This window comes from Dendrobates tinctorius, unplaced genomic scaffold, assembly GCF_039654945.1.
Source record: "Dendrobates tinctorius isolate UK_male_01 unplaced genomic scaffold, ASM3965494v1 ptg000203l, whole genome shotgun sequence".
Lineage (NCBI taxonomy): Eukaryota > Metazoa > Chordata > Amphibia > Anura > Dendrobatidae > Dendrobates > Dendrobates tinctorius.
In genome coordinates, this window is record NW_027361870.1 from 6,108,788 (window position 1) to 6,252,966 (window position 144,179).

A 144,179-nucleotide genomic window follows, 5' to 3' on the forward strand; every position below is an offset into this window, starting at 1 on the left:
ATTTATGAGCATGCTGCGTTTTTTACCGCGATGCGATTCCGCCGCGGTAAAAACCGCAGCATTAGCACAGCATTGCGGAATCCCATAGGAATGCATGGGATGCTTATTTTTCGCGTTTTCGCGGCAAAATCGCGCGGTTAAAACCGCCGCGGAAACGCAAAAAAAACGCCACGTGTGAACTCAGCCTAACTGTGCAGAATCCCAGCCTGAAACACTGCCACATAGACCTGTATGACACACAATGAACATGGGGGCAAATTAAGGATCTGTAATGCTCTCCAGGTCTTTAGAGCCAAAATCAGGCTGGAAGCCTTGACACCAAGGGTACTGATGATACATGTGCACACTGTGGGCAGGTCAGGAGATGACTGCAGAATTCTTTCATCATGAACCTGCAGAAAAAGGTATTTTACTTTACAAATCACATCACCCGACCCCAGAAAAGCCCCCAGAGCACATATCATCACCTGCGCCCAGAGCAGCCACCAGAGTGCAGATCATCATCACCTGCCCCCAGAGCAGACAGAAAGAGCAGATCATCACCTGCCCCCAGACCAGCTCCATGTGCACTGTGCAGTGCGCTTCCTGCTCGGTCACATATGAGCACTGCAGTCTGGGTCTCGTACAATGAGACGCCTGTACGGACTTGTAGTCCTCCAATAGCTGATAAGTCACGTGGTTACCTTATTACGCACATCCAGCTTGGTAACCGAGTCCTTAGTTACCAACTTTTGTTAACAGAAATTTGTCTTCAATTCAGGGTGCAGAGCTAAATATTGGCGGCCATTTTTCCGAAGACCAGACTGCATGTATTCCAATATCAGCAACCACGGCAAAATGGCGGACATAGTGAGGACACTAAATGTGTTAGTGATAAAAACTTCAGTGCAGCTGGAGCAGCGAGTCAGAGGACAGCTGATAGAAGTAGTCTGGGTGTAGAAATGTGGGATTTATACGATGACATAAGGTGACACGGTAGATGGTGAGTCTGCTGCCCACTGCTCAGTCCGAACCTGTTCACACTGGGTTTTCTGTGTGAAGTTTCTAGTAATTACTGCACATTTTACAATATAACTGCACGCACAGACTAGGAAGAGCTAGGTGCGTTGTCTGCGCCCCTCTGTAATGGCTCATTGAGGGGTTGGCCTCCAATGAACATATTTTTTTTACTTAAATGCATGTATTTGGATCAAAAAATGATGCACCCCATTCATCTAAGCTTTACACCAGTATTTTGTCATAAAAAGCTTTAAAAAGTTGCACTTTTTTTGCCACAACTGGTAGGTGGCCTACAGAGGTGCGACATTTGGAGTTCTCTCGCCATTGTCTCCCAGCTCATAACAAGTGACTGGAGCTAGGACGGCGGCGTGCATGGCATTCGCTACGCCACAGATCTTACTCCAGCAGGGACTGGAGTAGGATTTGTGGCGAGGAGCACACGGAGGTGTATGCCACTGGTCCAACCTCTTCATGAATCAGAAGCGTCTGACTCCGACCCAACTCATCATCAAGACCGGCGTGGACAACAACCCCCATAGTATAGGGGATAGCCTGCTGATCTCTAGGGGTTCAGTCGCTAGGACCTACAGCGATCCTGAGAAGGGGGATAATGAGGCTCTGCAGAGCCCGGTCTTGTATGGAGCCAAGGTGCGCAGGCTCAGCGTATTCTACATTTATCCTCTGTGGGACTGGCTGAAAAAAAAACGAGTACAGCAATAGACTTTCACTGGAAGCCTCATTGACAATGATCAGACGTCAGGCATGCGCACCTCCACTGCAATCAAGACCTGTCTGACAAGCTGCTGTCCCGTTCTCAGGATTGCTGGGGGTCCAAGTAGTCAGACCCTCAGCAGCCAGAAAGATGTTTTCAATTTTGGGGAAACCACTGTAAGGGAGGGACTATAATTAAAGGGGTTTCCCTCTTTGTGACTGCAGACTTCTCAGGCCACATTCAGTATTTGGTCAGTATTTTACCTCAGTATTTGTAAAACCAAGAGTGGAACAATCAGAGGAGAAGTAACAGAAACCCGTCACCACTTCTGGATTTATCACCCACTCCTGGTTTTGGCTTACAAATACTGAGGTAAAAAAGTCACCAAATACTGAACGTGGGAACGTGGCCTCAATCCTCACATCGAGCGCTGTCAATATTCTCTGGTGTTGGCGGAGAGATTGAGCAGTCACGTGACCACAGGTATGCAATTTGCATACATGCAGTCACGTGCGACTAGACTTGTATTGAGGGAGGCTGCGCACATCTAGTCAGAGTGTGGCCGGAAGTATGAAAATCACATAATTGTGGTCAAGTGACCGCCCACTCTTACTGCCGACACTGGAGAATCCCCCCAGCATGCAGTATGATGTGAGGATACAGAAGTCTTCAGTTACGCAGAACGACTGAAGACTTTCATTTTAAACCTAGACAGTCCCTTTAAGGTTTTGTCTACATGTCAATTTTTACTTCCATTGGGAGTGTGATGCAGTGACCCCTGTGACAGCTAGGGGGCGCTGTATGGCCTTCCCAGGACATGCATGCAGGCGTTTCCTTTATTGTGATGGGGAAATGATGAATGGCAGGGTTGTGAATGGCCGATATGTATCATAAGGGCGGGTGCCTTGTGGTGGAAGCTTGAATGTGTGTTGATCAGCAGATAATACTGCTGAGGGTTTGTTGCTGTGTATTGGGAAAGCTTCTAGGTGACTTGGTGAGATGGGTGGGACCAGTCACCTACAAACCCACCCAGGGGCATGTGTCTGAATGCCCAGGATAAAGCCTGTGTGTGTGGCTGTGTGAAATAGGACCTTTAGTGAGGTCATAACCATGTGATCCATACCTCACCGGTGGGTGTGGTTATGGACCATATAATGTGCCTGAGGTCTGGTCACATGGGGAGAGAGTCTGTACCTGAGTGGTTCAGGGTGCAAGGTCCTGGAGGGTCAGTGTTTGGAAATTCTGCTAGAAGGATCGGATCCCTGGAGCACGTGCTGCGACCTTGGACCTAGTGAGGCGTGAGTGTTGGACGGTCTCAGGAGGAGACGGACGTCCTGAATAGCACCCGCTGAGGCCTTGGACCTGGTGGCCGGTATGTTGGGAGACCTGGGGAGTAGGGTCAGATCCCTGAATAGCACCCGGTGAGGCCTGTGTGTTTGCAGAGTTAGTGACGGCACTGCATTGGGGGAGCTACTGTCCGTCTGTGGATCTGGACTGTCAGGTGGCCTGGTGAGCAAGATGTTATCTGGGACGGTGATCCCAGTTCGGCAGCTTCCCTGGGAAAGAGAGGACTGACAAAGAGTCGGCATCTGGAGCCGTAACTCCTGCGAGGTAACCCCGGACATGGGGATATAACTGTTGGTGCCTGTGATATTTTATGGACATTAATGAAGTGTACAGCGTGCGGTCACCCACGGTAACTGGACAAAGAGGTCCAGCGTGTTTAGTGACAGCATATTCAAGCCGTGTACTGTGTAATGTTATGGACTATGTGTAAGCCTGTGAAGTATGACATGGCTTACGGGGGGTTTATGATGGCACAATAAACTGCATTGGACTGTTTTAAGTGAAAGTGTTCTTGTGTGCCTCAATATCGCAGCCAAGTGAGAGTCCCCCAACACTAACAATAAGCGCTACCTTACAGGAGGCATATGTTGGGAGTATTTCTCCATGTATGCACCCAATAGAAGTTTTTTTAACGTATACCACCGTATAGGCATACACTATAGAACTATTGACTCCCATTGTAAACAGTGGATATCACACAATATACATGTTCTGCTTTTCTCTCTCTGTAGGAAAATGCATCACATTACATTTCTCCACTCTGATAAAAAAAAGGGTATGTGACCCATGCCAAGTCACGAGGACTACAGTTTGTCATTTGCACGTGGACGGCCTATATACACTTTCAGCTTTTGCCTGAGGAGATATGAACAGGGCCTAAAGCAAATTGGGTTCTTGGTTAAATGAGTATTCCCATCTCCAAGATCCTATCCCAATAAGTAGTAGGTGTAATAATTAATAATAATATTAGCTAATACCTCCAATTAGAAATGTAGTATAGTTCTTCTGATTATTTATGTCGCTTTCCCCATGTGCAGGGCATTGCAGTACCTTAGGTATCCATAATTTCAAACACTAATATAGTGACAGATAGCTATTAGGTATTGAACCATGGATAATAAAGCTACTGCAATGCCCTGCACATGGAGAAACCAACATAGCTAATCAGAAGAACTATACTATATTCTAATTGGAGGTATTTGCTAATTATATTATATATTACACCTACTACTTATTGAGATAGGATCTTGGAGATGGGAATACTCCTTTAACTGTAAATCTGTTAAAATTGTCATTTGCAGGATTGGAGCAGCGCATAAGAAGACGGAGACATGAATAACTGTGACCTGGAGAAACTCTCAGTATCTGGAGTAAAACTAGAACCTCCTTTCACACCCGACATAACGAGATACCAGGCGGTAGTGCCCAGTCAGGTAGCACGGATCAGTGTGGACGCCTGGACTAGCGACAGTGGAGCCACCTGGACATTGCTGGTGAGTCCGCTGGAAGGGGTTTATTCCTGTACCTCTGATATTTCTTGGCGGACTGTATCCTTAATCCAGGGGCTGTTTGGCTTTGTACAGACAGTGAATCCGATGAATGAGGAAATGTTACGGTATATATTTCACACAATAACAGGTGGAAAGATGTCTGAAATAGCGTTATAAGGCTGATAAGACATGTAGCTTCATAATATGGTTGTTATCTAAACCGGTAATCAAAGGACATGGACACCTTCAGGGTTTTTTTTTCCTTTGCGCTACAAATAATTTTTCCATTTGGTTCACATTCAAAATTTTGCACCGTCTTTGTTCAATAGCCTCTGTGCTGCACTGCTTATGGCTGGCTGCAGAGTGAGTTAACTAAGAACATTGTCAGCAGGGCCATGGCTGCCACCAGGAATTTCGGGGCCCCATACTGGCAACATTTTTGGGCCCCCTTGAGACTCCGCCTAGGTTCCACTCCAGTACCACCTCCTACCCTCAAACCTTCCACAGTCCCACCACCCACTCATAGAAAAACTCTACTTCTGCACCACATCCTCACCAATCACACAGTAACAGTCCCTATCTAACACCAGATCACATACATAGCCAGCAGCTTTTGTTTTGGCCAAAATATTTTTTTTAAGCCGCCACTACGACAAGGTAGACTCTTTTGGCCGGGCCCTACTCTACTCTAACCTATTAAACATTTCTTAAAATATCCAATGCTCTTTTTAGGTATATTTTTATTTATGTTTCTCTAAGTCACATTCATTTTTTACAATGGGACAAATAATGTCACACCACTGCCAGACTACATACGAATAATAGAGTATATGATGGGCCCCATATATTGCTCCATACATGATAATGAGTCCCATATAATCCTCCATACAGTATATGATGGGCCACATATATTGCTCCATACAGAATGGGCCCCATGTAATGGTCCTTACAGAATAGTCCCCATATAATTGGCCCCTTATATGATGGGCCCCATACATGATGCTCCAGTGTATAGTGGGCCCCATATATAATGCTCCAAACATAAAGAAATTAAATACTCACCTCTTGTCGCTGGTCGCTGCTCTGCGCTTGACTCCTCAGCGTTGCTGTCTTTCAGCTCTGTGCACTGTGACTGTTCAGGCAGAGGGCACACAGATGTGAGGTCATCGTGCCCTCTGACCTGCACGTCAGTCAGAAGACGCGGAAGACGCCACAGTGGTCCAGCGGGGAGAGGTAAGTATTACAAGTGCCAGGACCCTGAGCAAACGGGGGGCTCACTCACAGGCGCCGGCACTGGCACAGACTCCTGGCCCCCACAGTGCGCCGGTGTCCCTGATGGCAAGTGGTCCCCCTGCCTGCTCATGGCCCCAGTACTTGCCCTGGTGCTGACACCGGCCCTGAGTGTACTGGTAATACAGGGATCACTCGTGACTTTATACACAGGAGCTCTGTATATAGTGTCAGTGTACAGGTAATATAGGGATTACCAGTGACATTATACACAGTAGCTCTGTATATAGTATACAATGTATAGTGTCAGTGTACAGGTAATACATTGATAATCAGTGATATTATACACAGGAGCTCTGTATATAGTATACAATGTTTAGTGTCAGTGTACAGGTAACACACTGACTCACTGGTGACGTCTCTAGTTCAAGATCTTCATTCAGCGCACACCGCTATCACTTTTTCCAACCAGGACATTCCCAAATTTTTCCCCAACTTCTACACTATGCCAGATGAAGAAAAAAAGCGACAGTCGCCCTGCACAGTAATAGGAGCGCCCACCCACCAACTGAAAACAGCAGTAACAATATCCCATAATTAACCCCTACAGTAATAATGTCCTACATCCTGTTCCCATGTACTCCATCCTGGCCCCATGTCTCTCCATTCTGGCCCCGTTCCTGTCCACCCCTGCCTCCGTGTCTCCACCCTGCCTCAGTGTCTATCCACAGTGCCCCCATGGTGCCACTTTACAAAAAAAAAAAAAGTTTCACCTTACCTGGCCAAGGTCCAGCGGTGTCCTCTCCTTGAATCATCCGAGGTGCAAACGTCCTGGCGTATGGCATTGAAGACATATGCCAGCGATAAGCATGCTGACGTCAGCTGCCGGCCTGTTATTGCCTTCCCGCTTGGCAACATAGATTTTAACTGAACGTGTGTCCCGATCCAGGTCCCCTCTGTTCACCGGGCCCCATACACCTGTAAGTGCAGTAATGCCCTGATGGCAGCCCTGAGCAGGGCTGTTGAGTCAGTAAGCCAAACCAACTCTGACTCCTCAATTTCCCTAATTTCTGACTTCAACTCCACAGCACAAGTCACTACTGAGCATAAAATGCTGCACAGATTCATCTCCACTAAAAGTGGAGATCCTTAGATCAGGAACAGAACAGACATTTATAGGACATTACTTTCCAAAATTCTTATGAAAACATTTACAGCACATCCTCTGTTGTACTACTGTACCCAGTGTATTATATATTTTAACCCCTTTCCGACATCGGTCGTAATAGTCTTTCTACCTCCCTTTGATGTGGGCTCCGGCGGTGAGCCTACATCTTTCCCGGGACATGTCAGCTGTTTTGAACAGCTTACATGTGCCAGCGATAGCTGTGGGTGGAATCGCGATCCACCCGCGGCTAATAAGCAGTTAAATGCCGCTGTCAAACTCTGACAGCGGCATTTCACAAGCGCTTCCGACAATCACACTGGAAATACGCACAATGCAAATACATTTATATAATTTACACAATGTGATTTTCAGAATTTTATTTTTGATATTCTATCTCTCAGTGCTAAAATTAACCTACCCTTAAAATTATATACTGTTCATGTCTTTGTCAGGTGGCAAACTTACAAAATCAGCGCAATATTTCCCCCACTGTATCAGTATGCTTATTCTGATGGAAAGTTTGTATCTTTTAGATGCTACTTTATCTTCCCTCAACTGATTTAAGACCTTAAACCACATCAGAGAGCTAAACTTTCATGTGGTCGTAAATCAGCTAAGAGAAGCTCAGTAAAATAAAAAACAGACTAAAGTGTTACATATTTCCCATCAGAACAAGATCACTGATGGATTCTTAGTTCTTCTCATTGTGAAGCCTGTGATGTGCAGGGAAAGAAACCATTTTAAAGGCAAACACTGCAAACTTTTAATGAAACCCAATTGCAAAAATTGTATACTCCAAACAGTATACAAATTGAGTTTTTTCTCCTTCTGTCTTTGACTAAATAAACTAGGTTTTATGCAATGCTCATTATAGGGTCAGTACCCAAAAAAGAACTGCTCTAATAGTAAACTCTCTTTCAAACAAATATATTACCCAAAAATAAGAAGTAGAAGCATCTAAGTAAAATACAGTATACTACAGCTATACTGAAAATCCATATTAATTATTAAAAAAAAAAACTAAAAATGATAATATATATGGAGAAAGTAATAGCAAGTGCCACATCAAACCAGGAAGGACACTGTAACAGGATAAATGGATGGTAACAAAAAAAGGAAATGATAGCAACTAAATGTCAAGTTTGCACAACCTGAATAAAAAAACTGTACACCCCTCAGCGGGTATATACAAAGTATGAGGTGCAAATCAAACCATATATTACATAGCCTTTATGCGATTTAAAGTGCCAGCGCAATAAGGATCCTGTAAGAGATTATAAGGAGATGGCTGGTGGTCAAGTAACAGTTAAATTATCACCTACACAACAACCAGGTTGTATTCAGGAGCATTTGCTGAATATACATTGAGAGTTAAGGAGTTGTTTGGTCCTCTTTCTTTTATAGTGTCTATTTTGAATACACTTGTGTATAGATCTTATTGTTACATTGGTTTCCACCCATTCACTTTATACATAGACATTTAAAGAGGTGTTGAGTTCATATTTATTGCACTTGTGCTCAGACCTTAGTGCTTCATAGATTTTTACCTATTACTCTCTCTGTTTCTGGGTCGCCCTCCCAGGGCAGTGGGGGTACTCGGTACCTGGCCCGATGAGCTTCAATGGGAGATGTCACGGCAGCTGGGATCCGGCCCGTGGCCCTGGGCGCCCATTGTAAAAGGGAAATGTTCAGTGTGCTTATGATGAATGATTCATGATGCCACCTGTGGTGTTCGGCAATAGAGATGTAAGCCGACGCTGCAGACAGATCCTCTGGGACAGATGGTGTGGTGCAGCAGTGATGTTATAGCTCTCCACAGGCAGGGCTGTAGTCCCAGGGCAGTGTAGGTGAAGTGACACGTAGATGGTATAGTGTCAGGCGCAAGGGATGTAGCAGAGCTGGGCAGGTTGGCGCAGGAATAAGTGGAGGACACCAGGGCATGTAGTTCCAAAGCTTTACTCAGTCTGTTGTGCAAACAGGTGCCCGCTTCCGTGCTGTGTCCTCCGGGTTAGGGACTCAGTCAACCTCCAGGCCAGGTGGAATACTCCCTTCCAACACTCCGCCAACATATGTGCCTTTTCTGAATGTCTCCTCTTATAGCGCCTTTGAGTGAAGTACTCCTAGTACTGAGTTACACTGGAGTTCCTCCTGTCAGATGTTCCTATGAACTCTACTTGTACGGCAGACAGCTGTAGCCTGCTTCGGGGACTCCTTGCTATTAAGTCCCGGCTCACTGATATGTTGCTGTTGTGCCCCCAAGTCTTGTGTGGGAATAAAGTGGTCACTACTTCTATTCCTCCGGTGCCTGCTGCAGGATCATTAGTATACGTACAACCTCAGTGACCGGGCCCCGGCCTTGTGCTTAGAACTTGAAAAGGGTTCTCCTCTAACCCTTGTCCTTGTTCTCTTATTCTCCTCACGTTCCGTGCTACTCCTTCTTCCCAATGGAGAATCAAGCTTCCTTCCTCTGTCTCTTCCCTGTGCCAGCAGACCCAGATCACAATGGCCTGCTGCAGCACTTCCTTTTTCCATCCCTCTCCTGGGGATCTTCTCTGTCTCACACTCTGTCCTTCTACATCTTCACTCACTCACTGAATGAAAGACTGACTGACTGACTCAACTCTTCCCGCTCTTTTGGTGCAAACTAAACTCCACCCACCTCCCAGCACGTTTCGTGTTCCAAGCAGGGAGCCACCAAGGGGTGCTTTGCTATACTCCAAGCAGGGAGCCGCCGAAGGTGCTTTGCTACACTACTTTGTGGTGTGGGGTGCAGGAGTTGGAGTGTGGTCAGGTGTTTCCACCTTACCTGGATGGTGGGGCACCACACCTCAGGAGGAGGTGCAGTACCTCTGTGGTGACTGAGCCTCAAGGGCGCCACATCTCCGCTTTAGTTTAACTTGTTACTTGACCACCATCCATCTCCTTATAATCTCTTACAGGATCCTTATTGCGCTGGCACTTTAAATCGCATAAAGGCTATGTAATATAAGGTTTTATTTGCACCTCATACTTTGTATATACCCACGGAGGGGTGTACAGTTTTTATTCAGGGTGTGCAAACTTGACATTTAGTTGATATCATCTGTCTTTTTTTTTTTTTTTTTTTTTTTTGTTACCATCCATTTATCCTGTTACAGTGTACTCCCTGGTTTGATGTGGCACTTGTTATTACTTTTTTCCTATATATTATCCTTTTTATGTTTTTTTTTTTAATGTTTTTTTAATTATTAATATGGATTTTCAATGAAATTTTGGCATATTTTACTCAGACGCTTCTACTTCTTCTTTTTGGGTATTATCGTTATAGGGTCAGATGTGACTTATAGGGGAACTACCACCAATAGGTGATGTGCTTTTTAGAGGAAATGGATGGATTGGGTGGGTGGGAAAGTACCGTGTATATGCCTTGTATAATTGTCATTTCCTATTTGGTCATTTCAATCTGGACCCAACCTTATTGGGTCAAATTATTTGGCAATAAGGTAAATAAGTTGGCACGCCCAAAGCCAGTGCAGACCATGTGTATTCAGTAGCCACCATGATGCTAGACTTTATTGTATGTGGTATGGCTCCACATCTACAGCTCATAAACATGGTGCGTCTGTTTGTAATTCACTTTTTCGTTATCTGCTTTGTCTGTTCGCTTTCAGGGCGGCAGTGGTTCGAGACTCGTGACTTTGAAAGACGGTCTTAATCCTGTGGTGGTAGATGTGACGGCCGAAGATGGAACCACCAAGAAATATGTTTTAGAAATCACTAAATTATCTGCAAGCCATGTTTCACTTGAAGGAATCAGTCTGTCCGAGGGTCTGGATCTGGCCCCGTCTTTTGCTCCAGATGTCTTTGAGTATTCATGTACTTATGCTTACTATCTTAGACCTGTCGCTGTGAATTATCACTGTCTAATGCATTAGAACCTGGCAATGCTGCACATCACCAGTGTATTGCAAAATGAAGTCTTTTATTAGTTATTTAGGCTTTTCCATTTCAAAATTTTAATCCCACTTGATTTCTTGCAGTAACTACATACAGTGCCTTGAAAAAGTATTCATACCTCTGTGACCTTTTCCACATTTTTTTTTTTTTTTTTCATGTTACACCCACAACTGTAAATGTATTTTTTGTGCTATACCAACACTAAGTAGCTAGCATTTGTGAAGTTTAAAGGAATTGAGACATGGTTTTCTCAATATTTTAAAAATATAGATCTGAAACTTGTAACGTGCACTTGTTTTCAGCCGCCCCGAATCAATATTTAGTAGGACCACTTTTCGCTGCAATTACTGCTCTAAATCTTTTGGGGAATGTCACTACCAGCTATGCACATCTAGAGGCTGACATTTTTGCCCATTTTTCTCTGCAAACTATCTCTAGCTGAGTGAGATTGGATGGAGGAGTCTGTGAACAGCAATTTTCAAGTCTTACCACAGATTCTCAATGAGATTTAGGTCTGGACAGTGACTGGGTCATTCACACACATGAATATGCTTTGCTCTAAACCATTCCATTGTCGCTCTGGCAATATCTTATTGTCGTTGCCCCATTGAAAGGTGAACCTACGCCCCATTCTAACGTGTCTTGTAGCCTTTAACAGGTTTTCCTCCATGATTGCCCTGTATTTAGCTCCATCGATCTTCCTATCAACTCTGAGCAGCTCGCCTGTCCCTGCTGAAGAAAAACAGCCCCACCATGCTGCCACCATCATGTTTGACAGTGAGGTTAGTGTTTTCATGGTGATATGCAGTGTTAATTTTCTACCACACATTGCATTTTGCATTTAGCCCAAAAAGTTCTACTTTGGTCTCATCTGACCAGAGCACATTCTTCTACATGCTTATGTCCCCTACATGTTTTTTTTTTTTGCAAACTGCAAATGGGACTTCTTACAGCTTGCTTCCAAAAATGGCTTTCTTCTTGCCACTCTTCCATAAAGGCCATATTGGTGGAGTATACGACTAAGGCCGGGGTCACACTTGCGAGGAACTTGCACGAGTCTCGCATCTCAATACCTGGCACTGCCACCGGCACTCGGGACCAGAGTGTCACGATCCATTGTTGGATTTGTGGCAGATCTTGTTTCTTTAACTTAAAACTTTTTTCCTTTCAGACCATTGGGGGTTAATGTCAGTTTTTCCCCGCTGGCCTGCTGGTGTATTGCATTGCTGTTGGGTCAGCTAAGGTGGGTGGTGACCACTCCCTCCATCCTTCAAGAGGTGTCTTTATTCTGCTGTGCGGTTCTTTGCAGCAGAGAAAGCTAAGTGTTGCATTTTTTGTTATGTTGTCCCTTTTGGTGTCAGTCTTTCCATCCCTTCTTGTTGTATTAGAGCAGTGGTGACATTAGTGCTCTCAACTGCCGGCTCCCTACTTAGGGATAAGAGTAGGGCAAGTGAGGGATTAGGTATGCTGCTCGGCGACAGAGTGAAAGAACCCGTATAGGGACGATAAGGAGACCAGGTCACATCCTCAGGTGAGTGCAGGATGTGTCCATTCCCCCTTTCCCTATCAACAGGGCCCACCGTTATTGTTTCCCTGGTGTTCCCTTGTTTGGTGACTGACCAACCGTTGGGTCGTATCACACTGGGTCAGTCAGTCCGTGACACGGAGTGTGCGGCTGCATGTATTTCTATGCATCTGAGCGCTTCAGTCCCAGTGCCAGCGGCAGTGTCGGGTATTAACATGCGAGACTCGTGCGAGTTTCTTGCAAGTGTGACCCCGTCCTAATAGTTGTTCTGTGGTTAGATTCTTCTACCTGAGCTGTGGATCTCTGCAGGTCCTCCAGAGTGACCATGGGCTTCTCGGCTGCTTCTCTAAGGCCGGAGTCACACTGGCGAGGAATACGGGAGAGTGAGAGGCGCAAAAAGCACGCATTAGACACGGACAAATGATTTTCTATGGGGTCACTTGCACCAGGCGTATATTTCTCCTCAGTATCCTACGCTCCGTGCCACTCGCAGCATGCTGCGATTGTCAGCGTACTACGGCCGTAATACGCCAATGCAAGTCTATGGGTGCGCAAAAAATACGGATTACACACGGACCACACGTGTGACTTGCGAGAAATACGCACCAGGTGTCTTTAGAAACCCTGTCATAGGGCTCCATTATATGTCCATTTTGCAAGCCTGCGAGAAAATCTCGCCATACGGATTGCATACGGATGCTGACATGCGCAAAATACGCGACCACACCTTGATTACGGATTTCATACGGAGCACTATTTAGGGGTCTGTCATCCGTATTACGCATGTAAAATACGGAGCGTATTTTGCGCAGCCTAATTTGTGCTCTCCTTCCTTGGGATGTCTGTTTAAATGGACAGACATGTAGGTCTTCAGTTGTGCCATACTCCTTCCATTTTTGGATAATGTATTGATCAGTGCTTGAGCTATTTTTTTTATAACCTAACCCTGCTTTACTCTTCCCCACAACTTTCTCCCTGATCTGTCCGGTGTGTTCCTAATGTTTTCATCAAACCTCTGAGGCCTACATACTGTAGAATAGCTGTAGTTACACTGAGAATAAATTACGCACAGGTGGACTCAGTTTACTAATTATGTGACTTCTGGAGGCAAGTGATCACTCAGGATTTTATTTAGGGGTATCAGACTACAGGGGGCTGAATACAAATGCACATCACAATTTTCAGATTTATATTTCCTTTACACTTCACAAATACTTGATACTTTGTGCTGATATATCACATGAAATCCCAATAAAATGTATTTGAGTTTGTGGGTGTAACGTGAAAAATGTAGAAACATGCAAGGGGAATGAATACTTTTTCAATGCACTGTATTACTGGTATACTCAACGGAAATGTAACTTGTCATCACTAATTTCCCTGTGTAACTAATGCCATGATGTGATATTGTGGACTATTACTTTTTTATTTTTCTTTTACCCCTTGCCGACATCGTAGTTGAGCCTTCATTATGCACAGCAGGTGTCGGCTGTGTTATACAGTCGGCACCTGATTTTAAGCTTAAGTGCACACGTCGTCTCTGGAGCTGGCTGTGCTTTCCATCCAGCGTCGTTTTTTACTTCATTCTGGATGTCATGTGTGGCAGCCTTTTTTTACCTTCATATACAACAAGTGAAAGCCGCCTGAAGAATGGACCGGTCACTTTTAGCAGCTTTGCGTCTTTCAAAGCCCGAAGCAGTTAAAAGATGTTACAAAAGACAGAACATGTGCACAGTAAGTCATTTAGACATTGCTCTGCATACGATCATTCTTTTAGGCATTTTTTTTTTAAAGAATATTTTATTAATATTTTTCAGATTGCAAAAACACATAATGTATATAAAAACGGTCTCTGCTGCAGGATTGGGGCGATGCGGACCCTGAGATGGGAGGAGAGGTTGTCACGGTCGTGCGTGGCTTCGGCCCTGGGCTTCAACAAGATGTCGGCAGTAAGGCAAGGAGCGGAGTCCCTGCTCTGCCCACTGATTTCCTGGGGGTGGGCTTCAGGAAAATGGCCGCCGGCGGCTCGGCTTGTCACTGATTTCTTACAGCAACTATCAGAGCTTGCTTGATCGCTGTTTAACCACTTAAATGCCAAAGCCACTCTCTGCTGTTAAATTATATAAGGAAGTCTCTGATGATAGAATCCCTTTAATTCCTATAGTCAGTATTTGTGTGCAGGTAAGGGGCAGGACTATTTTTCCGATACGAGAAACCTGAAATTTAGGAATCTGATTGATGTACAGTTTTTTTGTATTACAGTTTAAGATTCACTATAATTTCTATTTTATTCATTTATAGCTTTGTTTGCGTTAAGCTAAAAAAAAGTGAGCGGTCTTAAGCGTTTTGGATATGATTTTTGTGAAATTACCCCAAAGTAGGAAATTTGATAAATAACAAATGAACTGGTAATTCCCCAGCACTTTAAGGCTCATTCACACGTCAGTATTTTGCATCAGTGTTTGTATGCCAAAGCCATGAATGGAACTTACCGAGAAAAAAATATAATTGAAAGAGTGACTCCTGTTCTTTATTTTTGGAGACATTCCTGGTTTTGGCATACAAATACTGATCAAAAATACTGATGTGTAGTGTTGAGCATTCCGATACTGCAAATATCGGGTATCGGCCGATATTCGCTGTATCGGAATTCCGATACCGAGTACCGATATTTTTTCAATATCGGATACCGAAATCGGAAGTTCCCATAATGCAATGAGCCACTGTTGTGGCTGTGATTGGCTGCTGAAATGATGTCATCATGATGCGCGGTCTGTGCCGACTGCGGGGGGCCTGTACGGGCCTGCCGGGGGCCTGTGCCGGCTGCCGGGGGTCTGTACGGGCCTGCCGGGGGCCTATGTCGGCTGCCGGGGGTCTGTGCGGGCCTGCCGGGGGTCGTGTGTGTGTGTGTGTGTGTGTGTGTGTGTGTGTGTGTGTGTGTGTGTGTGTGTGTGTGTGTGTGTGTGTGTGCAGGCATCGTGCGATGGGACTACAAGTTCCATCGAGCTATGCCTGCTACACTGACAGTGATTGACACATTAGCCAATGATGGGACAGTAGTAGTCCCATCATCCGGCTAATGTGTTGAATGTAAAAAAAAAAAACAAAACAAAATACATATATACAACATTCATACTACATACATACTACATATATACTACATACATACAACATGCTACAGACATACTACATACAATACATTCATACAATACATACTACATATATACTACATTCATACAACATACATACATAGTACATACTACATACATACAACATGCTACAGACATTCAACATACATTCAACATACAATACATATATACTATATTCATACAACATACATACATAGTACATACATACTACATACATATAACATGCTACAGACATACATACTACATACAATACATTCATGCAATACATACATACTACATATATTCTACATTCATACAACATACATAGTACTACATACAACATGCTACAGACATACAACATACATACTACATACAATACATTCCTACATTCATACAATACATACATATAGACATACAGTACATATAACATAGAGTACATACTCACCATCACTTGTCACTTTGATCCCCGAAGCCAGTGTCATCTATGAAAAAAATTAGAAAAAAACAAACAAGCAATATACTCCCTGATCCGCAGAAATCCACAAGTGTCCCACAACGATCTGCTGCACTGCATCATTGAGAGGTTACTATCGTTCACTGGTCTCACTTTATGGCAAAAGCTGCATGGGAACTTTCTCACACAGCAATGCCAAAAGTGAGACTAGGGACTATTTTTTTTTTACAGTGGCGGAGGAATACAGTGCGGAAGGATACCTACCTCCCATCATTGGATTCCTGGAGCCCCTATAGAGCGGTCGCATCAGCTGATGCTGCTGTTCTCCATGGGAGATCGGCGTGGGACACTCGTGGATTTCTGCGGATCAGGCAGTATATCGGTTGTTTGTTATTTTCATATTTTTTTACAGATGACACTGGCTTCGGGGATCAGAGTGACAAGTGATGGTGAGTATGTACTCTTATGTACTGTATGTATTATATGTAGTATGTATGTTGTATGTCTGTAGTATGTATGTTGTATGTATGTAGTATATATGAAGTATGTATGTGGTATGAATGTAGTATGTATGTTGTATGAATGTAGTATATATGAAGTATGTATGTGTTCCATGAATGTTGTATGTAGTATGTATGTACGTTGTATGAATGTAGCATGTATGTTGTATGAATGTAGTATGTATGTTGTATGAATGTAGTATGTATATTATTTTTATTTTTTTTTTTTTTTACATTCAACACATTAGCCGGATGATGGGACTACTATTCTCCCGTCATTGGCTAATGTGTCAATCACTCTCATTGTAGCAGGCATAGCCCGATGGGACTTGTAGTCCCATCGGACGATGCCTGCACACAGACACAAAGACCCCCGGCAGGCCCGTACAGACCCCCGGCAAGCCTGCACAGACCCCGCCCGCACACACAGACACGCACAATGTCCGCCCACGCACCGCCCACTCTCTCCCCCCCACCTCCCGAACAGGATGTGCAAGTACAGAAAGGGTTTTTTTTAATTCCGATATTTCTGTCCCATTGACTTGAATGGGACTTCCTGTATCGAAATCAGCGATACCCGATACTTTATGGGTATCGGCCGATCCGATCCGATATTTCTCAATATCGGATGGTATCACTCAACACTACTGATGTGTGAAAGAGGCCTTACTCCAATGGTTCTCTCGGTCTTGTCCTGCAGCAATGACTTGATGACTATGTATGTACATGACCACTGCTGCCAATCACAGGCTTCATGTATAAGACTGGCAGCAGGGGAATTAGTGCATGTGAAGGCCGCCATAAACATTAGATATCTGTCGCTGAGTGACTATTGGGCCCACAGATTTCTGCCTTGAGTTCCCCATATACGGGAACAATCTGCCTCACCCATGTCATGTCACATGGATGATGGCCATCATGTGGCTTCAGGTGGATGAGGAGTGAGCTGAGAATCAGGTGAGAGTTTCCAGGATCTTCACCTAATGAAAGTAAAGAGTCCAAAACTTCCAAACTTCCGTTCATGGCCACCACAATCTTTATGGAATTTGATCTGGAACTAGTGATGCCTATGACTGGACTGACCGCGGGTTTGCATACCCAAATTTACAGCCATGAGGCTGTATGTAAATGTGAGGGGTGTTCTCACTTTTGTGATATACTGTGTTTATATATGTATACTCTGGTGTAGAGACCCGCTGTCAGTCCAGGGCATCACAGGTGATATATGGACCGTGAAATATGGTCATCTGAGCCAGCCTAATAGATTTCTGCCCAGTTGCCTTTTTAATGCCCAAAATGTATTTCCTGTTAATTGCAATCAGTCGCGTTAGTAATGACGCCGCTGGGAGCTGCTCCATAGCACAGTACAACCGATGTCTCCAATCCAGTATATGAGTCTTCTGTGCTTTAGTTTTCCTTTATTTGCAGATCTCATGATGAATATTGGAACTTTATTAAATATATTTCAGCAGTTGGAAATTGTTTATGATCCACATTTTGCTCCATCCTGCAGCGCATCACATATTAATGATGTCCCCCACTTATAGCGCTTATTCTCTTGCCTACATCAGCTGATAATGTATACTGCTGACATACGCTGTTATTAATAAGCCTCCTGCGGTTTTCATTTTACAAGGACATTCTCTCTCTATAGGTAGTTTCACTTGTTTAAGGCGACACAATATATTTTTTTCATCATTTACATCTCCTACCTTAGCCATAAACATAGCACCTAACTACATTTACCCAGTTTTTATATATATATATATATATATATAAAATAGTGTGTGTGTGTATATATATATATATATATATTGTGTGTGTGTGTATATATAATATATACTGCTCAAAAAAATAAAGGGAACACTATTCCATTTGCAACAGGCTGTTTGTGGTCCCTTTATTTCCTTGAGCAGTGTGTGTGTGTATATGTGTGTGTGTATATATATATATATATATATATATATATACAGTGGGGCAAAAAAGTATTTAGTCAGTCAGCAATAGTGCAAGTTCCACCACTTAAAAAGATGAGAGGCGTCTGTAATTTACATCATAGGTAGACCTCAACTATGGGAGACAAACTGAGAAAAAAAAATCCAGAACATCACATTGTCTGATTTTTTTTCATTTTATTTGCATATTATGGTGGAAAATAAGTATTTGGTCAGAAACAAGCAATCAAGATTTCTGACTCTCACAGACCTGTAACTTCTTCTTTAAGAGTCTCCTCTTTCCTCCACTCATTACCTGTAGTAATGGCACCTGTTTAAACTTGTTATCAGTATAAAAAGACACCTGTGCACACCCTCAAACAGTCTGACTCCAAACTCCACTATGGTGAAGACCAAAGAGCTGTCAAAGGACACCAGAAACAAAATTGTAGCCCTGCACCAGGCTGGGAAGACTGAATCTGCAATAGCCAACCAGCTTGGAGTGAAGAAATCAACTGTGGGAGCAATAATCAGAAAATGGAAGACATACAAGACCACTGATAATCTCCCTCCATCTGGTGCTCCACGCAAAATCCCACCCCGTGGGGTCAGAATGATCACAAGAACGGTGAGCAAAAATCCCAGAACCACGCGGGGGGACCTAGTGAATGAACTGCAGAGAGCTGGGACCAATGTAACAAGGCCTACCATAAGTAACACACTACGCCACCATGGACTCAGATCCTGCAGTGCCAGACGTGTCCCACTGCTTAAGCCTGTACATGTCCGGGCCCGTCTGAAGTTTGCTAGAGAGCATTTGGATGATCCAGAGGAGTTTTGGGAGAATGTCCTATGGTCTGATGAAACCAAACTGGAACTGTTTGGTAGAAACACAACTTGTCGTGTTTGGAGGAAAAAGAATACTGAATTGCATCCATCAAACACCATACCTACTGTAAAGCATGGTGGTGGAAACATCATGCTTTGGGGCTGTTTCTCTGCAAAGGGGCCAGGACGACTGATCCGGGTACATGAAAGAATGAATGGGGCCATGTATCGTGAGATTTTGAGTGCAAACCTCCTTCCATCAGCAAGGGCATTGAAGATGAAACGTGGCTGGGTCTTTCAACATGACAATGATCCAAAGCACACCGCCAGGGCAACGAAGGAGTGGCTTCGTAAGAAGCATTTCAAGGTCCTGGAGTGGCCTAGCCAGTCTCCAGATCTCAACCCTATAGAAAACCTTTGGAGGGAGTTGAAAGTCCGTGTTGCCAAGCGAAAAGCCAAAAACATCACTGCTCTAGAGGAGATCTGCATGGAGGAATGGGCCAACATACCAACAACAGTGTGTGGCAACCTTGTGAAGACTTACAGAAAACGTTTGACCTCTGTCATTGCCAACAAAGGATATATCACAAAGTATTGAGATGAAATTTTGTTTCTGACCAAATACTTATTTTCCACCATAATATGCAAATAAAATGAAAAAAAAACAGACAATGTGATTTTCTGGATTTTTTTTTCTCAGTTTGTCTCCCATAGTTGAGGTCTACCTATGATGTAAATTACAGACGCCTCTCATCTTTTTAAGTGGTGGAACTTGCACTATTGCTGACTGACTAAATACTTTTTTGCCCCACTGTGTGTATATATATATATATATATATATATATATATATATATATATATATATATATATATATATATGCTTTTTTGTATTTAGTGGTGTTTTAGCCACAACCTTTTAGAAACCATTTTATTTTTAATGAAAAACTGCAGGTAATCTTAATTAAAATTCTCAAGACTTTTGTTTTGTCTATTGCATCTATACACACCTATATGTCTGATAGTGACCCACAAATTGATCGTGCGGTCATGCTCCCATCCATTTGTTCGCTTTTTGCTAACTAACATAGTCACTGGCAAGTCAAGAAAAAAATAGTACAAGCAAATATACCGTAAGATACTTGGTAATATTAGATTCACTTTAACTGATTAGTGACGAAAGAAGCGTATTCCGCTTTCTGAAGGTTTATGCTATGTAATCTGACAGCAGCATGATATCGGGTCTGAGACACTGATTCCAGCGATGTGTCACTTACTGGGCTGATTGGTGCAGTTTTGATAGAATCCCTGTTTTCTTTGCTGTAGATGCAGCAGTGCTTAGAATGTTAACCCCTGTATAACCTGTCCACAACCCTGATTGGTAGCATCCTGTGTACACTGTACATTGTTAGCAAGCTGCACACCAGTGGAAGGTGCAAGATTACATAGATTGGCTGGACTCCCTTGCAAGCGACACCTAATCCTGCAGTGATAATCGTCTGCTGATAACACACTGATTGTATTAATACTGAGCAAGAAACAGATTCCTGCAATTGATGCTGCTTTCAGGTTATATAGAAAAATCTTCTGACCGATTCCTTTTAAAGCAAGTCAGATTACCACTTCAATGAGGGATCAGATTACAGCTGGTTCAAGCAAACAGATACATGCAGACCTGCTAATTCAATCTACTGCTAGTGTTTATCTAGGAGCTGGATTTACAGTTACAATGCTTAGTACGTTTGTATAATGTGTCTGCTGCTTTTAAACATGTGCTGTATAGAGACAGTAGAGCAAGGATCCCTCATATCTGTATGTAGGAGACATCGTAGCAGTAATCTCCACCCAGTAGCTCAGAGACAACTGAAGATTAGAGAGAGAGAGAGTAGAAATGAAAGCTAGTGAAAATGCAATAAACAAATACAATGGCGAGTAAAAGTGTTATTCCTAATGTACACAGGACGGCTTATAGTAACCTAAACTGATAGGTACGATTTGGCAAATTTCTGTTAGTAAAAGTTAAATGCCCACTGGAAGTGATCCTGATTTCAGGATGTGACTTCTGATTCATAATTTTCTATTTAGAGCAGATATATGGTGCTTGCTAAACTGCTTGTGCCAGTGACAGATAAGACTGCGCTATTGCTCTCCAAACACTGAATGATGAATCTTGGCAGCCACTTCCCAAAAATTTGGCTTTGTTCCTATTTAACAATGCCTTTAGTTTTCCTGTTTTGTTTCCCATCCAGGTGCCGTGCCATATTTCCACAGCAATATTAGCCTTAAACCCTTAATCCAAGACCCTCAGATGAAGGTGACAGTGAATGGAAATGACGGTTCTAGACTCGTCCCCATCGCGGTTGGAGACACCGTTATAAAAATCCTTGTGCTTTCGGCTGATGGCACCAATTCACAGGTTATGTACTAAATATCATGTTCTAGGATTATCCTTCTTCAGATATACAGTCACGGCTGAAAGTGTTGGCACCCTTGAAATTGTTTCAGAAAAGGAAGTGTTTTTCTCAGAAAATTATTCCAGTCGCACATATTTGGTTATACACATGTTTATGTCCTTTGTGTGTATTGGAACAAAAAAAAAAAAAAAGAGTAGAAAAGTCAAATTGGCCAGAATTTCACACAAAACCCCAAAAATGGGCCAGAAAAAAAATGATGGCACCTTTCCATAATTGTGGGTAAACAACTTTGTTTTAAGCAAGTGAGGCTCATTCAAACTAACCTGTGGCAAGTAACAAGTGTGGGCAATATGAAAATCACACCTAAAACCAGATAAAGAAGGGAGAAGTTGACTCAATCTTTGCATTGTGTGTCTGTGTGTGCCACACTAAGCATGGAGAACAGAAAGAGGAGAAGAGAACGGTCTGAGGACTTGAGAATCAAACTTGTTGAAAAATATCATCGATCTCAAGGTTACAAGTCCATGACCTTCCTTGTAAGCGCAACGTAAAAGCTTTTATAAGGGCTCAGCAGACACAGACTTCCACTACCCATTAAATAGTAAATACCAGACAGCACTTGGATGACACTCAGGCCAGAAAAAAAAGACATGCGAACAACCCCCTATACTATAATGGATACATGTTCTCTCAATAAAAAACATTGATGGAACTAGAAAATACAAAGCTGATGTCTAAATGAGGCCAAAGTTGACCTCTAGAAGGACTTAACTATGCTTAAGGCCCCCTTCTGTGTTTGTAGTATGTATGGCAACCTTTTTTTTCCATGGATGCCACTCATACCCATTATAATCTATGCAGCTGTGCACATGTCCTTGTTTTTACACAGCGACAGGTCCATTTAGACCGTCAGCACTGTACATGTTGAACATTGCAAAGTAAAGGAGAAGCTTTGTACCATATTTTTCGGACTATAAGACGCACTTTTTTCCTTCAAAAATGTGGAGGAAAATGGGGGTGCGGATGTACCTGTCTGGCTGAGGTGGGAGAGCGGCAGCGGCGGGGCAGCGGGTCACAGGAGCTGGTGGCTGTGGCTTACTCCCATGCCCGCTGCTAAATAGAAATCAATATTTACTGCATTCCACATCCCTACGCATGGCATGCAGTGCATATTCATTCCTTTTAATAGCGGCACACATGAACTCCCGGCAGTTGCAGGAAGCCGGCGGCTGCTACTAACACTATGCTCACTATTTAAGAGCAATGAGTATTCACTGCTTTCCACGCACACAATGCTGGCTTGGGGGCAGTGAGTATTCCGGCAGCTGTCCTCAGTTTGTAAGCAGCGCATGACGTCCCTGCCATGTGCTGCTTACAAGAATAAAGCAGCTGCTGGCATTGGAACAAGAAGCAGAAAGGTAAGTATGATAGTTTGTGTCTTTTTTTTATGTTTTTCTGATGGGGCCATGCATACCAGGATATGGATAAGGGGGCCATGCCTACCATGCTACGGATGAAGGGGCCATGCCTACCAGGCTACGGATGAAGGGGCCATGCCTACCAGGCTACGAATGAAGGGGCCATGCTTACCAGGCTACGGATGAAGGGGCCATGCCTACCAGGCTACGGATGAGGGGGCCATGCCTACCAGGCTACGGATGAGGGGGCCATGCCTACCAGGCTACGGATGAGGGGGTTATGCCTACCAGGATGGGGATGAGGGGGCTATGCATACCAGGATGGGGATGAGGGGGCTATGCATATCAGGATGGGGATGAGTGGGCCATGCATATCAGGATGGGGATGAGTGGGCCATGCATATCAGGATGGGGATGAGGGGGCCATGCATACCAGGATGGGGATGAGGGAGCCATGCATACCATTATGGGGATGAGGGAGCTATGCATACCAGGATGGGGATGAGGGGGTCATGCACACCTGGAATGGGATGAAGGGGCTATTCACACCTGGAATGGGATGAGGGGGCTATGCACACCAGGATTGGGATGAGGGGGCTATGCACACCAGGATTGGGATGAGGGGGCTATGCACACCAGGATTGGGATGAGGGGCCTATGCACACCAGGATTGGGATGAGGGGGCTATGCACACAAGGATGGGGATGAGGGGGCTATGCATACCAGGATAGGGATGAGGGGGCCATGCACACCAGGAATGGGATGAGGGGGCCATGCACACCAGGAATGGGATGAGGGGGCCATGCACACCAGGATTGGGATGAGGGGCCTATGCACACCAGGATTGGGATGAGGGGGCTATGCACACAGGGATGAGGGGGCCATGCACACCAGGATTGGGATGAGGGGGCTATGCACACAGGGATGAGGGGGCTATGCACACCAGGAATGGGATGAGGGGGCCATGCACACCAGGATTGGGATGAGGGGGCCATGCACACCAGGATTGGGATGAGGGGCCTATGCACACCAGGATTGGGATGAGGGGGCTATGCACACAGGGATGAGGGGGCCATGCACACCAGGATTGGGATGAGGGGGCTATGCACACCAGGATTGGGATGAGGGGGCTATGCACACCAGGAATGGGATGAGGGGGCTATGCACACCAGGAATGGGATGAGGGGGCCATGCACACCAGGATTGGGATGAGGGGGCCATGCACACCAGGATTGGGATGAGGGAGCTATGCACACAAGGATGGGGATGAGGGGGCCATGCACACCAGGATTGGGATGAGGGGGCTATGCACACAAGGATGGGGATGAGGGGGCCATGCACACCAGGATTGGGATGAGGGGGCCATGCATACCAGGATTGGGATGAGGGGGCCATGCACACCAGGATTGGGATGAGGGGGCTATGCACACCAGGAATGGGATGAGGGGGCTATGCACACCAGGATTGGGATGAGGGGGCTATGCACACAAGGATGGGGATGAGGGGGCTATGCACACAAGGATGGGGATGAGGGGACCAAATATACCAGGATAGGGGATAATAAGTACAAAATTGACCACATTTTTTGCTTCAGTTTTTTTTTTTCTTATTTCCTCCTCTAAAACTTAGGTGTGTCTTATGTTCCAGTGTGTCTTTAAAGTCTGAAAAATACGGTAATTTATTTTTCTTTTGCCATACTGGAAATGATACCGTTGCTGTTTTTTCCTGTATTGTTTTCTTTACAGACGAGTGAAGGGTGCCTAAGTGTCTATTAGGCCCCCTTCACTGTGCGGTAACCTGTTGTACCCCATGCCGCTGTGCATTTGTCTGATATTTAGCAGCAGCACAGATGATAAGGGCCAATACACGTCTATGGGTCCGTGTAAAACATGTACAGCACACGGATGGCATCCGTGTGTCATCCATATGCCGTCTGTGTGCTGTCCATATTTAACGTTGCAAAATATAGGAGAAGCTTTCAAACTAATTTTTCGTAAGCCATACTGGAAAAAGTAGATGGCTTATTGATGTCCCAATGAATATTCATTTCTCTTTAGCAGCGGCACAGGCTTGAGCCACAGCGGCCGGCTCCTGCCTCTGTCACCTGCTGCTCCGCCGCTCCCCTCCCACTGCCGTCTTCTGGGACAGTTGACCCGTATATACGCCGAAGGGGCATTTTCAGCACAAAAAAATGTGCTGATAAACTTATACACAAGTATATACGGCACTTACTTTTTTTTTTCAAACCCATATTTTTTTATTTTTTGTATACAGACAGCAGCTTCTGCTTCTCATAATTTTGGTTGTAAAAGCAGGAATAAATCCTAGCAGAGTCAAGAAGACAACCTCTCATTAATTAAAAAAAGCATGTCTCCCATCTGCAGTTTATAAAAGAAAAATAAAGTGCTTTACTCATCCTCCCCGGGTCCGGGGCTAAGTCTCCAGCACAGCTGGCAGTGTCTGTTATTGTTTGCAGCTCTGACATTATCCTCCAGTGCTACAGCCAATAACTGAGGTTCGCAGCTCTGCTCAAATTAATGGCACCAGCCACTCAGAGCTGCTGAGCTCACTGACTTCAGGGCTGTCAACTCTCCCGAAACTGGAAAACCCCTTTAAAGGGATATTCCAAGCTCTGACATTTATGGCATAACAGCAGGTTATGCTACAAATGTCTTATAGTTGCGGTTCTCATCTTGTGTGCTGGCCAGTTTTCAGATCTCTCATGGTAGTAAATGGAGAATAAATGAGATGGGAATAAATGTTGTAAGGTGGCTGTCGGACACCTATGGGGTTGGGAAATAAACTTTAAGTAATGCTTTAGTACATATATGAAAATGCTCCAGCACACTAAGTGTTGAGAGGGGTTAATTGGCCATGACAGACTGATGGAGAGACTGCTACTTATCATATCTCCACCCCTGTGTGTGGTTCACTTTGTAAATTGAAAGCTGTTTTGTGTATGGAGGTGTGCAGATCTCCTGGATTGAGTGCCTTTGCTAATAGGACCTTGAAGCTGGACTCGACGCCTGGTGGGCTAGCCAGTATTATTGTATGGACTTGTTACTTTATGTTTTACCTGGTGCCGGACAAAGACTGTATTTAAGTTTTCTGGTGACGTGGTTTATGAGGACTGCAATAAGCCAGCCAGACTTTAAATCGTAACAGTTCCTGTGTCTACCTCTTTAAGAAGCCGAGTGAGCCGACCTACCATAATGTCCAAGATGGGAATAATGCTTTAATATTTCTTCAGCCACTTTTTTTTTTTTTTCATTTACTAGTGTTCCCATGTTCACATTTTATACATCCATACATATACAGTGCAAGCCACAGTGCAAGCCACTGATAATAATTGCTTTCTTCTGATGCTCAGGTCTACAGAATTATTGCTACACGTGTACAGCTTCCATTCTGTGTGCAATTTGCAGATGCTCAGGAACAGATAAGATACGAGTGTCCTATATCCTTAGTGGCCTTATACAGACCGCTTTCTATTAAAGGAAGGTGAGTGCAATGTAAAAAGTGATGGCGTATGACTTGTACTTATGGGGATAGCTTTTCTAATCCATTTCAAATACAGCATTAATTTAGACCAGTGCAGCAATTATATGCTATGCGATACATTTGGGGCACACTTTTAGACCAACTTTTGGTTCACCAAAGTTTTCAGACCATACTGTCTTGCCAAGCGACTCAGGCAAAGTGTTTAAAGATACTGTACATAATAGTTGTGCATGGCGTGTAGGACAGGTTTTTGGTGCAAATAAAGATAGATTTCCAGTACATTTTCTATTAGCTTAGATATATAAATAGCCAATTAAGAAAGGAGGACTAGAACTCTAGAGCTGCCTATTGGAAGTGGCACTGGAGTTCTAGTCCTCGTCTTCTCTGAAGAGGCAATTTGCATATTTAATTTCTAAGCGGAGCATGCATGGCGTATAAGTCTCCTCACTCTGAGATGCCAGGCCTGGCTTGTCACTCTCCACAAGGAGAAATGTTACCTCTTAGATCCCACTATTAGTTTAGAAATATCTATCTAATAATGAGTTCTTACAGCGCACAAATAATGCCACCAAAAAGTTCTGTAATAGCATGGTGTTTGCTAAACACAAATTATACCCCAAAAATATGTGAGAAAGATCCAGATCCAAAGTCTAATTTTTGCTGTGCCCGAGGGCATATGGGGGTAACTTTGGCTTATGTGGGATGTACATGCTGAAGATGGGTTAGTGAAGACCGCTCCAAATTGGAGTCTCTGTGGCAATTGTAAATATTTACCTTCTCAATTAGATATGAATAAACAAAAATAAAGTCCAAATTGATAAAGACTTAAAAAAGTTTTTATTTAATTACACAATAAAAGTAAAACCAAACAAACTGGACATAATACAATACCATAAAATGTCATAGTATAAGGAGATAGTTACATAATAAACACATGGGCCATGAATAAATATAGTGATCATAAAAAATCCATCAGCAATCTAAAGTGCATATAGTAAGCAGACACAGGGTCTGAAAGCTCAAATAAAGTGCATAGGAAATGTAATAAGATCATAGATCAGTGGCGTATCCAGGGGGGGGCAGCCGGGGCAGTTGCCTCGGGCGCAGGCAGCAGGGGGGCGCAGTCGGGCCGCCCGGCCGCCTAATGCAGCGGTCGGCAGTGTCTCTCCCCCGGCGGCTGCGTTCTGCCGCCCCCCGCCTGAGAGTCGGCGGTTCTCTGTGTCAGCTGTCAAGCTGACAGCCGACGCAGACAAGGAGCGCGTGCCGGCTCCCAGGCAGCAATTGTACTGGCGTCTATACAGACGCCAGTACAATTGAAGCTCTGACCGCCGGGCCAGAGCGACGTCAGCAGCGTGATCAGGTCATGTGATCACGCTGCTGACGTCACTCCCCGGCGCCCAGAGCAAACGCTGGTGGTAAGTGTGCTCCACTGTGGAGCTGAAGAACCACCGAAGATGGGAGATGGGGGTTAATGAGTGGATATGGGGCTTAATGTGGGGATGGGGGTTAATGAGTGGAGATGGGGGTTAATGAGTGGGGGGTTAATGGGTGGAGATGGGGGTGTTCATGAGTGGAGATGGAGGTTAATGAGTGGATATGGGGCTTAATGTGGGGATGGGGGTTAATGAGTGGATATGGGGCTTAATGTGGGGAAGGGGGTTAATGTGGGGATGGGGGTTAATGAGTGGAGGTGGGGGGTTAATGGGTGGAGATGGGGGTTAATGTGGTTATGGGGGTTAATGAGTGGGGGGATAATGAGTGGAGATGGGGGTTAATGTGTGGGGGTTAATGAGTGGAGATGGGGGTTAATGAGTGGAGATGGGATTAATGTGGGGATGGGGGTTAATGTGTGGAGATGGGATTAATGTGGGGATGGGGGTTAATGAGTGGAGATGGGATTAATGTGGTGATGGGGGTTAATGTGGGGGGTTAATGAGTGGAGATGGGGTTAATGACTGTGGGGGTTAATGAGTGGAGATGGGGGTTGGATGGGGGTTAATGAGTGGGGGGATTAATGAGTGGGGATGGGGGTTAATGTGTGGGGGGATTTGGAGTGGGGTACATAATGTGTGGGGAGATTTGGAGTGGGGGTACATAATGTGTGGGGGGATTTGGGAGTAGGGATGAGGGGTTATTGAGTGGGGATGGGGGGTACTTAATGTGTGTGGGGGATTAGTGATGGGGGATTTGGAGTGGGGATGGTATTTAATGTGTGTGGGGAGATTTGAGGACACAAAATGAAGAGTATGAGGAAACAGTATGGGGGTTGGGTGCAGACAGTATGGGGAGCAAACGGGTGAATGTATGTGGACACAGTATGGGGAGTCAGGGGTATGTGTGAGCAGACAGTATAGAGAGTGAGGGGGTAAATATATGAGGAGACAGTATGAGGAGGGAGGGGAATAGTGTGAGGTGACAGTATATTGCAGATATTTTTATTTGGGAGCATTATAATGACACTTCTATCTTTAAGGGCATCGTGTGGAGATTTGCTGCAGAAGACCGGAGAAGATGGAAGTCTACAGAGATGGCTGTGGATGAGAAAACTCATCATGGGGTCTGGACAAGATGAAGAAAAGGAGAACGACTGCAGAGACGACGTCATCTATAAGGTACCTGGATGTAAATGTTATTTGTGACACTGACTAATTCTCATGTTTTTATTGGTTAGGAGCATTAAAGGGATTGTCCAGGTTTGTGCTGAGTCTGCAGACATTCTATGTGACTGCAGACTTCTGAATTCTCACAGTGCTCACTGAACGCTGTCAGGATTCTCTCGTGCCGGTAATTTACATACATGCGGTCACATGCTGACTAGACATGTATGCGCCGAACCAAATTCTTGCCCCGGGTGCCAGAAAGCCTAGATACGCCTCTGTCATAGATACCCGTGATCAGTGGCCCAATGTGTCTCCAGCTCACGGGTATCTAGAAGGTTTCTATTAGCATATATGAATATTCATAAAAGACATCTGTGTATATAGTGAGTGATTCTCACTGATTGTTGGCTTAATTGTAAATATTTGCCTTAAATCTACTAAAATCCATCTCTGATTTAAGCCCCCGTTACACACTGCGATATCGCTAGCAATATCGCTGTAAAGTCACCGATTTTGTGATGCAGCAGCGATATTGCTAGCGATATCGCTACATGTGATACCTCCGACCGGCTCCCCTGCTGACTATCGCTGGTCGCGCGAGAAGGTCCTGTAGCGCCGACGAGCGACGCGTGGACGCGGGCGGGAGGACGTCAGGATCGCCGCGTCTGACAGGTAAGTAGCGACCCCCGACCCCAGCGATGTCGCTGGTGAGATCTGCCTGTGTGGCAGCTCACTAGCGACCACTTAGCGATGCACCAGCGATCCATATCATTGTCGGGATCGCTGGTGCATCGCTAAGTGTAACGGTACCCTAAGAAAATGGAGCATACAGTGCCTTGCGAAAGTATTCGGGCCCCCTGGAACTTTTCAACCTTTTCCCACATATCATGCTTTAAACATAAAGATACCAAATGTAAACTTTTGGTGAAGAATCAACAAGTGGAACACAATTGTGAAGTTGAACGAAATGTATTGGTTATTTTACATTTTTGTGGAAATTCAAAAACTGAAAAGTGGGGCGTGCAATATTATTCGGCCCCTTTACTTTCAGTGCAGCAAACTCACTCCAGAAGTTCATTGTGGATCTCTGAATGATCCATTGTTGTCCTAAATGACTGATGATGATAAATGTAATCCATCTGTGTGTAATCAAGTCTCCGTATAAATGCACCTGCTCTGTGATATAATAATAAATTTTATTTTTATAGCACCGACATATTCCGCAGCACTTTACATTTCAGAGAGGATTTGTACAGACAATAGACATTACAGCATAACAATAATCACATACAGTAGATTATAACAAATACCAAGAGGAATGAGGGCCCTGCTCGCAAGCTTATAGTCTATGAGGAAAGAGGTAGACACGAAAGGTGGGTGGATAGTCTCAGGGTTCTGTTTGAAGCACAGAGATTATCATGAAGACCAAGGAACACAACAGGCAGGCCCGTGATACTGTTGTGGAGAAGTTTAAAGCCGGATTTGGATACAAAATGATTTCCAAAACGTTAAACATCCCAAGGAGCACTGTGCAAGCGATCATATTGAAATGGAAGGAGGATCATACCACTGCAAATCTACCAAGATCCGGCCGTCTCTCTAAACTTTCATCTCAAACAAGGAGAAGACTGATCAGAGATGCAGCCAAGAGGCCCATGATCACTCTGGATGAACTGCAGAGACCTACAGCTGAGGTGGGACAGTCTGTCCATAGGACAACAATCAGTCGCACACTGCACAAATCTGGCCTTTATGGAAGAGTGGCAAGAAGAAAGCCATTTCTCAAAGATATCCATAAAACGTGTTGTTTAAAGTTTGCAACAAGCCACCTGGGAGACACACCAAACATGTGGAAGAAGGTGCTCTGGTCAGATGAAACCAAAATCGAACTTTTTGGCAACAATGCCAAACACTATGTTAGGCGTAAAGGTAATACAGCTCATCACCCTGAACACACCATCCCCACTGTCAAACGTGGTGGCAGCATCATGGTTTGGGCCTGCTTTTCTTCAGCAGTGACAGGGAAGATGGTTAAAATTGATGGGAAGATGGATGGAGCCAAATACAGGACCATTCTTGAAGAAAACCTGTTGGAGTCTGCAAAAGACCTGAGACTGGGACGGAGATTTGTCTTCCAACAAGACAATGATCCCAAACATAAAGAAAAATCTACAATGGAATGGTTCACAAATAAACGTATCCAGGTGTTAGAATGGCCAAGTCAAAGTCCAGACCTGAGTCCAATCGAGAATCTGTGGAAAGAGCTGAAAACTGCTGTTCACAAACGATCTCCATCAAACCTCACTGAGCTCGAGCTGTTTGCCAAGGAACAATGGGCAAGAATTTCAGTCTCTCGATGTACAAAACTGATAGAGACATACCCCAAGTGACTTGCAGCTGTAATCTCAGCAAAAGGTGGCGCAACAAAGTAAGTTAAAGGGGCCGAATAATATTGCACGCCCCACTTTTCAGTTTTTGACTTTCCACAAAAATTTAACCCTCCGTCAGGAACAATATTCGCACTAACTCGTAATGGAACAATGTGCCTGTCAAGCGCAGGCTAGAAAAATCCCTAGAATATCTAATTTTCTCAATTTCAGTGATCTAAAAGTGATCAGAGACCTTCATAGGGATGTAATAAAAGAGATTACACATTATCAGGTGCAAAACAAACCCATTTACTCAACATAAAAGTAATAACTTTGATATACACAAATTTCAAAACTCCCACCAAATAGCCCCCAATGATATCAAGTAACGGTTATTAAAAAGAGAAAATTTTGGCACAAAAACATTTTCTAGGCACCTAGAATAATATTACACACAGAATTAATCTGAATGAGATCCTGAAGGTTCCCCAGAAAAAAACACATTTGCAAAGCAAAGAGCAAGAATTGCAATACATTTTTGCATGTGTCAGGCAGATTGCATGATGACATTCATAATTAGAAAGCCTTCTGTTCCCGCTTTCCATGGTGCATCTCTTTCTTTTGGGAGGTGGTACAGGTGTTGGATTTTCAGTATCAATATCTGTGCGGAATCTTTTGAGCCTAACTTGAAGGCCAGAGGGGATACCGATGGTTTTCATACTTCTCCTGCGTAGCTCTGCAAGCATTAGTTCATGGGCCAATTTTTTCACGTACAATCGTCTACGGAGTGGTTCAAAATGGTTTTCAAGGTAAATGATTTGTGAATTTATACCACCCAAATTTAGCATAGCGAAAAATACGACCATTGGCCAGAGCTTGGTGTTTCTGCTGACGCTGAAAGTTGAGCACATCTGATCAGCTGTATCAACACCCCCTTTGGTTTCATTATAAAATGTAATAATCTCTGGTTTTTGTTGTGCTTCAGATTTAGGATCGATGGCATCATCATTATGAAGCGTTGAGAGAAGTACATTTTTTTTTTTTTTCGCGTGGTACATGGGAAACCAAAACCTTTCCATCATGGAATGCAAACATACTGCTGCACTGTTTTCTCCCTGTCACAGTAACAAGCTGTGGCGGCAATTCTTTTTTATTTTTTCTTACAGTTCCGACATATGAAAGCTTCTGCGTTTTTAGATAATCAATAAGATCACAGTTTAAAAACCAATTATCAGCAGTTATATTGCGACCTGATCCAAATAAGGGCTCAGATATTCTTTTCACAACATCAGTGGGTTTGTTGCTGACACAGTAAGGACCATCTGGCTGTTTTCCAGCATAAATTTCAATGTTGTATGTGTAGGTCTTACTGGCATCAACAAGGGCATACATTTTTATTCCGTATTTGCTAGGTTTGGATGGTATGTATTGACGAAATGCGCATCTGCCATGAAAACCAGGGAGCATTTCGTCAATTGTGACATTTGCCCCAGGGCGATAGTTTATCTTTCAGTTTTCCACAAACTTTTGGAATACATCGCGAATTGGAGCAAGCCAGTCATATGTTTTACGTTCGGTTCTGGTAGTTCTGTCATCAAACCGAAGGCAACGAATTAGAATCTTGAATCTTTTTAGAGACATAACAAGGCTAAATTTTTCAATTCCATCACTTTCTATACCCCAGAGTTCCTCTAAACTTTGCCGATTTGCCCTATAAGCTCCTGCAAGGTATAATAATCCAAAAAATGCACGCAGTTCGATTTCATCCGTGGGCTTCAGGATTCTGTCACAGATGAACTTGTGCTTTATATTGTCTATATATTGATTAGTGTATATGACAATAGAGTCCAGAATGTCATCTGTGAAAAAAGTATTCCAGCATTCAGCTGCATTTTTTGCATTACGTGCTGTTCCCATAACTGCAGGAAGGTGAGTGATAATGTTATGAGGTTCCATACCGTTTTTTATGGGTGGATTCTTGTTCCATTTGGTTTTTTTATCTTTTCCCATACAATAAGATTCTATATCTTCCTCCTCATTACTGTCACCATCTTGCTCTGTTTCAGAATCAATTTCACATACTTCCACCTCATCATGAGAATCAATCTCACTTTCTTCAAAATCCTCATTCATTGTGGGGTCTGCATCATCATCATCTAACAGCATGTTTCCCACTTCCTCAACATGTTGGGGATTTGAAAGATCATACATTTTCTTCTCCATTTCAGAAGATAATCTGAAGCAAGAGAGAGAATATGCATTAGGGAACAATGTGCCTGAGAAGCACACTTTCATTTGTAAGAAAATCTGCCTTATATATATGAAATATTCACAAACCTTTCTCTATCCATTCATAAAACAAGCTAAATAAACAATAGTAATGACTAAAAACATTACATACCAACCTTATAAAGTGTGATGTGTTCGGGACCAATGAGCGTGAGAAGCCAGCACAGCTATATCTTCCTTCCTGAAGCTCTGCAGACCAACTGTGGTATCAGGTTTCACACAGCAGCTAGAGCCAGGAGACTATCTAGAGGGAGGGGGTTTCCTGAAAATCTGGTGAGAAGGGAGAAATGAAAGTAGAAGAGCTGCGCCTGTCAGATACATTGTTCCTGAAGGAGGGTTAAAATGACCAATAAATTTCATTCAACTTCACAATTGTGTCCCACTTGTTGTTAATTCTTCACCAAAAATTTACACTTGGTATCTTTATGTTTGAAGCATGATATGTGGGAAAAGGTTGAAAAGTTCCAGGGAGCCGAATACTTTCGCAAGGCACTGTATATAAATGTGGTACTACTTCCACATGCAGGCCATAAATATATGTTTGATCAAGGATGTATTTTCTGTTAACATAAATGTCAATGATTATGGGTGTTTATATATGTGTTTATGCAAATTGTCTCTTCAGAGAGGAAATGTGTTTGGTATATGTGTTTACACACTCTAGATTTACATTGTAAACATTTTGTGTAGTTTTATCCATGTGTTTGTATGTTTTATAGTATTCCCAAGCCTGCAATATCAGCACAATAACCTGGATCTTCTAACAAGACGATCCAAAACAGATCCATTGGATGATACCATTCTTAGTGAGGACTGGAGGCTACCTGAGTATGAATTTGACATGAATATGTCGGCAGCCAATGTCTTCTGCTGTTTCGCATATCGTGGTAAAGTTGCACCACTAGGGAATCTGACCTTACAACATACATTCTTCCCCAGGAATAAAAACATATATATAAATGTGTGTGTGCTGTGCAGGGCCTCAAGGATTATAAAATACCCAATCATCCTGGAGCCGCCAGCTTTCAGTCATGCAGATGTGCCCAGAGGAACTACAGTCACCGCTCGCAACACAAAGAGCGATGTCTGTAAGCACACTTCCAGCACTGACTGACATTCGGCTCTGATGCACTGCAGAGCCGGCCATCAGTCAATGCTGGGAGTGTGCTTACAGACGTCGCTCTTTGTGCTGTGAGCGGTGACTGTAATTCCTCTGGGCATATCTGCATGACTGAAAGCTGGCGGCTCCAGGGAGAAATAAAGTTTATTTTCTCCAGGGTGCTGCACAGTGTTGAGGTCAGCACCTTCATAGTGTTATTAACCTGCAGATTAACCCTATATCTGTAGGCTTATATCGCCATCAGACCTGACAGGATCCCTTTAACTTTTTTTTTAACTTTTATGTTAAAACATTTCAAATTTCAATATCTCGATGCTGCGGGTGTCTGGATTGTACTGGAGGGAATGAGCATGTTAAGGCATGTAAAATGTATAGGTAATAGACTGATCCTCTTATGCTACATTACAGCCCAGTGCATATAGAGAAAGCATAAATAAGGGTCAACAATTGGATCAATACAGCGTGGCATCAACTGTATACATACCTGTCCAGTTTTGGAGAAGGAATGCAGTGCTGACTTTTTTCTAATATTTATATGCATGGATGGTATATATTGTATATTATTCAAATGTATGTGTATTCTGTGACGACGCTGCCAGTGGGACATTGGTGGCCTATTTTAGTAAATATGTTAAAGAGAATTTGTCATTAGGATCAACCCCCCTAAACCATCTGTATGGACATGTAGGTCATGGAAAGTTGAATAAAATGATACCTTAATGTCTGCGATCCGATGTCTTATTCCAGACTAATACACATCTTTCTTAACCCCTTTCCTACATTAGACGTACTATTCCGTCCATGTGACATGTTAACCCCTGGCACACTGCGATCAAACACAATCGCAGTGTACCGGGGGTTTAGGGTAGCATCAGCAGGGAGGGGGCTCCCTCCATGCTTCCCTGAGACCCCCACAGCAGTGCGATGTGCAGCGCTGCTGCGGGGGTCTCCTTCCCTGCAGGTCCCCGAATCCAAAATGGCGGCGGGGACCTTCGGGGGCCTGCAGGGAGCTGGCTTCCTCATGCCTGCAAAGCGCTGGCATGAGGAAGCCTGCAGCACTGCCTGTGATCACTGATCTGTCACAGCGATCTGTGATGTGACAGATCAGCGATCTGTCACATGACAGTTATGTCCCCCTGGGACATTGTAATAAAGTTTAAAAAAAAAAAAAAAGTGTAAAAATAATTTATAAAAAAAAATTGCTAAATTAAATAAAAAAAAAAAAAAAAAAAATTCCCTAATAAATAAAATAAACAATAAAAGTACACATATTTGGTATCGCCGTGACCGTAACGACCCGCTCTATAAAACTGTCCCACTAGTTAACCCCTAAAAAAATAAAAATAAAAAACGAAGCAAAAAATAAAGCTTTATCATCATACCGCCGAACAAAAAGTGCAATAACGCGCGATCACAAAGACGGATATAAATAACCATGGTATCGATGAAAACGTCATCTTGTCCCGCAAAAAACGAGCCGCCGCACAGCATCATCAGCGAAAAAATAAAAAAGTTATAGCTCGCAGAATAAAGCGATGCAAAAATAATTATTTTTTATATAAAATTGTTTTCATTGCATAAAAGCGCCAAAACATAAAAAATGACATAAATGAGGTATCGCTGTAACCGTACCGACCCAAAGAATAAAACAGCCTTATCAATTTTACCACAGGCGGAACGGTGTAAATGCACCCCCAAAAGAAATTCATGAAACGCTGTTTTTTGTTCATTCTGCGTCCCAAAAATCGGAATAAAAAGCGATCAAAAAATGTCACATACCCGAAAATGGTACCAATAAAAACGTCAACTCGTCCCGCAAAAAATAAGACCTCACATGACTCGGTGGGTCAAAATATGTAAAAATTGTAGTTCTCAAAATGTAATGATGCATAAACTATTTTTACAATAAAAAGCGTCTTTTAGCATGCGACAGCTGCCAAAAATAAAAACCCCCCATAAATAGTAAATCAAACCCCCCGTTATCACCCCCTTAGTTAGGGAAAAATAATAAAATTAAAAGAAAATGTATTTATTTCCATTTTCCCATTAGGGCTAGGGGTGTGTTGGGGTTAGGGTTGGAGTTAGAATTGGGGTTTTCCACTGTTTTGGCACATCAGGGGCTCTCCAAATGCGACATGGCGTCCGATCTCAATTCCAGCCAAAAAAGTCAAATGGCGCTGCTTCCCTTCCGAGCTCTGCCGTGCGCCCAAATAGTGTTTTACATATGGGGCATCAGCGTACTCAGGACAAATTGCACAATAACTTTTGGGGTCCTGTTACTCTTGGGAAATAACAATTGGGGGTGAAAAAATATGGAAAAAATATGATTTTTTAACTGTACGGCTGTAGGTTAAACTCATGTGAAGCCCTTGGGGGTTCAAAGTTCTCACCACATATCTAGATAAGTTCCTTGGGGGGTCTAGTTTCCAAAATGGGGTCACTTGTGTCCACTGTTTAGGCACATCAGGGACTCTCCAAACGTGACATGGCGTCCGATCTGAATTCCAGCCAATTTTGCAGTGAAAAAGTCAAACGGCGCTCCTTCCCTTCCGAGCTCTGCTGTGCGCCCAAACAGTGATTCCTCCCACATATCAGGTATCGGCATACTCAGAACAAATTGCACAATAACTTTTCCAGTCCAATTTCTCCTGTTACCCTTGGTAAAATAAAAAAAATTGAACCTGATGTAATTTTTTTTGTGAAAAAAAAAAAAAAAAAGGTTAAATGTTCATATTTTTTTTTTAAACATTCAAAAAATTCCTGTGAAGCACCTGAAGGGTTAATAAACTTCTTGAATGTGGTTTTGAGCACCTTGAGGGGTGCAGTTTTTAGAATGGTGTCACTTTTGGGTATTTTCTATCATATAGACCCCTCAAAGTGACTTCAAATGTGATGTGGTCCGTAAAAATAAAATGGTGTTGTAAAAATGAGAAATCGCTGGTCAACTTTTAACCCTTATAACTTCCTAACAAAAAAAAATTTGGTTCCCAAATTGTGCTGATGTAAAGTAAACATGTGGGAAATGTTACTTATTAAGTTTTTTGTGTGCCGTATCTCTGTGATTTAAGAGCATAAAAATTCAGAGTTTGAAAATTGCAAAATTTTCAAAATTTTTGCCAAATTTCCGTTTTTTTTTTCACAAATAAACGCAAGTTATATGAATGAAATTTTACCACTAACATGAAGTACAATATGTCACGAGAAAACAATGTCAGAATCGTCTAAATCCGTTGAAGTGTTCCTGAGTTATGACCTCATAAAGGGACAGTGGTCAGAATTGTGAAAATTGGCCCGAGAGTAAACGTGCAAACCACCCTTGGTAGTAAAGGGGTTAATATGTAAATGAGCTCTTAAGATCCGTGGGCCAGATACAGATCTCCCCAAATATTTGCCTCCAGATCTTATTGTAAATGAAAGGGGACATTACCAGTGTGAGAAATGTAATGACTGATGGTTTACTCTCTTTTCATTTACATTAAGTTCTGAACCAGATTCTTGGCGAGAACTATGTCCAGCTCATAGATCTTAACAGGTCATTTACATATTAAGAAAAACATGCATTACTTTGGAATAAGATATCAGATTGCAGATATCAAGGTATCATTTTATTCAGCTTCCTATGACCTATATGCCCATATAGACGGCTTAGGAGGAATGATCCTACTGATTCCCTTTAAAACAACCCATTTAACGCCTGCTGCTATATATTTACCTGTGTACAGTCTGGTAGGTAATAAATTCTCATAGTAACATATGTAGTATATCCAATTGATCAGACTGAGATTTATCCTTTATTTTTATCTTGCAGGATGTGGAGACGTGGTACCATTGTCTGAATTTGGTAATCATGCAAGGAGCTGTCCATGTAAACCCCAGACTGAACTGGATCCTAAGGTTAAATACTGACTATAATCTAATCCATATTTCTTTCTTTTTCATTGTGATAATAACTATTATCATTAACATGAATATGATTTCACATTGCGTACTTGAAGTAAATCTATAATAAATGTTCAAAGACGCAAAAAAACATGTCACTGCACTATGGGCGAGAATTCATATATGTACATGACCTAAAAGGTCTTGCAAAAATGTTTAAAAAAAAAAAACCACATGGCTGAGGAGGGGCCCAGGGTCTGGGGTTGCAATATAGCAGCACGTTAAGAGGGTGTTCTTCTCTTGTAAAATTTTGGCATTAAAGAACAGATTGCAAACATTTTGTATGGCCCTATATACAGTATTTCTAGTAACACTGAATAATGCTCGGAGTACAGAAAAATAATGGTGTATGAGGTCGAGCTCAGTGTAGATGATCATTCAAGTTTTGTTATTGGGGAAGTCGGCATTCCCATAAGGTGAAAATGGGCCCCCTTACCTGTTGGGCTCCTGTGTGGCTGCACAGGTTGTACCAGTGGTATGTCAGCCACTTCATGTGTTACTGTAAGGGTGTGTGCACACGCTGCGGTTCCGCAGTGGTGTACAGTACCATTAAAATCAATGAAAAATGAAAACCACAGTGCAGACAGTGCGGATTTTTCTGCAGTTTCAAAACCGCAGCATGTCAATTCTTTGTGCGGATTCCGCTGCGGTTTGGCACCTGCTCCATGGCATGTGTCAAACCGCAGGGGTAAACCGCAGAAAAACTGCAGATAAACCGCAGATCTTTTGACCTGCGGATTTACCTGCGGTTTTTGACAAATCCACGCGGAAAAATCCGCAGGACAATCCGCAGCGTGTGCACACACCCTAATATTTCTATGTGCTCATCCCTATTGAGCTCCATTAAACCTCTCACAGTACAATTATACCTCTTAGCAGGGGCTGCGTTTGACATATTTGGATTAGTTACTACTAAGGTGTGGCAGTATCTACTGTTCTTGTTACCGATGGCAGAACATGTCATACTTTATTATTCACCTTTTTAATGTTTTCTTAGACTGTAACAGATGCAGATTGGTATAAAGAAGAATTTTCCAGCAGTAAATCATCGGCGACTCTTCTTAATCATACAGTACAGGTAACGACTGATGTTTTATCTTATAATACAGTGGATTAAATTACTTGTAGGAAAGTTCAGTTCACATTGGAAATAATAATGTTGTGATGAGCGGCAATGGAGGACTCAGCACACCATTATTTTCAGTGTAATTCTTCTTTTTACCTGTGGTGGAGCTGTAAGGAAATTGAACACTTGCACCAAACTGTAAACTATAAAATTAAACCGCCCACCGTTCTTGAGAAAAAAGTGGATGTTTGATTGCAAAGCTGCTTTTTTTTTTTTTTTTTTTTACAAAATACATAGCATTTTTCTCCATTTAAGATGCCCCTTTAAGTTATAAATGTTGCTAATAATACAGATTATCTGACTAGTATGTAATCAATGCATCATTACCATCAGGGGCTGGCTGGCACTTTTCAGTCTGGGGGGCAATTACAAGGCAGTGGCCCTAGAGTTGCGGTGGCCCTCCCTTTACCTGCTTATCTCTGGCCATTGCATTAAAGCAACAGATAACAGGCTTTACAAATAGGCTGGTACGTAGATATGGGAACAGTAAGGAGCTTGCTGCATAGATATGGGTGCAGAACCGAGCTTACTACATAGATATGGGAGCAGAACCGAGCTTAAGGTACTGTCACACTAAGCGATATCGCTAGCAATATCGCTATAACTTGTGACGTTATAGCGATATTGTTAGCGATATCGCTGTGTCTGATACTTACCTACGACCGGCTCCCCCGCTGGTTATCGCTGATGGCGCGAGAACGTCCAGGACTGTTTCTCGTCGTCAGCTTCCTGCGGCGAGACGAGCGACGCGTGGAGCCGGGCAGGAGGACGCAGGATCACCTAGTGTGACAGGTAAGTAGCGACCCCCGTCCCCAGCGATGTCGCTGGTGAGATCTGCCTGTGTGGTAGCTCACTAGCGACCACTTAGCGATGTTCCAGCGATCCTGACCGCGTCATATCGTTGGTCGGGATCGCTGGTACATCGCTAAGTGATACGCATCCTAAAGGGACTTAAGGTCAAAAAGGCACTTGGCCCTGATGGTGTTTCTCCAATGTGTCTGAAAGTATGTGCTACCCAGCTTGCCCCTATACTGACAAATATATACAATGTGTCACTGAAAGAGTGCGTTGTACCTCAGTGTTGGAAAAATTCCACAATTATCCCTGTCCCCAAGAAAGTGGGATCCTCTGAGTTGAACGACTATAGACCAGTAGCACTCACATCTGTAGCTATGAAAGTCTTCGAAAGAATTATGATGTCCCACCTGATAAAATTCACGCAGAAGCTATGGGACCCGCTTCAGTTTGCCTATAAGGAGAATCGTTCGGCAAATGACACTGTCAATCTGGCACTGAAGTACATTTTGGATCATACAGATGAACTGCACTCATATGTCCGGATTCTTTTCATGGACTTTAGCTCAGCGTTCAATACCATTGATCCGAATTTACTTCATAAGAAAATGGTAGCTCTTGGAGTCCCTCTTAACTTATGCTTGTGGATTTATAACTTCCTGACAGCCAGGATACAGAGTGTAAAAGTTGGACCATTCACTTCGGACACCTTGGTCACAAACATCGGGGCACCTCAGGGGTGTGTTTTGTCCCCGTTACTGTTTTCTCTCTATACGAATGATTGCATCTCTTCAGCAGACTCAGTAAAAATCTTGAAATTTGCCGATGATATGACACTGATTGGTCTCATCAGGGGAAATGCTGAAGACTTGTATCGGAGTGAGGTGGAAAGAATCACTCACTCACCCGCCTTCATCATGTGTAGCCCCCACTCACCCCTCCTTCATCATGTGTAGCCCCCACTCACCCCTCCTTCATCATGTGTAGCCCCCACTCACCCCTCCTTCATCATGTGTAGCCCCCACTCACCCCCCTTCATCATGTGTAGCCCCCACTCACCCCCTTCATCATGTGTAGCCCCCACTCACCCCCTTCATCATGTGTAGCCCCACTCACCCCCTTCATCATGTGTAGCCCCACTCACCCCCTTCATCATGTGTAGCCCCACTCACCCCCCTTCATCCTGTACAGCCCCCACTCACCCCCCTTCATCCTGTACAGCCCCCACTCACCCCCCTTCATCATGTACAGCCCCCACTCACCCCCCTTCATCATGTACAGCCCCCACTCACCCCCCTTCCTCATGTGAAGCCCCCACTCACCTCCCTTCATCCTGTACAGCCCCACTCACCCCTCCTTCATCATGTGTAGCCCCCACTCACCCCCTTCATCATGTGTAGCCCCACTCACCCCCTTCACCATGTGTAGCCCCACTCACCCCTTCATCCTGTACAGCCCCCAGTCACCCCCCTTCATCATGTACAGCCCCCAGTCACCCCCTTAATCATGTACAGCCCCCAGTCACCCCCTCCCCCATTGAATTCATTTTATAAATAAAAAAATTAAAAAAAAAAAAAAAAAGTTCCCCATACTTACCTCACAGCCAGCTCGCTCCCCAGCAGCGCCTCTGCATTCAGCGTCGTCCGGGACATGTCGGCGCGTGCACGATGACGTCATCGCGCACGCCCGACACCTGACCCGGAAGTACAGCCGGAGAGAGCGGGAGCTGAGCAGCTGTCAAGGTGACGCCGTGCACCTGCACAGCTCCCGGCCCCGGCCTGATAGACTGTGACGCGGGCGGCTGTCTGCTGCCGGCGGCGTCACAGCGTCACAGTACAGTGCAGAGGGCTCGGCCGCCCACAATTTGCTGTGCGGCCGGCCCTGTACAGGTGCTGAGGGAGCGGCCCGGGGGGCATTTGCCTCTCTGCCACCCGGCCCAGCCTGCCCCTGATTACCATGAACCGACAAAAATAAAATTGATTAGTGGGTAAAAGAATTACAGATTTCACTTCTAGAAATAGAAATTCGTTTAGTATTTAGCATATATTTTATTCTAAATTTGAAGGATTTTTTTTTTAGCAAATTAGACCTATAAGACCTATCTGATTGCTTCTACTCCTGTGCGGAAAAGAAGCACTTCCTTCTTTTTAAATTTTCTTTATTTCTTTTGACAGAACAGGGGTTATTCGGCCATGTTGGAAACTCTGGGAGTATGAGCTCTCAGCTGATTCTAATCCATGTCAGAGCTAGCTTTTACTGCATGGTTGGGTGGAGAGGTGTTTATTTGGGAAGGAATTTTGAAAGAGTTATCTGTGACTGTTTCGTGGTTTGTATGTGTGATAATTCCCTTCCCTCCTCTTACTTTGGTTATTCCCATGGCCTCCACTCCCCGGTGCATTCCTCTCTTATATGGGAGTGAATATTTGTATTTCAGTTTACTCTTGTTTTTTTGTTGCCTTGTTCATCGGGTTGGTGTACTGCGGTGCACAGTAGCGCCCCTCTTCCCTGGGTAGGGGAAGTGAACAGACAGAGGGCTGATTCAGGAGATAAGGCAAGGGTGGTGGCCCGGCATCTTCATCTTCAGAAGTATTCCTGGGAATAGGGCGAGCTAAGGCGCCCCCTTGTGGTAGGGACAGGGAAGGAGCCCCTGGTTCACCCGACAGCTGAGTCATGACACACCGCAGAATTTCAGAGTCAAACATACATAGCAGAGATAATACAGCCAGTGCCTCATATAGGCTGCCTATATATTGGGCAGCATGCATCCGCTGACAGGTTCCTTTTATGATAAGTGCTTGCTATGGGTAGAAATCTGCTAGTGTGAACTGTCCTTCAAGCAAAATATCATTATTAATAAATTCCTAAGTATATTTGATTAACAAATCATACGTATTTTGTCTAGGGTGTAATCACTATACTAAATTGAAATATCCACTGCCTTGTTATAATAACATAAACCTGACCAAGAATGTTAATATGACAGAAACCTGTGACTATGTGCAGTAGGAAGCTCCGTTGTTGTGACCTGGATCATTGTAAAGATGCCACCACTCAGCATCCAGAAAGGTATAATGGACAGCACAGAAAAATGAGCAGTCTCTTCTTTCCTCAACACCCCTGGTACCTCCAGTATTACATCAGATAGAAAGTGTGGACAGCAGTGTGAGCAGCCTCTTCTTACCCCAACACTCCTGGTACCTCCAGTATTAGATCAGATAGACAGGGTGGACAGCAGTGTGAGCAGCTTCTTCTTACCTCAGCACTCCAGGTACCTCCTGTGTTAGATCACATAAACAGGGTGGACAGCATTGTGCGCGGCTTCTTTTTACCTCAGCATACAAGCTATCTCAAGTAATAGATCTGTGTCACGGGGCGGTAAAGGGGAAACAGATTATGTGGAACCAGGGCCCCTGAACTGCCCCTCAGGCTAAGGGAGTGCCCTGTCTTTCCTTAACTTGGGGGTACACTTAAAGGTAGTGAGGCCCAAGTCCCGACCTGTCCCTGTCTCCTGTTTAGCCCTAAGCTCAAAAGCCCCAACCCCCTCCCCAGGAGGTGAGACAGGGAAAAAGTTTACTGCACAAAACCCAAAGGAAAGATACAACAGACAGGGTAAAACAAAACTTAGCTTGCTCTGCTGCAATGCTCCTGGACAGCAGAGATAGACACTTGAAAACAGCAAACAACTGAATCGCCACAGAACTCTGTAAGCTCCTTAACTCCTGCTTGGTTGGTGTCCCAAGAGCAAGTGTATAACCAATAGTGATCTACAGCACCTGATGACCTTTTATAGGAAGGAGGGGGAGTAGTCACCATCTGCATGGATAATTAATCACCATGCAGTAACCCCAGCAGCCACTGGGGGGAAAACCCATCAGCAGACCAACTACAGTTGTAGTAACACCAGCGGCCACCGGGGGCAAAAACTCATATTAACCCCCGATGGCCGAAAAGGAAAAAAGGTTTAAATGTGAGGAAATCCAGATCTGACACAGATCCAAGAAATGGATTGTGACAATCTGATACACGGGATAGACAACAGTATGAGCAGCCTCTTCTTACCTCATCACCATTGGTATCTCCAGTATTAGAAAAAGACAGTGTGAGCAACCTGTTCTTTCCTCAGCAGTCCTGGTATTTCGAATATTGATTCAGAAAGACAGGGTGGACAGCAGTGTGAGCAGTCTCTTCTTACCTCACCAGTATTGGATCAGAATGTACATTGCAACCATATTTTTCTACATGGGGATTCTTGCTGTACATGCTTATATGCTCTTGACCTTTTAGCATTCTAGTCCAGATTTGTGACCAAGTTTCAAGACGGCAACCATTTTGATATACAACAATGGTTACCCCCTAGACAAAACAAGTGTGATTTGCTAATTAAGTTTATTTAGGAATTTATATATAATGGCATTTTCTTTTTTTCTTCTCCCAGAGACCCTCTGTAACATTGTATACTACAGTCCCAAGGAAAGCGAGTTGCTGGGCAGGGTAAACAATAAGGGCACAACAGCAGTGGCAAGTACAAAATAAGTGATATATAATTATATCATAGCAAAAGATTTTTCATATTGCCACATTATATTGTATTATTCCTACATCTCTATCATATTTTCTCCTACAATTTGTGAATAGTAGGAGTATGCTAAAATAATGTTTGTACAATGGAGCCCTTGCACTGTTTTATTGTACTTTCCAGCTTCTTTGTATTAAATGGTTCTTTGACTCAAACATAATGCCTGTAATAAACTTTATCACCGTACTAAAAGTAAAATCCTATTACACTGCGGGGGTTTCAATAAAATTTCAATTATTTAGTGCATTTAAAGGGTTAAGATTTAAAGGCTATTAAGAAAATTCTCATCTTTTACTCCTGGATAAAGGCTGCCTTTGATCTGAGTAGCAGAAAGTGTACGTATTAGGTTAGCAGAGTTATTGCATTTCATGACTTGCTACAGTGAACTTCATTAAATTTAACAAGTACTATAAAAAACAATGTGATAATGCATCGCTGCGTACGGCTGCATGACCCCTTGCAACCTTACACATGCTTCACATATTTAGGCCACTTAGCGAGTCCTGTTACCTGTAATTTGCAATGCATGAGAACCTCCTCTCTACTGTGCGAACTGTGAAGAATGGCAGGACCACAAAATGAAAATTTAATAACATCTGATAAATAACTTTTTCACCTTCTTGAAATATTTTCTCCATTGTCTAATTTTTGAATGGAATAAAAATACATAAGTTAAATGCAAAGCATCAAATTTTTTAGAAACAGTCTCATGTCTATTTTTTTTTAAGAGTGTCACAATTCTACACCTCAGTGTGTGTGGGATGCAGTTACAGACAGCTCAGCCGTCCAATCTGGTAGAGGGGTGTGCTGAAGCTTTCAGTACTTTGATTGACAGCTCAGTGTCCAGTATGGTGCAGGGGCGCGATGAGATGTCTGTGTTTTGATTGATAGCTCGGCCGTCCAATCAGAGACTGGGAAGTGCTTGCTGTCTCCAGGTGTATCCTGACAATGAACACAACTGGGCTGTTAGTCCCAGACCTCTGCCAGACATACATTCAGCTTTTGGGTGGTTGTCTCTCTGTGCCTTGTGTTCTCTTTGTTGATCTTTCGTTACCTGACCTTGAACTTCGTTCTGAGCATCCGTCTGTTTAACACCTTTGATCCGCGAAACTCCTGGTATTTTGACCTTGGAATGTTACATAACTATGCCTTTATCTCTTCCTTCTGTTTGACATGCCTTCCTGGCTTTTGACCTCAGATTCCTTGTATCCTGACTTGTGTCACAGTGGGATTTACAGCATTTAAAAAAATACCTGGTTTCAAACAATGCCACATATGTCTATGGTTTGTGTCTGGTATTGCAGTTCTGCTCCATTGAAGTGAATGAGACTAACTAGAAATTCCAGCCAAAGGGCGGCAGCTGTGTGAGCACCCTCTACTTACCTTAGCACCCCTGGTATTACCAGTATTAAATCACATAGATATAGTGAACAGCAGTATTAGCAGCTACTTCCTACCTCAGGACCCATAGTATTTTCAGTATTAGATCCTATAGAATAGACAGCAGTGTGAGCAGCCTCTTCTTACCTAAGCAATCCTATTATCTCCAGTATCAGATAAGAATATCCATTGGAAGCACATCTTCTTACTCAGAAAGAGAAGGGGCAGAGCTTCCTATTGCACATGCTCACAGGTAACTGTTACCATTCCAGAACAGGTTTCTGTGAGAACAACTGGGGTATGCTCATAAATATATTTAGGAATTTATAATGACCTTTTCTATTTTTTTTTTTTGTTTCTTTCTATCACCAAAGAATCCCTTTAAGCTGTGGCTTTCTGATTAGTGATGACATTATCTTTGCAGAAGAGAAGTTGGGAGAAGAGGCTTCGACTTGTCCATGATAGTGACGTAGACAAGCTACGCAGTCAGGCAGAAGAACAGATATGTCTGTATGAGAAGAGCTTGCCTAAACCAGGTGAGCTGTCTGTGTAATTAAAATCAATGTAGGTGTGTGAAAAGTCATAAAATCCTTTTGTCCCCTAGCCCTATGGGGAAAAAAAGACTTAGTGGAAGGGACAGAACCAGTGGTGGCCCAACAGGTTCACTATAAATGATCGTGATGGCAGAAACCCATTCCAGCTCATTGCTGGTATAAATTTCAGATGATGATGCACTGATAGTCCAAAGGTATTCCAAATTCACTTAGAAGCCTTCAAGATTGGTGACAATAATGCCAGTTTTGATGTATTGGCCCCATTGTGTTGTGGGCAGTGCTATGGAAAAAGGCATTTCTGTGGGACATAACTTGGCTTTAATGGCTTGTGTTACGATGGGAGTATGAATATGGCTACCAGGGTAATGTCAAGGTGGGCCATCTTCCCTCATTGATGAGGGACTTTGAAGAATGATCATTTTTGGTTTTGTAAAGAAGACTGAAAGGAATTGGTGAAAAACAACTGAGGTTAGAAAGATGAGAGTAGTGTAAAATCACAAGCTTTTCCCACTTTGCTGAATCTACTTGCTTTTGAATGTGGTCATGTTTTTGCTGTAGAAACCATTAGATATTTGTTACAATTTTCAGAGGGCAGAACAATCTAAAACCAAAACAATCATTAAGCTCATAACATTGAGACACAATTAGGGGCTTTCCTAAATTAGCAAGATGTCCTCTATCCAAAGGATAGGTCATAACTTGCCGATCACTGTGGGTCTGACCACCAAGATCCCCAGCCACCTTGAGAACAGCTCTGCAGAGCACCATCTTGAATGGATTGTACATGCAAATGCTTTCATTCATTGTCTATGAGACTGCCGGAGAAAGCAGAGTAGAGTTCTCGGCTGTTTCCTTCGGTCCCATTAGTAATTAATGGAGTGAAGCTCGAGGATACGTACCTTGCTCCATTCAAGAAGATGCTCTGGAGAGCCCCATTCTTGGGTGTCCAGATTTTGAGGATTGCTGAGGATCGCAGACAGTCCGTGAGAGATCAGCAAGTTATCACCTATACTATGGGCAGAGAGTAATTTGTGAAAACTTCACTAAGTTGTAGCAGCAATGAGCAGAGATCAGTGGTCCGCTGCTATGAACCCCCTAAACTACGAAGAGAGCCACTGTGCCCCATTCAGACTCTTCCTCACTGCAGTTATACATTGAGGAGGAATGGGGTGAGGAGAGTCCCCATACCTCTCCTCAGTGTGGCCCCCAACTACCAGACATTCAGTACCCATTCTGGGGATACATTTTTTATGGGATAACCCTTTTACGATGAAAAGGGTTGTCTTTGACCCCTGAAGCAAAACGTATCGAGTAATGGAGCAGAACAGGGACAGCACATCTATCACTCCATAACCAAGTACATTTCCCTTTCATGGGTCTTGGAAAGCTGAATGACCACTCGTGGTGTCTGTAGCTGGCACCAGGTAAGAAAAACTGATGGGTAATGATAATTTCTGACAATAGACATCATTTGGTTGCCTCCTTCTTCTGCTGTTTGCTTTCATTGTAAAACACTACATTTATGATTTATATGTACGTTTGCATTAGGTGATATACTCACTTACGAGGAAGGGGCGTCTCCTCTGGATTACCTCAATCAGGCTGCAGTTTACTATGCATCAGCAATGAAATTGAAGCCAAAAGACCCCAGATATCATTACTATCTCGCCACCATTATGGAGGAATTGCATTATGCAGCAGAAATCTATGACTTGAAGAAAAAAGTAAGTAAAGCCTATTTATCTAAAATCAAAGATACAACACTAGCAATATCACAATAATAAATCTAAAAACAAATAGTACATTATTAAATCTGAATGCCTCATAAAATGTCATTTTTTTGAATATTTGCTGTTTTTAATACTGAAGATAAATCCACTTCCACAGCAGGAGTTTTTTTTTTAATTATGCACATTTTTTATATTATTTTTTTTTTTTTTTTTTTTTAATCATGATTTATTAAAGGTTATACTTTATAGTCACATCTTTGTGGATGCAGAAATCTCCATTCCTATGGATTTACCTACATATTTTCCGGAGAATCGGCTCAGTGCTTGTTTTTTCCTTGCATCACAACCGAGATGACTCGATGGATTTGCAGGATTTTTTTTCCGTTGACTTCACTTTTAGGATGGTGAGCTATTTCGCCATTGCCTTCATGTTGCTTTCTGTTTTTACTACTGTATATCAGTTTTACCAGTTTAACACCCCTCCTACCCCCCGGCTGTAGTTTAAAAAAAAAAAAAAACTTTTCTCACCCATCCCGTGGTCGTTGCTGAGTCTCTGCAGTTGCTCCCGGGGTAAGTTCTTGTCTGCAGTGCTGACGTCATGTCAACAACGCTGCAGCTAATCAGTGAGTTCAGCAGCTCTGCCTAAGGTGAAGGGCGATCCGCTCGGAGCCCGCTGAGCTCACTGATTGGCTGCAGCACTGTTGAGGTGATATCAGCACTGCAGACCACAACATCAGGAGCAGTGGCGGAGACTCAGTGCTGGACCTCCAGAGGAGGAGTGTAGCCAATTTTTTACATTTTAAAACAAACTACAGCAGGGAGGATGAGTTTTCCGAAACCTCAAAATAGGTATACACTTGTTTCATGAATTTTAACAGTGGCCAACGTGCCAGTAGGGTTCCGTTATGGTGTCACTCACTTTGGAAAATAGTGCTACCTCCAACACTGAAGTGAACATAGCCTCTTAAGGTGTTACTAAGTGTTATTGTTGGATGTCCGCACATAACAAACTTCCTTTATAAAATTTCTGCAGCAAAATTCCATAGGGAAATCTGAACCAAATCATGCAGATTTTGTTGCTGATTTGCCACTGATTTCCCTGCAGAATAAACCAACATGGGAAAAAAATACTGTTAGCCACTGATTGATTGCAGAGGATACAAGATCCCATGACAGAATGTCTGGTTATAGAGCCAGAAGAGGGGGGTATAGTGTTATTTTTTTATGTTGAACTTTTAAAACTGTTTTTTGTTTGTTTTTTCTTTTACAACTGGCAAATTGTGTTATGGAATCACAGGTAATCCTTAGAAAAGTCTTGATAATCAGGGTTTGTTGTAGATTTTGACTTTCCCCCTTTTCAATAAGGAAAATCGGCAACAAACCTGAACCGCAACCGTGCACTTGAACCGCATCAGAAATTGACAAATCTGCACTGCAAGTCAATTTCTGCCCTGAGAATTCCTGCGGCATGGAAATTAGATTTGCTTAAACTTCATCCACTTAGCAGTGACAGCATTGTCCTGTAGATTTTCTGCCCAAAACTCAAAACAGAAAATCTGTATAAATTCTGCCGAGTGTGACAAGTCCTTAACGTTACTGGCTCCTAGTTATTTGATAGTTTGAGCATGTTATAATGTAAAAGTTATTATTTGGGGGGGGGGAGTGATTTTCTGCTTGCTAAGAACAGCACTTTACTAATGGCAAGAGAAGGAGTTGAATAAGAGCCTTACGTCACCAAGCACAATGACAGGCATAGGATTGAGTGGTGTAAAACACGCAGCTAGTGAATCGCACTTCTCCATCTGGCATCTGATAGATCAGTCTTTGTTTGGGATATACCAGGAAAACGTTACCTGCCGCACTGTATTCTGGCAACTGTAAAGCTTGGTGGAGGGATAATACTATGGGACTGGTTTTCAGGGTTTAGCATAGGTCACTTATTTCCAGTGAAAATAGATTTTATGCTTCAGCATACTAAAGAGGTCATCCACTACTTTAACATTGGGAGACTGGGAAGATGAAGACTAGTGAAGAGAAGGATGACTGCTCGGACATAACCATGATCCCTCCGGCTTTAAGTAGTTTTTTCCTGAACGCCTCAGTAGGGTTGTTCAAGGTAAGCTTTTCACAGCTTAACTGATTTACACGGGTGCAGAAATAGATCATAATCGAAACGAACTTTCTTAGGCTCCTCCTTATTTTTTAAATAGACTTCTATTGGCAAAATGAACCCAGCGTAACCAGATTCTTATACTTTGTAGGGAGGATAATTACGCACTCGTTTCGGTTTTGGAAAGCTTTCGTGTAAGTGAAAGACCACTTTCTCCACAAAGTGCTGAATGTTACTGTGCTCCGATCCTCTGACAAATAACATCCAGTCCTGGGTGAATCCCTCAAGTGTTGGTTTCTTCCTTACCTGGGCTCGGTGACCCAGTTCTAGCTTTACTTGCATGGCACACATGCTAGCGGCGCCTCCTGCAGCTGCGGCGGGGAACACAGACCAGCCTGTAGATCCACTGCTGATCGCTCCAGATCCTGATCTACCTCCTGCAGGTGCTTGATTCAGATCCACTGTGATCACCCACCTCGGCGAGCACGCCTTGCACCAGGAGAATCCCAGGAATGAAATCTCGCCGCCAACACTGGGAACAGCTGATCGGCATGGGTGCCGGATGTTTCACCCCCACTGATCAGTCATTGATTATTTATCCTACAAATAAGCCATCCACCTTAAAGTAATGGACAACCTCTTTTAAGACATTTTAAACTATTGTATCTTTCAAACTTTAAGGGAACAGTTTAGAAAAGGTTTTTGTCTGCTCCAGCATGTATGCGCCCCAGTGCACAGTGCAATGTCAATAAAGGTAAGGGTTGGGTGGAGTTTGGTGGGGAAAAACTGGACTGGTTGCACAGAACCTTGACCTCAAACGCGTTAACATGTTTTCTCCTTCGCCTCATTGGGGGACACAGGACCGTGAGTGTATGCTACTGCCACTAGGAGGCTGACACTAAGTGAACACAAAAAAGGTTAGCTCTTCCTCCACAGTATACACCCTCACGCTGGCTCTAAGCGAACCAGTTCATGCTTAGTGTCCATAGGAGGCACACTAGTCTGGTTCTGAGACTTTTTTTTAATTTTTTTTATCTTCTTTTCCCACCATGAAGACGAGATAGGGTCCGATCTCCCCAAACCAATAGGCAAGCACGTGGAGTGTCGCCTCCACGTATCCTCTCCTGCGACGTGGAACACTATGCTGGACACAGCCTTGACCACCCTAAGGTAGAGAAACCCTAGGCTGCACAGAGGCATAGAAATAGTCCGAGCGGCCCCCACTGCATCACCAATGCTGAAAACTGCAGTGATGGAAGGAGGCGGACGGTCCCTCTCCTCATCCCCCATAGGGGAAGACGGATCAAGGGTACCTGCACTGTCCTTTAAACTGCCCCCCTCCCCTCTAACCTGGCAGATTTTTCATGGAGGGAAGGAGGATGGGCTGAGAGGGCTCCTGCAGCGCTGCGTTCTTCGGCGGCGAGGGCTCGGCGCGGCTGGCATCCTCATCGGCAGCTTCCGGCTACAGCACTAGCGCCACTTCCGGCACGCGAGCCCTGTGTTCCCGACACGGCGCGCACCCCAGTATCTTCCGGCCGGCGCCGGAACTTTAGGACCCGGCTTTGGCCTGTACTAGGCAGCAGACAGGATGTCCCGCCCCCAGGTGTGTCTATTTCGGTGGGCCTACCTACCCATCGGCGCTTCACAAGAGAGGCGCCACTTTGAATCCTCCAAACAAGCAGCAGGTCTTACTGCAGCCCTCCAGGACGCTCTGGGACACAGGGCCGGGGTAAGTGCTGCAGCCCTATATGCTGCTCCATTTTTCAGAGGCTGCGCTAACCTTTTTACAGCTACACACTGTATATACACCGCTCCAGCAACTGACAGTCCATATCAGCTAAGAGGTACAGCATGTCCAGAAGAGCCAAGACTCATACGGTGTTATTCACCTTATGTACCTCCTGTCGGTCTGCTTTTCCGCAAGCGCAGAGTAAACAATTATGCAGAGCCTGCGATTCCAAACATGCCCAGGAGCCCTCCGCTGTGACTGAGCCCAGTGTACCTAGCCCCCTGAATGGGCTATGTCTCTGTCGCAGTCCATGTCATCACTAACTAGAGCATTCGAGTCTCTTCAGACCCCAATAGGGGTAGGGACAGTGGCTCGCCTGTCTTGGAAAGATCCTTCACCTCACAGGAGCCGTCGGCCTGCAGGTGCTGCTCTCACTCTAGACAGATGCTGGGGAAACAAACCCATATGGCGTCTCCCGGGCCATCTGGTGCCTAGGCATCCGTAAGCTCCTTCTCTCGTTCACCACCACTAGTGTATGATAGCGAGCAGAACTCTGATTACGATTCGGATGGGCCCCTCAATTTGGATGCGTCTGGTTATCAGGAGACAGTCTCATTGAAGCCATCAATCAAACCCTGGAGATTGATGATGAATCCACCCTGGCCACAGGCCATAAGGTGTCATTTAAATGGGTCAAATGGCCTCATAGAGTGTTCAGCACTCACCCAGAGTTTGAGGACATAGTGCAGCGGCATAGGGAACGGCTAGACAAACTTTTCGGAGGTCAGAATGTGCTTGAAGCAAGATACCTGTTTGCTTCTGATCTCCGCAAAAAATGGGCAGAATCCCCTCCAGTAGATCCACTCGTGTCGCGCTTGGCTTCCAAAACCCTGCTATCCTTACCTAACGGATCCTCTATCAAAGATCCCACTGACCGTTTAATAGAGAGTCTTGCTCGTTCAATTTTTGAAACTTCGGGTTCATTTCTCTCCCCTTCCTTCACTGCAACATGGGTGGCTAAAGCCATGGTATCCTGGGCAGAGTCATTAAATAGAGCCCTGCAGGGTACTGACCTTCCACCTGAGGTGGTAGATCTCGCAAGTCAGATCGCTTTGGCTGGAGACTACGTGATTAATGCATCCTTGAACGCGGCTAACTGCGCAGAACTTGCGTCCTCGAATGCTATTTCCATTAGAAGAGCTCTGTGGTTAAGGACATGGCTAGCAGACTCAACATCAAAGAAATCCCTAACTTCTCTGCCTTACGAGAGCGGCCGGTTGTTCGGTGAGAAGCTAGATCAACTCATCTGAGACACCATGGGGGGAAAAGTAACTTTCTTCCCCCAAAAAAGGTTAAGCGACTGTTTCGTCACCAACTGCAGGCACGCTTTCGGTCCTTTTGTAACCCCGGGTGGACCACATCGACCAATGCTGTTGGTTCAGGTCACTCCACTCAAGACAGAGAGCCTCAAATCTCATGTAGATCCAATCCGTTGGGGAAAAACCGTCCCCACCAGTCCAAATCTAAGGCATCAATTCCCATAGATTTCCAACCAAATGACTCAAGTCATTCTCCGGTTGACACCAGCAGAGTAGGCGGTCGCCTGCTCTGGTTTTGCCATGTCTGGCTCACCGTAGTGCACGACGCTTGGGTCAGAGATCTGGTGTCCTCTGGGTACAAAATAGAATTTGTCAAGCACCCTCAAAAAACGTTTTTTTCTCTTCCGTCCTCCCAGAGCGGAAGAACATGCTCGGTCCTTCTTCAAAGCCATCGAATCGACTGAGCTCTCATTCCCATAATGGAGAACGAAAAATTCCAGGTGTTCTATTCGAATCTGTTCGTGGTCCCGAAGAAGGAGGGATCTGTAAGGCCCATTTTGGACCTAAAGCTCCTAAACAGATTTGTCAAAATCGAGCATTTCCGGATGGAGTCCCTTTGCTCCGTCATTTCATCAATGGAAAAGGGAGAATTTTTGGTCTCTATCGACTTCCAAGACGCCTACCTTCATATCTTCATTTTTCCCTCGCATCAAAGATTCCTACGCTTCATTGTCCATGGCCTACATTACCAGTTCACAGCCCTGCCTTTCGGGCTAGCTACTGCCCCCAGGGTGTTCACAAAGGTCATGGAGGCCGTCTTGTCCATCCTGCACTCTCGGGGCATAGTCGTCTTGCCACATTTGGACGACCTCCTGGTCAAAGGACCGTCTTTTCGAGCTTGCGAGGAATGCGTCAACATCACGCTGGATACGCTTTCCCGCCTGGGGTGGCTCGTAAACTTGAAAAAGTCTTCCCCTGTCCCAGCCCAAAAAATGTCCTTCTTAGGAATGATCTTCCACACCTCCCAAGGGTTGGTGATTCTCCCTCAGGACAAGATCCTAGCCCTCTGTCAGGGAGTCCAGGCACTCCGTCAGCCAGTTCTGCGTGCCATCAGTTTCTGCTTGAGGGTCCTGGGGAAAATGGTGGCAGCAATGGAAGGAGTTCTGTTTGCCCATCTTCACCTTCGTCCCCTGCAGCACGCCCTTTTGTCAACTTGGGACAGGAGCCAATTTTCTCTCGACCACCCATGCCGGCTGTCCGCTCAGGTCAGGCAGGCACTCAGGTGGTGGACGTTGAGTTCTTCCCTCCTTCAGGGGCAGTCCTTTCCCCCGGACCATTGGCTGGTGGTCACTACCAACACCAGTCTTCTCGGCTGGGGTGCTGTTTTCCACCACACGGCCCAAAGACACTGGTCGCTTTGGGAATCACGCCTCCCAATCAACCTCCTAGAAATTCAGGCGATTCGTCTGGCTTTACGGCATTTTCACCACCTCCTGGCGGGTCGCCCCGTCCGGATTCAATTGCACAATGCCACGGCAGTGGCTTACATCAATCACCAAGGGGACACCTGCATCAGGGCGGCCATGCGCGAAGTGGAACACATTCTCCGCTGGGCCGAGAAGAATCAATCAGTGATCTCGGCAGTTCATATTCCAGGCGTAAGGAACTGGCCGGCAGACTTTCTCAGCCGGCAGGGTCTTGCGTCTGGGGAGTGGTCTCTCCATCCCGAGGTTTTCTGACAAATTTGTCAATGTTGAGGAACCCTGGATGTGGATCTGATGGCCTCCAGGTTAAATGCCAAGGTGCCCGAGTTTGTCGCTCAGTCCCGGGATCCAGAAGCCATCGCCGTGGACTCCTTGGTTCTGTCATGGAGGAAGTTTCATCACCCATACGTGTTTCCCCCATTACCACTGTTTCCGAAAGTCATCAGCAAGATCAAGTCAGAAGGGCTCCCAGTAATCCTGGTCGCCCCAGACTGGCCTCGTCGGGCATGGTACGCAGAGCTAGTGCAACTAGTTAACGAAGTCCCCTGGCGGCTACCGGATAGTCCGGACCTACTTTCCCAAGGTCCGATTTACCACCAGAACTCAGGGGCCCAGTGTTTAACGGCTTGGCCATTGAGTCCTGGATCTTGACCCAAGCCGGGATTTCCCGGGATGTGGTTACTACAATGATTAGCGCCAAAAGCCCGCCTCGGCACGTATCTATCGCCGCACCTGGAAAGCTTTTTTTGCATGTTGCAGAGGCCGTGGCCGTTCTCCGCTCATTTTTTTTCCATTCCTAACATTTTACAATTTCTCCAAGCCGGCCTGGACTCCGATCTAGCGCTGAGCTCTCTCAAAGGACAGATCTCAGCCTTGTCCGCCCTATTTCAGCGCATGATTGCAGGTGAAGACTTTCATTCAAGGGGTCTCCCACATGGTACCTCCATATAGAGCTCCCCTGGACGCCTGGGACCTTAACCTGGTCCTAAGGTCTCTGCAGGAATCTCCTTTCGAACCACTGCAGGAAGTCTCGTTAACGTACCTCTCATGGAAAGTCGTTTTTCTCATCGCTATAACGTCAATCAGGTGGGTTTCGGAGTTGGCTGCCCTATCCTGCCGAGCCCCATTTCTGATCATTCACTGGGATAAGGTGTTTCTCAGGCCGGCCCCTCCTTTTCTGCCAAAGATTGTTTCCTCTTTTCACATTAATGAGGACATTGTCTCGCCCTCCTTTTGCCCAGCACCGGTACACCATGTGGAAAAGGCCCTTCATACGTTGGATTTAGTGATAGCTCTCAGGAGATGCGTGTCACGGACGGCATCTTTTCGCCAGATGGACACAATGTTCGTGCTCCCCGAGGGTTGCAGGAAGGGACTCGCTGCTTCAAAGTCGACAATAGCCAGGTGGATTCGTTTAGCTATTCAAGAATCTTACCGCGCTAAGGGCAGACCTATTCCAGCAGGGATCAGGATACACTCCACACGGGCGGTGGGCACCTATTGGGCCCTTCAGCACCAGGCATCAACAGAACAGGTTTGCAAGGCTGCAACCTTGTCTAGTCTACATACATTTTCAAAGCACTACAATATCCACACTCAGACTTCAGCAGATGCAAGTCTGGGCAGAAGGATTCTCCAGGCAGCGGTAGCACACCTATAAACAGTTGGTACTTATAGCTTAATCTGTTGAGTCAATTTCCCACCCAGGGACTGCTTTGGGACATCCCACGGTCCTGTGTCCCCCAATAAGGCGAAGGAGAAATAGGGATTTTTGTGGTACTCACCATAAAATCCTTTTCTCCGAGATGCACATTGGGGAACACAGCACCCACCCTGTTAGCCTGATTGCTCTTTTTGTTTTCCTTTTTGATATGATATGTGGGCTTCTTGACATGTTGAACCTGTTAAAATTGATTTTATTGTTCTCCTGATTTTGCACTGAACTGCTTAGAGCCAGCGTGAGTGTGTATACTGCGGAGGAGGAGCTAACCTTTTTTGTGTTTACTTAGTGTCAGCCTCCTAGCGGCAGTAGCATACACCCACGGTCCTGTGTCCCCCAATGAGCGTCTCGGAGAAAAGGATTTTATGGTGAGTACGACAAAAATCCCTATTTTTTGAAGGGACTAAAACGTACAATGCAAACCCAGCCCTCTCATGCAAAATCAGTGTCTGACCTCACAAATGCTCTTCTAGATGTGGATCGCCCGCCAGGGCATTGGGGTTACTCGGTACCGGGCCGGTGTCTGAGGGATGTCACGGTGGCGGTGACCCGGTCCGAGGCCCTGGGCGTCCATGCAAAAGGGGTGAAACGTGGCTGAATAAAGTTTATAGGTGGATGATACGTGACGCCACCTGTGGTGCTCGGCAATGAAGGGATTAAGCCGACGCTGCAGGCAGATCCTCTGGGACACCTGGTATAAGGCAGCAAGATGTAATAGCTCCCCACAGGTAGAGCTGTAGTCCCAGGGCAGTAGTAATAGGTGTTGAGGAAGAGGGTGCAGTGTTAGGCACAGAGATGTAGCAGTGCTGAAGGGGTTGCAGGAAGAAGGCAATGACACAACAGGGTGCAGTTTCATTTACCTTTTTACTTTGCTTTGTAAGTGCAGTCCAGGATCCAGATTACAGATGGAACAGTAGTTGATTAGCCTGGAAGCAACTTAGGAATCTCTCTATGCAGATGGATTGTGTAGTCTCCTTTCTAGCGCTTATCTGAGGTACTTGCAGTACTGAGTTACACTGAAGTTCCTCTTGCTTGCTCTCTTTAGAACTTCCCTCGTATGGCAGACAGCCGTAGCCTCCTTTTCCTGGCTCACACGAGTTGCTGCTGTGCCTCCGAGTGAGTCTTAGCTGGGAACAGAGCATTTACAGCCTCTCGTTCCTCCGGTTTCTGCTGCAGGACCATCAGCATCCATACAACCTCGGATACCGGACTCCGGACCATGCGCTACAGCGAGAAGTGAGCCTGAACTCTGCTCAATCCTCCAGCTCCTCTTTTCCCTCTTCACAGAACTGAACTAACTTCCCTCTCTTGGCCACAGAAAGCAGCTCCTCCCCCAGCTTGGTTCAGAGCTCCCTCTGCTGGCCCAGAGTGGGAACTGTGCTGTGTGCGGATTTGCTGATTTACCTGATAGAGAGACCCTTTATTGCTTCCAAGCATGACATCACACTCCCTAGGAGGAAGGTAATGCCACTGTGGCGACCATACTCCTGGGGGCGCCACAGATGAATGGGTAAAAATTCCCAGACACCTCCAAAATCTTGGTGAAGCCTTGTCCCAAGTGTAGAAGCAGGGAAGACCATCCCTATATTAATGCCTATGGATTTAGAATGGAATATTATAAAAGCCAGTGTAATGTGGAGGTATCGCAATACTTTTCTCCATAAATTGTAAGTTAGAACTACTCAACATGGAAGTTGGGAAAACACCTGAGATTCAGCATTTTTTAGCAAAGCATTTACTCCCCATATATTGGACCATGAAGTCATTTTCGGATGAAACTTCCGTAGCCAATGACAGGCGTCTGTTCCTGATTTTGCCATGAGGCCGGTGAATTCTCGCTCAGTTCCTGAGTTGAATATGTTATGTCGAATTATTGTCCATTTTTTTTCTGCTGTCACAACACGAAGCCGAAAAGTTGAATTTTTTAATCTGCTCAGGTTAAACACTTTTTAATCTCTGACAAGGAGCCGTTTCCGCGACCAGAGCTGTTTTTCCTTCCCGTCAGAGCGTCTCTTTTGACAACATAGAAAAGTGACACTTCTCCTGACCTTCTATTCATCTTGAAATTGTTACTTATGTTAAATAAATGAAATATTACAAACAGGGAGTAGACAGAATTTCAAAGACAAAGGCACGAAAGTAATCCAGATGATCGACATCAAACAGGGTTAATTGCTGCTGTGCGCTCGAAAATCAGATCCAGACCTGGAGAATTCTCCGCTGTACGTTCTGATTAAAGAGAGGGTTTTTTTTCTTTTTCTTTTCTTAAAAAGCAGAAACATTGCACAGATCTGGACTGAGATAAGGATTGCGAGCATAAATCAAGAGGTTATAGCCACATGTCAGTTACATAAAATAACAGGATGTGGTCGGAGACGGGACTAGATCTGGTTTCTGTAGAGTCCGCAATTTTGCTTGGTATCAAAAGAAATCGAAATGTTTATTTACAGAGGAATGGAAAGGCTGGAGTTCATGGTGTCTGGGTTGTCGTACGCAACCGTATGTCTGGGGTAATTTGGAGGTGTTAGGGCATCACGGTATTCTCAGGATAATATATCGTGGCATATCGATAGGGCATTGCGTTACTTTATGAGCAGTGATGGCCCTCTTCTACAGCTCAGCAGATCCTGACCTCGCTATCTGCAGGGAAGGTTCCCATTTCACTTGTATAATGATGCCATGTAGGATCTCGTGCCAGCATGTGTAGCTTTATAAAGCTGTGGTTGTACAGAGAATGGTAAAAGGGGTTGTCCAGGCATGCGGCTCAAGTCTGCAGTCACGCTGTGTCTGTCCTGTCAAGATTCTCCGTTGACGGGAGCGGGCGGGTGCATGACCGCAAGTATGCAATTTGCTTACATGTAGTCACGTGCCAACTAGACATGTGCAGCAAGTGAATTAAACGAAGCTGGACACGTCTAGTCTAAATATGTCAGAAAGTATGCAATTCCATATTTGCAATACCAGAGAATCCTGACCTCGTGCACTGTGCGCGCTGCGAGGATTCTCAAGTCTGCAATTGCAAAGTAGCATGTTTTTACAGACACTTTGCATATCTACTCCTTTAAAGATGTTAAGAAAACCCCTTTAAATTGTAGAGACAAAAATGTAGATCTAATGCACAGGAGAAGCTGTATACTGTGCACTCGCATACATGTCACAGGCAGTGCACGAAGTCCAACTCCTGACGAGAAGCGGCAGAGACAATTGACTGGAAGTAGCCTGACGTAATCAGTATGCAAACAGATACAGAAAGGCTGTGTTCACACATTGTGTTTTTGATGAGCTTTTTTCCCTCAGGCAAAAACTGCTCTCTTGGGAGTAATAAAATTGTTTCAAAAAAGCAGGTTTTGCTAAGTTTTTGTTGAGTTTTTTTTTTCTGCGTTTTTTTTTTTTTCCTGTGTTATTGTTGGGGTATAATGACCCGGACACATTCTGCTTAATATTTTGGAATTTTTACCATGAATATGATTACATGCCAATTTGATATTATATACCCACAGCAGGAGTTTATTTGCTGACGTTCTGGTTCCTTGTACAGTATATTCTTTATGTTCCAGAATGAAGAAGGAAAAGCAGATATAAGCAGTGCCAAAGCTACAGGGAAAGATGAAGAAGTAATAGCCATCTGCCGGCTGCATGGCTTTTTAGGAAGACCAAGCACAGAACAGCAGCTGAAGGCCTTAGACATGGAATATCATCAACTAAAAGACCAGGGTGATTCGAGCAGAGCGGATTATATCCAGAATCTGTATGCCTGGAAGGCTAAACAGGTCGGTAAGGTGAGTGATAGTCTCATTACATATACCATTTTTATCTTTGCTGTAAAGTTAATGCACTGGACAGCTGTGAAGCCGTGGGATATAAGGTAAGTGAACAGTCATTCCTTGAGGTTGATGTTTTGGGAGCAGAATAAACTGGCAAACATAAGGATCTGTGCAATTTTTGCCAAAAGACAAAGTGTTATAGTAGACAGCTAGGTCAGAGTATCTCCAAAAAAGGCAGGTCTTGTTGGGTGTTCTTAGTATGTAATGGTTATTAGTTACCAAAGTAGCCCAATGAGGGACAACCGGTGAACCAGCGATGGGGTAAGGGCTATCTAAGGCTCGTTGATGTGTGGGGGGCACAAAGGCTTGCTTGTGTGGTCCGATCTCACAGAAAAGCTGCTGAAAAAGTTCTAGCTCACCATGATAGAAAGATGTCAAAACACATATGTATCCATTCATAAAGGTGATTTTGCCAGAATTCTAGGGTAAAACACCTTGAAATATCCTAAAATTTTTGCACTTTCTTGTATTTTTTCCATTTTATACCACTTCCAGCCAGCTCCGCCAATGTATATAAAAGTGGGTGGGACTGGGCAAGACCAAGCACCAGACTAATTCATGATAATTTACACCGCTAAAGTGGCATAAATTACATCAGGAATGTACTCCATTTCCTGACTGACGGCCCACATTTCTTATAGCAAAACCCCAGTGTTTATTTTTATTTCAGTGCTGCAATGGTGCTTACTAATCTAAGATCCTTGGCGACGCTCCTGTCTTGTGGCACCATGTTATGACCGCAACTTCTGACCGACTTACTGGAAGTCAGAGGTAACAGTCACAAGTGTTCAATATACAGTATATAACAAAAGTGAGTACACCCCTCACATTTTGGTACATATTTTATTAGATCTTTTCATGGGATAACACCATATTGAGCAACCTAGTCAGTTGGTGACTCATGGCATTGTGGCTAATCAGAGCAAGAGGCATGCTTAGTGACGTCAGTCTTTAGCCGGACGGGGAAAGAGACGAAGGTGAAGTATCACGTGTGGGTTATCCTGGAGATTGGTAAAATGAAGACGTGTTCTGGTACACACTGCGATCGTCGTGCGTGGCAGCTTAAGATTATAAGCGTCTGTCAAGTATCCATAGACGTATGCAAATAAAGTCCGTGGAGCCTCATTTAAGAGTCTCAAACACGGGACTAGCCAGATCTTCCTCCAGGGAAGGACCCAGCCAAGGAGTGGCTCCTTTCAGAAACCACCATTACCACCATATTAAGTGGCCCTTTAAGTCAATATCCAGCTCTTTACGAGTTTACAGATATGACAAGGGAAATACCAAGGCCAGGTATCCATCCATAGACAGCTGTTTCGGGGTGTTGCCCCTCATCATAGAGGTGGTATACAGGAAAGGGAGGAGGTAGAAGCTGTGATTTCATAGAGGGCATGGTGCTTAGGGAGACGTGGTGATGTACTTTGGAGGGATACCATGGAGGATAGCTTTATATTTGGCTCTATAAAGAGAAACATACTGTTAGGGCTGGCGGAACGCACCAAATTATAAAATAGTAGGTGCGTTCGCAGCCCGGGGTCCACCGTGCAGAAGTGGTATACTGCTGCTAGATAATGGCGGACGCTCAATATGGCGGTATAATGGCGGAACACACGCGGGTTAAACGTCACCCGGTGTGCACAGAGCGAACTCTGTTGCTTCACAGAGCCACCGAACCGCTAACACAAATACCGAGCCTGTTCAAGCTCACAGAGCTTGGGGAGATGAACGCTCAGTATATGGTCACAGGACTCGGACCCAAGGACACGGGCCGGCGTCCTTCTAAACCAACTGAGCGTGCGGTGACGCAACCGTGAACGCCGCTAACTGAGGCTGACTGCAGTGGGGCGACAGTGACTGCCGCGGTACGATAGTGCCCTGTAGTAGGCGACACCATCGGACGCTAGTGCTGTAGACTGATGTGCACTGTGGCCTACAGCTTAGCCACTGACTGGCGCTGACTCTAATACTGATACCCTAACCACATGCGTAATATCCAAGGGAGGGGAATCTTAAGTCATTCACCAGGTACACGCATCCGTCATCATCCACACATATAGCAACTAGAGTCTATACTAGCGCATGGCCGAGCGGCCATGCGAGTCTTTTATAGCCGAGATCTTCCGGAACCTTCCAGATCCCCCTGATGGACCAATCAGAACTGGAGAAGGACCTGAGCATGTGACTCCCGATCCCCAATGGTGAATCGTCCCATTAGCATGTTCAGTGGAGCGACGGAAGGACTTAGATTCTAGAGTCTTTTGCTGCTGGCCAGGCTGCATTGTCATACCTGAACCAGAGGTGGCAGCAGCAACTGATCCCACACTGCTGGTCTGGGCAGAGCGCCGGGACCGACGAGTCTGCTGAGCAGGCTCCACTGCGGCCGAAGGAGAATGGGAGACCGCCGAGTGCAAGGCTCTAGATTCCTGCTCTGCAGTGGCAGAACACCAACGCCTAACACATAGAAAATGTTAGTGATCAGTATGTAGTACAGTATCACAAAGTTAACGCAAGATGCAGTTTAAAGCTATCTTATTAATAGCATACTATATACAAAATAATATACGATAATAGGAAATACATGGAAAAATCTCTATTAAACCAAGAGTTTAATATATGCAAGGACATGGCAACAACGGTTTCCTAGTATGCGTAGTGATATAGACATTTTTTTTTAATTTATATACATAGGTCAACAAAATGTCGCTGTCATAATCACTGGAATTTCCAAACATGTATCTGCAACTTGTGCAGAGAAACCGTTCTGGTCCCAAGATGTGTATAAGAAAGATACTGAATATTGACACTGTTGGGGAACTAAACAAAAGATAGGAGATCCTAATCCCTGTTTAGGCCCCCAGGGGAAAGAGACTGCAGTTCGTGAATCCAAAATGCCTCACAGAGTTTTAACCTGCATCAACAATCTCCCCCTCTGCGTGGTGGTGGTTCATGTGGTATGATCGGAAATTTTAGCTGTGCTATGGTGTGTCTTGTAGTAATGAAATGATGAGGTATCGGTAATAACAGATTTTTGTATGGTGGATTTGTGTTTTGTGGTATGATCTTGCTATTCTGAAAAGACAACCACTGGATATGATTCTGAGAACGTGCACTCAACTTCTTTGGTCGGCCATGGCGAGGCCAGTTCTGAGGGGAACCTGTCTTGATAAACCGCTGTATGGTCTTGGCCAACGTGTTGCAGATCAGTGTCAGGGTGTTGACAATCTTCTTATAGCCTAAGCCATGTTTATGTAGAGGATCAATTCTATTTTTCAGATCCTCAGGGAGTTCATTGCCATAAGGAGCCATGTTGAGCTTCCAGTGACCAGTATGAGAGAATGTGAGAGGAATAACACCAAATTTACCACACCTGCTCCCTATTCACACCTGAGATCTATAACACTACTGAGTGGCATGACACCAGGGAGGGAAATGGCTAATTGGGCACAATTTGGCTAATTTCTTTTGTGGGTGTACTCACTTTTGTTGCCAGCGGTTAAGACATTCATGGCTGCGTGTTGAGTTATTTAGAGGGCACACCAAATTTATACTGTTAGCTGTACACTGAATACTCTACATTGCATCAAAGTGACAGATCTTCAGTGTTGTCCCATGAAAAGATATAATAAAAGATTAGTGTACACACGTTTGTGATTGTGGTGTAGTGACCACTGTGTCCGCTAGGGAATGATGTGTGGATGTCCCAGGAGAGAGAATGAGTGGCAGAATACTGAATGACCGTTATGTATCTCAAGGTGGGTGGCCTTGGGATGGAGACTTTATGTGTCTGTTGATCAGCAGTGATACTGCTGAGGTGCTGTTTTAATGTGTTTGGGACGTCTCCAGGTAACTGGTGAGACGGGCGGAACCAGTTACCTACAAACCCACGCAGGGGGTGTGTTTAAGAATGCTATTGTAAAGTGTGCATGAGTGGTTGAAGGACCTGTGATGAGGTCATAGCCATGTGACCTGGTGGGCGTGGCTACGGACCATATAAGTTGGCCAGGGTAGGTCACATGAGTGAATGCTTGGACCTGGTTGGTCCGTTTTGGAAGGTCCCGTCTGAGAGAGATGGGGCTGTCTTCCTGACAGCAAGTAAACGCTGTGTTAATGGCTGCACATGCCTGATAGTTCCCTGGAGGGAATGGATGTCTGCAGCGTGGTGAAGCAGACATGAGGTAAACCCAGAGAGGGGATATAACTGTGAGGCTAAGAGAGACTGTGTGCTGGACATGGCACAACCTGTGTGACCACAGGCCTAACAGAGTGAAGCTCTGCCATTGACGCTATGCTGTTTTCTATTGATTTGATGGTTTATGATGCATGAATAAACCGCATGGACTGGTATTATTGTATGGAAACCCCGTGCCGGATGTGATTATTTGGCTGCCAAGCGAGTATCCCCTACCCGAATGACAGCGCTACCTTACATGATATACCATACAGGCTCAGACTGGCCCATATGGGAACAGGGGAATCCCACGGTGGGTCACTGTGCAAATTTGGGCCACAGGTTCATGGTATGGGCAGTACTTGGCATAATTCACTTGATTCACTCTGTACAGAAAAAAAGCAGTATATCAACATTCATTAACAAAACTACCCAGTTTACTATTATATAGAGACTTAGGTACATTTGTGAAATAGGGTAGTGTAATATTGGTATGCAGGTGAAAAGTGGGCCCCCCCAAAGTCAATGTTACTGTTGGGCCTTTGGCACCCCAGTCCGACACTGATGCCGTAAGTCTGAGAGCCAGAATGAGGGTCTCGTGGACTTACACTGAAAAGTGACTTTCGGCTCGCCCAGCAAACACTGGAGCGATCCGGCAGGCCACAACTTGCTGAAGTCTAACCAGAGCCGCGCAGAAAGAAGGTGAAGATGGCGGTGAGAAGTATAAGACTAAGAAGAAGACGAGGTGCAGGGACCTTACATTAGAAGCACCACTCCATGTTGCCATGAAAAAAACCCGCTGGAGTGGTGCTCTAATGAATTTTGTGCATCTGACTGAAGCACACTGTTCATCTAGAATGTTGAATAAAATGCCAGTCTTGATTAGTCATGCACATATTGCTTCTCTATGGGCCCATGAGACTTATTAAACTGTTATGAGAAGTTCAAGGCTTTTTCCTCCCTTGAACCCCTTACAGAGTTGGCTTCTGCTGCAGTAGATTCCCCAGGTCAGGCTCAGCGAGCAATTTTTAATGTATGACAGTCGAAGATAATATATGCGTATTACAGTTGTGGCCAAAAGTATTGACACCTCTGCAATTCTGTCAGATAATACTCCGTTTCTTCCTGAAAATGATTGCAAACATAAATTCTTTGGTATTATTATCTTCATTTAATTTGTCTTAAAAAGAGAATGAAGCAAAACATTGATCATTTCACCCAAAACTCCAAAAATGGGCCAGACAAAAGTATTGGCACCCTCAGCCTAATACTTGATTGCACAACCTTTAGCCAAAATATCTGCGACCAACCGCTTCCGGTAACCATCAATGAGTTTCTTACAATGCTCTTCTGGAATTTTAGACCATTCTTCTTTGGCAAACTGCTCTAGGTCCCTGATATTTGAAGGGTGCATTCTCCAAACTGCCATTTTTAGATCTCTCCATAGGTGTTCTATGGGATTCAGGTCTGGACTCATTGCTGGCCACCTTAGAAGTCTCCAGTGCTTTCTCTCAAACCATTTTCTAGTGCTTTTTGAAGTGTGTTTTGGGTCATTGTCCTGCTGGAAGACCCATGACCTCTGAGGGAGACCCAGCTTTCTCACACTGGGCCCTACATTATGCTGCAAAATTTGTTGGTAGTCTTCTGACTTCATAATGCCATGCCCACGGTCAAGCAGTCCAGTGCCAGAGGCAGCAAAGCAACCCCAAAACATCAGGGAACCTCCGCCATGTTTGACTGTAGGGACCGTGTTCTTTTCTTTGAATGCCTCTTTTTTTCTCCTGTAAACTCTGTTGATGCCTTTGCCCAAAAAGCTCTACTTTTGTCTCATCTGACCAGAGAAAATTCTTCCAAAACATTTTAGGCTTTTTCAGGTAAGTTTTGGCAAACTCCAGCCTGGCTTTTTTATGTCTCGGGGTAAGAAGTGGGGTCTTCCTGGGTCTCCTACCATACAGTCCCTTTTCATTCAGACGCCGACGGATAGTACGGGTTGACACTGTTGTACCCTCGGACTGCAGGGCAGCTTGAACTTGTTTGGATGTTAGTCGAGGTTCTATATCCAACATCCGCACAATCTTGTGTTGAAATCTCTTGTCAATTTTTCTTTTCTGTCCACATCTAGGGAGGTTAGCCACAGTGCCATTGGCTTTAAACTTCTTGATGACACTGCACACGGTAGACACAGGAACATTCAGGTCTTTGGAGATGGACTTGTAGTGTTGAGATTGCTCATGAGTCCTCACAATTTGGTTTCTCAAGTCCTCAGACAGTTCTTTGGTCTTCTTTCTTTTCTCCATGCTCAATGTGGTACACACAAGGACACAGGACAGAGGTTGAGTCAACTTTAATCCATGTCAACTGGCTGCAAGTGTGATTTAGTAATTGCCAACACCTGTTAGGTGCCACAGGTAAGTTACAGGTGCTGTTAATTACACAAATTAGAGAAGCATCACATGATTTTTCGAACAGTGCCAATACTTTTGTCCACCCTCTTTTTTTTATGTTTGGTGTGGAATTATATCCAATTTGGCTTTAGGACAATTCTTTTTGTGTTTTTTCATTTAAGACAAATTAAATGAAGATAATAATACCAAAGAATTTGTGTTTGCAATCATTTTCAGGAAGAAACTGAGTATTATCTGACAGAATTGCAGGGGTGTCAATACTTTTGGCCACAACTGTATATATAAACAAAAGGGAACCGAGGTCTGACCAATTAGTGCAAAACGGGGTAACCGCAACAAAGATGATATATGGTTGAAGCATAACGTTAGAAATCTGGAATGCGTGTTAGACGGCTGTAAACAAAGCAAGAGGTTGGAACAATTGACAAATTAAACAGAGCCTAAAGTCAGGAAAAGTGGATAAAACTATAGAAACCATGTCTACAATCAGGACAAAGTGCTTAGAAACTCAGAGAGTCATAAGAAGATCAGTCATGTCCAAATATGTCCTGGCCCAATCCACCTGGAGCACAGATGAAGGGTAGACAGGGCTAGTTGGTGGGGAAATGAGTATTTTCCCATGGTACATGACGGCACCACGAGAGAGGGGATCCGCCCTACGAGGACAGGAAACCTTCAAGATAAAAGGGGGCGGCTCCTCTCTCCGCATCAGTTGGTTTCCTGTCCTCGACGGGGAACCCTCAAGATGAAAGCCTCTTTGAAGATTCCGAAGAGGATGCCTGGGCCTGGGTCAGGTGATTAGTGGCAGGCACTGGTCTGCTACACCCGTCACCAGGTACCGGTAGTCGCCTCGGGGGCCATATATTCCTATGTCCCCCCTGAGCGAGTGCATGGCCACAGCCCGTGAGGCAGTTGCCCGGGTGAAGTAATGATGCCTCGGAGACCATAGTTCGTGTACCCTCCAAGATGACCAAAACTTGCCCCATAGAAGTCCACGGAGGCCACTTTCCGTGCTCCCTCCCTGTCGACATATAGTGGCCATGCAGCCCAGGAGACACATCGGTGCCCGGGCAGAAGAGCTCCTCGGAGGCCACGGACAGTGACCCTCCCTGTCGAAGGCCAGACACCGGACCCCGCAGCGTACCTGCAGTCAGAAGGTGCTCTGCAGCATGGGAGTCCAGGCCCACCATGGATGACATCAGCGGAGTGCGGCAGGTGTGGCTGATCCGTGGTCCAGGTCCATCGGGGGTAAGGGGTGTCTGGGGGCCCCGAAATAGGGGGCCCAAGCGCTCACCCGGCCCGCACAGCAGGTCGTCTGGCCGCACCGGGGGCAGCGCGCACTCGGAGCGCGCATGATGGCCGCCGAACCGGAAGCGGTTGCGTGCGACCCGGAAGTGGAGGGGGCGCACAGCACCGCGGGGCCTGGGAGAGACAGGAAGAGTGCGAGGTCCCGGGGGGGGCACGGGCGCGCACAGGGGCGCGCGCACGCGTCCGCACACAGGTGCGAGACCAGCTGATCCAGAAAAAAAAAAAAAAAGTGGTACTATTTAAATCGCCAGGAAAGGCGAGCGGGCGTCACAGCACCAATTCTGAGTGGGGTGACTGCTTGCAGCCATATGCAGCATAATGGAGAGCCCTTCGCCAGAGCATATACAACCGTGCCAGGAAGCGAAGGAGAGGCGGTCGTGCTCAGACGAAAAAGCAAAAGCACACCGCAGCAGTAGTGTGAGCCACTCGGGCAGCGCACGGGCGGATCGTCACCGCAAAAAAGAGGGGTCCGTAGTCTCGTTGGGAGACAGTGAGAGGACCAGCCAACCTCCAGATCCGGTACCCGTTCTATGAAGCGTCCGAGTGGTGAGTGAACCTCGAGAAAGTCCAGTAATCTAATGTCTGTTCTCTTTCTCTATTTTGCCTCTCTTTTTCCTCTCCTCCTCCTCTTATATATATGGACGGGGTGGAGTATAGGAGGTCCCTAAGAAATATAGAGGAAAGTCAAAAAATAAAGAATGTGCTTTATGTAAAAGTCCCGTAGAAACAGCCTGGAACAAAAAATTATGCCAGGAGTGCATTAACAAGACCATAGCGGAGGAGACACCCTCATTTTCGGATAGTTTGAGGGCCATAATTCAGACAGAAGTTTCCAAGTCAGTAAGAGCATTACAAACGGTAGATACGGAAAGAAAAGCTAGGAGATTAAGCCCCTCAGGGGTCTCTCAACAGGACTCTACAGGGTCAGAGGACGACTCAAATAAGTCGCAGTATTCAGGAAGTAGCTCGGACGGGGAAGATACATTTCCAGTAGAAGCTACGGATGAACTCATTAAAGCAGTTAGATCTACCATGGGGCTAGTAGAAGAGCGGACAAAAAAGACAGCCCAAGATCTCATGTTTAGTGGACTGCAAAAGAGAAAACGTAGAACCTTCCCTGTTAATGAGCAACTGAAAGCACTCATAAATCGCGAATGGGAAAAACCAGAAAGGAAGTCCCAGAATACAAATTCCCTGAAGAGGAGATACCCATTTGAGGAAGAGGCATCCTCATCCTGGGATAGGGCCCCCAAAATTGATATGGCGATATTAAAGGTCGCCAGAAAATCCTCCCTACCCTTTGAAGACTTGGGGTTTCTAAAAGAGCCACTGGACCGAAAGGCGGATAGTTGCCTTAAGGCAGCCTGGGAAACCTCGGCTGGCGCACTAAGACCCGCCATCGCAGCCACTTGTGTGGCTAGGTCCTTAAAGATATGGACAGACAACTTGGAGGATCAATTGGAACAAGGGGTTCCCAGAGAGACGATTCTGGAATCATTGCCGGCTATTAGGGCAGCGGCGAACTTTCTCGCAGAGGCATCAGCAGATTCGGCCAGACTAGCCTCAAAATCAGCAGCCTTAACCAATGTAGGACGGCGGGCGGTATGGCTCAAATGCTGGCCGGGGGACACCCAGGCAAAAATGAAACTTTGCTCTCTACCATGTGAAGGAAATTTCTTGTTCGGCCCGGCATTGGATGAAGTGCTGGAGAAAGCGAGTGATACCAAAAAGAATTTTCCGAAACAACCATTTCAGGCCTTTCGGCGCTCCTTTCAGAGGGGCCGAAAGGTCAGGAGACAACAATTTAAAGATCGTGACAGGAGCAATTCCGACAGACAATACAGAGGAGGGAGAGGCTTCTATTTCAGTAAGCCCCCGAGAGAAGCCAAAAAACCCACCCAGTGACGGTCCTTCTCAGGTGGGGGGAAGGCTCTCTCACTTCCTCCCAGCCTGGGAAAGGATCTCATCCAACACCTGGATCCGACAGATAGTAGGGTCAGGTCTGGAGTTAAAATTCCACCATTGGCCACCACAAAAATTCATTCAAACTCCGGTACAATCATCTCAGGAAAGACAAAAGAGTTTGGAAGAGGAGGTATTATCGCTTGTACAAAAACTCGTACTGGAAGAAGTTCCAGAAAAAGAAAAGAAGAAAGGCTTTTACTCCCCCCTGTTTCTGATAAAGAAACCAGACGATTCCTGGAGGACGATTGTAAACCTGAAAGGCCTCAACAAATATCTAGTAGTCCCATCATTCAAGATGGAGACAATAAGATCTACAGTAAAACTCCTCTTCCCTCGGTGTTACATGGCGGTCCTGGATCTCAAGGACGCTTACTATCATGTCCCGATTCGGCAGCAAGACCGCAAATATCTCAGGGTGGCAGTCCAGATAAACTCTCAGTGGCATCATTTTCAATACAAGGCTCTGCCCTTTGGGGTAGCAACAGCCCCCCGGGTCTTTACGAAGTTAATTGCGGAGGTCACGGCACATCTCAGAGAAAAAGATGCTCTAGTAATACCATATCTGGACGACTTCTTGATAGTGGGGAAAGATTTCGCTCACTGTCAGGAACAAGTCAAGACAGTGATAGAGACTCTTCAGACTCTGGGTTGGCAACTGAACTTCAAAAAATCCAGGTTGGAGCCAACGATGGTCCAGAATTTTTTGGGCCTAACAATAGACTCGGTAATACAGGAGTGTCGCCTCCCAAAGGAAAAAGAAGAGAAAATCAAAAACCTAATCAGAACAACATTAGGAAAGCCAACAATGACTCTGAGGAAAGCCATGTCAGTGCTGGGGTCCCTAACCTCCTGCATACCAGCGATAAAATGGGCACAATTTCACGCAAGGGAACTTCAGTGGTGTGTGTTACAAAGCGATCTGACGCTTCAGGGGCAGTTAGAACAGAAGCTCACCATCCCGGATCCTGTACTCCAGTCGCTAAAATGGTGGTTACAGATAGAGGCCGCTCCGAGGGGAGTACCCTGGACATATGCAGCCTCCAGAGTAGTCACGACAGATGCCAGTCCCTGGGGCTGGGGAGCCCATCTAGACACCCTATGGCTCCAAGATACTTGGGCTCAGGGGGAAAAAGATCTATCCTCAAACGAGTGGGAACTGCTAGCCATCGAAAGAGCGCTGGAAGGATTACTGACACACCTGAGAGGACATCATGTGAAAGTCCTATCAGACAATCGTACAGCGGTTGCATACGTGAACCATCAAGGGGGCACTCGTTCTCGGTCATTGATGGAAATAGCAAAAAGAATCCTGACTCTGGCGGAACATCAGTTCCTTTCATTATCGGCCCTGCATATCCGAGGCGCGGACAACCTGAGGGCGGACTTTCTGAGCAGGAACCACTTAAAGCAAGGAGAATGGTGCCTAAAAGAGTCCATTTTTCAGCAAATTGTGCAGAGGTGGGGAAAACCCATAATAGATCTCTTCGCCTCAAAAACCAACAGAAAAGTTCAAAAATTCTGCTCCCTAAGACCAGCAGACATGCCACTGGCGGTAGATGCCTTCAGAATAAAATGGACATCAGGTCTCCTGTACGCATTCCCTCCGATATGCCTCATTCCATTAGTCCTGAAAAAGATCAGGGAGGACCAAGCCAGAGTAATTATGATAGCTCCCTTTTGGCCAAAAAGGCCGTGGTTCTATTGGCTGAGAGTAATGTCAGTGACAGACCGATGGGTGCTCCCAGAGGATCACGACCTCCTAACACAGGGTCCCTTCAATCATCCTCCGAATTCCAGGCTGCATTTGACAGCCTGGAATTTGAAAGGTCACTATTAGAAAAGAAAGGGTTTTCAGCGAGATTGATTTCCACCTTAATCAGCAGCAGAAAACCAGTGACTACAAAAATATATGGGAGGATATGGAGGAAGTTCTTATCCACCTCAGGCCCAATACAGGAAGGGGAAGTACCGGTAAGGGCAGTGCTAGAGTTTCTGCAAAGGGGCTTAGACTTGGGCTTAGCGGTCAGCACCCTGAAAGTACACGTTTCAGCCCTGGCAGCATTATTCAACTATGACCTGGCAAGCGATAGATGGGTCGCCAGATTTATCCGGGCCTGTACTAGAGCTGACTCTGTCCCATCGCCTAAACCTCCTCTCTGGGATCTAAATTTAGTCCTATCATCCCTAACGGAAAGTCCATTTGAACCAATAGACGCAATATCAGACAAAGTGTTAACCTTAAAAACAGCCTTATTAGTGGCACTCACATCGGCACGTAGGGTTGGGGACTTACACGCACTATCAGCAGACCCGCCATACACTCAGGTTATGGACGATAGAGTCGTGTTAAGATTAGATCCAGCATACCTCCCTAAGGTAGTGTCGAAATTCCACAGAGCTCAGGAAATAATCTTGCCATCCTTCTGTCCTAACCCTGATAACAAAAAGGAAGAGAGGTTACATTGTCTAGACGTTAGGAGATGTATCCTACAGTATTTAGAGGTGACAAAACCATGGAGGAAACAGAGGGCCTTGTTTATCTCATACCAGGGGGCAAGGAAAGGCCTTAAAGCCTCTAAGCAAACTATAGCTAGATGGGTGAGAGAGGCCATCATACTAGCATATAGTAGTGCAGGCAGGGCTGTTCCAGAGGGCCTAAAAGCCCACTCCACGAGAGCCATGGCAACATCCTGGGCGGAGAGAGCGGACGCCTCCATCGACCAAATATGTAAGGCGGCCACTTGGTCCTCTCCATCTACCTTTTTCAGACATTACAGATTAGACCTATCTGCTACCTCTGATCTCACATTTGGGAGAAGAGTGTTGCAGGCAGTGATCCCCCCCAAAAGAGAATACAAATCTCTGTAACTCTCTCGTGGTGCCGTCATGTACCATGGGAAAACACGGGTATTACATACCTGGTAATGTGTTTTTCCAGGGGACATGACGGCACCCTTATATTCCCGCCCTATTTGATCACGTCATTAGCTGGGTGTTTTTTGTTAGTATTATACACTCCCTTGGTGTGGGAAATTTAGCAGTGTAAAATAGGTATTATTTATGTGTGCACTAACTGGCGGAGTTCCTCTTGTGCTCTGTAAAACAACTGATGCGGAGAGAGGAGCCGCCCCCTTTTATCTTGAAGGTTTCCTGTCCTCGTAGGGCGGATCCCCTCTCTCGTGGTGCCGTCATGTCCCCTGGAAAAACACATTACCAGGTATGTAATACCCGTGTTTTGCAGGGGTCAAAAGAAGAGGTACCATGTTGCTTTTAGTGCATAATGTCATCCAGAAAAGGTAATACTGTATATTATTAGGATAGGAGGAGCAATGTGACCCTGGGGTTGTGAGAGGTGAGCGACTTCCATCTGGTGTACTGCCCATCATGATCCACCCCTGAGGAGCATGTCAGGTCCCTGTTAAAACAAAGCTGAACCCAAAATGTCTGTCCCCATCTACTTTCCTCCAACAACATATCAGCCAATGGGCATCAATGTGGCCTTCTGAAGGTGGCTAGGTATTCTTCCTGTCCTTCTTGGCTCAGCCATGTGTTCATATATTCTCAATGGGAAGAGGGAAACCGCCTACTTTCAGACATCTCTGGTGACGGTCTTTATCCTGTAAAAACAAGGGATGGGGCATTTTTAAATCTATCATGCCCAGTCCTTCCTGGCATTTATTTTTAGCTAAAAGTAGGGGCCCCACCATACAGTATATATTAGATGGTCAGGCGATCCCACCGAAGTTGTTGGGTCCTTTCAGTGTTCATCTAGTGTAAATGTCCACCTTTAGAGTGAAACCAAAAATATGCTGCTATCCCTAATAGAAATTCGAATCCCACCAAGGACAACCTCTGCAAGGAGTTTGTATGTTCTCCCCGTGTTTGCGTGGGTTTCCTCGGGGTTCTCCGGTTTCCTCCCACATTCCAAAGACATACTGACAGGGAATTTAGATTGTAAGCCCCCATCGGGGACAGTGATGATAATGTGTGCAAGCTGTAAAGCACTGCGGAATATGTTAGCGCTATATAAAAATAAAGATTATTATTATTATAAGTTTTAAAAACTATTCCCATTAGAAAAGAAAGAAATTACTGATCTGGCCATAGTGGGGTAATGAATGAGTTAAAGTGACATGAGACGTCAAGGAACACTTTTCATGATGCATTATGTTGAGTCAGCTTTAGTCTAATTATCCAAGTTGTGCAGTAGATTACCAAGGGTCCAGTTTGTGCCGAGTTATCTCTTTGCTCCTGCAGGTTGAGCGCCTCCGGAGATGATTAAATGTGCGATCTATTGATTTCTTCGGCCCATTCCATCACTGCATTTTACATTTCTGCTTTATGGTTATGTGTCTCCAGAGACATTGGATGCTGTTTTTATTTAAGCAGTGTTTTTTGTTTGGAGCAACTGCATATAAAGAACTACAAAATGCATTATTTGCCATTGGATGACAAAGAAATGTCAATATATGCCTCACATAACTTACAAATGACCAACTTCTGCACATTCAGATGAAATAAAAAGTGTGTCTCAAGTATTTGCATGCTATGTTATATTAAGATGTCTTTGTAAAAAGAATTGCTTGAATGAGATTGAACTGCAGTACCGAGCAAAGCCCATGTAAAAGAGTGGCGCTGTTTCTGAAAAAAAAAAAGATTTGTAATTGTATGCTGATACTTCTTCTTAGACAATCAATGATCCAATCTTTTATTTTAAACAGTCCTATAATTAATTGAAACTCTCAACAAGACAGGGTGGAACTCTAAACTAATATTCCAATATGGTGGTAATGATGGGTAATGATGCAACTGAGGAGCAAACAATTACCCCACCAAAATGTCTGGGAGTGGGAGCTTTATAAAGTGGGTAGTTTCCATTTGGCTGCTCTCTGCAGGAATTTAAACCTACTGTGACCTGCAGAGATTAAGTTCCCTGGCCTATCCAATAGCAGAAGGGTCTATATTAGGCAGCTTCTTCCACCAGTCTTTGCCCAAATGTTGTTTCCTAGCCTGTTAGCACTATGTTTATGCATTTCTCCATATTCTGTCTTCTGTTATTGACCCGGCATGTTTACCCATTCTTTTTGACTTCTCCATCCATGTCTCCGGCTTTGTACTGTAAGCCCACGCTGCCCACCTCGACCTCTGATTGTCGGACTACACTCGTATCTCGCCCTCCCATAGCTCGTACCCGTACCTCTGACCCTCCGGACATCTGCTGCAGTCCCGGGGACTGCCCAGGAGTTGTACCTGGTGTCTACCGGCAGCCCAGCCTATCTCGGCCTATAGCGCAGTTGGTCCACACCCACCAGCATTACTTACATTGTGCCAGCAATTTGTGCCAAAATTTGGGAGTATTTTTTTTAGAATGTGATATTTTATTTTAGACCATGCTCATTTCTCGCTAAGCCACGTCCCTTTTATTTAGAAGCCAAACCCCATTGAGAGATGATCCACAAAAAGTGTCACAACACAATAAATGTGGTGCAACATAATAAATGTGGTGCAAGGCATGGAAAAAATATTTTTTTTGTGCATTTACTACAGTATATTTCACCCATTTTTTCTAAGGAACAAATTTATTAAATATTTCTAAGACTATGGGTCCAATTCATCAAGGAATTTTTGGCCAGAATTCTGGCACAAAACTGCTCGAAATTTTTCAAAAATTTTCAGCAACTTGAAGTTGACTTACTGCATTTTTAGGCCAATCCTGGCCAGCTCTGCCAACTTTGGGAAAAGTATGTGAAGCTCAGACAAGATGGAAGCACGGCCAAACACACCCAACAAAAGCATCAAAATTTGCACCACAAGATGACATAAATTATGACTATAATGTACACCAGACCCTTGAATGTAGTGAACTTTTTAGTTGGCGCAAAGCCTTATTTTTTGCAAACCACAATGCAGAATCTCATGTAAGATTGCACATGAAACTTGTTCCTGTGTTTTTTTTTCCTGGGGTCTCAAGGTACAGAAAACTGAGATAAATGCCCTGAAATTAGAAGAAAAAAAAATCGTGGCTGGATCAAATTTAGTGATTTTAATCCATTTGCGTTATGTATTCTGTAGGAACTGTAGATTTAGCACCAAAAGTCACATTGGACTTGGTGACTAAAAGCAGTGATTTTGTCATGGCTTTAGAGACTATTGTCTCCCCTCACTGACCTTGGAGGAAAGCGCTTTATAACACTTTCTCAGCCTGTGCTATGTATTTCTAGATGTCAGCACAAGCTTCTGAAAAAAGGGGACTGGGACCGTGAATGTGTTGTACTCTCCATTGCCGAAAATTGGAGATATCGAATAAGCACCCCGCGCCCCTTTCACAGTGGATATGTTATAAAACTGTACCTTAAAATTAAGTACCAATTATTATAGAAAAATATCTATTCCTAAAGGAAAATCCATGATGAAATGTAGAATCTGGGAATTATGCCTAAAAGTTTTACAGCCAAAATGATTATGGCTCTAACCAGAACCAAATGTCCAGTCCTGGTGCCAGCTCATAATCTGTTATTTACCGTTTATTTCAGTCTATTGGATCGTCTAAGAACTTGTGATACTGGAGTCTTAGGAGCTCTGACATAAGTGTGCGCAAGCTGTTTTTGATATCTTGGACAGCGTAAAGCTGAATCTTCCAAGATCACATTCTGCAGATCGGGTGCGTGACATCAGGAGAAGACAAATGTGATCTTCAGATTCAGAAAGGTTTTGAGTTGTTTTTTTTGTTTTTTAGGCTCGGTAGCTTGGAACGTGTGTTACAAATTACTTGCTGAAAGTCATTTATCACTTTTATAGCTACTGCAACTAAAAGCAATTTTACTGATTAACTCGGTCTGATACGTACAAGCCAAGCTGAAAAGTTACATATCTCAACACAGTTAAGAGGTTTAATTTTCTATATTTGTTTTTTTATATAATTGTTTTTCCTTTTTCATATTTCATATACCGGTATAAGTTTCTGAGACTCTTTTTCCGCAACTGACGATTTGACATAAATCAGTTGATTTAATGAACTGTAAAGATGAGTAGTGTACACGTCCACCGCCTCATAATAATCAAAGGTAACTCTGTGGATGTGGGTCTTATGCATTCCTTGGAGACATGGCACACTACCAAGGGGCACACAGAAACCGAAATCAAGGCTTGCTAAAAATTCTCTGTGCAGAGATTGTATGCAATATATTTCTACTTTCATTAATTTACTCATGTTGGGGAGCATCAGAGCTAAGACTACACAGAAATTTGACTTGATTCTGGAGTACCCTAGACGATTAGTATAGATATGACTTACAGTATAACATTAGGTCATGTTCATACATTGCAATCTCGATGCTTTTTTTTTTCTCTAAAATGACAAAATCGCTTTGATTTGACAGCAATTTTTGAAAATCTGTGCAATTGTATGGTGTTAATGGATCGCCCGCCAGGGCAGTGGCGTACTCGGTAGCTGGCCGGTATTTCACTGGGGAGTGTCACAGTAGCGGTGACCCGGTCCGTGTCCCTGGGCGTCCATGTAAGGGAGTGAAGTGATGGAATAAAGTTTATGAATAGATGATTCGTGACGCCACCTGTGGTGTTCGGCAAATGTTAAGGCGACGCTGCATGCAGATCCTCTGGGACAGATGGTGTAGTGCAGCAATGATGTTATAGCCCTCCACAGGCAGGGCTGTAGTCCCAGGGCAGTGTAGGTGGGTGTTGGGAAGGAAGGTGCAGTGTCTGGCACAGAGATGTAGCAGTGTCGGGGAGGTTGCAGCAAGAAGGCAAGGACACAATAGGTTGCAGTTTCTTTACCTTTACTTGGCAAATGCAGTCCAGGGTCCTGAGTACAGATGGCACAGGAGCTGGTCAGCCTGGAAGCAAATCAGGAATCACTCTGGCAGATGGGTTGTGCAGTCTCCTTACTAGCGCTGTCTATGAAGTACTCCCAGTACTGAGTTACACTGGAGTTCCTCCTTTCTGATGTTATTCACACTCCACTCACATGGCAGACAGCCGTAACCTTCTACCTCTCTTGGCTCACCCGTCGCTGTTGTGCCTCCTAGGATTATGTGGGAATAGGGCATTTACAGCTTCCTATTCCTCTGGTTTCTGTTGCAGGACCGTTAGTCTCCATACACCCTTGGAGACCAGACTCCAGATCGTGCGCTATCACTGGGACTGAGCTCTCCACTTTCCTCAATCTTCCCAGCTCTTCTCCACGTCTGCACACGACGCCCACACTAACTGACCAATTTCCCCTCCTGGCCCCCAGAGAGAAGCTCTTCCCCTTAGTATTGGTTCAGAGCTCCATCTGCTGGCCCGGAGTGGGAACTGTGTTGCATGTTATGGTTAACTGCCAGAGAGACCCTTCTTGGCTTCCAGGCATGACATCACTCTCCCTAGGAGGAAGGCAATGCCACTGTGGCGACCATACTCCTGGGGGCGCCACACTAACAATGCTATATAGGGCCATTACTTGTTCAGTGCTCCTCTCTGGCTGTTGTTTATCTCCCATTTAGCAAAAGGGATGTTCAATGAAATTCAACATGGCCTCAACATCACTTGTTGGGATTGTTGGTAACATACGATAGTTAGCAAATTTGACCGACATTGCTCTAGTGTGTGTAAATATTGTTAGGATAATCTTTTGTCCATTAGTGCCCCACATTCAATCGCCTGCCAGGTGTAAGCACTTGAGCCGTGGCTCACTGGCTAAGACGATGGGTGGCACATGGGCAATAAACCTAACTGTCCAGCTAAGATATCCCATGAAGCGAGCTACAGACCAGTGATGAGTGAATTTGTTCGGAAATCCATCGCTAAACATAAATTCGTCACGAATATAGCACATTCGGATTCGTGATCGCAAACACGAGCAAAATTTTATAAAATTGGAAAAAATCGGTAGCATTTGGTAAATAGTGTTGGAAAATGTTTACGTTGCCACAAAAGTATTTTCAGCACTTTAGCAACGATAATGGTGGTGTATCATGCGCGTTTGGCACGTGTTTGATGAGGGGAGAGGGTTTGCAGAGCCCAGAGGCACGGCGTTCTTGTAAACAGGAATTTTATTTTTTTATTTTTTTTTTACTAACTTTAAGTGTGCACGTTGCGGCTAGCCAATCACAATGTCCCTGACACAACGTGGTTCTGACACAACGGCTGGTGTCATTGGCTGCTGAAATCTCTTGTCTCTCTCCATATAAAGAGTGGACATCTTGTTTTAGCACCATTTTGACACTCTAGCAGCGCAGAGAGGCTGCTCCTGACGCTGGCGCTGTTAGCAGCAAGATTTTAGCTAGTTAGCTAGGCGGCTGTATAACAGTCAGATAGTGTAGGTAGATAGTGTCCAGTGTGGCTGTTAAATTTACCTTCCAGCATTTTTTATTTTTTTGCCATTACTGAGGTCCACAGACAAAGCCAGCAGGGCACATGTCCTACAAGTGTGTTGTGCACTGCGTCTATTGTGCTCCATGCACGAGTATAGCATTCTAAATAATTTTTTTTCACTAGCTCTATGTGAAAAAACCTGCTGTATCCCACTTTGTCATTTAGTGCTGTGGTGATATGAAACTGTCTGCAGAACTAATGCACGTTAAAAAAATAATTTTTCCATTGCAAAACGTTATATAGCCCGCCGTATCCCAATTTGTCATTTTGTTGGGTTGAAATTAAGCTGTCTGCAGTTCTCATGCACATAACAAAAAAAAAAAATTTCTGTTGCTAAACGTCATACAGTCGGGGACATCTGACTTTCAAATTGCTTGTAGCATCTAGTGTGTTATAGAGGCCTGATCCAGAGGCCACAAAAAAATCTTCTGTTGTGATTCAGTAGGGGACATCACACTTTCAATTTGTTTGTAGCATATCTGCTTTATCATTCATGCCTCATCCATGCTCAAACAATTCTTATTTCTGTGACTAACGCGATACAGCACGCCGTATTTCACTTTGTAATTTACTGCTGCTGAAATTCAGCTGTTTGCAGAGCTGTTGCCGAGTTTAAAATCTAATTTTTTGTTGCTAATTCTGTGCTCCTTCCACACTATCTGACCAACATGACTGGGAAAAAGCGAGGCCGTGGTGGAAGGGGAATTAGGCTTGGTGTTCAAGATTTACATGGGGTAGGTGGTAATGTTTGTGAAAACGCTAGTGAACCAACAGCGTCACGTCCTATGCAAAGACAACTGACAACTTCTGTTACTGAACAGGTTACTCCACTACCTTTCAAGTGGCCTCTCCTCTTCCTCCACCTCAACATCACACCCAGTACAATCCACAGAGATGGCATCCAAATTACCTTTGCTTCCCCCTGCGTCCCAACTCTGTAACCGTACAACTGACTGTACGGAACCACAGATGGGCGAGTCTGAAGAGCTGTTCACACAGTCTATGCCAAGGTCATCAGAAGTGTACTCAAAAGGTTCACAGAGTCAAGAGGAGGAAATTTGCACCAATGCACAAAATTTTTCTGACTTGGATCCGGGGCGGGACGAAGTAGGATCCGAGCAGCATCCTGACCCTCATCATCAGATGTTAACCACTGGGGGGAGGTTATCCTGATGAAACTCAGTTATCTGAGGCTTACGCGGACTGTACTGTGCTGTCAGGACAGGAAGAGGAGGAGGGTGACTCCAAGGACGAGGAATGTGATAACACAGAGGATGATGATGATGATGTGTTAGATCCCAGTTGGCATGTACATAGAGGCACACAGCTGAGTAGGTCATCTGAGGAGGAAGATGAGGAGATTACATTGATGCACGGACACCACAGTGCGGGAGGTACACGGAGCAGGACCTGGCAGATCACGTGACAGCCAGGGAGGCGCCGGGGGCGGAGTCAAGCTCCGTGAACGGACGAGAGCCGACAGCTGGATGAGCACTGGATGCATAGTCAGGCAAGCCGAGGTTAGAAGCTGGGAAGACTAGCAGTAGCCAGGGACGAGACAGAAGGATGGTGGGGGACAAGCTGTAGTCGGTAGCCAGACGGGAGCGCGGGTCCAAAGGGCAAGACAGAGAGTGGTCAAGGACAGAGTCAGGGATCAGAACCTAGGAGTACAGAGCAGTACTGAATCAAGAGACAGAAGAAATAGAGTCCTAGCCGGGTCATACACTGGAAAACACAAACACACAGAGGCACAACAATATCAGAACAATAACCTGGGTTAGGAACTCAAGCCGGGTAAGCAGAAGTGTCACTGACACAGAACCAGACCAGAAGCAGACCTAAATAGCCCTCCGTGAACCAAAGAGAGGCTAAACAAAGTTAACCCCTACCTGACCAGGACGGGAGAAAAAACCCTGTCCTGTGTCATGACACCTCTACATTTAACACTTACTCCACTGCTTCTGCCTCCTCCTCTATCTCCTCTAGGGCCTCCACCGTGCCCACAACGGCTGCCTTAATGAGACACGCATTACAACAGTGCAGACTGCCACTAATTTTTGCAAATGTGTAGACTCCTAGTTGGGTCTCCTTCATGCCTGTTTACTGTAGCAGTAGGCCTCCGAGACCATCAGCCCTCCACTTCCTTGGAGTCAACTACCCGTGTTACGATCCATAGATCTTTCTGACAATAGTAGTCTACGGAATTTATATGATATTTGTGTGGCTGAGTATGAAAGCAGGTTGAGCTGTTGCATGTGGTATCAAGGCTCCCAGCACAGGAAGCCTACACCGATCTGTCACCCAGCTCGTCTTACGGTGACGTTTAATTGAAAGCTGTAAATGCTGTCCCAGACCCCGATACCTCTTGCCTGGCTGATTGCTGCAGTGCCATGCTAAAATTTGTACTATGTGTGAATTGAGGCCACTTTCCTGATGTCTATCCCTCATTTGATGTGTTTTGGCAGCATTTGGGGCCATTATAAGGTGTTGTGCATGCGTTTGTTTTTGCCTCCCATTGCCTTGAATGGCATTTGGTTATGTTCAGCGAATATTCGACGAATAAATCGTCGATTATTGCAAATTCTGCGATCGCAAACCGAACATTGAAATATTCGCTCATCTCTTCTAGAGACCTGACTCACCCTTACGCAGAGTTGCAGAACTTGTCAGCGTTTTCACTATGATTGTTGGTCCATTTAGCCATCATGATAAAATAAATATCAGTTCTTCTAAAACAAATCTGTGGCGCAATATGTTTGCAGGCCCATGTGTAAATAGTCGTCTACTAGAGAAGTGAATCTACGAGAAAAGACGATGAAATGAGCATCTGCATGGTATCAGACGAGGTGTTAGTTGACTTTGTGTGACTGGTTTATCCTTTCCACATTTGATCCCATCACTCCTCTTTATTGCAGGCCAGCGTCTTCTCTCGGGGTGAGGAGAGTGCGGTGACACGGGCGTTCCTGAAGTATAAAGATGCTCTTTCACTGGATCCTAATAACTGGCAATACAATTTTCATGTGGGCCGACATTTGTTGCTACGGAAACCAAACAAAGAGGCCCTGATGTTCTTACAAAACTCCCTGGCACTGCAACCAGCATCTGCCATTGCCAGGTGACGTGATACTTTCCTTCAGATCGTCTTCTGTGTGACATGATTGTGTCATCTGTTTGTGAGGCACACTGATACTCTTCACATTTACAGTAATATGAGTGCATGACCATGATCCATGCCGCCGAGCCGTGTGAGGACAGGCACGTCTTACCGTGATCACACTGCTGCATAAACGAGACCTTCTACAGGGGCGATATACCCTCAATATAATTCCTCCAAGGGACAAGTATTGGATATCCTTGTGCATACAATGTTTCTCCTCCGTCATTGGCGCTTGAGAAATACCCAGAATTATGGAGCTGAAGCGTTGCCCACCTGTACGCACAAGACGTGGGCCTAAATAAATAACACGTTCTGCCGCCTCCGCTATAATTCGATCCAGTGTTCGGGAGTGATCCTCCCCACTGAAACGACTGTAAAATCCAAATTACAACTAGCGGGTGTGATTACTAACTTCTTTTTTAAGTATTTCAAATTTAAAGGGGTTGTATGTAAGGCCGGGGGTCACACTTGCGAGAAACTTGCACGAGTCTCGCGTCTCAATACCCGGCACTGCCGCCGGCACTCGGACCGGAGCGCTCAGCTGCATAGAGATACATGCAGCCGCACACTCCGGTCCCGAGTCCCGGCGGCAGTGCCGAGTATTGAGATGCGAGACTCGTGCAAGTTTCTCGCAAGTGTGACCCCTGCCTAAGTGACAGAATATCTGGAAGACTCTTGAAATATAGAGAGATGGCGAATCTCCCGAAACCCACTGAAAGTTTCCATAATCTCATGGAAACGAGTTATTTTTGCATTCAGGGAGGAAAGAAATAGGGTATAGGCGGAAAAGGACCTGGTATATTAATAATCTAAAATAAAGCAAAAAATGACTGTTCAAACCAAGCATAGCCACTCGGGGCACCCTTGGTGTGGTCAGTGGACCTTACCACCTACTAACTTTCCATTTATCTCTCCTGTGGTTCCTGTAAAGCCAGAGCTGTCAATCAAGGACGAGGAGGGCAGAGATAGATGGAGAATACATAGGTGGGAATGTGCGCTGATCCGCTCGGCCACACCATGGGTGCACCAAAGTTATTTTGTCCTGACAGACTCCCTTTAAAGAGAACTTGACATGAGATTCATGCTGCCCAAACCACGAGCAGCATGAATCAGTCATCAACTGTTTTATTGTAGCCGTGTAAGTTTTACTCTGAAACATTACAGTCTTTCAGTGACAACTTTGAAAAGCCGTCCGGGCATTCTTTATCCTGGATGGCTACTCCAAGGCCTGTCCCAGGCGGCCGGACCCAGCCCCGCTCCCATAAAATGGCAAGTCTCTACCTATGTATGTGTCCATTAGGAGAACCCCATCAGTCATGGGGAGTGGAGCTCGCCAGGGACCTACCTCGGACAAGTCATTAGATGTTTGGTCCTCGGCCGGCTTTTCAAAGTATGGTTTTTTTTTTTTGGACTTGCTGCAGCATTTCAGAGTAAAACATACACGGCTGAAGTAATAATAGCAGTTGTTGTTAAACATCATAATACTTCAATGTGTTTTTAATACAACTCGCACAATCCAATATGGCAAATAATTGTAACCTGTTAGTGTAATATCCTGTGCTTGTGTCTGGGGTCTAGATGCTATGTTGGATTAGCTCTGCTAGAGCAAGAAAATGGTCCTGGAGCCAGAGTGCAGGAAGCGATCGTTTACCTCCAGCAAGGAATAGAGGCTTTCATCAACAAGCATGCCGCACAGGAGAAGTCAGTACTAATGTACATATATAATGCACCAATCTATCTAAAGTCCTTCCTTCCTCCATCCCTTCCTACTCTCCTCGTACCAAATGGGGGACTAACATCTATCAGACACTGAGGGCATAGTCTGTAAAATACCGTTATTGTCTGTGATCGGAATACCCTTTTAAATGAGTTGTCTACTTAAAGGGAATCTGTCACCAAGTTTTTGCCAACTAATCTGAGAGCAGCATAATACAGAAACAGAGACCCTGAGTCCAGCGATGTGTCACTTACTGGGCTGCTTAGTGTAGTTTTCATAATCTCCTGTTGCTAAAACTATCATGTAGAGAGATTTCTGCCTATAGCATGTACTTGATTTACCTCTGTCATTTTAGTTTTAGGCCCCTACTACAAGGGCTAACAGGTGATGACAAAGTGAATACGCTGTCATGTATGTTTTCTGCCCTACCTGTAGATGGCAGCCTCTTTGCAGGCAAGGGAAGCATGTGCCGGTTGTCTGAGTAAGCGCTTATTCGCACGTCAGAGATTTTTTTTTTTTCCGTATGCAAAATCGTTCCGAGTAGCTCCTTTCTGCTAGATGTCTGCCACAGTGTCCTCTCTGGAGCCAGAGTCACGGGAGGCACAGTGTGACAATTAATTTGTGGCAGGGTGTCCACAAGAATCGTCCCAGACGAGTCCACCTTGCCACTCCAAAACGTGTTGTCAGCTTAGTTCAAGGATACAGAGAGATGTGGTGGACACTGTACGGCCAGGGTGCTAACATGCAGCATTATCACAAATCGCCATAGTCCCGAAAGAACGTCCAAAAGGTTTTTCTGCAGGAAAACGGGGTCCGTGCCGTTATAGTATTTTCCTATATGCCACCATTCTTACTACGAGACACAAACTGAATGAATTCGTTGACCTCTAAATGTATTTCAGTTCTGCTCTTCTGGCTGAGAATCTCTTGTCTCCGCTCAATGCTCAATTACTCTGTGGCTTTCTAAAATTTGGGAACTTACTGAAGAACCTTCCTGTAAAACTTTCTTCCTCCTTCATGACTTCACAGCAGGTTCTCCACTTGTAAGTACCACAATATTATTATTATAATTATTATTAATGTACGCTTGAAGGTTATCTACTTTATGAATACGAAAGAAACCTATAATCCATAAAGTAATTCCAACATAAATAAGAGCCTCAATTATCATATAAGCGTTACTCTATAATGATCTGAAACCAGACCAAAATATATGAACAATACTTGAGGTATACAACAATACAATAAGAATTAAAAGTTTAAAGTCAACCTGTCATCATGATTGTGTACAGTAACCTACAGGCAGTGTCAGGTCGGTGCCATTATACTGATTACAATGATACCTGGGTGGAAGAAATCCGTCTTGTGGTTGTTGTGTAATCTTTGCAGTTTTGAGTTAATGAGATTCCCCTGTTCGGGGTCTTTATGTGGTGATCTGGCCTCATGATCATCATACTGGGCTTAAATGACAGTGACAGGCATGCGCCGTTGCCATTTTGCTGGAGTCAAAATTTTGATTTCGCTCCGACAAATTGGGCAGGGCTTGCTCAGATTAAGAGCATCGCTTGCAGATTGCAGGTTCGCTTTAATAATAAAATAAAAAAGCAATGAAAGCAAGGGGAGGCCGACGACAGACACACAATAATCAAGATAAGAAGACAGTACAAGGGGTAACCACTAGCTGGCAAAATACTACCAAGGGATGATAACAGTTACGGTATGTATAGGCACATATGTATATCCGCAAAGATTATTACAATCCAATTGTGAAAGTTAGAGCTATATAAATTTGGTGCAATGTAATGCACACAAACAGTGCAATCAGTTGTAAAAATAAATAAAATAAAAATAATAAATCAATAGTAAAAAGATAAAGATGGATTATAGGCAGGTATACTCAAAAAGAGAATGCGTCACCACATCGGCTTTCACCTCCGACCTCGACACGCGTTTCAACCTTACTTCATCAGGGGACGTTTCAGAATAAGTTGTCCTGTCTGTGAAAAATCCTACAATATTTGGACATTATGTAACCTTGTCTCTGTATTTTTAGCAGTCTTTTCCCTCTGCGCTAGAAGCCTCAGCGGTTCTTCTGCTTTTGTTTCCCTGCGGTTGCTCCCATTCCCCTCACCACAGCGTTTTAACGCTAGCAGGTATAATTTGATCCCTCACTGCAGGCAGATTGTAGACAGATTTGAGCAGTTTTTGTAAGCGAATGGACTGATAAGTGGGGAAGAGATACTTTTTTCTTTAACATGTATTTCACAATTTTTTCACAATTTCTTCACATGTAATGCTGATTTATGAAAAAAAATAAATAAGTGCCGTTTACATTTAATAGAAGAGAGTAAAAAAAAAAAAGAACTATAACAGAGGAAATCATAGCTGTAGACAATTGCTTCCATTTGTCTTTGTATATCTTCATACGTTTCTACCTGTGGAAAGTGAGCTTATATAGTAAGAGAGGTGTTTAGCATATTTCCAGAGAATATGAGATAAATGTTTGATCCGTAGAGACTATTGCATGAGAAAAACTAAGCCAAGGGTCTGTGACATTGTCCCTTCTTCTCTATGGGAGCACGCCTGGCTGTTCTTCACAGTAAAGGGGGTCCTTTAAGAAAAACTTTTTATGTGGTTTACAATTGGCAAACTTTTACAAGGCTTCCTAATATTGAGTGATTTAGGTGAAAAGTGACCCCTCAAGGTTTCAGCGGCATCCCTGGAAATGCCAACTATTTGATGATCCATACCAGCGGTGATGACTGCAGGCAGCCATTGTGGAGCTAAGTATTCTAGCACTGGTTGACCATCTGCTATGATGGGCAACGGTGTAGGGATTAGTCCAAGCCTGGTTCAAAGTTTGCTCTGGGGCCCATAGTAATCTAATTATGTCACTATTTTTTGGCCTCCGCTTACAGTGAATTCTGTCCTCACTCGCAACTGCCCAGATACGCTTACCGCCAACACTATGTGATCAAATGTACGAGATGACACAAGGAGGGCACTTCATGCCAAGTAGCTAGTAAAGGCTAAATGCCAATATGGAATATATAGATGTCACATAAAATTAAAATAAATGAAAAATCACAATCTAAGCTAAACAAGCCCAATTTTTCCAACCTCTCATCATATGAGAGGCCTTCTATCCCTTGTAATAATCTGGTTGCGCACCTCTGAACTGATTCTAACTTCTGAATATCCTTTTTAAAATGTTGAGCCAAAAACTGGATCCCATATTGTAGATCTGGCCTCACCAGTGATCTATAGAGGGGTAACAATACATTGGGAACTGCTGCTCAGCTTACCTGTAACCAGAATACCCAAGTCCTTCTCTTGATCTGTAGTCGTGAGTATGCTTTAATGTACAGTATATGCAGCAATAGGATTACTTCGTCCCAGGTGCATTAGTTTACATTTATCTACATTAAACCTCATTTGCCAAGTATTTGCCCATTCAGTCATCTTATCCAGATCTTTTTTGTAATATTGTAATGTCAAGATCAGATTTTAATATCCTACATAGTTTGGTGTTGTCAGCAAAGACTGACACTTTACTCTCAATCCCATCCACAAGGGCATTAATAAAGAGGTTAATAAGAATCGGCCCTAGCACAGATCCCTGCGGTCCACACTGCTGACTATATCCCATTAGAGAACGTAACATTTACGAAGTTTCCTGTCTTGTCGCCAGTTCCTTACCCTTCTGTGTTGGGTGAGAGACACTCTTTGTAAGCAAGTATTCTGATCACCAAAAATTCTCACCTATCCACAAAAGTTAAGTGATAATCGTCAGGTCGGTGGGCATATCAATGCCAGGTCCTCCACCGATCACCAGAACTGGGATTTTGGTACCCTATTTTTCCTTGATTCTTTTCTGGCTGAAAAATGTTCATAAGGAGGAGTTAAATGGAGAAGCTGTCGCGCATGCACCATTCATTGTCTATAGTACTGATGATGATGTCTGAACACAACACTTGGCTATCATCGTCACTTGCTTAGACAATGAATAGAGCGCCATGGTGCATGCACTGCAGACCACTCTATTCAAATGCTCCTGGCCACAGCAAGATCAGGAAACTTTATTCCCCCATTGTGGGGATGGGTGAGGAAACCAGGAGAGGTACCCCTGCTGATCTAATAATTATTGCCTATTTAGTGAATAGGTGATAATTTTTGAAGACTACAATACTCAGAACCAGAAAATCCCTTTGAGACAAAGTAAATCACATAAAAAAAACCTAGGCATTAAACATGCAACAATTGGTGTTGACGCTCAGACATGATATCAGTATCTCACCTATATCTGTCAGTGTCGCAGATTGGGCTGCCAGGGCCTTGTGCCGGTGCCTGCAGAGGGGAGCGATTACTCAGGACCTGGAATGGGTGCTGCTGGAAGCTTGCTTAGGTCTCCTTGAGTTCTTGGTCGAAAACACTTCTGCTACAGATGACTGGATACGGAAAAGATGTCAAGCGCTAGCTGCTCTGATACGGCTAACCTCCATTCCTGGTTGTAAGAAGCTGATGAACATCCAAGAAAAGGTAGAATACTGGTGTTCAACTGTAGAAGTAAATATGGGCGGAAACTACATATGTAGGTTATGGGTCGCCCTCACACCCAGGGCAGTGGGGTACTCGGTATCGGGCCCGATTGTCCTCAATGGGAGATATCACAGTAGCTGGAACCCGGCCCGTGGCCCTGGGCGCCCATTGTAAATGTTCAGTGTCAATGTGTAAGTCGTGACGCCACCTGTGGTGTTCGGCAATGAAGATGTAAGCCGACGCTGCAGACAGATCCTCTGAGACAGATGGTGTGGTGCAGCAGTGATGTTATAGCCCTCCACAGGCAGGGCTGTAGTCCCAGGGCAGAGTAGGTGAAGTGACACGTAGATGGTGTAGTGTCAGGCGCAAGGGATGTAGCAGTGCTGGGCAGGTTGGCGCAGGAATAAGTGGAGGACACCAGGACATGTAGTTCCAAAGCTTTACTCAGTCTGTTGTGCAAACAGGTGCCTGCCTCCATGCCGTGTCCTCCGGGTCAGGGACTCAGTCAACCTCCAGGCCAGATGGAATACTCCTTTCCAACACTCTGCCAATATGTGCCTTTCTGAACGCCTCCTCTTATAGCGCCTTTTTATGAAGTACTTCTAGTACTGAGTTACACTGGAGTTCCTCTTGTCCACTGTTCTTATGAACTCTACTTGTACGGCAGACAGCTGTAGCCTGCTTCGGGGACTTCTTGCTGCTAAGTCCCGGCTCACTATCCAGTTGCTGTTGTGCCCCCAAGTCTTGTGTGGGAATAAAGTGGTCACTACTTCTATTCCTCCGGTGTCTGCTGTAGGACCATTAGTATCCTTATAACCTCGGGGACCGGGCCCCGGCCTTGCGCTTGGAACTTCTAGGAAGGGTTCTCTTCTAACCCACGTCCTCTGTTCCCTTTTACTCCTCACGTTCCGTACTAGTCTTTCTTTCTTATGGAGAATCAGGCTTTCAGTCTATGTTGCTCTCTCTCTTCCTTTCCCGTGCCAGCAGACCCAGGTCACTGGGATCTGCTGCAGCACTTCCATCCATCTATCCCTCTCTCCAGGGATTTTCTTCTCTCCAACTCTCTAACCAACTGACCTCTCATCCTAAACTCTTCCCGCTCCTTGCAATGTCATCTAACTCCACCCACCTCCCAGCACGTTTCGTGTTCCAAGCAGGGAGCCACCAATGGGTGCTTTGCTATACTCCAAGCAGGGAGCCACCGAAGGTGCTTTGCTACACTACTTTGTGGTGTGGGGTGTGGTCTGGAGTCTCCACCTTACCTGGATGGTGGGATATCACACCTCAGGAGGAGGTACAGTACCTCTGTGGCGACTGAGCCTCAGGGGCGCCACATACCCCCCCGTCAAACACAGCACGTCCGCGGGCTGCAAAAGAAGCAAAGATGGACAAATACAGGAACATACAAAATTTTTGTAATGCTATTAAACAGTTCTTATCTAATCTCAATATATGAGGCAATCATTCTTGAACGTTGCAAACAATTCTTAATTAACTATCTAAAGTCCTTAATCTCATTTCTCATCTCTTTATTAAAACATTCCTATAAAAGTTACTGTGACTAACTACATTCTTCATAAAAGCTGTTTTATATCTATTAATACTTTCATAAGACACATTATCAAATACTTCACATCAAAAACCTCAATAATTCTTCTAAGTGCTGGACACCGCTCCCAGCCGGGATCTCTTGCAGTGTCCTTTGATTGGAGCTATGCTCCAAGTGAGGTAGTCTTTATCTTCAAAAGGTCTATGTAAAACCAAGAAAGGGTACCTAAAGAGGTGCAAACTATTTACAAACACAGTCCGGATCACTCAGTGTTCATGATCTCCACAGTTCAATTATTAAAAATATGCTGCCAATGCAACTGGGCAATAAAACTGGAAACAGAAAAAGAACCATGATAAACAAATAAGGCACAACGGTGCAAATACCCTCCTGGGTAACGAGAGTCAATGGAATGTTTCTTTATTGGGGGGTCCCCTCCTGGGGTACTGGAAGCTGGTTTTCTTGGCTGCTGCTTCCACGGAAGAATTTCTTCATATCATCTTCCTGCTGTTTACCCACAAATTGCATATACTCTTTCTCCCAAGGAGTTAAATTGGTATCTGTTTGTGAAGGTATCCTTTCCGCTGCTGCTGGTATTTCTGCTACCAGGGATTCTGCAGGAGTTGCAATGGGTACCAATGAATGTGGTTCCTCAATTTCTTGATTTTTGGCCTGACATCTGGTGGTAGTTGTGTATGTGGGCGCTTGTAGGGTTTGAGGCGGGGGTCCTGAATTTGTGGCAAAGGAAACCCATGATGTACGGTGATACCCCTCAGCTGCTCAGCCTCTTCTGCTGACATCAGATGATGTCGATTGGGACGCATTTGTTCCAGCCTTACTCTTTTCAGCAGGGACTTCTTCCATTTCCCCATCACAGTCAGCTTGGTACTTTTGAATTGGGAACACAGCTCTTCCATTTGTCCCATGCGGAGTACTGGACCGTTGCACGCGGTGTACAGGAACTCAGGGGGCAACCCGGTTGCAGGGGCGGCGGTCGTACCTGATTTCTCCCGGTGGTGTCACAGCTCCGGTGCAGACTCGGCGCGGCTCCTGGTGGCAGCGGTGGTGGAGGTAGTCATCCGGGTAGATATCAGAGACGGTGGTGGTGGAGCAGATGGCGGCTCCGGGTCCGCAGGGGTCTCCCATGGGACCTGCGCGGCCGCGCTAGGTCCAGACGGGAGCTTCTCTTCCTCCACTTTAGCTCCCAAAGCTTCACATCAGCAGTGGTAACAGAGAGATGACACTAGACGCTGCCGGTGACATTGCAGCAGTCTTAGGCGCTACAGGGACGTCCTGGAGGGAATCCGGTGTAGCGGTGGCGGGTACCGGTGATACGGGTACCGGGTCCGGGGGCGCCGGTGGTGTAGGCCCCTCCTGGGCGTGCTGCCCGCTCAACTTCCATAAGGCCTCCTGCCTGAGCCGCAGACTGGTTGTCAGCTGGGCTATTTCCTCCTCCAGCTGTTCATTGTGGAAGCCATTGTGGAAGCCAGATCGGAGCCTTCAGTTGCTGCGCCTGAGAGATTCAGCTCAACCTCCCTTCGCTCTTCAGGTCTCCTTTCTCCTTCCATCATGGCGTTCTGGCGTTCTTCCTCTCGCCTCGGCTCTTTTCCCGCCACTGGCTTCCGCTCCTCCTTCTGGGGGCGGCGTCTTCTTCCAACTCCTCCATATCAAGCCAGTATACAAACCCCTCGGGGGGGGGGTGGGCCATGTTGCTGTCGCATAGATGTTCAGACAGGGGAGGCCCAGGACAGTTCGCTGTCTTTTCTTAGGACCACCCAGGCTGTCACGCCCTTCTTCAGCGCGCCGGCGGCCATTTTTAACATTCATTTCACAGCCTATCAAATTAGGTCTTCTGCACATTTTCAACAGTTTTAAGTCTTAGGCTCACAGAACCCGATGGCATCGGGTCTCGTCATCCTGTTCGTGACGCCAAAAATGGGTCGCCCTCACACCCAGAGCAGTGAGGTACTCGGTAGCGGGCCCAATGGTCCTCCAATGGGAGATATCACGGTAGCTGGAACCCGGCCCGTGGCCCTGGGCGCCCATTGTAAATGTTCAGTGTCAATGTGTAAGTCGTGACGCCACCTGTGGTGTTCGGCAATGAAGATGTAAGCTGACGCTGCAGACAGATCCTCCTGGACAGATGGTGTGGTGCAGCCGTGATGTTATAGCCCTCCACAGGCAGGGCTGTAGTCCTAGGGCATAGTAGGTGAAGTGACACGTAGATGGTGTAGTGTCAGGCGCAAGGGATGTAGCAGTGCTGGGAAGGTTGCCGCAGGAATAAGTGGAGGACACCAGGGCATGTAGTTCCAAAGCTTTACTCACAGTCTGTTGTGCAAACAGGTGCCTGCCTCCATGCCGTGTCCTCCAGGTCAGGGACTCAGTCAACCTCCAGGCCAGATGGAATACTCCTTTCCAACACTCTGCCAACATGTGCCTTTCTGAACGCCTCCTCTTATAGCGCCTTTTTATGAAGTACTCCTATTACTGAGTTACACTGGAGTTCCTCCTGTCCGATGTTCTTATGAACTCTACTTTTACGGCAGACAGCTGTAGCCTGCTTCGGGGACTTCTTGCTGCTAAGTCCCGGCTCACTATCCAGTTGCTGTTGTGCCCCCAAGTCTTGTGTGGGAATAAAGTGGTCACTACTTCTATTCCTCCGGTGTCTGCTGCAGGACCATTAATATCCATACAACCTCGGGGACTGGGCCCCGGCCTTGCGCTTGGAACTTCTAGGAAGGGTTCTCTTCTAACCCACGTCCTCTGTTCCCTTTTACTCCTCACGTTCCGTACTAGTCTTTCTTTCTTATGGAGAATCAGGCTTTCAGTCTATGTTGCTCTCTCTCTTCCTTTCCCGTGCCAGCAGACCCAGGTCACTGGGATCTGCTGCAGCACTTCCATCCATCTATCCCTCTCTCCAGGGATCTTCTTCTCTCCAACTCTCTAACCAACTGACCTCTCATCCTAAACTCTTTCCGCTCCTTGTAATGTCATCTATCTCCACACACCTCCCAGCACATTTCGTGTTCCAAGCAGGGAGCCACCAATGGGTGCTTTGCTATACTCCAAGCAGGGAGCCGCCGAAGGTGCTTTGCTACACTACTTTGTGGTGTGGGGTGCAGGTGTTGGAGCGTGGTCAGGAGTCTCAACCTTACCTGGATGGTGGGATACCACACCTCAGGAGGAGGTGCAGTACCTCTGTGGCGACTGAGCCTCAGGGGCGCCACAGTTATGTTTCATGTTCTTGACTGCTTCATGACAGTGGACTTATACCCCGCAGAAGCCATACACTATTTCAGTTTTCTTGTATGTTTTTGTTTAATGGCTATAAATGTTAGTACTCCTCTAAAGGTAAATCTGTTATTGTGCCAATAAAGCTTTGGTTCTCCATGGCCTGATGTCCATTTCGGTTTATGGCCAGTGCCAACAGTATAGTAGTGGGTGGCTTCCATCTGGATTTTGGCAGAATCCACAACATGCGGCCATAACATAGAACTGCAGAGCACCAGTGACCAATGGGCTTATTACAGGAGACAATACTGCTGCATGCTGTATTGTGAGATCAAACTGTCCATAGACAACGCCAACCGCACATCAGCTTAGCGGACACGTTTATTCATTAAAACTGAAAAAAGATGGAGGGGCCTTCCATGTCTTAAAACGGTAGGTAACGTAGAGGACTAGGGACTCAAAAGAACCACTCACCTGGTGTGGTAGTGCAAACTGCAAGCACAAGGCTCCATGAGGCTTGGAAACGGACGAGAACGTGGCCCTGCTGTACCCGTTGATCCTGATAAGGTCAGGCATGAAACCTGATAGAAAAAGCAGCTGAAAGACGTGGTGTATTGGGCGCTGCCAGGTCCAGAAGAAACAGTTTAATCGGGATGGTGCTGTAAATATGGAGGAGTTAGAATAACTTTGAATCACATTGTATATAAAGTCCCCTCTTTCTTCATTCTCCTGGTCACCTATTTCTTCTGGACATGGCAGCGTCCAAAACACTGCGTCTTTCAGATTCCTCTTCTATCATTTTTATTTATTAGGAAGAATTACTCAGACCAGTTCACCTCCAAGCAATCCAGACACTATAAATGGGAGACTAACCAAAATTAAGACGAAGCCGTTGATAAAAATTGAACTCTATTGCAGGCTTTTTATAATATGCTGATTTTTTGTTCTTGTTGCTATTTTCTAAGGTCTGCAGGCTTGGGGTTATTTCCTCACCACGTAACAGCCATGCCTTTTATTTGCTGGGTAATGCACAACTCGCCCAGTATGATTTCGAGCCATCCGCAGATGAAGCACAACTTGCTCTTCAGAATTCAAAGCTCAGCTTCCAAGCCAGTATTTGCCTGGAGAATATGTCAACCAGCGGGCCTCCACCTGCAGAACTAACATGTAAGACTGGGTCGCCCTCCCAGGGCTGTGGGGTACCGGGCCGGCCTCTCGGAGGTGTCACAGCAGCGGTGACCTGGTCCGTGGCCCTGGGCGCCCATGTAAAAGGGGTAAAAGCATGAAATAACGTTTGAGTGATTTGTGACGCCACCTGTGGTGTTCGGCAAGGGAGGTGTTAAGCCGACGCTGCAGACAGATCCTCTGGGACAGATGGTGGGGTGCAGCAGTGATGTTATAGCCCTCCAAAGGTAGGGCTGGGCTGTAGTCCCAGGGCAGAGTAGATGTATAGAATAGGGGTTGAGGAAGAGGGTGCAGTGTCTGTCACAGAGATGTAGCAGTGCTGGAGAAGTTGCAGAAAGAAGGCAAGGACACAGCGGAATGTAGTTTCTTTACCTTTACTTTGCAAGTGCAGTCCAGGGTCCAGATTTCAGAGGCACAGGAGCTGAGTAGCCTGGAAGCAACTCAGGAATCTCTCTATGCAGATAGGTTGTGTAGTCTCCTCTCTAGCGCTTACTTGAGGTACATTCAGTACTGTGTTACACTGAAGTTCCTCCATCTTGTTTCCTTTTAGATCTACCTCGTATGGCAGACAGCTGTAGCCTTCTATCTCTTCTCTTGGCTCACCCGTTGCTGTTGTGCCTCCGAGTCTTAGGTGGGAATAGAGCATTTACAGCTTCCTATTCCTCTGGTTTCTGTTGCAGGACCTTCAGTATCCATACAACCGTGGAGACCAGGCTCCAGATCATGCGCTCCAGCTGGGAACGAGCTCTCAACTCTGCTCAGTCCCCCAGCTTCTCTCTCCACGTCTACACACGTTGCCCTCCTCACAGAACTGACTAATTTCCCCTTCCTGGCCCTCAGAGAGCACTCCTCCCCCAATTCTGGTTCAGAGCTCCCTCTGCTGGCCCGGAGTGGGAACTGTGTTGCATGTTATGGTTAACTGAAAGAGAGACCCTTCATTGCTTCCAAGCTTGACATCACCCTCCCTGGAGGAAGGCAATGCCACTGTGGCGACCATACTCCTGGGGGCGCCACAAGACCAATAGTCTTAAAAAAAAGAACCTTTACAGGTCAACATGCTCACAACCCTAACCAAATGGACATGAGGATTCGTGTTTGGGTTGGTTCTTGTCACTCTTGTTTAATAGTTTTGAGCACAGGATCTCACCACTCATTAAGGTATGCAGCTAACCTAGCGAAGGTCCTCTCTTCCAAAATGCCATAATGTTGGAGCATAGAACTGCATAACATATGACTAGGTCCATTGTACATTCACTTTTTGGTGGAGTAAGAAGTCTAAAAAGCCATAGACTGTGCAAGTTCTAGAAACTACATATCTATGCAATGATTCACAAATACTTAACATCTTGAGTCTATGACACAGTAAGAGGCAGGAACCAAATTTGGATGTTCCTTAAAAGGACCCCAAGATGGAGTTGCCTCTTAGAGGTGTACTTAGAAAGGTCTTTCCAAAATCAAAAATTATAGGTTAGATCTGTCTGACCACCAAAACTGTAGTCCTGCGTCTCCCCTGTGAGTGGAGCATCGGTAGAGGGTGGGCATTTCCATTCAGGTCACTGGGACTCCGTATAAAGTCTATGGGACTGAAGAAGGTAAGCCTGTCAGTACCATAGACTTTCTGTGAAGAAGTAGTAAGCAAAAGCGAATCCTTTCCACATAAATAAGGACATAGGAACCCTATTCTTATGGTTTTGATAAACCCTTTTACACCCCTGTTATTCCCGGGATTATATCAACCATTGCTTTGAGAGATTATTTGAATACTGTACAATATCTTTATTTTCATTTTGTTATAGCTCAGAAGTGGTGGCAGGAGTGGAAGACATCACAAGAATTACAAGGGCAGAGACAGGTGTCTCAGGCTTGTTCTGGAAAAGAAGCTTCTGCGATCATTTCCACAAAAGAAACTTCTAAAAAAGGAGTCACACCGGTGCCTAAAGTAACAAGCACTTCATCCAGATCTTGTCCTCCTGCGAAGAAAGGAAGTACGACGACATCTGGAGCGAGCAGCCACCCAACAGCTACACCTGGAGGAAGCAAAACCAGGCTTAGCAAACCTGGAGGGAGCAACAGTAAAATGGCTAAGCCAGGATCCACCAGCACCAAATCAGATAGAACTGGAGCGAGCCCGAGCAAAACTCCTGCAGGAACCAACACAAAACCAGAGTCCACCATGGCTGCCAGGTACATATGGTGCTACTGACAAATTCCTACAGCCATAATACTCCGATGAAAGTGAATCTATTCGGTGGCAATGTTTTACACTTTTTCTTTTTTGCTCCAGGCTAATTTGCCAACATATATAAATGTCCATAGATGCGTGTCCTCAGTGGCAGATAATGCACATTGCTATATACTCTATTTTAATAATCACGTTAGAATAGATCTATTTAATCCATTGGGATTAAAGAAGCCCTCTTCCCTTCAAAGTTTTTATCCTCTTAATATATTACAGTTGTCATATTATAGAGTACGGTGTACTTACAATTGCTCATTTTGTCTTTCTACTCAGTTCATTCTTCTCTTTTCTCTGCTCTATGTAGAAGCAGAAGTCTCTTGTCCTTGCATGTGTCATCTCCCTCTTCCACTCCTGATCCAGCTGCTCCCACCTCCCCCTGTCAGGGATTTTTGCAGCGATTGATGACTCCTACAGGGAAAATTAACCTCCTGTTTCCACATAGAGGTTAGAAGGATTTAACTATTCAGTTTTTAATCACGTGATGTCATAGACCTAATGGAAAACCGTAGAATCAGCTGGGTAGAAAGATAAAATGAGCAATTGTAAGTACACAGCGCTATATAACATGATGCCTGCAATATATTGAGTGGAGTGCACAACAGTATATAATACAAGAAATATCAGCTGTTATTGCTTCAAACAATGTGATGCTCAGGGGCAGCCAGGAAATGCAGATTTTGGATCATTGTCACACACATTCTTGTCCACAATAAAAAAAATAAATTGTGATAATTAAGTTGCCTTTTATCAGGTTTTTATTGCTTTTCAAAGATCAAAATGACACACGTGTACAGTGCTATTCTATACGTTAAAGAGCTGATGACTTTCTGATTGATGGGGGTCTGATCGCTGGATCTCCTCATGGTCCCAAGATTGGGGCTCTGTGATACCCTAGTCCCATTGATAGAGGCTATAGAGGCAGACAACCAAGACCACCGCTCTGCCGGACGCTCAGCCCGTTTGTGGGACTGACGATGATTCCAGTGGTTGGACCCTTACCAATCAGAAGGATACATTTCCCTGTTGGGAATATCCCTTTACACCCTGGATCCCTTATATTCCGTCTTCTGCCAGAGGGAAGCCACTGCCAGGACTAATCCTATGGTTTTCTAGGGAATCCTTCCCAATACAGGGCATCAGTTATCGTGCTTTGTCCAGATTTACAAACCCATTGTATGCTGCCATTTCTGATCTAATTGAGGACAACGGAGATGCAACTACTATATGGAAGCCCATTAATTATAGGATGATAAATGGGAGCCGATATAGATCCTGTGGAAAAAGAAGCCGTACTGTCAGTGCGAACAGAGCCCTATAGACACTAAGCATCAGGTATTTCTACACGATCATATCTCTCCTCCGTGCTGCGATCAGGGATACGAGAAGCTCTCATTCAGACCTGACATTTTATATGGAAGTTAATTTTAAGGAATAAATCCATTTCCATTACCATATAATAATGCCGACATCTACACATGCCTAGCATTCTCTTCCTGTTGTCTAATATAACTGAATATAGTGGTAATAATGTGGAGATGCCCCTGTAGGTCAGTGATGTGGGTTCGGACAGTCATTTTCTGTGAATTTTAATTTGTCATTTCCTGCTATTTCTTCGAGTCTCATGCAATTACATTCAATCCCACTAGAGGGCGAGCTGGAGCTGTATTGTCTAAATCCAACCCAGTACCCACATCCAGACCCCCGGCAGTGAGCGGATCTGGATCAGTAAGACCTGCCGAGCTGACAGCGCCCACGTATGAAAGCACAGCTACTGTGGAGGACAAGCCAGTACTCGCTGAAGGCAAGTCATTATATATAAACTGAAAGATGCACGGGCCCATTTTTCATGAATAAAAGAACCCCAGTGCAGTTTTTTCAATGATTCGGCAATCAGAAAGGTCATAAGGGTAAGTTAGGAAGGAGCCCTACTTGTACACAGTGAACTGTTATCTAATACATAAAGCTCAATGTGGGTGTGTATGTATATATGTGTGTGTGTGTCCAGGATTCGCATCCGCACCGTCGCAGCTACAGCCAAAAAATTTTGCACAGTCACACGTCTGGACCCCGAGAGCGTCATAGGCTATGTTGTGAGGCGAAATTTTAACCCCGAGCGTTCCAATTCACCAAACAATTTTGCCCCTATCTACATAATGGGGGGAAAAAGTGAAAGGAAAAGTGTTGGCGGCAAATTGACAGCTGCCAGATGTGAACAAGGGGGACTTAAAGAATGAGAGCAATGGCGCCAAAGAGTATATACCGTACAGTTGCTAAGGTGGGGCCCTGACATGGGATACTCACCACACACGGGGATATGAACACACACAAAATGCGCCACACACTACCACGTGCTTCACCACATATACCATCCTCAGCACACATTTCACCACACATACACCAACCTCACCACATAAAAGTCGAAACACAAAAGTCGCCACTCAAAACTCGCCACGCAGTCCCAGAGCTGTTTAAAAGATGAAAGCTGAGCTGTGATTGGTTGCTATCAGCAACTGTTTTCTTTGTAGACAGTTGTGGTAACTGAGGCCTATTATTATTATCATTTCTATGGTGTTATCGTCCTTCTGTAAAGCTGGAAATAACACAATTTATTACCGTGCCAACACAGACCACCCTCTGACACAGACTGCAGGGGGAGCCCAGAATCACACAGGATAGGATTAAATACACAGCTGAGCAGTCAGTATCACACAGAATAGGATTAGATACACAGCTCAGCAGTCAGTATCACACAGAATAGGATTAGATACACGGCTCAGCAGTCAGTATCACACAGGATAGGATTAGATACACAGCTGAGCAGTCAGTAACACAGGATAGGATTAGATACACAGCTCAGCAGAAAGTATCACACAGGAGAGGATTAGGTACACAGCTCAGCAGTCAGTATCACACAGGATAGGATTAGATACACGGCTCAGCAGAAAGTATCGCACAGGAGAGGATTAGGTACACAGCTCAGCAGTCAGTATCACACAGTATCAGTTTAGTTAATTTGTGTTGCAAATCTGTAATGTTGAATATATGACGTGAAATGTTTTTATGTGCAATATAATCATTATAATTTGTTATAACTAACCACAGTTGGTAACTAAGCCCAGGCAACACCAGGCTCTTCAGCGAGTTTTACTATAAACCTGGGGCAATCCTTTTAATTTTTTTTTCTCATAAATCAATAGTACACATGAAAATAACAAACTTTGTAATACACATGTGGTCAAAATTGTTGGTACCCCACGTTTAATGACAGAAAAACCCACAGTGGTGACAGAAATAACTTGAATCTGACAAAAGTAATAATAACTAAAAAATCTATGAAAATGAACAAATGAAAGTCAGACATTGCTTTATAACCATGCTTCCACAGAATCTTTAAAAAACAACAAAACTCATGAAATAGGCCTGGACAGAAATGATGGTACCCTTAACTTAATAATTTGTTGCACAACCTTTTGAGGCAATCATTGCAATCAAACGATTCCTGTAACTGTCCATGAGACTTCTGCTTTTCTCAACAGGTATTTTGGCTCTCTCCTCAAGAGCAAACTGCTCCAGTTGTCTCGTGTTTGAAGGTTGCCTTTTCCAGACGGCATGTTCCAGCTCTTTCCAAAGATGCTCAATAGAATTTAGGTCAGGGCTCATAAAAGGCCACTTCAGAATAGTCCAATGTTTTCCTCTTAGCCATTCTTGGGTGTTTTTAGCTGTGTGTTTTGGGTCAGTATCCTGTTGTAACACTCATGACCTGCGACTGAGACCAAGCTTTCTGACACTAGGCAGCACATTTCTCTCTAGAATCCCTTTATAGCCTTGAGATTTCATTGTACCCTGCACAGATTCTCAACACCCTGCACCAGATGCAATAAAGCAGCCCTAGAACATAACAGAGCCTCCTACTTGTTTCACAGTGGGGACAGTGTTCTTTTCTTGATGTGCTTCATTTTTCCGTCTGTGAACATAGAGCTGAGCTGCCTTGCCAAAAAGTTCCATTTTTGTCTCATCTTTCCATAGGACATTCTCCCAGAAGCTTTGTGGCTTGTCAACATGTAGTTTGGCAAATTCTAGTCTGGCTTTTTTATGATTTTTTTTCAACAATGGTGTTCTCCTTGGTCATCTCCTATGAAGTCCACTTTGGCTCATACAACGATGGATGGTGCGATCTGACACTGATGTTCCTTGAGCTTGAAGTTCACCTTTAATCTGTTTAGAAGTTTTTCTGGGCTCTTTTGTTACCATTCGTATTATCCGTCTCTTTGATTTGTCATCAAATTTTCCTCCTGTGTCCACGTCCAGGAAGGTTGGCTACAGTCCCATGGAGCTTAAATTTCTGAATAATATGTGTAACTGTAGTCACAGGAACATCAAGCTGCTTGGAGATGGTCTTATAACTTTTACCTTTAACATATTTGTCTGTAATTTTCTTTCTAATCTCCTGAGACAACTCTTTTCTTTGCTTCCTCTGGTCCATGTTGAGTGTGACACACACCATGTCACCAAACAGCACAGTGAGTATCTGTAGCCTCTATACAGGCCCCCTCACTGATTCCAAGATTGTAGACACCTGTGATGCTAATTAGTGGACACACCTTGATTTAACATGTCCCTTTTATCACTTTATTTTCAGGGGTGCCATCATTTCTGTCCAGGCCTATTTCATGAGTTTTATTTATTTATTTTTTTTTTAGTTCTGTGGAAGCATGGTTGAAAACCAATGTCTGACTTTCATTTGTTCATTTTCATAGAATTTTTATTTATTATTACTTTTCTCTGATTCAAGTTATTTCTGTCACCATTGTGGGTTTTTCTGTCATTAAACGAGGGGTACCAACAATTTTGCCCACGTGTATATATCTTATCAGAGAAATCTGCTTCATTTATTCTGAAATTTCTCATATCAGACCTAAAATCTGTTTTCAGTGACTACAGACTTTCCATTGCTGAGATAACATGACAGTTTGTGCTCAGAACATTCTGTGGAGAAATGTACCGTATTTTTCGCTTGGTAAGACGCACTTTTTTCCCCCCCAAATTTGGGGGGAAAATAGAGGTGCGTCTTACAATGCAAATATACCTTTTATTGTGCTGCCGCTGCGGGTGTCCATTACTTGCTGCTGCCGCGCTGGGTCCCTCGGGTGTGCCGCTGCGCTGGGTCCCCCGGTGCCTGCCGCCGCTGGGCTCTGCCGTTCCATCCATGCCTGTGTGGTGGATTGCTTCCTGGAAAATGGCCGCCACGCAAGCGTAGATGGCGATCTCAGCATTGAAATCTCGGGAGATGAGAGTCTGAAGCCATGGACATTTCTGTTCCTTTGCCTGAAGTGAAGGTTACATTTCAGTGTTATGCTGTCTATGGTTTATGGAGTAATAAACCTGGTGAAATTTTAAAGGAACGTGCCTCATGTTTGTCTCCCGCTGCACCTAAGCGAGTCGAATCCCTACAATTGGTGGAGAATGCGGGCAGCGATTCCCAGAAGCACGTGTGGCAGCGCTGGCGATTCTGAGCCAGGAGAGCAGACGGTCTGACAACCGTGAGTAATACTGACCGAGGTCAGAGAAAGTGACTGTGTTAATATTTGTGGAATACCTCTGGAGGAGGAGAGGCGTCCAGGAACCTGTGTGGCCGACACTGGTAACAGACAGGAGTCTGTGTTGCACTGACCAGGGTCAGTGAGAGACTGTGTTCCTGGAGGGGTCAGTGAGCAAGGTCCTGGAGGGTCAGTGTTGGGAGGTTCTGGTAGAGGAATCGGATCCCTGGAACACGTGCTATGACCTTGGACCTGGTGAGGCGTGTGTTGGGCAGTCTCAGGCGGAGACGGATGTCCTGAAGAGCACCCGCTGAGCCCCTGGACCTGGTGAGGCTGGTGTGTTGGGAGACCCTGGGAGGAGGGTCGGCTCCCTGAATAGCACCCGGTGTGCCCTGTGTGTTGGACGGTCTCAGGTGGAGACGGTACGTCCTGAGTGGCACACGAACAGGACAAGTGAGAGACTGTGCATGTGTTTTTTTTCTTTTTTTTTTCTTTTCCTCTGCAAAACCTGAAGGTGCTTGCTGTGGCTCAGTGGGGTCACGAAGGTCTCGCAGCACAAGGACCTGGTGTTTTTCTTTTTTGGGATCTCCTCTTTGAGCATTGGTAGCAGACGCTGTCTGTCTACACCATCCTGCTGCAGCTTTATTGCATATGACTAAGCGGATACAGTATTTGTGGCTTTACACAACTATTAAGGGTGAGTACCCTGTATTATTGCTGCATAACCCATTATACCTGCACTGGTAAGGCCCTATGGGCGCACTTTTGTGGCTTTTTTATCTTTGAGGGTGACAAGCGGCTTCCAGTAACCCGGCGGAGTTACGAAGGTGACAAGCGGCTTACGGTGGATCGGCGGGTCCACGAAGATGGCGCAGCAGGAGCTGCAGTGACACCAGCCGCTGTGTATGTGTGTGAACAGCAGCCGGAGGTGCCGGTGATCAGTGACAGCAGGAGCTGTGGTGGTGCCAGCAAAGACTTGTGTGGTATCGTTAAAAGACAAACTGTACTGTGTGAACTGTGGCCTAAGAGGTTCTGCAGGACGGACATGGGGAAATCCCAAAAGGGGGCGGTGACCCAAAAGGGGGCGGTGACCCAAATTGGAGTGGTAACCCAAAAAGGGGTGGAGTCCCAAAAGGGGGCGGTGACCCAAATTGGAGTGGTAACCCAAAAAAGGGGTGGAGTTCCAAAAGGGGGCGGTGACCAAAATTGGGGTGGCAACCCAAAGCGGGGTGGTGGTCCAGAAAGGGGCCAAGTGTGAAGAAGTGACAGCACTGGGTGTCTCAGTAGGTATGTCTGGAGTACCGCAGTGTATGTGCAGGTCTTTTTCAGAATGTGGAATATCCTTTCCGGGGAGTAATGATGGGCCACAGATGTGTACAGTGATGCTGCACCGGGAAGGAGCCTTTGGTCGGCTGGAATCAGAGAGTCAGGTGACTCTGACAGGAACTCCTCTCGTTTTCTCTCTGACCGAGAAAAACATCAGGGTTCGCTGTAAACACGGGGTCACGGTGAACTACGCAGTAGACAGAGTAGTGTTTGAGGGGACCAAAGGTGGTGAGTGCCAAGGTAGAGGAATACCACGGGACTTAGTCTATGCCTGGGAGAGGGGTCGGGACTTTCTTTTGTTTGATGACGTTTGGTCTGACGATGGAGATGCTTCGACTGTGGGGCAAGCGGACACTGAGACAGTGACGGCTCCTGACATGGACAGGTCAGAGGTAGAACTGACCAGAGGAAGAAGTACATCTGCCCAACTGACGGACCTGACGTCTCGTGATAAGACAGATGGTGGGCTGGGAGATGAGACGACTGGACTACACATTGGTGCTGGACGGTAACTGGAGGGTTCACTCGACTGGGGTGACTGACCCAGTGGTACCCTTTAACGATATAATTAAAGAGGTAGTAGTGAGACACGTGATGGACAAAAGAGAGCAGGATCGTGAGATACAGCTGATAAAGGAGACTGTAACAGAACATGTCGAACGGGAAAGAGTCCTAAGGCAAGCAGCTGAGCACAGAGTGGATGAGCTGGAGAAGGAAGTCTCTGAGCTCAGAGGTCACCTGTCAGCGTGTAAAACCATGAACAAGACCCTGTTGGAAGATATGGAGGTGCTCAGAGAGGCCCAAGAGAAGCATCAACAGGAGATTCTCAGGAGAGAGGATGAGCGTCGCTACCTGGCAGAGGAGAAAGATAAAGTTCTGCAAGAACTCAGTGGAGTAGTAAAAGGTCTTCTGCAGGAGAAGTGGAGGGGCGAAGACGTACAGCGGCCTTGCCCGACTGATAGCAAGGCAGAACTGCCAAAGCCCATCTTGGAAAAGGGTCCTGAAGACTGTAAATCTCAGGAAGATGGTGAGCCAAGAGCTGCACAAGACAGTCACCCGGTCTTGGCAGATACCTTGAGGGAAGTGTCCGTGGGGAACCCAGAGCCATCTGTCCAGGATGAGAGCAAGTCCATGACCTTCAAGTGTGTGATGGAGGTACCCGAAGACGTGCGAGAAGCGTGTGCCAGCGAAGGTGTGCATGAGACCTTTAAAAAGGCAGTAAAGGCCTATAGTGTGAGCTGGGCACCAGAAACAGACCAGTTGGTGATACTGGCAGAAACGGAAGACACAGAGAGAAGGGTGGCTGTCCTGAAGGAGATGCACCTACAATGTCTCCGCACGAAACAGATGCTCGTGAAGCGTAATTGGAAAGCCGCTCGACGTCTGGAGCTTGCAAGGGAAGCACAAAGTCGGCTGGGCTTTGTGGAAGACATAATTCCGGTGCCCAGAAATCTGGTGGGGAAAGTCGTTGGCAGACTTGGAAAGGTGATGCAGGAGATGGTGAATCGATCCTGTGTGAAGAGAGTGAGGATCCCACCTGCTGGTGAAATCCAAGTCGTTATTGAAGATGACATGGTTCCTGTCATTGTGGTTGGTTCGGTGGAAAGCATTGGGAAGCTTCGCATGCTCCTGGAATATCGGGTAGCGTACCTGAAGGAGATTGAGCAGCTAAGACAGGATCGACTGCAGATGAATGAGCAGATAGAGAACGTCAGGTGGCGTCCCCCTCCAACCCAAGGTGTAAGGACCCGAAGGGATCCTCCAAGGAATGAAAGGACAGGTAGTCGAAGGCAAGAACGTCGAGAGTCCGCAAGTGGCCGTTCTAATCTTAGTAACATAGGCACGAGACTTGGTGGTGGACATAGTGACAGAGGGTCAGACTCAGACCAGCCAGTTGGCCCAGCTGGACGTGGGACTCATGACCGTGCGACCTGGGAGAGCCAGCCAGTGAGAGAAAGGTCGCGTGATGAAGCACACTGCAGACAGGCGGAGACTAAAGAGTGTCTGGTCACACTGACGGACGTTGACGGGAAGGCCCAAGGCCGAGATACTGACCGATGGGGGCAGGGGAGGCCTAACGTAAATATGCAGTATGACTACCGAAACAGACGGAGATGGTCCTCCCGACTGGTAGGGCAAGGTGACATGGGTGCCAGGTCTCAAGATCCCTGGGTGATGTCATGTGTTCAACCCCACAAGTCTGAACAGAGGGGGGAGGTATGTGGTGTAGTTACCACTATGTCAGCTAGGGGGCGCTGCGTGGGTGTCCCAGGACGGGTGTACAGGCACATTCAGTGTGGTAACAGGAGCAGGGTCCTAAATGACCATTATGGGTCTCAAGGTGGGTGGCCTTGGGATGCAGGCTCCAGGGTGTATTGATCAGCAGAGGTACTGCTGATCTTTCTGTTACACTGTGTCAGGGAAGCCTGTGTGTGTCTATACAACCTTTAGTGATGTCATAGTCATGTGATCACCTGTGGGTGTGGTTACAGGGCTATGTAATTGAGGTGTTTGGCACATGTGAGAGAGAGTGTGAGAGTGAGTCTGTCTGAGTGTGGACAGACTTCCATGTGTCCAGGTGGGACACTACAGAGAGTGTATATGGGGAGGACTACAGCTCCCAGCATGTGCTGAGACTCTCAGTCCGAGTCTGAAGCCACGGACATTTCTGTTCCTTTGCCTGAAGTGAAGGTTACATTTCAGTGTTATGCTGTCTATGGTTTATGGAGTAATAAACCTGGTGAAATTTTAAAGGAATGTGCCTCATGTTTGTCTCCCGCTGCACCTAAGCGAGTCGAATCCCTACAATATATATATATATATATATATATATATATATATATATATATATATAATCTCTCCATTGAGCAGCTTCCAAGCAGAAGGAGTTACAAAGCTAAAATAAAACTAAACATTCACAGCAAGTTGTTTTGACATTGCTGTGAATTAAGTTCATTTCTTTAACATTTATTTAGCTCTTTTTTTAGGCAGAATCCATCTTAATAAAAAATAAACTGTTGTAGGCACAAACCCTGATAAAGTTTTATACAAATGTGACTGAACACAGTGAGTTTTTTTATTTAGATGATATTACTCCACCCCTGTATTGCAGTACCCAAGATAAGTAGATGAGGCCAAATTTTAATTCCGATTACGTTACACAAGCAACTTGTTCAGCCCCCTCCCTATAAACATCAGATCGATGGCGGCCGAGCTATCTTTCCTGTCTTCTCCAAGAGTCCTTTGGCGGGGGCTTATCTGTTAGCCAATAAAAGGATCGCCATTCCCAAACCGCACAGGCCAGATCCTTCTGTTCCCTAAATGGGGACAGTTAGCCGGCCCCCCATTCACATCAGACTGCCAGCCAGACCTGTCGATATTGGCGGGTTCGGCAGACATTAGTGTAATGTGTATAGGGAAATTACTTTAAGTGTGCCATTAATTTCTTGAAGTCCACAGTCTGGACCATGTGTATATGGACATCAGGCCCTCGTGTGAACATTTTCCCATCCTAAAGCAAGAGACCATACTAATGCTCTACTTAATCTAAAATCTACTATAAACTTGTAGCAAAATCCAGCCATGGGCTTGTTCATACTTTGTGTTTTTGAGGTGTTTTTTGGGGGGAACGGAAAAGAAAACCGCAGCGTTTTACAGTAGCATCACCATTGAGATTTCTAACATCTCACTTACTTTTTTCTTCCTGATGCAAACTGAACCATAATGCTTTTTTTGTTCATTTTTAATTTTTTTTTTCTTAAATGCAGCATGTGAATTCGTTTTAGGCTTTTATACACTTTTCTAAAGAAATGCATAAAAAACTGCACTAAAAAAACCCACACAATTTAATGCAGATTTGCAGCTGCGGTTTTCGTGCGTTCGATACAATTTAATGCAGATTTGCAGCTGCGGTTTTCGTGCGTTCGATCATTACCATTAGTCTGTATGAATTATTTCTTTGTAGGAGCCCGATGCCTACACTGAGCTGGCCGAGATTCTGGTAAACACGGCCCCTCTTGGAGCAGTAGACGTCTATTGCCAATATCCTCAAAGACCCTCCCCTCTACAATCATTCGATGATGCGTTCATCCCCGGGGAAATTATTCGCTTGCTTATAAAAAGTGAGAAGTACGATGACCCTCGTCTTCCTGTCAACATGATTTTCTATGGAAAAATTTTGGGAATTGGTAAGTGACTGATGAAAAGTCTACGATCTAGGATGTGTGTTTAGAACATTTGCCATCCCATTACACAGTGAGAGCAGAAGTAACATGACTCTTGTTCTTCCTATATTTTATGATCATCACATTAAGGAATGCAGGAGAGACATTGATTATGTCTTCCCAGCAGTGATGAGCAAAAAGATTCACACTGTCCGGTTCAAGATGCAATCCGATCCTCCATGGCGGCCAGTTGTCTTAACATCTGTAGTCGGCATCATAGTCCCGGCAATATGAGCACCTCCGGCATTTGTGTTGTGCTTTATCGTCATGACGTTGCATTGCCTAGAAAACTCTGGAGGCACCCAGGATGCCAACCACATAAGTGAAGACTGCCCTGGTTCAGCTGCCATGGAGGACTGAACCGGCCTCTGGACGAGGGCATCTCCAATCGTAGCCCTCCTTCCTCTCTTTTTTATACACTGAATTCTGCAGCCTGAATATGTCCTTTGACATAAAAGAGATCATGAAGAGACCGCAAAGGGGAATATTCCAGTAAGATGGAAAATTATCCCTTGTCCATAGGATAGGGGATAACGAACTGATCACTGAGAGGGTTTCAACCCTAGGGACCTTCACCGATCCTAAGAAAAAGGCTTTGCAGAGCCTGTATGAACGTGTACCTATACTCCATTCATTGTACATGGAACTGCAGGATACCCTTCTTGGTAAGAAAATCAAAGAAATATCCAGTTTCCCCCGATCCATAAATCGAGGTGGAGTTATTAAAAATATGAACCAGACACTGGTATATAGAAGCAATGCGTTTCCAATGACTTATGATCCTTTTATTCATTTGCTATGAAGAAGGCTCATCAGTGATCCGAAACATTTTGCATTTCTAAACCAATGTCTTGTTCACATCTTTGTGGAATATTTAATAAATCCACCTTGATTTTCTGGATTGTGGGAGCTGGATGTTTCTTCGATTTTCTCCCTATTACACAGACTGATCCGTGTGTAAGGAGGTCAAGGGCTTCGCCTTGCAAATATTGATGTTATTGTATATTTTGTGTGCAGTCGTGTGCATGTGTGTTTGCAGCCACACAACATTAGGTTATAGTTAGGTGTTATATTAGAAAAGGGCCACTAGATGGGGGGCACTGAGCTCAACTAGTGAGAAGACCTTAGAAGGGTTAACTTAGAGGATTGGCCAGTGAGAGACAAAAAAGGAGAGAGTTTTTCCTCCAGAGTTAGTTGAGCCGGGGGTAGCTAGACTGGACAGAGAAGTGAAGAACATTGAATGCCTACAGCAGTAGCCAGTGCATAGTGGTACTGGAGGTCTTGCAGTTAGAGACTGGGAACTGCAGGACTAGAGAAGGAGTCTCAGTGGTCAAGTCAGCTAGCAAGGAATAGCTGAAGTGACAATCCAAGCCAGTCTATTGAATCCAGCCCGTGTCTGGAGTAGTGCAAGCCAGGGAGGTCCGTGGGTGAGGCCCCTGTGGAAGTAGCTGCTGGAGTACGGGAGGTTTGTGGAGAGTCTAGTGAGCTGCAAACCTAGGACACGAACAGGAGCAACAGTGCCGTAAAGGGGTGAGCTGTAACGGATAAGTCAGGTACCTTCATGGGCTGAAGTCGGGCTCTGGAAGAAGGGAAGTATTCCATGTTCATCGTGCTCCGTGTGACGTGTCAGCTTGTCTGTGTGGTTCATGTGTGTGAAGTGAAGGAAGAAGTAACGTACTGCTGTAAATGAAGATGTATTGCTGTTACCAGGTAAAGAGTCCTGTAGCCGTTGTGGATATGCTGTGCCCTGAAGAGAATAAAGCTGAGTTGTTAAAGTTGCTTCCAGCCTCTGTCTGCAGTCAATTGGGTCCCCAAAGTGCACAGCATACGGGTGATGAAACAGCCTCCAGCACACTGAGTACTGGAACGACCGCAGAAGCTACCCCCCGGCAGCCATGGTATTACACGTGCGCCCGGTGGGGCGTTAGCTGGACTGTTTGTCATAACTTTCTTGGTAAAACTCCTTCTAAAGCAACTATAATAAAAAACAAAATAGTGATACATTCCCTTTTATTTTCTTATTTTATATAAATCATTTTTAATTTTTCAATTATCTATATTTCTAACAGTATTAATTTAAACTTGTGTTATATATTTTTTTAATTACTCGATTACTCGTCCATTTTCTCCTATGTAAGTGTCAGAGACACATATGTAAGCTGCGTGTATTGGACATTTTGGGTGGCTCAGCATTATATAATTTTTTTTTTCCTGTTTATCCAGTCATTTGTACTTTATATGCAAAAATCTTTACCATTAACTACTACTCTCACTCACTATGGTGGGGGGTGTATTATTTCTTTAGTATGTTGCTGCCTGCCAATGATTGGACAGTATCATCCAGAGAGAACTACATCCCACCAGTGAAAACTCTGTGATAACATCCACTTGGACTTACAGGGGTATTCTCAAGATGTCGCTTGAGCATCTCAGAACATTGCGTTCTCTTTAGTTTCTTTACTTCCTGGTTTCTAGCAGGGCGGGCACTCCTCCTTGACGGACAGCTCTGGTGAACAGGAATACTGCAGTAATAATGGACCTAGAAAGCTCAGTACAAGTAGTGCTATGACAAATTCTGGCATCAGAGGTTTTTTCTGGAGTGTTATTATTATTATTACTGTATTTATGCATAGAGAGAACAAGGCATTTGAACAAGCCACATAGCTCAGGATAGAGAGCTCTGATTAGCAAACCTGCTCTGAAACCTGCAGCGATGGTGATTTATAACTGAATCTCTTCAGAAGATGAGAGGGATAAAATGTGGGGGGGAGGACAGTGAGCAACTAACTGCTGTGTAGACATCAATGGTCTGGAGAGAGCTGGCTGGGATGTTAAGAGTTAAAAAGGCAAATGCAATTCTAGGATGTATTAACAGAAGCATACAGTCTAGATCACGTGAAGTCATTATTTCCCTCTACTCCTCTTTGGTCAGACCTCATCTGGAATATTGTGTCCAGTTTTGGGCACCACATTTTAAAAAAGACATCAACAAACTGGAGCAAGTTCAGAAAAGAGCGACCAGAATGGTGACCGGTCTGCAAACCCTGTCTTATGAGGAAAGGTTGCAGGATTTGGGAATGTTTAGTTTGCAAAAGAGAAGACTGAGAGGAGACTTAATAGCTGTCTACAAATATCTAAAGGGCTGTCACATTGTAGAAGGATCAACTTTATTCTCATTTGCACAAGGAAAGACTAGAAGCAATGGGATGAAACTGAATGGGAGGAGACACAGATTAGATATTAGAAAAAACTTTTTGACAGTTAGAGTGATCAATGAGTGGAACAGGCTGCCACGAGAAGTGGTGAGTTCTCCTTCAATGGAAGTCTTCAAACAGAGGCTGGACAGACATCTGACTGGGATGATTTAGCGAATCCTGCTTTGAGCAGGGGGTTGGACCAGATGGCCCAGGAGGTCCCTTCCAACTCTACGATTCTATGATTCTATGATTCTATGATTCTTAACCCTTCCCCTGGATTGTAACTACTGCGCACTGTGGTGTAGTAACCACTATGTCTGCTAGGGGGCGCTGTGTTGAGGTTCCAAAGAAGAGGATGAGTGGCAGAATCCTGAAGGATGGTTGTGTATGTCAAAGGGGGTGGCTTTGAGATGGAGACTTAGTTATGCGTATTGATCAGCAATGGTATTGCTGAGGTGTTATTTCAAGGTATAAGGGAGAAGTCTCTAGGTAACTTGGGAGTTGGGCGGGCCAGTTACCTACAAACCCACCCAGGGGTGTGTCTGAAAATGCCTGTATTAAAAAGCTATGTGAGTGTGTGAAGGACCTGTGATGAGGTCATAGTCATGTGACCCGGTGGGCGTGGCTATAGACCATATAATGTGGCCAGGGTAGGTCACATGTGAGGAATGCTGGGACCTGGTTGGTCCAGTGTGGAAGGTCCTGCAGAGATGGAACTTCCTGCCAGACAGCACGTGTGAAGTGGCTGGGAGAAATGGCGATCTGTGCCTGAGAGTTCCCTGGAGGGAACGAACGTGTGCGGAATGCTGCAGCCGCATGAGGAGCCCTGACGTGGGTGAGATAATTGTGAGGCTAAGTGAGCCTGCGTACTGGACATTGATAGTAAGAGTGAAGCATTATAATGGACGCTATGCTGGTAATGCTATTAAGTGAACTTTCTGTTGCTGCTGTGGTTTATGAGGCGTGAATAAACCGCAAGGACTGTATGATTTGATGGAAAATCCGTGCCGGAACTGGTTTTTGTTCGCTGCAAGCGAGAATCCCCTAAGTAAATGACAGCGCTACCTCACATTTGGTGGAGAAGCTATGGGCAATATTGTAGCCTTGTTGCTGGGAGCAACGGAAGAGGACTGCAAAGTCAGTTGCTAAGTGCAACGGTTTCCAAAAAGTGCATGTTGCAGTGCTGGCAACGCTGAGCCAGGAAGGCTGACTGTTGGGGAAGCCACTGCCCGGCTGAGGTTCTGGAACCGTGGGGCGGCCTAGTGAGTAAGGCACTGTACGGATCGGTGAGCCCAGTGCGGCCATTTCTCCAGGAGAAAGAGACTGATAGGACACCTCTGTGGTAGAGGGGTCCGAGAACCTCCGCGGCCAGCAGGTGACTGTCGTGAAAGAGAAAAAAAAAAAACGTATTTTACTGACAGGCTCAGTGAGCAAGAGACTGGTGATTGCTTTAGGGTGCATCTGAGGAGAAGAGGTATCCGAGGACCTGTGTGGCCGACACAGGCAACGGACTGGTGTTCGTGGTGTACTGACCTGGGTCAGTGGTAAAGACTGTGTTCCTGGAGGGATCAGTGAGCAAGGTCCTGGAGGGTCAGTGTTGGGAAGAGCCCTGGAGCACGTGGTATGACCTTGGACCTGGTGAGGCGTAAGTGTTGGGCAGTCTCAGGTCGAGACGGATGTCCTGAATAGCATCCGCTAAGCCCCTGGACTTGGTGAGGCCGGTGTGTTGGGAAACCCTGGAAAGAGGGTCGGCACTGAATAGCACCCGGTGCGCCCTGTGTGTTGGACGGTCTCAGGCGGAGATGGTACGTCCTGAATAGCACACAGACAGGACAAGTGAGCTTTGTGTTGGTGTGGCCGGCGTGTTGGGAAACCCCGGGAGGAGGGTCGCTCCCTGAATAGCACCCGGTGCGCCCTGTGTGTTGGAGGTCTCAGGCGGAGACGGTACGTCCTGAATAGCACACAGAAAGGACACGTGAGTTTTTTTTAGTTTTTTTTTGCGTGGTGTTTTTCTTTTCTTCTTTTCTCAACTCAGCCTGCGGTGGCTCAGTGGGAGTCAAGAAGGTGACAAGCGGCTTCCGGTAACTCGGCGGGGTTACGAAGGTGACAAGCGGCTTCCGGTGGATCGGCGGGTCCACGAAGATGGCGCAGCAGGTGCTGCAGTGACTCCAGCCGCTGTGTGTGTGAACAGCAGCCGGTGGTGTCGGTGATCGGTGACAGCAGGAGCTGTAGTGGTGCCAACAAGGACTTGTGTGGTATCGTTAAGACATAAACTGTGTTGTGTGAACTGTGGTCTGAGAAGACCGGTTTAACGGACATGGGGAGGTCCCAAAAGGGGGTGGAATCCCAGAAGGGGGCGGTGACCCAAAGCGGGGTGGTAACCCAAAAAGGGGTGGAGTCCCGGGAGAGGGCAGCAACCCAAAGTGGGGTGGTGGTCCAGAAAGGGGCCAAGTCTGAAGGAATGACAGCACTGGGTGACTCAGTGAGTATGTCTGGAGTACCGCAGTGTATGTGTATGTCATTTCCAGAATGTGGGATATTCTTTTCGAATGTTGACGAGCTGCAAGTGTGTACCGTGATGCTACACCAGGAAGGGATATCGGGACGGTTGGACTCAGAGTCAGGTGACTCTGGTAGGAACTCCTCTCACTCTGTCTGACCGAGAAAATGCTCCAGGTTCGCTGTGCACATGGGGTCACAGTGAACTATGCAGTAGACAGAGTAATATTTGAGGAGTACGGAGGCCGTGAGTACCAAGGTGGCAGTATACCACCAGACTTAGTTTTTGCCTTGGAGTGGGGCCGGGATTTGGTCAGGTTTGATGACCTATGCCAGGAAGATAGAGACGTGTCTACTGTAGGGCTAGCAGCCACTGAGACGCTGACGCCTCCTAACATGGACAGGCCAGACATAGGGGCGACCGGAGAAAGAATGACGTCGGACGAACTTACAGTCCGGACGTCACCTGAAGGGTACAACGGTGTGAGTGAGAAGGGTGTGAGAAACAAAAAGAGCGGAGCTGACACACGGACAGAGAGTGTCCCGGGCGTTCACCATACGGTGTGGTGTGACTGTGACGTGTTGTTGCCAGTAGCCTCCACGAGGACAGAGTCTAGTGCTGTGCTGACTGAAACTTGTGACAGGACTGATGGTAACCTGGTCGAGAAGATAACGGGAGTAGAGACACAGTGAGAGGGTAACTGGGGGGTTCACTCGGCTGACGGGACTAACCCAGGGGTACCCTTAGACGATATGATTAAAGAAGTAATGGTGCAACACATACTGGCCAAAAGATAACTAGAGCAGGAGATACAGTTAATAAAAGAGACAGTGAAGGAACAGCTCGAACGAGAAAGTGTGATGAGACAAACGGCTGAGCACAGAGTGGATGAGCTTGAGAAAGAAGTCGTTAAGCTCAGAGGTCACCTGTCAACGTGGCACAGCGTAAACAACACCTTAAGAGAGGATGTGGTAGGGCTTGAGAAAAAAGTCTTGGAGCTCAGTGGTCACCTGTCAATTTGGCAAAATGTGAACAAGACCCTTAGGGAAGAAATGGAAGAACTCAGAGGAGTAGTTAAAAGTCTTCTGCGGGAGAAAATGGACGAAGACTTACCGCGGGTGAGCGTAAGTGATAACAGGACAGAATGGCCAGTAGCCCTTGTGGCAAAGGGTCATGAAGTGATCAAATCGTGTGAGGTTGAGGAGTTAAGAGCGGAAGAAGACAGTCACCCAGTCGGGTCAACGGCAGTGAGGGAAATGTCCGTGGTAAAGCTAGAGCCTGCGGTCCAGGAAGAGAGCAAGACCACAACCTTCCAGTTGGTGATTGACGTACCAGAAGACATGCAAGAAGCCTGTGCGGAGGAAGGTGTGCATGAGGCTTTCAAAGAAGCGGTCAAAGCGTGTAAGGTGCGTTGGGCACCTGAGACTTGGCAGTTGGTGGTAGTATCGGATAGAGAAGATACATCAAACCGAGTAGCTGTCCTGAAAGAGATGCATCTACAGTGTCTCCACACCAAACAGCGGGTCAGGCAGAGTAATGTGAAGGCTGCTCGACGCCTAGAATTAGCAAGGGAGGCTATGGATCAGCTGGGTTTGCGGAAAGATGTGGTGCCGGTACCCAAAGCTCTGATTGGGAGAATCATTGGAAGATCCGGGAAGGTAATGCAAGACCTTGTGAATATCTCCGGTGTGGTGAGAGTGAGGATCCCTCCTGATGATGAAGACCAAGTATCCAGTGAAGTGGGTAGGATTCCCATCCTAGTGGTTGGCTCCGGGGAGAGCCTGAGAGACTTTCGGATGTTATTGGAGTATCGAGTGAGGTACCTGCAAGAGATTGAGCAGTTGAAGCAGGACCGCCGGCGAATTAATAAAGAAGTACGGAACACCAGATGGCGGCCGCCTGCAACCCAACAAGATGTAAGGACCCGAAGAACGCCACCAAGAGGTGACAGGGCCGATGGCCGAAGAATGTCAGCAAGTGGTAGCTCGACTGGCAGGATGACGTGGAGAGACCATAGTTCCTGTGAGACCCGTAATGAATCAGACTCAGGCCAAACAGTAGGCCTGATTAGGACTGATGACCATACCAACCGGGGGGGAGCTGGTCAGGGAACAGAACAAACAGAGAGAGGAAGGTAGTGACTGGACCGTGTCTGATGACGCACTGTAACTGGAGGGTTAAAGAGCAGGACCGATATTCTGACCGCTGGGAGCGGGGGAGGCCTAATGTAGAGAGGAGGCTGTATGACAGGTGGAAAAGGTTCTCTCGACCTGTAAGGCAAGGTGTGATGAGTGCCCGGTCTCGAGAGCCTGATGTAATGTTGCGTTTTCAACCCCACAAGATTGAACAGAGGGGCGAGGTATGTGGTGTAGTAACCACTATGTCCGCTAGGGGGCGCTGTGTTGAGTTTCCAAGGGAGAGGATGAGTGGCACAATCCTAAAGGATGGTTGTGTATCTCAAAGGGGGTGACTTTGAGATGGAGACTTAGTTATGTGTATTGATTAGCAATGGTATTGCTGAGGTGTTATTTCAAGGTATAAGGGAGAAGTCTCTAGGTAACTTGGGAGTTGGGCGGGCCAGTTACCTACAAACCCACCCAGGGGTGTGTCTGAAAACGCCTGTATTAAAAAGCTATGTGAGTGACCTGTGGTGAGGTCATAGTCACGAGACCTGGTGGGCGTGGCTATAGACCATATAATGTGACCAGGGTAGGTCACATGTGAGGAATGCTGGGAACTGGTTGGTCCAGTGTGGAAGGTCCTGCAGAGATGGATCTTCCTCCCAGACAGCACGTGTGAAGTGGCTGGGAGCATTGGTGATGTGTGCCTGAGAGTTCCCTGGAGGGAACGAACATGTGCGGAATGCTGCAGCCGCATGAGGAGCCCTGACGTGGGTGAGATAATTGTGAGGCTAAGTGAGCCTGCGTACTGGACATTGATAGTAAGAGTGAAGCATTATAATGGACGCTAAGCTGTTAATGCTATTAAGTGAACTTTCTGTTGCTGCTGTGGTTTATGAGACGTGAATAAACCACAAGGACTGTATGATTTGATGGAAAATCCGTGCCGGAACTGGTTTTTGTTCGCTGCAAGCGAGAATCCCCTAAGTAAATGACAGCGCTACCTCACAGCACTCTTGGTCACGACTGAATGAAAGCTCTTACAGCAGAAGAATGACGGCAGAGAGAAAAAGCAAGTCAACTGTAAACTTGCTTAGTTTCATGCTAAGTAAAATCAAAAACATTTTATTCCGCTCTGCAGCCACTATTACATCGTGGGACAGGTCCTCTTTAAGACATAGTATCATAGTATGTTTCCTTTCCCTATAAATGGTGTTATCAATCCACCTATAGCAACAACAAAAAAAAAATCAACTTTTACTTTGAATCAGTGTTTCGTCCTACATTGTTGGCTTGTGAATGATATGATGCCGTATGTGCTCTGCTCCTATTCATGGCAGATTGGAGCATAATTAACAATCACAGGGAATATAAGTTTATTTAATAAGATTATAATTAGACATACCGCTATATTCTTAGCCAGCACGCACCTTGTGCGCATCGTATTTGTAAAAATGGACCATGCGATGGTGATTATGGTGATGTCTCCATAATCCGCAGGTATCATTCAACCAAAATGGTGTGTGGTCTCCAAAGAAACCGAGCTCCCAAAAACCCAACATCTGCTAATAGCAGGTCGGGAAGATAATGAATTAATCATAACATGCATGTAACACAGAGATGTATTTCTGAATGCTCTGGTAGAAGACTTGGTGTTGGAGAATGGCGGTCACGCTTTATATACAACTTTTATAAAGCTAAACATTTTCTTTTTTATAATTTAAGTAATAAACACCAATGGAGATTTTTTCATTGTTCATTTGCTATAGAAAAGCAAAATTAGGCATTTTTCCCAAATGGTTTTCATTAAAATTTTTCTATGACTTTAATACTGAAGAGCAGGGGTGGGGAACCTTTTTTCTGCCAAGGGCCACTTGGAATTTTATAATAGCGTTCGGGGGCCGTATAAAATTATTAATAATGATGAGCGAGTATACTCGTTGCTCGGGTGTCCTCAGAGTATTTTGGATGTGCTCGGAGATTTAGTTTGTCGCCTCAGATGCATGATTTATGGCTGCTGGACAGCCTGAATGCATGTGGGGATTCCTTAACAAACAGGCATTCCTCACATGTATTCAGGTTGTCCAGCAGCCATAAATCATGCAGCTGAGGTGACAAACTAAATCTCCGAGCACATCCAAAATACTCTGAGGACACCCGAGCATGCTCAGGAAAGACCGAGCAATGGGCCTGAGGTACCGTGATTACCCTGCTCACTGCACCCGTCTCCCCAGTGCACCCTTTTCCCCAGTGAAGACATCTCCCTAGTGCAGCCATCTCCTCAGTGCACCCATCCCAGTGCACCTGTCTCCCCAGTGCAGCCATCCCCCCCGCGCTCATTCTATACCCCCCCAAGCACCCATTGCCACCCCCCGGCAGTCATTCTCCATCCAACCCATTCGCTTTCCACATCAGTACTTTTCAAAACTGATCCAAATCCATCAGATCCCCTGATCCTCCTTCCTCCCTTCTCCCAGCGTTAGGCTTGGTTCAAATGGCCGTACTAAAACTGGGGTCAGTCACGTTTGTAAATTGTGTGCTGATCTGCGATATTGGTTAATTTGGAAAATTGGCCATTTGCACTGACACACTGGTTATAATGGGTCCATGTTCTCTTCTGATGTTTTTACATGTTTTTTTTTTAATCCATGTTCTCTTCTGTGTGTGGTCCTTGACACACAAACGCATAATACGCTCTTCTCAACAAGCCCTTAGGCCACATTCATACATCTGTGATATATGGTACGTGCTCAGATTGCAGTACCCAGTCTGACTGTCAGGTCTCCTTGCCCCAACCAACTACCCCATATTTACCTAATAAAGCAGTTATTTCAGATCAGGAGACCCCCAATCAGATCAAGTAATGTGATCTGTAAACAAATGTATATCTCCAATGTGGGAACACAGCCTAAAGGTAAGAGAAGGGAGGTGGAAGAAAGGATTGCCGTCGGGAGGTTTGACAGATTTGTATCAGTTTTGAAAAGCACACAATTGCTATATGAGCATAGCCTATATCTCACAGGGGATTGAACACCTATCTCCAAAATGTGGAGTGGGGAGAAAGTATCTAGAGTCTCTGGGAGGGCAGAGAAAAAAAAAATCTGTAGAAAGAGAGGGAAAGTACATGAAGAGGAAATAAGTGCAGGGTAGATGAGGTGCTGTTATATGAGCTATTGAATTCAGCAGCACCCTGGTTATACACAGACCATTAGTGGGATGGACACTATGACAAGAGAGAAATCTGATGCTTGGATCTGGCTGCAAACTGCATATCATCGGACTAAAAATAAATGAAGGAAAGAAGATTGCAGACTGAAACTTTTTGTAAACTAATTTTTTCCATGTTAATGTTATCCACAATTAAGATTAGGTAAAAAAATCATTATATTGATGAAGTATCCCAATCATCGTCCAGTAAACACTTACAAAATCAGTGACAATCTGTTCATTTTTCCTTAATAGTATCTTTTTAACATAGCTTAAATTATTAATTGCTGGCTTCATATTTTCTTACCACTAACAGAAGACTGGAGGAAATACGAGCTATCTCGAAAGGGTTTAAAATAAAGAAAAATGTGTACAATTATTGTTACAGCTCTTGGTAAAATTCAATATATCAATTGGCGCTCCTTTACACAAATGTATCTTCTCATTTTAAAGAGCCTCTAAACATTTGCTCATCTCTCTACCCTCATAGACTATAATGGTGATGGGTTCAGGCAAGCGCTGTCCAATTCTATTGAATTCTGTTAGAACGGTGGCCAGAGAGAACCATCATGTACAGTCCCCAAAAAAACATTCTCCCAATAAGTGAAGATACCCACGGTGGAACCGACAACTATCACATACAGTGATAGCAGAGATCTACACGGAATATACCAGAAATAAGTTTGTTATTCTGCTTGAAAATATTTTTTATTTACGGTATTTTTCCTATTTCAGGTTCTCTGGAGAAGTATATAACCATTCTAGAAGGAAAGTTCAAAACCAACATTCTCAAGATGGTCTACGCCGGCATTCACAATAAGTTAGAGGATGATGAGGATCTGCAAGATTTCTTTCGTTTTAAATGCTGGATATGAAATAATGAACACTTTTGTATACATATATATTTTTTTTAATTAATCAGTGCGGAACAGAAATTTGTTGTTGTTTATCTGGCTTCATTGTCTGTTACAATGTGAATTCCATGCAATGCTAAATATAGAGTTCTTTGTTCTGTGAAAACGACTGGTTGGAAGTTATTTTTTAGAACACTATAACCTGCTAATATTGAACCAGATCCCTAAAATGGCACTAATTTCCAGACTTTGCATCTGCAGATCTATGGCAAGAGTCCATACTACACACATATCCATCAGCAAGAAAAGTTGTGGGTAGTTCTGAAAAGCTATTTGAGCATTTATAACCATTTTTTTTTGTAATGCACCTTAATTATCAAATAGAAAACTTTTCACCTAGCCTCTAATATAGCCCCTTCCCCCCCCAAAAAATAAAAAAAATATACCATTTTGTGTATACAGCACCTATGCCGATCTACAGTATATGCAGGGATTTCCCGTTTGTTAGGCAATCTCTGCATGTGTTGTGGCTGTCGAACAGCCGCGAGACATGGAACCGCGGGGACTCTATCAGAGTTCTCGAAATATAGGTTACTCTATTAGCACAAAAGCATGCTCGGTAACACTTATATTATTCAATAGGGCTGTTTAGGTGAAAACACGGATATTGCTTACCAGTAATGTGTTTTTTCGTAACCCATGACAGCACCACGAGAGAGGAGACCTTCCCTCCAAGGACAAGAAACCTTCAAGATAGAAAAGGCGGCTCCTCTCTCCGCACAGGTTGGTTTTCAGAGCACGAGAGGAAACTCCCAGGTTAGTGTACACACAAAAATCATACATACATCTACATTCCTATCTATTCTTGACCACCAACACCCAAAGGAGTGTATTAACAAAACGAACATTCACCGAAAAGTGATAAAATAGGGAGGGAATATACAGGTGCCGTCATGGGTTACGAAAAAAACACATTACCGGTAAGTAATATCTGTGTTTTTCAGTCACCCAACAGCACCACGAGAGAATTTCAGAGACTTATATTCTTAGGGAGGGACCACAACCTGCAGAACCCTTCTCCCGAATGTGAGGTCAGAGGAGGCAGACAGATCCAGCCTATAGTGTTTAAAGAAGGTGGATGGAGAGGACCATGTGGCCGCCTTACAAATCTGGTCGATGGAGGCATCCGCTCTTTCTGCCCAAGACGTCGCCACGACTCTTGTTGAATGTGCCTTTGGACCTTCAGGAATGGCCCCACCTGCACTGACATAAGATAGCTTGATAGCCTCTCTAACCCATCTCGCTATAGTTTGTTTAGACACTTTAAGGCCCTTCCTAGACCCCTCAAAGGATACAAACGGCCCTCTGTTTTCTCCAGGGTTCTGTCACCTCTAAATACCACAGTAAACACCTCCAAACATCTAGGGCAGGGGTCCTCGAACTACGGCCCGCGGGCCACATGTGGGCCCCTGAGGACATTTATCTGGCCCCTGCCGACGTTAAACTTTGCTACAGTTCAATGCAGGCGGGCCCTGTAATCACGGGTGGAACGACGAGGTGTAAGCAGCACAGACCATGTGATTGTCATCACGCTGACTGCGCAGCATTATGACGTCATGCCGCCTGTGCCAGAAGAAGACTGAGTCGAGTGGGCGCCTTTGCAGAGCAGCGGGGGGGGGGGCATAGGTGAGTACTGGTGGGTTTTTTTGTTTTTTTTAAACCCCTGGTCCAGTCCAGCTTGCCAATTGGGGACATTTACCTGCCTATTGGGGTCATTTACCTGCCTATTGGGGTCATTTGCCTGCCTATTGAGGACTATGCTGCCTATTGGGGACACTTACCTGCCTATTGAGGACTATGCTGCCTATTGGGGACTATGCTGCCTATTGGGGACTATGCCAAAGCCTGCACGCCGGGCAAAAAACAAGCATCCTTATGCATGGAGAGGTCTGGAGCTTTAGAATTGTATGTTCTTCAGTGAAACTTTTAATCACCTGGAATCATTTCTTAGCAATTTTATATAACAAAAAAAAAAATATATATATTTCTGTGTCCAAGTGCTGAATAAAGCAGCTCCCTGAGTGTCACTCATGACAGGAGAGACCCCGGCACACATCAGTTGCCTGTAAGCGCAATCTTATGAGCTGCAGTAACAATGAAAATAGGGATTTATATGGCACAAAAACAAGACCTGGGGCACAATGCGGAGACCGTGCTTCTTAGAAGTCTGGAGAGCGCAGAAGTGTTTACACATCTACTTACGTCCCCGTTGGCTTTAGTAAAACCAAGAAAGTTTTTTTGTGAACTCTCCCCGGGGAATTGTATCATCCCACAGCTCCATAGTCAACAAAATTAAAACATGTTATTACAATCTATGGGGAATTCATCCTGAGCCGCGATCAGCGCAACGCACAAAAGTGCAGAGGATCAGACCCCAAACAGATCATTTTAACGATTTCACAGGTACCTTACCAATAACTCATGAAAGCAAAATATTAAAAATAGGAAATGATATAAAATGAAAAAAACACCCACAAAAAAACAAACCATACTCACCTGTTCAATTCCTCCCGCTTCAGCACCAAAGCGCCGGTGGTTCCCTTATAGTTTGTTTGCTGCAGCGATAACGTGCTGTACATTTACATGACAACTGCAGCCAATCACTGGCCTCAGTGTTCTGCTGAGGGTCTGTGATTGGCTGCAGTGGTGACATGGATGCAAGGCACGTGATCACTGCAAAGTAAAGAGACTGACAGGGACAACTGCTGGAACAACAGGGAATTTATCAAGTTAAATGGAATTCATCAGTAAGATCGACCCCCTAAACCGCACATCTGGCCATCACTGCTTTTATATCTCCTCTTGCTGCATTCCAGAAAAAGTGGCATTTAAATTCACATGTAAATGAAGCATTAAGGGCTCTGGCATGACAGCACTTCTGATCTGCCTCCTAGGTTGTTTCCCGGCCAGCACCAGGTATAGGGGGGATGGAGGAGGAGAAGGGCATTGATCTTACTGAGACTTCCACATACCATATATCCCGCTATCAGAAATTAAACTAAATCTTGGATAACCCCCTAAACCGAATGGTTCTGTGTAGGAAAATGAGAGATGTGGGAGTTCAGTATCAAACAAAACCCAGCTCCGAGCTGTAACAAAGTTGATAAAGGTTAAAATAAAAAAGTCCATCAAGTCCAACCAGTAATCATTCTCTTTTGATAATGAGGAGGATGAAAACCCCAGGAGGCATGAGCTCTTCGCCTGATATTAGGGGGGAATCAATCCCTACTCCACTTATTGAGGCTAACTCTCCGGCTCTCCATAAATCTAGTCCCCATAACCTGCAATATATTTCTCATAGAAAGACATTGATGCCATCCTTTTACTTTTGTAGTGAATCAATCATTACAATGTTCTGTGGCAGAGAGTTTTAGGGTATGTGCACACATAGTTTTTTGTCTCTGCGGATTTTGTAGAGAAAACCACAGGAAATCCGCAGGACAAAGTGCTGCGGTTTTTCTGCGGTTTATCTGCGTTTTTTCTGCGGTTTTGCCCTGCGGTTTTACACCTCATAATGGATAAGGTGTAAAACTGCAGCGTTTCTGCACCAAACAATTGACATGCTGCGTTTTGAAAACCGCAGCAAAACCACGCGGGAAAAAAACGCAGCATGTGCACAGCTTTTTTTTATTTCCATAGGAAATAAAGGTACTGTACAATGCAGCAGAATCTGCTGCGTTTCTGCAGAGCCAAAAACGCTGCGGAAACGCAGCAGAAACCGCAAAGTGTGCACATACCCTTATAGTCTCACTGCTGTTACAGTAAAGAAGCCATAGTCTCACTTCTCATACAGTAAAGAAGCCATAGTCTCACTGCTGGTACAGTAAAGAAGCCATAGTCTCACTTCTCATACAGTAAAGAAGCCATAGTTTCACTGCTCGTACAGTAAAGAAGCCATAATCTCACTGCTCATACAGTAAAGAAGCCATAGTCTCACTTCTCATACAGTAAAGAAGCCATAGTCTCACTGCTGGTACAGTAAAGAAGCCATGGTCTCATTGCTTATACAGTAAAGAAGCCAGAGTCTCACTGCTGGTACAGTAAAGAAGCCATAGTCTCACTGCTGGTACAGTAAAGAAGCCATGGTCTCATTGCTTATACAGTAAAGAAGCCAGAGTCTCACTGCTCATACAGTAAAGAAGCCAGAGTCTCACTTCTCATACAGTAAAGAAGCCATAGTCTCACTGCTGGTACAGTAAAGAAGCCATGGTCTCATTGCTTATACAGTAAAGAAGCCAGAGTCTCACTGCTGGTACAGTAAAGAAGCCATATTCTCACTTCTCATACAGTAAAGAAGCCATAGTCTCACTGCTCATACAGTAAAGAAGCCATAGTCTCACTGCTCGTACAGTAAAGCCATATTCTCACTGCTGGTACAGTAAAGAAGCCATATTCTCACTGCTGGTACAGTAAAGAAGCCATAGTCTCACTGCTGGTACAGTAAAGAAGCCATGGTCTCACTGCTCATACAGTAAAGAAGCCATGGTCTCACTGCTCGTACAGTAAAGCCATATTCTCACTGCTGGTACAGTAAAGAAGCCATAGTCTCACTGCTGGTACAGTAAAGAAGCCAGAGTCTCACTGCTGGTACAGTAAAGAAGCCAGAGTCTCACTGCTCTTACAGTAAAGAAGCCAGAGTCTCACTGTTACAGTAAAGAAGCCAGTGTCACTGAGCTTACAGTAATGAATCCATAGTCTCAAGTCTCACTGCTCTTACAGTAAAGAATCAATAGTCTCAAGTCTCAGTGCTCTTACAGTAAAGAATCACCAATTAAACCTTCTTTCCTCTAGATGTACAGGATAGCCTCATCACCTTTGCAGGCCAAGGTGTAAAAAGATCATTATACAGATCTCTGTAGTGTAATAAGATCGCCCATAAGCCTTTGCTTTTACAAAGTGACTGACCCCCGTTCTGATAACTCGTATTATTGCAGTTTGCCCATTTCCTTAATAGCTTTGGTTGCTCTTCTCTGCACCTGCTCTAGTTACTAATAATTGTAGTTATATGGCACCAACCTATTCTGCAGCACTTTACAGTTATGTTCTTCTTATCCACTGGAGCCCAATAGTGTACGCAGTATTCTGTGTCCACACTAGTGACTTGTATAGAAGAAAACCATGTTCCCGTCATGAGCGGCTGCGCCTCTTTTATTGCATGCTATGATTCTTTTGTCTTGGCAGCAGCTGCCTGACACTGATCACTAGAGAGGCGTGAACCAATTCGCAGGATCCCGGTGGCCATGTACTTCTTCCATGGTTGCCGGACAATCTACGTAGTGGTATCCACCCATCCTCTTATGTAGTCAACTTGCCGTAAAATCATTATTGTGGCGTGGCGCACACAGACAACGTTGTGCCAGAACGGCTAATCAAAGGAGGAACCGGGGATGATGGTTGGAAGGACTATCGGCCGCCAGGCACGGAGTACTGACATTGCTGTTGGACAAGGGTCTTGCAAATCTTTTCGCTCAACTCTAGAGTGGACACATCCCGTCCTGTAGATTTGTGAGACGCCACCACAATGGCTTCCAGTTGTGGGGACGGGGATGACAGGGGTCTAGACTGGGAAATGCTGTCTTCTCGAGATTTTCCTTGATAAAATACAAGCTTGAGTACAGCGCTGTGCAGGGATGTCTGCTCCAATGCATACAATGTAATGCTGGGGAGAAAATGGCTGCTGTTGCTTAGCAACAGAGGTAAGAAGCAGTACACGCTGGTGGAGGCCTAACCCAGAACTGTGGGCGCTGTATTCTCTCCTCCGCATTCCCTGTAGTGACTCAGGAGCAGATTAAGCCGTGTCTACAAGTATTACGGTATACACAAATGGCCGACTGCTTCCTCTGCTCTTGCAGGATGACAGTCACTTGGATTTCAACAAGCCCCATTCATGTTCCTCTATGTGATGAGGAAGGGGTAGTCCTATCTTAGGAAGCAAAAGTGTATTACTAGTCTATACCAACAGCTAACGATTGCTAGAACCCTACAAAGGGGATAGAGTCACCCCTGTGACGGGGACGCCGTGCAGAGAAAAAGCCGTGACGTGGACACTGTGCAGGAACAGCACTGTGGCGCAGTCCCAGGATCAGAGGAGGTTCCAAAGGTTAAACTCCAGCGATCACTAAGTGATGGCATATCCTCACGATACGCCATCACTACATAACTCCTCTTTAAGCTGAACATATGCCGTGGGTTTCATCTAATGTGCATGAGGGCCTCCATTTATCTAAACGGTCAAAAATAAGAAACTCTGTCTTCATTGCTACTAGCAACGAATCAGACCTCAGCTTTCATTTTGTAAACTGCTCTGGTAAAACGAAAGCTGTGCTGTGATTGGTTGCTATGGATAACAAAAAAACCCGCTTTTCTTTTAGAGACAGCTTTGATAACTAAGGCTATTCCTGTCGACTCCACAGAAAGCTGGGTTGTAGACATTACACTTTTAGCAGAATGCTGGATTGCAAAACTTTAGCCCCCCAAAAATTATATTTAGGAATATTATTCATCTTGGTTCCCAGAGATGACTGAGGTCCAGTACAGGAACGTTATAGGGGGCGTCATCCAGCTTTCCCATATTACTGTAAAGCGAAAGCAATGTGAGGTGCACTTTGCTAAATTATCAGTGTGTGTATATATTATATATACTGCTCAAAAAAGTAAAGGGCACACAAACTATGTTTAAGTGTTCCCTTTATTTTTTTTGAACAGTGTATATATATATATATATATATATATATATATATATTGATTAGATTGCATGCCTCCCAGATACAGATCTGGTACAGATGTGATTTGCAAATGCTGAATCACAAATAAACACGAACATTTTAATAGTGATGGTGTTTCCACCCAGCTTTTCCAAATAGCTGAATGTCAAAGCTAGTCATCCAGTGATGCATCAAGCACTTTTATAGGAGTGGTCAGAATAAATGGTATGGGGGGGGGTGATATGTAAAATGAGCAATACTACTGATCACCCAGCTTTACCAGATTTCTGCATAGATCTAACATGTCCAGCGATAAATTGGATCTTGTTTATCTGCACCAGGAGATTAGGTGGGGGGAGGCAAAAATAATGAGTAATAGCCATAACAAAGAGCAATACTGCTAATCACCCAGCTTTTCCAGGTGGGCATTAAACTTCATACTTGCACACTTCATTGAGGATTATTTATGATGTTTGCTTACATGAATGCTGCCTGAGAAGTGAATGTACCCAGTGCACAGTTACAAAGTTGCACAAGAGTCTGCCCCACCTGTCACCAGGGAACAGCAGTACTCCCCAATCCTTAGTACTTGCTGGGATGTGTGAGAGGTGAGGGAAGCAAAAGAGTATACAGACAGGACAGCACGGGATCACAGCGGATTCTGTGAGGTAAAACATTTCACTGCTGGTTTTTAAATGTTAAAGAATCGGTCTGTGGCTGTGCGTATTTATTTTCCTTCTGTAGGGCCATCATATTCCGCAGCGCTTTACAGACATCATCATCACTGTCCCCATTGGGGCTCACAATCTAAGTTCCCTATCAGGATGTCTTTTGAGTGTGGGAGGAAACCGGAGAACCCGGAGAAAACATTGGCTTATCAGAGAAATCCTGTTAAAAATCAGCATATATTAGTTCCAATTTTAAAATAATCAAAATAGAAAACGAAAAAAAAAAGAAAATATCAATTGTGATAATAGGGTATAGAGTACATATGGAAGGAGATCTCTTGCCCTGATTTATACTCCTTCCTTGGAGGTTGGCACCCAAGTTTGGACGCAGTGTGGCACCCCTGCTCACCGACCGCTGTCCCTACTTCTATTACACTCTGGTCTAGGGTGACTTATTACCATAAAAAAAACAATCAACCAAAGCATCACTATCCTTAAGAGAAGCAGATAAAAATCAGGTTACTCAAAAGGCAGGAGATTAAAACCCAGGGAAAACCCACACAAACATGGGAAGAATGTTGTCCTTGGTGGAATTTGTACCCAGGGCATCAGCTCTGCAAAGCAACTGCTCTAACCACATGTAGAATAACAATTTTCATGTATTAAAAAAAGTGACTTTTGCCAATTTCATGCCAGTTTTAACCCATTCACAACGTGCACCATACATGTACTGCGCATGTCATGTCTCTCCCTTTGATGTGGGCTCCAGCGCTGAGCCCACATTTTAAATGGCACATGTCAGCTATCTTGAACAGCTGACATGTGCCCATAACAGCCGCCGGTGGAATCACGATCCACCTGCGGCTGTTAACCTGTTAAATGCTGCTGTCAGTCTCTGACTGTGGCATTTAATGAGATCACACCAGAAGCGCATCACTAATCCCACCCATCAGCGCCCATGTCACATGGGTTGGCATGACAACTCGGGATCTGCAACAGACCCCTGTGGTTGTCATTGCTGGATTGGTATGTCGCCCAGCGGTCGGCACTCATAGCAAGTGAGCATTTCTGTTACACAGGCGATCTGACCATCGCCTGTGGGTAGCAGAGATCAGAAGATCACAGCTTCTAGTCTCCCATGGAGACTGTTGAAGCAAGTGTAAAGTAAAAAAAAATGTTTTTAAAAATATTAAAAACATTTAAAAAATATAAAAGTTCAAATTACCGCCCCATTCAAAAAAAAAAAAAAATACACATATTTGGTATTGCAGAGTTCAGAATCACCCAATCTACCAATATATAAAAAGAATGAATCAAATCGGTAAACATTGTAGCAAAAAAAAGTCAAAACGCCAGAATTACTTATTTTTGGTCGCCGCAACATTGCATTAAAATGCAATAACGGGCGATCAAAATAGTATCAATAAAAACGTCTGCTCGTCACACACAAAAATAAGCCCTCACCCAACCTGAGATCACGAAAAATGGAGACTCCACGGGTATCGGAAAATGACGCAATTTGTTTGTTTTTTAAACTTTGGATTTTTTTCACACCTTAAATAAAAAAGAACCTACACATGCTTGATGTCTGCGAACTCGTAATGACCTGGAGAATCATAATGGCAGGTCAGTTTTATTATTACTATTTAGTGAACATGGTTAAGAAAAAAAAAAAGTTGTGGGATTGCACTTTTTTTTGCAATTTCACTGCACTTGGAATTTTTTTCCTGTTTTCCAGTACACAATATGGTAAAACCAATGATGTCGTTCAAAAGTACAACTCATCCCGCAACAGACAAGCACTCACAGGGCCATATTGACTGAAAAATAAAAAAGTTATGGTTCTGGGGAGCAGGGGAGCAAAAACAAAAATGGGCTGTGGCGTGAACGGGTTAAGCAGTTCTGCCAAAAGGGTCAGAGCTGAGGAGAATCCTTGACGTGTAAAATTCATGAAAAGTACCAGTGTTTCTTACGCTAGAAATGTTACTCCAGTCCATGACTGGAGAGGCACAAGGAGACCCCACCACTGAGAAGATTCACCAAATTCATTAAGTGGCCAGTGCCTCCAAATGTTGGCGCAAATGACTCCAAAACACTGGCCAGCACAGGCTGTTGAGGTCACAGGCAGCCAACATTATATGTGATGTCACAGGCCGGTGAGGTTATAAGGGTCGGCCAGGACCGTAGTCGTAGCCGAGGACACCTGAGCTTTAGTGTCTTGGCCTCCCCTCAAAGAAAAATAATATCCAGTAGTCAGCATACCTGTGTCTCCAGGTCCGGCTCCTTCAGGATCTTCCCTATATCGCAGGGGAACCTCTCCAGGTGGATTACATTAACTAATACACAGTCCATTTCAACTTTAACAAGAACATCTTTACTGGTTTCTTTACACAGCACATCCAAAATCTTCACAGCTTTTACAACAGGCTTTGCAAAACAATATTCCTTTTCTTTCCCTGCGCTACTCTCGTGGTCACAAGGAGCGGGCCCGGGCCCCGGTCAGATCGTTCCTGACGATTCCTCAGCATCCTTTCTACACAGCTCTGCTACGAATATGCATCCCTTTGTCTGTTACACAAGATCATTATTTCCCAGAGTCAGTAGCCACTGGGAGAGCAACCTGCCCTTCTGTGATGTTCCCTGCACTTGTACCATGTGCTTTCTCTCCTGACTCACTGCATCTGTAGGTTCGTGAAACATCATCAAAGGACTAAAGATAGCTTACATCCCCATAGAATTAAACACAAATGCATGGTACAGCATGTAGCCGTTTCGCCCTGGCCTTGAGGGTATCTGCCCATACAATGAGTTGCCACACACTAAAAAAACTATTGGCTCCCCAACTGTATCTGCCCGATGCTGTGATGTCCTGTTGTGTTAGATGGCTGGGCTTTACTCCTTCAACGTTGTGTGGCTGCTGTCGTGTCTGGGGCCTATAGCACTTGTGCACGATTCTGGTGTCCCTCGCCCTCTGGCTTAACCTAATACTTACACTGGCTTATTACACAGCAGCAGCTCCTATGTTTAACCATTTCTTATACTAATTCCTAAGTTACAACTGTACCCACTAGAATACCCCCCCATCTAGTGGCCAAAAGTGAGCACTACACTCTCCCAATAATTTACATGAATGCAAAATACAGTATAAAGGAACATAATATATTTACATTTTACAGGAAATCGTAATACACGTAATCGTGTAGCAGTACCATTACTTATAGGTGGTAATATATTTACTCATGTAGCAATACAATATATCAACAAACATCTGTCAACTTTATATTACACTAAAACATGCAGTACCGGGACCACCTGAGAGGAAAAGGGAAGCAGTAAGATTCTTCAATCCCCTCACAAGGTCACAGGCAGCCAGCATTGTATGTGATGTCACAGGCCGGTGAGGTCACCGGCAGCCAGCACTAGATAAAGTGAGGTCACTCTAATCTTCTAGAGCTGCAGTCCGGCTCATTCTCATACTACAGCTTCTCTCCTACTCTCAGTGTCTACATACAGCAGCAGGACCCCCAAGATCTCTTCTGGTTCCTAAAAAGTACGAAGCCAGGGTGCTTCTTATTCCTACCCGGCCTCCTCCTCCTGAAGGATTCTCAGTTTACTTATTCTGCGGCCAGCCATAGATAGGTGCAACATTTTTAATGAAATTATAATTGGATTTCATTTAAAATGTTGCATCAGTTTCCTCCTATAGCCACTGTGTTGCACCGTGAACGGCTGGCTGCAGAATAAGTAAACTGAGAATCCTTCAGTGAGCTCCAGCTGACGGTCCAATGGGAGTGTCTTATCTGTCTTTCTGAGCTCCTCTCAGCTGACTCTCCACTCTCGCAGGGTTTGATATTTTCACCTTTTTTTTAACCTCCCCCATTTAGTTAAGCCAATGAAGGGTGACCATCTTTCTTGCGCTATTGGAAGAATCGCTGGAAAAGGAGGAAAGACCAAGTTCACCATTGAGAATGTTACGAGGAGCCGGATCGTCCTTGCAGATTCGTGAGTACAGAGTTTGGGACGCGGGGTCACACATCACGCCCATTGGGCCTTTCTAACCCTATTGGACCTGGTTCTGCTGCCAATCGGGAACGTGATTGTAATAATTACATGACAATTATGTAAAACCAGTGTTGTATTGTTTCTTTTTCGGGTAGAAAAATAAATATTCTGGGATCATTTCAAAACATCAAGATGGCGAGAACAGCGATATGTAACCTGATTCTGGGTAAGTAGCTGCCACTACAAACCTGGCTGCTCGCGATGACCACTTCCACTTGTCCTGGCTGTGATGCAGACTTGGTCTTTGGATGGTTTGCTCTTTTCCAAAGATAACATACTTGGGCTTTTAAGGGAGTCTTCCAGCACAAGGACCGTTCAAACCAAGCACTGGCACACAGTGCACCTCTGGTGCCACCCGGCCGCTCATCGCACCTTCCCATCTACTTGGTTTCCATCGATCTCTGACTCCAATAGAGCCAAAGCTGTGAGTGAAAAAAAAGGAGAGATGGATGGAAAACAAGCAAAGTGCAAAGGGCGCTGAACGGTTTGGCCACAACAAGGGTGCAGCGGGCGTCTGTGCTCGGTTTGGGCAGTCATTTTGTGCTAACAGATTCCTTTTAACTATTACAGACCAAATATGCCACCTAGCAGGTCTGTGGATTCTGTAAGGCTGGTTTCACAATAGCGTTTTTTTGCGCAGCGCATCGTGCGCGTCCACGCATGCGTTTTAAGAGTTAGCATGGCTAGAAATTGGTTAAAATGTATGCGCCTAAAAAACGCAAACGCATGCAAAACACATGATGCATTTTTTGCATGCATTTCTATTGCGCACGAAGCGCAGCGCTAAAAAACATTAATGTGAAAGTAGCCGAACGCATTCATGTAGCATCTGCCTCATGTGGTTTTTAGCTTCCTCTGAATTAACCTGTTTGTTCACAAATTCCACCTATAACTATCTTAGACCTCTGTATACAGTAATGTGGTTTTGATCAGTTTGTTAAACCTGCACCTCACGTTACTTAGAAACCATCTTGTGACCCAGATCTAAGACCATGTTTGTATCTGTGGGCACGGCCCAGAGCACTGCGACCCTTCTACTAGCATAGATTCCTCTTCTGATTACCAGGCCTGGTTCATTGTTATTGTTGGGGTATGACACACATGATGTGCTAGGCCTAGTAATCGGAAGAGGAGCCTGGGATGCTGGCAGGTGAGACAAGGTTCACAGAACTCTGGTTTGGTGGTGTGACGCAACCAGTGTGGCCACTGGGTCAGGGGTCCTGCAAATCATGGGGGCTCAGTGGTTAGCACTCTTGCTGTGCAGTGATGAGGTCCTGGGTTCAAATCCCACTAAGGACAACATCTGCAAAGGGTTGGTTTGTATGTTCTTCCGGTGTTTGTGTGGGTTTCCTCCGGGTTCTCAGGTTTCCTCCAAAGAGATTCTGAGAGGGAATGTAGATTGTGAGCCTCAATGGGGACAGTGATGTCTGTAGAACACTGAGGAATATGATGGCACTATATAAGCAAGGAAAATAAAAGTAGCTCTTAGCTACTGTAGATCATTTAGGATTCTCCATTCTGTTATCACACGGTGTGTCCTCATTCAGAAAATTCCATGTATATCATTATATCATTGAGGGTCCCCAGCAAAACATAGAAGGGTTCCTGTTTGAGATCCCAATATTTCCATCGTCACAATTCCTGGATTTTTCATTTATCTGATTATATAATTGTTGGTGACTTTTCTTTAATAGGATGCCCAAGATCCAAAGTCTATGGAAATATAATGTACGTGCAGTGGCGGCCGATCAGTTTTAACCCTATAATGAACCTACTACCAGCGTGCAGCAAACTCTTACCCCATTGATGTTCCTTACAGTTTTGAATGTACTCGGCTGGGATAACGGGGTGGTGTCCCCGTAATGGGTGAAGACCTCCTGATTAGATTTCCATCTTAATGAGAAATAATTCTATATTCTAATTATGGGAATATATACAGAATATACAAGCGGAAATGAAAACTGTATTTGTAGACCAGGTGGTGTAATGCACACCCATCCCAGGCTTTTATGGACTGTGCTCTTCTTTTATGGAGTACTGAAGAGGTTTACTCGCCAAATACAGAAATATGCAGAAAAGATGTAAATAATTTATTGCATGTTTCGCTTTCTCTACATCTTATACACATTTTGGGTCCCCCAACATCCTCTGCAGCGCAGTACAGAGACTTTTTATTCACATCAAGCTTTGTCCCCAGTGACTCCGTGTCATTTCCTTATCCCAATTCTTAGGACTTTGGAGGAAATCTATGGAAGGAGAACATACAGGCCATCGTGTTACTTTTGGTCAAATTTAGAACTTTTATTACGAAACTGCAGGTAAAAGGGTCTTAACCCCCTTATCGACCATGCAAGCCTAAATAAAAAAAAGTGTTCTCAACAAAACACAAATAACCAAATGTAGCTAATAGCTACAGAAAACCTGCAACATCAAAACTTCCCAAATACTCATCATGGAAATGGTTATTGGGTGTGCAACCCAGTGTTTTCGGTCACCAGTGATATAGGTGGTGGGGTGTGTAAAACCAGTGGGTGTAGTGGTGCGCCGAGCCTCTTCTCACATCCAGGGGCCCCGAGCTCTCTGATTAGCAGGGTTGCTTAAACTTCCATTTTCCTTATACCCTGATGGTACCGTACAGATAGTATCTGCCTCTAGGCACTGGAAACCTCCTGAAGAAAAAGTCAGAACCTCGCCGTACACCTCAGTGTTGTTTCCTGTGGGTGGAGAGTGATGAACCTGGAGAAATTTATTTAGGGGTTGCAGGTGGTGTTCCTAGGATGAGCAGTCGGTGTGAATCTCTTGGTCCCATTGACTCAGAGAAGGCTGCCCTCCCTGTCTTTCCATGCAGTTGATGTCCGTAGGAGATCTGCAATGAAAAGCATGGGTGACTTCTGCGGAGCACCAGCTGTCAGGCCAACCCATTGATGCCCAGCGATTGCGTGACGGGCGTGGATTGGCGGGGTTAGTGACCCGCAACCAGTTTGTGCAAGTTAAATGTCGCTGTCAGTGATTGAGAGTGGCATTTAACATGTTAACAGATGTGGGTGGATTGCGATTCCACCCACAGCTGTTAGGGGCACATGATGGCTGATCAAGTCAGCCATCATATGATGGGAAAGATGCAAACTCAGCACCGGAGCCCCCATCAAAGAGAAGCACACCAGCTATGATGTACCTACATGTCATGGGCAGGGCCGGTTTTAGGAAAAGTTTAAAATGGGGCCCCAAATGCTAACATATTGCACATCACAGAAGTATTTCGATTGTATTTACACGCGCTGAGTTCAGGCCGCTAAAAGAGTGTGATCGACAAAATTGAAGAAGTCGTTCAACACTTGTTTCCCGGCCTCTTTCCACTGTCTGAGACAGAATGATGTGAACAGAATGATCACTAATGGATCACTAAGGGTATGTGCACACATTGCGGTTTTTGCTGCGGATCCGCAGCGGATTTGGTCCTGCGGATCCGCAGCATTTTCCATGCGGTTTACAGTACCACGTAAACCTATGGAAAACCAAATCCACCGTTCACATGCTGCGAAAAATTCCACGCAGATTTGCTGCGGTTTATTTTCCGCAGCATGTTACTTTTTCTTTTGCGGAACCGCAGCTGCAGTGTCCGTTCCGGGACATACAAATCAATCAATCTCTCTCTCACGCGCACTGCCAAACCGCACTAGAACCTGCATCAAATACGCTGTACACATGCTAGGAATCCGCAGGAAAAATGCATGTGTTTAACCCTGCGGTTTCTGCCAAGAGATATTGATTCTCTGCAGAAAAAGCCGCAGACTAAGCCACAACGTGTGCACACACCCAACAGGTCACCATACAATATCATGTTATCAGCAGCACATCTACAGTTTACACCCCATAGTCCACCATATAGTATAATACACTCCTCATAGCCCTCCATATATTAAAATACACTGATCAGTCCTCCATATAGTATAATACACTCTTCATAGTTCTCCATATAGTATAATGCACCGCCATAGTCACCCATGTAGTACAATTAACTTCCCATAGCATAATGCACCCCATAGTTCTTCATATAATGTATTCTCCATAGTCTTCGATACAGTATAATGCAGCCACCCCACACAATATAATGTAACCCCCATAGAATATAATGCAGCCACCCCTTAGAGAATAATGCAGCTACCCCAGAGTATAATGCAGCCACTCCACAGAATATAATGCAGCCCCACCCCCCATATAGTATAATGCAGCCCCGCCATAGAATATATGGCAACCCCTTCATAGGATATAATGCAGCCCCTTATATAGTATAATGTAGCCCCTCCATAGAATACAATGTAGCCCTCCTCATATAGTATAATACAGCCCCCATTGAATATAATATAATACAGCCCCCCATAGAATATAATGTAACCCCAAATAGAATATAATACAGCCCACCTCCCCATAGCATATAATGTAGCCCCCCATATTATATAACACAGCCTCCCCCAATAGAAGATAATGTGTACCCCCCATGGTATATAACACAGCCGCATAGTATATAGCCCAGCACCACATGGTATATAGCCCAGCACCACATGATATACAGCCCAGCACACCATGGTATACAGCACAGCATAGTATTGTAAGAGAATGGTCAGCTATAATATACTGAGCTGCCGTGAGCAACGAGGCAGCCATCTTAGGAAAGTTAGGAAAGAATATATTCAACTTTTACAATAGAAATAATATGATGTACTCTGTAAAAGCAGATGGAGGATGTAAAATGAGATCATGCCCATTAACCAATTTAGTAGATGTGCATACAGGTAAATTGGATCAGCCTTAGGGCAATGAGAAACTAAAGCCAACGAATATATGGGAAATATGTGTATTCATGATAGTGTTAGTAGGAACCAGACTTCTACAATTGTCAAATATATGAAGTTATGGGTTTAGTCTAAGAGCAGTAATAAGATTAATGACAGTAGTTAGAGATAATATTGGATTTATGTGTTTCTTAATGTGGTCTGGTGAAAAGTTAATTACTGATGTAATGTTGTGCCACTTTTTCCTTTGTCCAAAAAGATATGATGTAACCATATACGCCCTTTTGCTATAATATGTATATAGCTTGTTTGCATAATGTATAAAAAGCCCCTGTTACTGTTGCTCGGGGCCATTCCATCGCCATCATGCCGCTGTGCCTCACCATGGCCAGGGCACAGAGCCTTATCATCGCCAGACTTCCTAGCGAATCTCTGCCTGTCTGAATTCCTGTTTTTCCCGCATATTTCAACTTCTCTGACTATCTGTTCTGTTTTGCCGTGTATCTCTGAATAAACTACAACCTCAGCTTCGAGAGAAATTGTCTGCAATTTTGTCCGGCTCTTCCAACTCTCCAAATCAGGACTCTTTTTTCTTACAAGTGGCGAGCCAGCCAGGAGGAGCGGCTCCGGAGAGCGGCCTCCAGAAGAACCTTTGGAAAAAGTTGCAGATGAGAATTTGAGGTTGGAAGAGTGAAGAAAAAAATAAAAGAAACGCATGTGGCCACACGTGAAACCGATCAAAGGAAGCCAGCCTGAAGGAGAACCTCTCGTGACCGCTCCGAGACCGCCTGCCCGATTTTTCATAAGAAAACCACGGACAAAGAAAAAGACTATAAAAAGATGAGTAACTAAGAAGAAGCTAACTACAAGGACGTGAGAATTTTTTTTGTGCCCAGTAGCAAGAAGCTTTAAAAGGGCGTGGGGAGACGCCTGTCAAGCTATCGAGTGAGGCTGGAATCACGGCTGCACCTCTTTTGATATCTGGTCGACCCCAAACAGCCGGCAGGTCTTCCATTCGAGAGAGGTGTGAGTATCTAACTTTGCTTAAATTGCATTTGTTGATACTAGAACAGAGTAAAATTCGTCCTTGTAGACCACTGTAAATATGGAGTGGTTACGGAAGCAGGCAGAGAAATATGCTGGCACACCCCAGCTGGAGGGGGTTAATGTGGAAACCACGTGGTTAAATTGTATGCGTTGGTTTACCACAGAGAACAGGGAACTAGATAGAAAAAATTTGCTAGGGTAAGATAATAGTCAAGTAGCGGCTTTGTGTAAGACAGTCATAACTTTTGATCAGGCTCTTGATAGGCAGCTTACACAACAATATGTTAACATGATCACCCGGGGAGGGGCAGCGTATAGGGAGAGATTAGAAAAGCTGAGTGAGATGCTGGAGCTAGCACGGAAGCACAGAGAGGAGGGGTGCGAGCAGCAGCAGCAGCTGAGAGCAGTTGTGTCACAGATGGACACTGCAGCTTCGAGACACAGTGCTGATGTAAGTACAGTTGTAGACTGGAGTAGAGAGTTAGGAGAATGAGTGAAGTAGTACATAACAAGATATAGTGTCCCAACAGCTCCAGCTTATGCAGACACAGTTGAGGAAAGATATATTGTCCCGACAGCTCCAGCACATGCAGACCCTAGGTTAGGTGTGATGCTGCTTCAATCCCGAGAAAAAAATCCTTGGGCCCTGGCCAAATGTTCCTGGTCCATCTTAAATTTATTAAAAAAATGTTGCCTAATTGGGAGGAAAGTAAGGGAGTGTTTTGTTAGGACGATGCAATCCGAGGTGAAGGGTGATGAGCCTAATGTTTTTGCGTACCATTCTCCTCGGGGTGTATCTGCTGATTCAGGGAGGCCAGGAGTTCCGGGGGGGGTATGCGCAGCTGCAGAGAATGGGTAGGTCCCGTTCGGCAGAGGCCCCCCTTGTGTTATTTTTGTGGACATCTAGGACATGTTAGACGTTTTTGTCCCAACCCTGTGCCAGGGATTGTACCCCGAGAACCCCGGGCACCATTTAACCCCCAACAGCCCCGGGAGTTCTCTAGACCACCTTTCTGAGTTAGACCTCTGTATCAGCAGTGAATGACCCTAGGCAGTATCAGCAGTACAACGGTCTTCAAATGGTTAACCCAGTCTCACAGAAGCCTTCTGCTCCTGCTCCCTCCCCAATAGCTTTCACTCATCCGCACCCGGAGATCCAGGCTATTCAAGGAGGGGTCACTCCTCCTCGTCCCTACGCACCCCTGATCAAGGAGCTACGGGAACATGAGGACCGGACCCTGACTAAGGATCTCTTTGGGGCGGAGGTGGCGGCTGTTGGACGGAAGCCGTGTTCAGATGGGGATGATGGATTTTTCGGGCTTTCAACGGCAGGTAACACTGATTGATGGAGTGCTCCCCTGTTCCCCTTACCCTCCTTGCCCCCCTTTCCCTGGGCAAGGACGGTAGACCTTATGTCAGAGGGAGAATAGAGGGGCTGCCTTGGGAAGACATCCTCATCGATACAGGAGCCTCAGTTTCAGTAACAAGACACAAATTGCAGTCACCCCCTGGACTGCCTGAGAATACCATTTTGGTAGAATTTGGGGGCTCCTGTATTCAAGCAGTAAAAATGTCGTCCAGTGAACCTGAGATTTCAGGACACAGGGGGATCGAAGCAAAGGGGTCTTCGATGCGCTTTTTGGGTAAACCCACAGTTACGGCACACTAGTTTGGGAACTGATGTTTTGGGAGCAATGGGAATTGTTGATGATTTATGTAACAAAGTTCTGTGGCGGAACAAAGAAGCCACTATCTGTTCTGTAATTGTACCTGTGGAGGAGGATGAGGGGAGTCACAAATTACCCATTGCTAGCTTCGGATTAGGTGCTAATGAAAATGTTGAAAATACTGACAATGATGCTCTGAAAAATGAATTGAAGCAAAGGTTCCCTGAATTGTGGATCTCAAAGAAAACTGAGTGTGGGTTAATGCAAACTCAGGTTAAAATTGATGGTGAAAAACTGCCACCTTTCCAACGTCAGTACCGGATTCCTGAGGACGCCATCCCTTACATAAGGGTTGCAGTCAGTGAATTGGAGAAGGTGTTGTTGTAAAAGGTAATTCTCCATGTAACAGTCCTATTCTACCTGTAAAAAAGGAAGATGGCAGTTTTCAAATGGTGGTAGACCTGAGACTTGTAAATAAGTACACCCCCTCAGCTGCTCACCTTGTTGCATATGTGCAAGTCATTACACTGGCTACCCATCCACTCCAGAATTCAGTATAAACTTATTACCCTCACTCACAAAGCCCTCCATGGCTCAGCACCACCCTACATCTCCTCCCTTGTTTCAGTATACCACCCTACCCGCGCCCTCCGTTCTGCTGATGACCTGAGATTAGCATCCTCAATAGTCAGAACCTCCCACTCCCGTCTCCAAGACTTTACACGTGCCGCACCAATTCTTTGGAATGCACTTCCCAGGTCAATACGATTAGTCCCCAATCCCCACAATTTTAAGCGTGTCCTGAAAACGCATTTATTCAGACTGACCTACCACCCCAACACATTAACCTAATCTATCCCTGTGTGGCAGAGCCAAAAGTTTTACCATAACCAGGTTCCCCGCATCATGTTCCCACATGCTTTATGCCTCCATTAGCCCTCTGTGTCTGTACTGTTACACACTTAACATTATGACTGGTCCATACAATCAGGGTAACTGTTACCACCCACCTTTCGTGTCTCCCTCTTTCCTCATAGACTGTAAGCTTGCGAGCAGGGCCCTCTTTCCTCTTGGTATTTGTTATAATCTACTGTATGTGATTATTGTTATGCTGTAATGTCTATTGTCTGTACAAATCCCCTCTGAAATGTAAAGTGCTGCGGAATATGTCGGCGCTATAAAAATAAAATTTATTATTATTATTATTATTATATGTCCCTGAAGTTATGTCACAGCTGAGGAGTGATTGTAAAGTGTTTTCTTGTTTGGATATTGCAAATGGCTTTTTCTCAGTACCCCTAACACCTGAATCTGCCCTCCGCTTCAAATTCACTTTTGAGAATGTGCAATACTTGTTCACGCGGTTGCCCATGGGATTTCACAGTTCTCCTGTGTATTTCCATCAGGCTTTGGCTCAAGTGTTAGAACCCCTTGACTACGGAGACAAAGTCTTACAGTATGTGGATGATCTATTGATTCAAACTGTCGATGAATATGAACACAAAGAGACCCTTGGAAATGTTTGTCAGGCTTTACAAGATGCAGGAATCAAAATGACAAAGTACAATTGATGAAATCAGAGGTTAAATTTCTGGGTGTGTCTGTCTTGGCAGAAGGAAAGAAGCCCATGCATGACAGGGTTAAAGCTATTCAGGCTGTCCCCATACCAACCAATATTACTGAGCTCAGAAAATTTTTGGGTCTTATCAACTTTTCCAGAGAATTTATTGAAGATTTCACTTATCTGGCTAAACCACTGTATGATTTATTGAAAAATGTTGATAATGACTTTGACTATGCCCCTATTGATGTAAAGGGAGCCGCCTTACAGGCTTTTGAGGGATTGAAGCGCGCCCTTACGGCAGCTACTGCATTGGTTAACCCTGACCCTTCCCAGCCTTTTTACATTCAGACTCATACCGGTGATGTCTCTATTTCTTCTGTGCTTCTACAAAAATGGCCCAAAGAAAGCCCAGACGTGTCTAGTCAGTTGTATGCCCTAGGTTACTATTCTAGGTTGCTTACACCCGTGGAGAAAAGGATTCACCCTGTGCATGAAGCACCTACTGGGCGTGCACTGGACTATGAATCAAGTGAGACATATAGTGGGATTTGCTCCTTTAATTTTACAAACCCCGCATGTCACTTTAAAAACTTTGCTGAAAGGAAAAGCTTCAGGTATTAATTCACAGAGAATGGCCCAATGGATCATTGATTTTGAGACTAGAGACTTACAAGTTGAAGTGGGTGAGAAATATCACTTAGCTCAGATGATGCAATATGCAGGAAAAAGTCACGATTGTCAAATTGAACAGGCTAATGTCACTCCCTCCCCCTTCCGAGCAGATTTCCAAGACGGAATTTCTTGTGCCTATATCGACGGAGCTCAATACTGGCATGAGGGGCATTACGTCACCGGCTTCGCTGTGTGGCTTCCAGCTAAGCCATTGCTGCTGCAGTATAAACTCCCAGGTCATTTCTCCGCTCAAAGAGCTGAATTTGAAGCAGCTTTACAGGTCATTCTTGTGTGTACAGAGCCAATGAATATTTTCAGTGCTGTTTCAGCCCTCACCCTGTATCTCAATGTATGGGCCCTGAGGGGGATGGTTGAGTCACAGAACAAGCCCTTGCAACATGCAGACATTCTAAAACAAATTGAGCCGTGGGGCAAAGAATCTCCAAATTTATGGTCCTTCTGTAAAATTAAAGGGCACCAGAGGTTGATTCCTGACCCCCACATCCTTGGCAATGCATATGTAGACCACGCAGCCAAGGAAGCTGCACTCACAGGCGATGACAAATATCCCCAAGAAGTCATCGCTGCAGTCACTAAAAAATCCCGGACGAGCCCCCCCTTGTTTTTTCTCCTTCAAGATCTCATAAAGGCACAAGAGAAGGATGGAGACTCATCTCTGTTCAATTCCCTTGAGTCCCTGCCCATTGATGGGGACAGGCTAGTGCCTTACATCCCAACAATAATGATTAAGTCTTTGCTCAGATTTCAAGCTACAAAGTTGTTAAAATTGTTCATATTGATCAGTGTAGACTTATTATCTTACTGAGATTTCTGGTAAGGACTGATACTCCACTTTTTTTTTTCTATTTTCTCCAGGTCAGCCGAAGATTTTCATATTCGACTCCTAGGACCATGGATTTATTGGATGATCGGGAGAAGATGCTTCACACTATACAGTGGGACTCTGATAGTGTGAGAGGGGGAGAAGATCAGGAAAATCCAGAAGCCAAAGAATGAGAAGAAAAAGACCAAAAGACTTGACTATTGTGCAACTTATTTTTTTTGGGACTATTTGAATTATTTTTTTATGTGTTTGTGCTATTTTTAGGGACTTTTGCCAACACACACATGTGCATAAAGCGCTGAATTACCTCAATATTCTTATTTTCAATAATTCACCCATGAATATTACAGTACTGTATGTTGTACTCTGGACAGAGTACAAGAGGGGGATTTGTAAGAGAATGGTCAGCCATAATACACTGAGCTGCCATGAGCAACGAGGCAGCCATCTTAGGAAAGTTAGGAAAGAATATATTCAACTTTTACAATAGAAATATGATGTACTCTGTAAAAGCAGATGGAGGATGTAAAATGAGATCATGCCCATTAACCAATTTAGTAGATGTGCATACAGGTAAATTGGATCAACTTTAGGGCAATGAGAAACTAAAACCAACGAATATATGGGAAATATGTGTATTCATGATAGTGTTAGTAGGAACCAGACTTCTACAATTGTCAAATATATGAATTTATGGGTTTAGTCTAAGAGCAGTAATAAGATTAATGACAGTAGTTAGAGATAATATTGGATTTATGTGTTTCTTAATGTGGTCTGGCGAAAAGTTAATTACTGATGTAATGTTGTGCCACTTTTTCCTTTGTCCAAAAAGATATGATGTAACCATATACGCCCTTTTGCTATAATACGTATACAGCTTGTTTGCATAATGTATAAAAAGCCCCTGTTACTGTTGCTCGGGGCCATTCCATCGCCATCATGCCGCTGTGCCTCACCATGGCCAGGGCACAGAGCCTTATCATCGCCAGACTTCCTAGCGAATCTCTGCCTGTCTGAATTCCTGTTTTTGCCCGCATATTTCAACTTCTCTGAC

General features: G+C 44.9%; 3 protein-coding genes and 1 pseudogene across 5 annotated transcripts; 3 read left to right on the forward strand and 1 right to left on the reverse strand.

The window, feature by feature from the left end:
* The first annotated feature begins 2,844 nt into the window (after positions 1-2,844).
* LOC141057257 (putative membrane protein Bcell_0381) lies at positions 2,845-11,031 on the forward strand. 2 transcript variants are annotated; one of them, XM_073553787.1, is made up of 3 exons: positions 2,845-3,322; positions 4,360-4,551; positions 10,597-11,031. In XM_073553787.1, exons 2-3 carry the CDS (start codon positions 4,390-4,392, stop codon positions 10,858-10,860), a joined length of 426 nt encoding a protein of 141 aa, XP_073409888.1. In that variant the 5' UTR covers positions 2,845-3,322; positions 4,360-4,389; the 3' UTR covers positions 10,861-11,031. The 2 variants fall into 2 exon arrangements, 1 of the variants encoding a protein (XP_073409888.1); XR_012222016.1 differs by lacking the exon at positions 2,845-3,322 and having other exon boundaries at positions 4,411-4,673.
* Positions 11,032-34,594: 23,563 nt separating this feature from the next.
* LOC141057255 (uncharacterized) lies at positions 34,595-99,973 on the forward strand. Its single transcript, XM_073553786.1, has 13 exons — positions 34,595-34,726; positions 38,768-38,853; positions 39,896-39,976; positions 47,200-47,311; positions 48,878-49,053; positions 60,979-61,200; positions 83,379-83,578; positions 85,199-85,321; positions 86,240-86,380; positions 89,648-89,876; positions 95,622-95,823; positions 97,638-98,025; positions 99,727-99,973. The coding sequence occupies exons 1-13, from the start codon at positions 34,681-34,683 to the stop codon at positions 99,902-99,904; spliced, it is 2,184 nt and encodes a 727-aa protein (XP_073409887.1). The 5' UTR covers positions 34,595-34,680; the 3' UTR covers positions 99,905-99,973.
* Positions 51,050-51,602, reverse strand: LOC141057199 (protein AF-9-like; annotated as a pseudogene).
* A 7,953-nt stretch (positions 99,974-107,926) lies between the features above and the next one.
* Positions 107,927-121,210, forward strand: LOC141057258 (uncharacterized). Of its 2 annotated transcripts, none has more exons than XR_012222017.1 (2): positions 107,927-109,130; positions 120,926-121,210. XR_012222017.1 is itself a non-coding variant. In XM_073553788.1 (2 exons), exon 1 carries the CDS (start codon positions 115,724-115,726, stop codon positions 116,999-117,001), a length of 1,278 nt encoding a protein of 425 aa, XP_073409889.1. In that variant the 5' UTR covers positions 114,805-115,723; the 3' UTR covers positions 117,002-117,757; positions 120,926-121,210. The 2 variants fall into 2 exon arrangements, 1 of the variants encoding a protein (XP_073409889.1); XM_073553788.1 differs by lacking the exon at positions 107,927-109,130 and adding an exon at positions 114,805-117,757.
* The last annotated feature ends 22,969 nt before the right edge of the window (positions 121,211-144,179 follow it).

What these genes read in the sequence shown, in the direction of transcription:
- LOC141057257 (XM_073553787.1), top strand. Translation starts at nt 4,390, where the DNA reads ATGAATAACTGTGACCTGGAGAAACTCTCAGTATCTGGAGTAAAACTA. An exon ending in GAGCCACCTGGACATTGCTG is followed by an intron (nt 4,552 to 10,596) that starts GTGAGTCCGCTG and finishes GTTCGCTTTCAG; the next exon opens with GGCGGCAGTGGTTCGAGACT.
- LOC141057255 (XM_073553786.1), top strand. Translation starts at nt 34,681, where the DNA reads ATGAATATGTCGGCAGCCAATGTCTTCTGCTGTTTCGCATATCGTG. An exon ending in TTCTTAATCATACAGTACAG is followed by an intron (nt 39,977 to 47,199) that starts GTAACGACTGAT and finishes TTATCTTTGCAG; the next exon opens with AAGAGAAGTTGGGAGAAGAG. An exon ending in CCAGCATCTGCCATTGCCAG is followed by an intron (nt 83,579 to 85,198) that starts GTGACGTGATAC and finishes TCTGGGGTCTAG; the next exon opens with ATGCTATGTTGGATTAGCTC.
- LOC141057258 (XM_073553788.1), top strand. Translation starts at nt 115,724, where the DNA reads ATGAGACAAACGGCTGAGCACAGAGTGGATGAGCTTGAGAAAGAAGTC.